This window comes from Heptranchias perlo, chromosome 35 (genome assembly GCF_035084215.1).
Source record: "Heptranchias perlo isolate sHepPer1 chromosome 35, sHepPer1.hap1, whole genome shotgun sequence".
Classification (NCBI taxonomy): domain Eukaryota; kingdom Metazoa; phylum Chordata; class Chondrichthyes; order Hexanchiformes; family Hexanchidae; genus Heptranchias; species Heptranchias perlo.
This window is the reverse complement of record NC_090359.1, coordinates 17,835,522-17,954,079: the sequence shown is the minus strand read 5'-3', so window position 1 is coordinate 17,954,079 and position 118,558 is coordinate 17,835,522. Positions and strand designations below refer to the sequence as shown.

The 118,558-nt window shown below is 45.2% G+C and overlaps 1 protein-coding gene, 21 non-coding genes and 1 pseudogene across 22 annotated transcripts; 10 read left to right on the top strand and 13 right to left on the bottom strand.

Moving 5' to 3' along the window:
- Window positions 1-23,962: 23,962 nt before the first annotated feature.
- Window positions 23,963-25,328, bottom strand: LOC137302159 (zona pellucida sperm-binding protein 3-like). Its single transcript, XM_067971825.1, has 7 exons — window positions 25,254-25,328; window positions 24,985-25,162; window positions 24,773-24,899; window positions 24,613-24,692; window positions 24,409-24,530; window positions 24,203-24,337; window positions 23,963-24,124 (listed from the first exon to the last, which is right to left on the bottom strand). The coding sequence occupies exons 1-7, from the start codon at window positions 25,258-25,260 to the stop codon at window positions 24,006-24,008; spliced, it is 768 nt and encodes a 255-aa protein (XP_067827926.1). The 5' UTR covers window positions 25,261-25,328; the 3' UTR covers window positions 23,963-24,005.
- A 4,133-nt stretch (window positions 25,329-29,461) lies between these two features.
- Window positions 29,462-29,532, bottom strand: trnae-uuc (transfer RNA glutamic acid (anticodon UUC)). The gene has a single exon. It is a non-coding gene; the product is annotated as a tRNA-Glu (tRNA).
- A 9,481-nt stretch (window positions 29,533-39,013) lies between these two features.
- On the bottom strand, window positions 39,014-39,095 carry trnal-aag (transfer RNA leucine (anticodon AAG)). The gene has a single exon. It is a non-coding gene; the product is annotated as a tRNA-Leu (tRNA).
- A 4,240-nt stretch (window positions 39,096-43,335) lies between these two features.
- On the top strand, window positions 43,336-43,407 carry trnah-gug (transfer RNA histidin (anticodon GUG)). The gene has a single exon. It is a non-coding gene; the product is annotated as a tRNA-His (tRNA).
- A 15,728-nt stretch (window positions 43,408-59,135) lies between these two features.
- Window positions 59,136-59,207, bottom strand: trnan-guu (transfer RNA asparagine (anticodon GUU)). Its single transcript has one exon. It is a non-coding gene; the product is annotated as a tRNA-Asn (tRNA).
- Window positions 59,208-60,179: 972 nt separating this feature from the next.
- trnad-guc (transfer RNA aspartic acid (anticodon GUC)) lies at window positions 60,180-60,251 on the top strand. The gene has a single exon. It is a non-coding gene; the product is annotated as a tRNA-Asp (tRNA).
- Window positions 60,252-61,252: 1,001 nt separating this feature from the next.
- Window positions 61,253-61,324, bottom strand: trnad-guc (transfer RNA aspartic acid (anticodon GUC)). Its single transcript has one exon. It is a non-coding gene; the product is annotated as a tRNA-Asp (tRNA).
- Window positions 61,325-62,296: 972 nt separating this feature from the next.
- On the top strand, window positions 62,297-62,368 carry trnad-guc (transfer RNA aspartic acid (anticodon GUC)). The gene has a single exon. It is a non-coding gene; the product is annotated as a tRNA-Asp (tRNA).
- Window positions 62,369-63,358: 990 nt separating this feature from the next.
- Window positions 63,359-63,430, bottom strand: trnad-guc (transfer RNA aspartic acid (anticodon GUC)). The gene has a single exon. It is a non-coding gene; the product is annotated as a tRNA-Asp (tRNA).
- A 972-nt stretch (window positions 63,431-64,402) lies between these two features.
- trnad-guc (transfer RNA aspartic acid (anticodon GUC)) lies at window positions 64,403-64,474 on the top strand. The gene has a single exon. It is a non-coding gene; the product is annotated as a tRNA-Asp (tRNA).
- Window positions 64,475-65,475: 1,001 nt separating this feature from the next.
- trnad-guc (transfer RNA aspartic acid (anticodon GUC)) lies at window positions 65,476-65,547 on the bottom strand. The gene has a single exon. It is a non-coding gene; the product is annotated as a tRNA-Asp (tRNA).
- A 964-nt stretch (window positions 65,548-66,511) lies between these two features.
- On the top strand, window positions 66,512-66,583 carry trnad-guc (transfer RNA aspartic acid (anticodon GUC)). Its single transcript has one exon. It is a non-coding gene; the product is annotated as a tRNA-Asp (tRNA).
- Window positions 66,584-67,584: 1,001 nt separating this feature from the next.
- Window positions 67,585-67,656, bottom strand: trnad-guc (transfer RNA aspartic acid (anticodon GUC)). The gene has a single exon. It is a non-coding gene; the product is annotated as a tRNA-Asp (tRNA).
- A 972-nt stretch (window positions 67,657-68,628) lies between these two features.
- trnad-guc (transfer RNA aspartic acid (anticodon GUC)) lies at window positions 68,629-68,700 on the top strand. Its single transcript has one exon. It is a non-coding gene; the product is annotated as a tRNA-Asp (tRNA).
- Window positions 68,701-69,701: 1,001 nt separating this feature from the next.
- Window positions 69,702-69,773, bottom strand: trnad-guc (transfer RNA aspartic acid (anticodon GUC)). The gene has a single exon. It is a non-coding gene; the product is annotated as a tRNA-Asp (tRNA).
- Window positions 69,774-73,935: 4,162 nt separating this feature from the next.
- trnad-guc (transfer RNA aspartic acid (anticodon GUC)) lies at window positions 73,936-74,007 on the bottom strand. The gene has a single exon. It is a non-coding gene; the product is annotated as a tRNA-Asp (tRNA).
- Window positions 74,008-77,088: 3,081 nt separating this feature from the next.
- On the top strand, window positions 77,089-77,160 carry trnad-guc (transfer RNA aspartic acid (anticodon GUC)). The gene has a single exon. It is a non-coding gene; the product is annotated as a tRNA-Asp (tRNA).
- A 1,001-nt stretch (window positions 77,161-78,161) lies between these two features.
- Window positions 78,162-78,233, bottom strand: trnad-guc (transfer RNA aspartic acid (anticodon GUC)). Its single transcript has one exon. It is a non-coding gene; the product is annotated as a tRNA-Asp (tRNA).
- An 8,670-nt stretch (window positions 78,234-86,903) lies between these two features.
- Window positions 86,904-86,976, bottom strand: trnaf-gaa (transfer RNA phenylalanine (anticodon GAA)). The gene has a single exon. It is a non-coding gene; the product is annotated as a tRNA-Phe (tRNA).
- Window positions 86,977-90,024: 3,048 nt separating this feature from the next.
- trnah-gug (transfer RNA histidin (anticodon GUG)) lies at window positions 90,025-90,096 on the top strand. The gene has a single exon. It is a non-coding gene; the product is annotated as a tRNA-His (tRNA).
- A 5,773-nt stretch (window positions 90,097-95,869) lies between these two features.
- Window positions 95,870-95,941, bottom strand: trnah-gug (transfer RNA histidin (anticodon GUG)). Its single transcript has one exon. It is a non-coding gene; the product is annotated as a tRNA-His (tRNA).
- Window positions 95,942-99,788: 3,847 nt separating this feature from the next.
- On the top strand, window positions 99,789-99,860 carry trnad-guc (transfer RNA aspartic acid (anticodon GUC)). Its single transcript has one exon. It is a non-coding gene; the product is annotated as a tRNA-Asp (tRNA).
- Window positions 99,861-113,694: 13,834 nt separating this feature from the next.
- Window positions 113,695-113,869, top strand: LOC137302614 (U2 spliceosomal RNA; annotated as a pseudogene).
- The last annotated feature ends 4,689 nt before the right edge of the window (window positions 113,870-118,558 follow it).

The window sequence follows — 118,558 nt, the reverse complement described above, 5'->3', positions numbered from 1 at the left end:
GTCAAAGACAGGAAGGGGTGAGACCATGGAGGGATTTCAAAACAAGGATGAGAATTTCAAAATTGAGGCGTTGCTGGACCGGGAGCCAATGTAGGCCAGCGAGCTCAGGGGTGATGGCTGAACGGGACTTGGTGCGAGTTAGGATACGGGCAGTAGAGTTTTGGATGAGCTCAAGTTAATGGAGGGTGGAAGATGGGAGGCTGGCCAGGAGATTATTGGAATATTCAAGTCTAGAGATAACAAAGGCATGGATGAAAGTTTCAGCAATAGATGAGCTGAGGCAGGGGCGGAGACGGGCGATGTTACTGAGGTGGAAGTAGGTGGTCTTGGTGTTGGAGCGGATTTGCTGTCGGATACTCATCTCAGGATCAAATAGGACGCCAAGGTTGTGTACGCTCTGGTTCAGCCTCAGACAGTGGCCAGGAAGAAGGATGGAGTCGGTGGCTAGGGAATGGTGTTTGTGGTGGGGACCAAAGACAATGGCTTCAGTTTTCCCCATATTTAGTTGGAGGATATTTCTGCTCACCCAGTACTAAATGTCGGACAAGCAGTATGACAAATCAGAGATAGTGGAGGGGTCGAAGGAGTTGGTGGTGAGGTAGAACTGGGTGTTGTCAACGTACATGTGGAACCTGATGTGTTTTCGGATGTTGTTGCCGAGGGGCAGCAGCATGTAGTTGAGGAAAGGGGATTGGCCAAGGATAGGTCCTTGGGGGACTCCAGAGGTAACAGTGCGGGAGCGAGAAGAGAAGCCATTGCAGGTGATTCTCTGGGTACGAGTGGTTAGATAGGAATGGAACCAGGTGAGGGCAGTCCCACCCAGCTGGATGGTGGAGGAGAGGCGATGGAGGAGGATGGTGTGATCAACCCTGTCAAGGGCTGCAAACAGGTGGAGAAGGATGAGGAGGGATGGTTTACCACAGTCACAGTCACACAGGATGTCATTTGTGACTTTGATAAGGGCCATTTCAGTACCGTGGCAGAGGCGGAAAACTTATTGGAGGGTTTCAATGAGTTGCAGGAAAGATGGACACGGATTTGGAAAGTAACAACATGTTCAAGGACTTTGGAGAGGAAAGGGAGGTTGGAGATGGGGTGGTAGTTTTCAAGGACATAGGGGTCAAGGGTGGGCTTTTTGAGGAGGGGGTGATGATGACAGGGACACGGGGGTACAGGGCCAGGGACACGGGGTCAGACACAGAGGGATACAATGTCCGACACACGGGGATACAGAGCCAGACACACAGATTTTTAAAAAATAAACAAGGCTCTAGTTAGCTCAGATCCTGTAGACAGCAGGTTGCACACACTGGGCGTTATCACTGATATATGAATAACCCTCTTAGTTACGAAATGACGAATTTCAGGAATTTGTTGGATCCCTTTTGTACAATGTGTGACTTTACCAGTAAGGGTTTGATCTGTGTAAGAAATCTCCATGTTCTGTGTTGATAAAACTCTGCTTCTGGTGTCACTGGGGACCTGCTCTCCATTTACTATAATAAATCTCCAGGTGCTGACACACCCCGTACTGGGTTCATAAAACTCTCCATCCCACTCCAACTGGGGCTCGCTCACTGTTGTTTCCAAAATTTTTTACAAATGTGTACACAGAACGAAACTACACCCCAGACCCTGTAAACTACATTCCATGTCCTATAAGCAAAATTGCAGATCCTCCCAACTAAATCCCAGATCCTGTCACCCTATCGATTGAGCCAAGTCGGAGACAGGCAGAGAGAGACAGACAGGCAGACACGCAGACAGCTGTGCTCATGCTGCAGGTCAGCCATTCTTTAAGATTATCTGGACTCTGGACACTGCACATGATCCGCTACAGAAAATCGATGAACCTAATTTAGCAAATGAGATCACTTGCAATTCAACATAATAAGTGCCCTGTATCTCAATAAAATGAATCATCTGTGAATCAAAATAGCTGAGATAATCTTAAAGAATGGCTGACCTGCAACATGAGCACAACTGTCTGCGTGTCTGCCTGTCTGTCTGTCTATGACCTTCCCGTTTGCTTCTCTTTCTCTCTCTGATGCGGCCAGTACCTGTCTTCATCCCTCCCTGTCTCTCTCTAGTTCCCATTGCCTATCTCACTATTCCTGTTTCCACTGCTTTCTTGCCTCCAACTCCCTGTGTGCTTGTGTCTCTCTCGTTCTCCCTGTCCGTTTCACTCAAACGTCATCCCTCTCGACCTTGCTCCCCATCTCCTATTCTATCCCAACCCAGTTCTCCTCTCTGTGTCCACTTCAATGAGTCCCTATCCCTCCCTCTCTCCATTTCTTTTCGTCCTTCTCGATCATCCCCATCAATCGCTGTCTATCCTTTCTCTTCCCCCTCGCTCCATCCCGATACACTTTCTCTCTGTGCCTGGCCCTGCTCTCTCTAATTTCACAGACATTTTTTTCTATGCAATCCCCTCATTTTGGCCCGTCCATCCCGTTCTGCTTAAGTCACTCCCTTTCTTTTTCCACCCTCCCTCTTTCTGACTTTCCGTTTCTGTCTCTCCACATTCCTCCCTCTCCCTACCTGTCTCTCTCTGTATTCCATTTCTCTGCCTTTAACTGCAGCTGCCACCTATTGGTTCACTCACTCCATGGTTGGTGTTCAGAGGTTATATTTTCAGGCCGGTGATACATCAACACAAGTTGCTCAGTTTCCATTAAATTTTATGGACAGTAAGTTGCAATTGTAACCGCAGGGCCTGGGTTCATTATTTATCAACTAAACAAAGATTTGCTGTGTATATTAGAAGATTAAGTGAGTGAAGTTTCATTACTGTTGTAACCATACATTCCAATAGCACCAACATTTTCACCAGTCTGACACTCATTCACTTTTAACACCGGCCATACTCCAGCCTGTCTGAGTGAGATCATTAGTTAAAAACAATATTTGCTGTGGGCCCATTCCCAGTAAGTAATGGATTGACGCTGCCCAGACTGATTCAATGCAGGATTCTAACAAGCAGCAGGTAGAACAGATCTGCCTCCTGTCAGTGTGGGCTGTATCCAAACACAGGCATTAGAGGCTGAAATTACCAACATCCAGCCCACAGGAACCCACAGACACCTCCACAAGAACAGAAACTCACACAGTAATAGTATAAAATACAACAAGAGAAATAGATTGTGTGTCACAACAAACTATTGGGGCACAGAACTATGTGTCGTGGATACAACATTAACAATCCTTAGTGTTCGATTGGAAGGATTTCCCCATTGTGCGGTGATATGTGAAATAAATCCTCAGTTAAAGCTGTGACGATTCACTGGATAAATATTGAGGTGGAAATGATATTGAAGATTTCCAAACTGAACCTGAACCCGAAACTGACCATAACTACAAAATGACCCAGAACTCGAAACTCATGGAGACACTTGTACTACAAGGCAAACATATAATGATACAATCCTAAGCTGACACTGAAACACAAATTGAACTAAATCCCCAAACTAACCCTTAATCAGACACCCAACCATTTCCCCAAACTGAAGCAGAACCAGAGCAAGTCACAAACCTAAACTTAACCAGAACCCAACAATGACTCTGAACAAAACAAGCAACAACTCTCAATCAGATCCTCAAACCTAAACAACATGGTGCCCAACACTGGAAGACCCTAAACTCACATACAAACCTCAAATAAACCAGGAACTGTAAAATGACCCACAGACAAAAACTCTACCTGAACCCAAACTAAACTGAACTGAACATGAACGCCCAAACCTCTGAACAACCTCAACCTGATCCTAAAGTTAAAAGTGCCCTGGAACCCTGAAGATATGCAGAACTCTCTATGAATAAGAGCCCATCGCTGTTCTTAAAAACCTCTGATCCAAAGCATTTCAGAGACCAAGAACACTAAGCTGAGCTGAACCTTAAATTAGCTGACAATCCCACAGTGACTTAGAAACTTAAACTGACCTGAAACTCTAAACTGATCCAGAATCCAAAAAGGGACCAGATAACCTTAACTGGCCATCAACCGAGCACTGAGTCAGAACCTCAAATTGACCCAGAACCTTACACTGACCATAATTAAGAGTAACCCAGAATTCCAAACTCACATTAAGCCCCAAATGAAAATGTAAATTGAAATGACTGGATACCCAAAACAATCCAAAACACAGTGACCCAAAACCCGAAATCGACATAAAACCCTAAACCCATACAGAAACCAAAACTGACCCAGACCCTCAAACTGACACTTTGTGGCCTAAATTGTTAAAGCTCCAATGGAACTCGAGTCAATCCAAGAGCTCCGGTCCTCTGGATTCCCCTCTCAGAGCGGAAGAACGTTAAACTGTTCCAGAATCCGAAACCGACCTGGAACCCGGAACCAAAGCAAAACTGCAACCAACTCAGAATCACAGGCTGATCTAAACCCTAAACTGATCCACTATCCTAAACGGACTCAGAATATTAAAATACGGCAAACCTGAAACAGACCCGAAACACCAAGCAGACATGGAAACCCGACCTGGCCCAGAACCCTCGCTCACTCCACTGGTTCACCTGTTAGTTCTGTCGTTTGTTTAAGGCTCTTCTGCTGTTTTAAGATATGATGTAATGTTAGGGATCATTGAGATCAGTCTGTGAGGATCAGTCTTTGCCGGGGTCCTGTGGAATATTTTGCAGTGCTGGGTGTTTTTGGATGCGTGGAGAATGTTAGTCTTGAGGGTCCTGAGTTAATTGGAGCTCTTGTGGTCAGTTTGTGTGGAGTATGTTACAACCAGATACTGAGCCAGAAACTCAAAACAACACAGAATCTCAAATTGACCAAACTGACCCAGAATATAAAACTAAACTGGGAGCCTGAGCCAATCCCAATTCGAAAGTGACCAACTCATATAAAATGAATTATAAACATAAAGAAAAGCCAAGAACCCAAATTTGTGTTGAAACTCAAAACAAGCCCAGGTTCCAAGTCTAACACTGATTCATCAGCCTAAAAATATTCAATGCACGAAACATATCTCGAACCCAGAATGAACCCACATGACGAGGCTGACACCGAAGGCTGAGCGTCAGGGGTTTCTACAATCCCTCAGTGTTGGCATCAGTCTGGGCGTGTTGAATCATCAGAGATCGTTGTCTATGTTTGTTGTTCTGTGTCAGTTTGTGGGTGTTGTGGTTTGGGGTTTCTCTGCTCAGTATTGGGGTAATGTGCACTGTTTAAGGTCCATTTACAGATGCTGTGGTTTGCTGTGACAGTGCAGTTATCATTTTACAGGAGGCAGAAGCCCAATGTGTGGTGCCATCGTTAGCTTTGGGTGTTTGATCAATGTGTGGATGGTGAGGTAAGTGTGTGGGGACTGGGTCAGTTTCTGGGTATTGTGTTTTATAGCGGATGATGTGATTGGTTTGGGGCGTATTGTGGACAGCTTTCGGATGCTGACTCATTTGGGGAGATGGGATAGTCAGTCATTGAACATTGCCTCAGTTATGGTCCCTGAACCCAGTTTGCAGTACCAGAGACAGTTTCAGGGTGCTGTGGTCAGTTTTAGAGATACATGGTATTAGCTTGAGGTGCTGTATCAGTCTGAAGTGCTGGGCCAGTTAGAGGTACTGTACTGCCCGAAGAGCTAGGTTAGGTTAAGGTGCTGGACTAACTTGAGGTGCTAGGTTAGCTTGAGGTGTTGGATTAGTTTGGAGGTTGTATTATTTTGAAGTATTAAGTTATTTTGAGGTTCTGGGCTGGTCTGAGGTACTGCCTTTTTGAGGTACTGTTTTTGCTTGAGATATTATTTTATGTTGAGGTGCTGGATTACTTAGGGCGGCAGCTTTAGTTTGAGGTAATCTATTTACTGCAAGTGCAGTTTCAGATTAAGTTACTGGGTTAGTTGGAGCTGTGGTATTAGATTGAGCTGCTGGGATAGTTTAAGCTTTTGTAAATGTCTGAGGTTCTTGATCAGTATGTTTCCAGCCTAACGAGGAAGGAAGCAGTGCTGGATCTAGTTCTGGGGAATGAAGTGGGGCAAGTTTCAATGGGAGAGTGTTTTGGAAACAGTGAACACAATATGATTAGGTTTACAGTAATTATGGAAAAGTACAAGGACAATGAAAGTTGAAGATACTTAATCGGAAGAGGGTTAATTTCAGTGAGTTGAAAAGAGATCTGGCCCTTATGGAATGGGAACAAAGATTATCAGGTAAAACAGTTAAAGAGCAAAGGGAGGCCTTCAAGGAGAAGATAGTTCAGGTACTTCATCTAACCCTATCAGCATATCCTTCTATTCTTTTCTCCCTCATGTATTTATCTAGCTTCCTTTTAAATGCATCTATGCTATTCGCCTCAACTACTGCATATGATAGCAAGTTCTATAGTCTAACCACTCTCTGGGTAAAGAAGTTTCTCCTGAATTCTTTATTGATTTTATTAGTGACTAACTTATATTTATGTCACCTAGTTTTGGACTCTTCAAAAGTGGTCACATCTTCTCTACATCTACCCTATCAAACCCCTTCATAACTTTAAAGATCTCTATTAGATCACCCTCTGCCTTCTCTTTTCTAGACAAAATATAGCGATCCTGTTCAGTCTTTCCCCATAGTTAAAATCTCAGTTCTCATATTATTCTTGGAAATCTTGTTTGCACCTTCCCTAGTTTTTGATAATTTAATTTTGTAATTCCTCTTTGCCTTCTGAATAGGTTTTTTTTTCTTATTTCCTAACCTCTTCATATTCCCTTTTGTCACCCTCTTCTTTATTGTCCAGGTGCTGAGTGTATGCCTTTTTCTTTAGTTTCAATTCTGAACTTATCTCTTTCTTCATCCATGGTATTTCATTATTAGTGTCAGCGTCCGTGGAACAGTATCCCAGTGAGTGTCAGTGTCCGTGGAACTGTATCCCAGTGAGTGACAGTGTCCATGGAACTGTATCCCAGTGAGTGACAGTGTCCGTGGAACTGTATCCCAGTGAGAGACCGTGTCCGTGGAACAGTATCCCAGTGAGTGACAGTGTCCATGGAACTGTATCCCAGTGAGTGTCAGTGTCCATGGAACTGTATCCCAGTGAGTGTCAGTGTCCATGGAACTGTATCCCAGTGAGTGTCAGTGTCCATGGAACTGTATCCCAGTGAGTGTCAGTGTCCGTGGAACTGTATCCCAGTGAGAGTCAGTGTCCGTGGAACTGTATCCCAGTGGGTGTCAGTGTCCGTGGAACTGTATCCCAGTGAGAGTCAGTGTCCATGGAACTGTATCCCAGTGAGAGACCGTGTCCGTGGAACTGTATCTAGTGAGTGACAGTGTCCGTGGAACTGTACCCCAGTGAGTGACAGTGTCCGTGGAACTGTACCCCAGTGAGTGACAGTGTCCACGGAACTGTTCGCAGAGTGTGTCAGGATCCATGGAATAGTCTTCGAGTGACAGACAATATCCATGGAACTGTGAGAGTAGGTCCTCATGGAACTGTTCCCCAGTGAGAGTCAGGGTGCATGGAACTGTACCCCAGTGAGAGTAGGTGCTCATGGAAATGTACCCAGTGAGAATCATCGCCCATGGAACTGTACCCCAGTGACTGTCAGGGTCCATCGAACTGTCCCCCTGTGAATGTAGGCGCCCATAGAACTGAATCAAGTGAGAGTAAGGGCCCATTGAACTGCACTCTCACACCCTCAGGAGTAGATCATTCATTCCCTCGATTCTGTTCTGCCATTCATTTAGATCATGGCTAATCTGTATCTTAACTCTTTTTACCCATCTTGTGTATAATGTATTTGGATTAGATGTCAATTATCTTCAATCTGTTTTTTTCTGGTTATCAACCCTCCTGTCAGTGGAAACAGTTTCTCCTTATTTACTCAAAGGTCGGTTTATTTTTTAAACTTACCTCAGTGTGCCTTGCAGGCTTCTCGACAGGTTCCCCCTGCGGGGTGGCCTCCCTGCTCAGAAGTGGGTTAAATTTCAGGGGTTATGATGTGACCGAGGAGTCCGGCGGGAGACTCGTTAAAAGCCAAGATCAGTGGCGTTAAAACGGCCGATCGACGGGAATGGAGCGGGAAGTGGAGCTGCTCCATTTTAACTGCTCCCCAATCCTTTCCTGCTCCTGCAATCAGGGAGAGTTAAAATCACCCTGTTTCACATTGCATGATAGTCCACATGTGCCACTGGAGGGAAAGCTATAACTGCAAGTTATTCTTGCAGGTGTTATGAATGAGTTTGGGGTCTATTAGTAACTATTCACCTCATTACTAGTCAATGAAACAATGCAATACTTTGCTTTTAAGTCATACTCCATCTAAAACAAGGGTACGTTTTAATGTCTGTGTCTGTCTCTCCCTCTCTCTCTCTTCCCGTCTGTCTCTCCCGTGTCGCCGTCTGTGTCTCCTGTCACTCACACATTCACTCACACATATATTGTGGGGAAAGGCCTGTCGCAATTAAGCCTCAGGCCCTCTCCATCCAAAATAGTGCCATGGTATTTGCCACCTTTTCTGAGGGTGCCTCTGTGTATAAATGTGCCAAGGATCACATGCCAGGCACTGTACTTATGTGGCACATTATCCGTTCTCATTATAATGGACACATTTCAGCTGGCAGAAAGGTACAGGGAGAAATATGTGTTGCTTAATCACCCCTCTGCACCAACAATGTTTCAGTGAGTGATGGGGAGATGGGCTGAGATTTATAAATAGACTTGCAGTACATTCTCTCTCTCTCTCTGGTGTGTAACAGAAATGAGTCACAGTGACAGGAGCAGAAAACTGCTTGGATAGAGGATCTGACACAGCACATTAAAGCTGGCGATGACTGGTGTGGCAGGATTGTAAATTTAAAGGGACTTTACCATTTGGCTGGAGAGTTTTTAAGGGAAACGCGACTCCTCGAAGAGTTCACTTCTACCCGCCTGATACGTTGGCTGCGGTGGACAATTTTCTCTGTGTGGACAATGTATTTGCTGAATTGTAAACTATTCCACAGTGATTAAAACTGAGCCTCGGTCATTTCTATATCTGAGGCCGTTTCTCCCCTTCTCTGGGTCTTAGACCTCCACCATTGCTGGTCTGAATCCAGCCACTGGAAGAGGATGGAAGAGCAACCTGGGCAATTCTCCCTTGATCTCCCCCCACCACCTGTGGAGAGTCCCTGCCTCCCTGGCCCAGCCTTTGCTTGGTATCTTCCCCGGTGGTAAGGTCGGGTTTAGAAACATTGCAGGTGGGTGAAAACCCGTATCTTACTGCTGGACCGGTCTTTTAAATTCAATTATAATTTTTATCCCTCAACCAACATCACTAAAACAGATGATCTGGTCATTACCACATTGCTGTTTGTGGGACCTTGCTGTGTGCAATGTACTGCCGTGTTTCCGACAGTAAAGCAGCAACTACACTTCAAAAGTACTTAATTGGTAGAGGAACCACCTCGGGAACAGGTTATTTTAGATCTCGTATTGTGTAATGAGACAGGGTTAATTAGTAAACTTATAGTAAAGGATCCTCTGGAGGAGAGTGAACATAATATGATAGAATTTCATATTCAGTTTGGGAGTGATGTGGTTAAGTCCGAAACTAGGGCCTTAAATATAAATAAAGCCAATTATGTAGGTTTGAGGGGCGAGTTGGCTGAGGTAGATCGGGAAATTAGATTAAAAGATATAACAGTAGACAAACAATGGCAAATATTTAAAGAAATAATTCATAATTCTCAACTAATATACATTCCCTTGAGGAATAAAACTCCACGGGAAAAGTGGTACAATTGTGGCTAATTAGAGAATTTAAGGATAATATTAGATTAAAAGAAGAGGCTTACAATGTAGTCAAAAAGCGTAGTTAGCCTGAGGATTGGGAGAGTTTTAGAAATCAGCAAAGGATGACCAAAAATTCATAAAGAGGGAGAAAATTGAATCTGACAGTAAACCAACAGGAAATATAAAAACAGATTGTAAGAGCTTCCACAAGTATGTTGAAAAGGAAGAGATGAGTGAAAATAATCGTGGGTCCCTTAGAGGCAGAGACAGAAAAAATTATAATGGGGAGTAAGGAAATGGCAGAGATGTTAAACAAATATTTGATATCTGTCTTCACAGTAGAAGACACAAAAAACATACCGGAAACGGTGGGGAACCAAGGGCCTAATGAGAGTGAGGAACTTAAAGTAATTAATATTAGTAAAGAAAAAATACTGGAGAAATTAATGGGACTAAAAGCCGAGAAACCCCCTGGACCTGATGGCCGACATCCTCGGGTTTTAAAAGAGGTGACTGCAGAGATAGTGGATGCATTGGTTGTGATCTTACAGAATTCCCCAGATTCTAGAATGGTCCCCATGGATTGCAAGGTAGCAAATGTAACCCCGCCATTTAAGAAAGAAGTGAGAGAGAAAAGAGGGAACTGTAGGCTAGTTAGCTTGACATCAATAGTAGGGAAAATGCTGGAATCTATTATTAAGGACGTAGTAAAAGGGCACCTAGAAAATCATAATATGATTCGGCAGAGTCATACGGTTCACTCTTCGAATCATAGAAAGATTACAGCATGGAAGGAGGCCATTCAGCACATCTAGTCCACGCCGGCTCCGTGCAAGAGCAATCCAGCTAGTCCCATTCCCCCGCCCTATCCCCACAGCCCTGAAAATTTTTTACTTTCAACTACTTATCCAGTTCCCTTTTAAAGGCCATGATTGAATCTGCCTCCACCACCCCCTCAGGCAGCGCATTCCAGATCATAACCACTCGCTGTGTAAAAAAGTTTCACATCATATCACCTTCGGTTCTTTTGCCAATCACCTTAAATCTATGCCCTCTGGTTCTTGACCCTTCAGCCAATGGGAACAGTTTCTCTCTATCCACTCTGTCTGGACCCTTTATGATCCTCTCAACCTTCTCTGTTCCAAAGAGAACAACCCCAGCTTCTCCAGTCTATCCACGTAACTATAGTCTCTCATCCCTGGAATCATTCTAGTAAATCTCTTCTGCACCCTCTCCAAGGCCTTCACATCTTTACTAAAGTGCAGTGCCCAGAACTGGACACAATATTCCAGTTGTGGTCGAACCAGTATAAAGGTTCATCATGACTTCCTTACTTTTGTACTCTATGCCTCTATTTATAAAGCCCAGGGCTCATCTGCTTTTTTAACCACTTTCTCAACCTGCCCTGCCACCTTCAACGATTTGTGCACATATACCCCCAGATCTCTCTGTTCCTGTACCCCTTTTAGAATTTTGCCCTCTAGTTTATATTGCCTCTCCTCGTTGCTACCGAAATGTATCACCTCACATTTATCTGGGTTAAATTTCATCTGCCACGTTTCCGCCCATGCCACCAGCCTGTCTATATCCTCTTGAAGTCTATCACTATCCTCTGCACTGTACACTACCCTTCCAAGTCTCGTGTCATCTGCAAATTTGAAAATGTGCCCTGTACATCCAAGTCCAAGTCCTTAATATATATCAAGAAAAGCAGTGATCCCAGAACCAACTCCTGGGGAACACCACTATGCACCTCCCTCCAGCCCGAAAAACAACCGGTCACCACTACTCTCTGTTTCCTGTCACTTAGCCAATTCTGTATCCATGTTGTTATTGCCCCCTTTATTCCATGGGCCACAACCTCGATGACAAGCCTACCATGTGGCACTTTATCAAACGCCTTTTGAAAGTCCATATACACAAAATCAACTGCATTTCCCTCATCTACCCTCTCTGTTACCTTATCAAAAAACTCCATTAGGTAAGTTAAACACGATTTGCCTTGAACAAATCCGTGTTGGCTTTCTCTGATCAATCCACACTCGTCGAAGTGACTGTTAATTCTGTCCAGTATTATTGTTTCCAGAAGTTTCCCCACCACCGAGATTAAACTGACTGGCCTGTTATTGCTGGGTTTATCCTTACACTCTTTTTTGAACAAGGGTGTAACATTTGCAATTTTCCAATCCTCTGGCACCACCCTCGTATCCAAGGTTGTTTGGAAGATTATGGCCAGTACCTCAGCAATTTCCCCCCTTACTTCCCTCAGCATCCTCGGGTGCATCCCATCCAGACCAGTTGACTTATCTACTTTAAGTACAGCCAGCCTTTCTAGTACCTCTTCTTTATCAATTTTTAGCCCATCCAGTATTTTAACAATATCTTCCTTTACCGAGACTCTGGCAGCATCTTCTTCCTTGGTAAAGACAGATGCACAGTATTCATTTAATACCTCAGCCATGCCCACTGCCTCCATGAGTAGATCTCCATTATGGTCCATAATCAGCCCCACCCCTCCTCTTATTACCTGTTTACTGTTAACATATCTGTAGAAGACTTTTGGATTCCCTTTTATGTTGGTCGCTAGTCTATTCTCATACTCTCTCTTTGCTCCTCTTATTTCCTTTTCACTTCCCCTCTGAACTTTCTATATTCTGCCTGGTTCTCACTTGTTTTATCAACCCGATACCTGCCATACACCACTTTTTTCCGCTTCATCTTATTCTCTATTTCCTTTGTCATCCAGGGAGCTCTGGCTTTAATTGCCCTACCTTTCTCCCTCGTTGGAATGTACTTTGTCTGTACCCGAATTATCTCCTCTTTAAAGGCCGCCCACTGTTCAATTACAGTTTTGCCTGCCAATCTATGATTCCAATTTACCCGGGCCAGATCTGTTCTCATCCCACTGAAATTGGCCCTCCTCCAGAAAGGGATGGACTGCAGACAGAGAGATCTAGGGACGGGGCAAAACGTGGGGATTGGGTAGAAAATGTGTCCGAGAAATTAAAAGGAGAGCAGGGTCAGGCACAGAGAGAAAGTGGATGGGGACGGAGCGGGAGGGAAGAGAGAGGGTAAAGAGCGATTGATGGGGATGACAGAGAGGGATGAGAAGGAATGGAGAGAGGGAGGGGTAAGGAAACAGAGTAAGGTGGACGCAGAGATGAGAACTCGGTTGGGAGAGAATAGGAGATGGGGAGCAAGGGAGAGGGATGTGGAGCAAGTGAAATGGGACAGGGAGGAAGTGAGAGAAACCAGCATGCAGAGACTGGGCGGTACAAAAGCAGGGGAAACAGGAATAGTGAGAGAGGTCAAGGAACGGACCGACCGTGGGTGAGCGAGTGAAGCAAACAGGCAGGTTGGAGACAGAAAGGGAGACAGACAGGTAGATAGACAGACAGGCCCACAGACAGCTGTGTTCATGCTGCAGGTCAGCCATTCTTTAAGATTATCTCAGCTATTTTGATTCACAGATTATTCATTTTATTGAGATTCAGGGCATTTATTCTGTTGAATTGTAGGTGATCTCATTTGCTAAATCAGTTGATACATTTTCTGTAGCAGATCACGTGCAGCGTCCACAGTAACACTTGGCTCAATTGGTCCCCACCAAAAACACCGTTCCCTGGTCACCGACTCCATCCCTCTCCCCGGTCACTGTCTGAGGCTGAACCAGACCATTCATAACCTTGGTGTCCTATTTGACCCCGAGATGAGTTTCTGACCATATAGCCGCTCCATCACGAAGTCCGCCCACTTCCTCCTCCATAACATCGCCCGTCTCCACACCTGCCTCAGCTCATCTGCTGCTGAAACCCTTATCCATGCCTTTGTTATCTCGAGACTTGACTATTCCAATACTCTCCTGGCTGGCCTCCCATCTTCCATCCTCCATAAACTTCAGCTCGTCCAAAACTCCCGTATTTTATCTCGCACCAAGTCCCGTTCACCCATCACCCCTGTGCTCGCTGACCGACATTAGTTCCCAGTCCGGCAACACCTTGATTTTAAAATTCTCATCCTTCTTTTCAAATCTCTCCATGGCCTCGCCCCTGCCTATCTCTGTGACCTCCTCCAGCCCTACAACCCTCCAAGATCTCCACGCTCCTCTAATTCTGGCCTCACGCACATCGACGATTTTAATCGTTCCACCATTGGCAGCCGTGTCTTCAGCTGCATTGATCCTAAGCTCTGGAATTCCTTCTCTTTCTCTCCTCCTCTAAGACGTCCCTTAAGCCTATCTCTTTGGTCAAGCTTTTGGTCACCTGTCCTAATACCTCCTTATATGGCTCGGTGTTAAATTCTGATTGATAATCACGCCTGTGAATCACCTGAGGGTGTTTTACTACATTAAAGGCGATATTGGCCAAGGTGCTTACCCCGAGGACTATTTTTGAGACGATGATTATATTTAATTTGAATATATTTGTCATTAATGGCATTTGATTGATTTACTTTAACATTAAATTGTTCTTTTCTTTCCGCTCTTTACATGGATTAAATTCACTCACAATATCAGCTGCCAACTCCAGTATGTGATGGATATCAAGGACAACACTAAAGGTTTTTACAAGTATATTAAGAGAAAGAAGGTGACTCAGAGTAATGTGGTCCCTTAAAGACAGACGCAGGGGATTATAGTAATTGAAAGGGAGAGAGGGTGAAGAATTTGAAAAATTTGTACAGGAGAACTTTCTTAATTAGTATATTTCTAGCCCAACGAGGAAGGAAGCAGTGCTGGATCTAGTTTTAGTGAATGATGTAAGGCAAGTGGAGTGTATTTCAGTGAGAGAACATCTGGGTAATAGTGATCATAATATAATTAGGTTTAAAGTAATTACAGAAAGGGACAAAGAAAAATCAAAGGTGAAAATATCCAACTGAAAGAGAGCCAATTTCAGTGATTTGAGAAGGGATCGAGCACAGGTGGACTGGAAACAAAGATTGGCCAAAAAACAGTAAATGAGCAATGGCACGTCTTCAAGGTGGAGATAGTTCGGGTATGAACCAAGGATTTTCCCAGAAGAAGGAAAGATATGGCATCCAAAGCTCGAGCTCCCTGGATGACAAAGGAAATAGAGCTTAAAATAAAACAGAAAAAGGTTTATGACCACTGTCAGGTACAGAATACAGTACAAAACCAGGAGAGTGTGCAGGGGGAAATTGAAAAGGATATAAGAAGGGCAAAGAGAGAATATGAGAAAAGATTAGCAAGTAACATAAATGGGAACCCAAAAACTTTTATAAAAATATAAAAAGTAAAAGGATAAAAGGAATGGTGGGGCCGGTTAGGGATAAAATAGGAAATCTGCTTGTGGAGGCAGAGGGCATGACTGAGGTACTGAATGAGGACTTTGCCTCTGTCTTCACAAAAGAAGAGGATGAAGTTCATGTCGCAGTAGAGGAGGAGGGAGTAGAGATATTGGATAGGATCAAAATAGATAGAAAGGAGGTGCTAAATAGGTTGGCATCACTCAAAGTTAACAAGTCCCCCGGTCCAGGTGGGATGCATCCTAGGTTGCTGAGGGAAGCAAGGGTGGAGATAGCAGAAGCTCTGACCACAATCTTTCAATCCTCCTTGGATATGGGAGTGGTGCCAGAGGACTGGAGGATTGCAAATGTTACTCCCCTGTTCAAAAAAGGAGAGAGGGATAAAACTGGTAACTACGGGCCAGTCAGTCCAATATCAGTGGTGGGAAAACTACTAGAGACCATTGTCAAGGACAAAATTAATTCTCACTTGGAGAGACATGGGTTAAGAAGGAACAGCCAGCACGGATTTCTTAAAGGCAAATCATGTCTGACTAACCTGATTGAATTCTTTGAAGAAGTAACAGAGAGGGTTGATAAAGGTAGTGCAGTAGCTGTTGTATATATGGACTTTCAAAAGGCATTTGATAAAGAATCACATAATGGACTTATTTGGAAAACAGAAGCCCATGGGATTAAAGGAAAAAATTGGTGGTAACTTGGGTACGTAATTGGCTCGGGGAAAGGAAGCAGAGAGTCGTGGTGAACGGATGCTTTTCTGACTGGACAGAAGTATGCAGTGGGGTCCCCCAGGGGTCAGTATTAGGACCATTACTTTTTTTGTTATATAAAAATGACCTGGATTTGGGTTTCGGGAGCACAATTTCAAAGTTTGCGACTGATACAGGACTTAGCAACGTAGTAAATAGTGAGGAGGATAGTAGCAGATTTCAGGAGGACATAGACAGACTGGTAAAATGGGCAGACACAGGGCAGATGCAATTTAAGACGGACAAGTGTGAAGTGATGCATTTTGGGAGGAACAAAGCGGAGAGGCAGTCTAATCTAAATGGGACTATTTTGAGGGGAGTGCAAGAGCAGAGGGACCTGGGGTACAGAGTCACAAATCTTTGAAGGTGGCAGAGCAAGTTGATAAGATGGTTAAGAAAGGGTATGGGAAACTTGGCTTTGTAAATAGGGGCATTGAATACAAAAACAAGGAAGTTATGCTGAACCTTTACAAATCACTGGTTTGGCCTCAGCTGGAGTATTGTGGACAATTCTGGGCACCACACTTTAGGAAGGATGTCAAGGTCAGGGAGAAGGTACAGAGGAGGTTTACCAGTATGGTACCAGGGATGAGGAACATCAGTTATGTGGAGAGGTTGGAGAAGCTGGGATTGTTCTCCTTAGAGCCGGGGATAAGGGGAGATTTAATAGAGGTGTTCAAAATCAAGAGGGGTTTTGATAGTTTCTCCCGACTTGCTCTGTTTCCTCTGGCAAGCGGGTCGGTAACCAGAGGTCGTAGATTTAAAATAATTGGCAAAAGAACGAGAGAGGAAATGAGGAGAAGTTTTTCTTCATACAGAGAGTTGTTAAGATCTGAAACGCACTCCCTGAAAGGGTGGTGGAATCAGATTCCATGGGAATTTTGAAAGGGCAGTTAGACATATACTTGAAGAGGACTAATATGCAGGGTTATGGGAAAAGAGTTGGAGTGTGGGACTAAATTGGACAGCTCTTTCAAAGGCGCGATGAATGGCCTCCTTCTGTTCTGTAAGTTTCTCTGAAAAGTGGGTAAAATAGTGTGTGAGAGGGAATGAGTCTCGGAGAGTCTGTGTGAGAGAGGGAATGAGTCTCGGAGAGTCTGAGAGTGTGTCTCGGAGAGTCTGCATCTGGATGAAGGAGAGTCTGAGAGGTAGGGTGGGAGGGAGATAGAGAGGGAGAAAGGGTTTGTGAGAACGGGCAAGAGAGAATATTGGAGACAGGAAAGAGAAACAGTCTGTGTGTAAGAGAGAGAGGAAAGGGGAAGAGAGCCTGTTTGTGCATGAGAACTAAGGGATAGAAATGTGAGAAGTTGGAGAGAAATGAGAGATTGCATGGATAAAAGGACAGAAAACTGAGAGTTGTGGTTAACAGATGTTTCTTGCACTGGAAGGATTTAAACAGTGGTGATCCCCGGGGTCAGTGTTGGCACCATTGCTTTTCTCAATATCTGTGGATAGAAATGATCTGGACCTGGGTGTAAGGGGCACAATATCAAAATTTGCAGCTGCCACAAAGATAAGGAGTGAGATTAACCATGAAGAGGATTATCGACAACTTCAGGAGGAGGCAGACAGGTGAGCAGATTGGGCAGGTAGATGTGAGATGGAATTTAATGGGGAGAGATGTGAGGTGAGAAGAATAAGGAGAGGAAATAGACACTATACTGTAAAACTGTAAAAGGAGTAGAGGAGCAGAGAGATTTAGGGATTCAGATACACAAATCTTTAAAAAAGTGGGAGGACAAGTTGATAAAGCTGTTTTACAAAAACCCCCATGGGATCCTAGGATTTATAAATAGGGACATGGAGCATAAAAGGAAAGAGTTAATGCTACACCTGGACAAATCATGGGTTAGGCCACAGTCAGAATATTGTGTCCAGTTTTTGGTGCATTACTTCAGTAAGAATGTCGCGGCCATGGAGAGGGGCAGAAGAGATTCACTAAGATGATCCCAAGGATGAGAGTCTTCACATAACTTTTCATGAGAGCAGAGAAGTTTAAATAAGATCAGAGAGAGGGGATCAAAATTATGAGGGGGTTTTGATAAAGTAAATGAGGGAAAACTATTTCCACTAGTAAGGGCACAGTGGTTATAAGAACATAAGAACATAAGAAATTGGAGCAGGAGTAGGCCAATCGGCCCCTCGAGCCTGCTCCGCCATTCAATAAGATCATGGCTGATCTGATCCCAACCACAAATCTAAAGAACACAAGAAGTCGGAGCAGGACCCGGCCACATAGCCCCTGGGCCCTCTCCGCCACCCACAGGGCATTGACCGATCCGAACTCAGCTTCATGTCCAATTTCCTGCCCGCTCCCCATAACCCCTAATTCCCTTTACTTCTAGGAAAATAAGAACATAATTATGTTACTGGACTAGTAATCCTAGAGGCTTGGACTACTATTCCGGAGTCATGAGATCAAATCCACGGCAGCTGGGAAATTTAAATTCAATTCATGAAATAAAATTTGGAATAGAAAAAAAAATAGTATCAGTAATGGTGGCCATGAAACTACCGGATTGTCGTAAAGACCCATCTGGTTCACTGATGCCCATTAGGGAAGGAAACCTGCCGTCCTTACCCAGTCTGGCCGAAGTGTGACTCCAGACCCACAGCAATGTGGCTGATTCTGAATCGCCCTCTGAAATGGCCCAGCAAGTCACTCAATTGTTCAAGATAGGTGGCACACCACCACCTTCTCAAGGGCAACTGGGAAGGGCAATAGATGCTGGCCTTGCCAGCGACGCCCACATCCCAGTTCGTGAGTCGGTAACTGGAGGGCATCAAATTAAGAGAGGTTGGTTTTCTTTTTGATGCAGAGGGTTGTTAGGACAATGGAATGTCTGACCAGAAACAATGAGGGAAGCAGAATTTAAAAGGGAAGTGAATCAATATCTGAAGAAGGAAATCATGAAAGATCTTGAAATGCCTTCGATGAGGTACCGCATTGTAGATTCATGACCAAGGTCAGAGCTTGTGGAGTCAGGGGACAGGTAGCAGAATGGATAGCAAGCTGGTAACAAAACAGAAAACAGAGAGCAGGGGTTAAAGAGAGTCACTCAGACTGGGAAAAGGTGGGAAGTGGTGTTCCACAGGGATCGGTGCTGGGAATACTGTTGTTCACCATTTGCATCAACGGTTTGGACTTGGGAATAGGAATTTCAAATTCGAAATTTGCGGGCAACACCAAATTGAGGGATATAGTTAATACTGAAGAGGACTGCAACAAAATGCAGGAAGTCATTAATAAACTTGCAGAATGGGCGTGTAATTGGCAAATGAATTTCAATATAGATAAGTGTGAGGTGGTAGAAATTTAGTAGGAAGAATAAGGAGGCCACATACTTCCTGGATAATAAGAGTCCAAATGGGGTCGAGGAGCAAAGTGGGGTCTTGGGGTACAGATATACAAATCATTAGATGTAGTGACTCAGGTTCATAAGGCCACGAAAAAGCAAAGAAAGCACTGCGATTCATTTCCAGAGGAATAGAATTGAAAAGCAGGGATGTTATATTAAACTTGTATAGAACCTTGGTTAGACCACACTGAGCACAGTGCACAGTTCTGGTCTTCATGTTACAAACAGGATGTGGAGCCACTGGAGAAGGTGCAAAAAAGATTGACAAGGATGATGCCAGAACTGAGAGGTTATAACTATCAGGATAGACTGAACAGGCTGGGGCTCTTTTCTCTAGAAAAGAGAAGGCTGAGGGGTGACCTGATAGAGATCTTTAAAATTATGAAGGAGTTTGATAGGGTCGACATAGAGATGTTTCCACTTGTGGGGGAGACCAGAACTATGGGCCATGAATAGAAGATAGTCACTGATAAATCCAGTAAGGAATTCAGGAGGAACTTATTTACACAAGGAGTGGTTAGAATGTGGAACTTGCTAACACATGGAGTAGTTGAGGTGAATAGCATTGATGCCTTTAAGGGGAAGCTAGATAAGTACATGAGGGAGAAAGGAACAGAAGGATATACAGATAGGGACAGATGAAGAGAGGTGTGAGAGGGGCTCGTGTGGAGCATAAACACCAGCACAGACCAGTTGAGCCGAATGGCCTGTTTCTGTGCTGTAAATTCTATGTAATTCTAAACGGTCCATAAATACGGAGAATAAAAGTGGGCCCAGCACTGACCCCTGGGGTAACCACTTCCAACCCTTCTCCAATCTCAGCAACTCCCATTAACCCGGACCCTCTGTTTCCGGTCCCCAGACAACTTTCTCCCCGCACTGTTCCATTTCCTTTTAAATGGCCCACCTGAACAGACTGGACATTACCCCGGGGATCCCCCAGTTACCTTCACACCGTTGCTCGCCATGTCCCTGATTTCACTTGACATCCTTCACAGTCTCATCGAATTGTCTTGGTGCCTCCCGGCCGTGTGAACATCCAAAGAGGTTTCCAGTCGGCCTCAAGTATTTTCCAGCAGATTGATTCAAATCCGGTGCGGTTTTCCTCAAAACTCCTGGAAGTTCAGGCACGAATTCTCCTGTGGAAGAAAGTCACATCGTGTTACGGGACGGAAGAATTAACGACCCTTCTGAAGTACTCGGTGTCGGCCTTGGCTCATTTGTAGCGCTCTCTCACCTCAAGAATCATAAAGATTGTGGATTAAAGCTCCCCTCCAGAGACCTGAGCACAAAATCTCGGCTCACACTCCAGTGCAGTACTGAGGGAGTGCTGCACTGTCGGAGGGGCCGTCTTTTGTACGAGCCGTTAAACCAGTCCGGCCCCTCAGGTGGATGTAAAAGATCCCACGACACTATTCGAAGAAGAGCAGGGGAGTTCTCCCCGGTGTCCTGGCCAATATTTAATCCTCAACCAACACCTATAAACAGATTATCTGGTCATTTATCACATTGCTGTTTGTGGGATCTTGCTGTGCACAAAATGGCTGCCCACATTACAACAGTGACCTCATTTCCAAAGCCCCCCATTGGCTGCGAGGCTTTGGGTCGTCCTGAGGATGTGACAGGCGCTGGAGAAATGCAAGTTCCCCCTCCCCGGGGCCGCCCTCCGCTCTAATCCCATTGCCCGTCTCTCGGTCCTGTCCCCGGGCTCGGGGACTCTCGGCCGGTCCAGGGCCCTTTAAGAGGGACGCGCCACACTGCGCATGTGCGCCGTTTATTTAAATCAAACCGCGCGATTCAAAGGAAAAGTGACGTCAGTTTCCGTCACAATAAAAACCGCTCGTTCTCAACCGAAAAAACGGAAAGTTTGTCTCGAGACACAACAGGAAGCGGTCGCTGATCCGGCGGGTGATGTGCGCATGTGCGAACATTCTCCCAGAGTGCAGCGCGGCCCGTCTCACAGATGGGGCCTTTTCTCCGCCGCTCTGCATTGTGGGAGATTCGGCCGCCATGACGGGCCCGGGTCACCGAGTTCATCCAATCACAGGTGAAGCTTCCCGGATTGGTGGAACCGACAGAGTGCAGGTGGTCTGTGGAGCGAGAGAATCTCTGAGAAGAGGGGCAGCCAATTGGGGAAATCACAGGAGGTGGTGACCGGTCATAAACCCAATCGGTGAATGACGGATTGAACCAAGGAAAGGAATGAAGAAACTCGACTGGGACCTGTGGGAACAGGCGGACTAATAAATTTAACCCGTGTCCAGTTCAGGTCACCACATTACAGGAAAGATGGGATTGGACCAGAAAGGGTCCAGAGGAGATTTACAAGGATGGTCCAGGACTGGAGAATTTTAGCTGTGAGGAAGGATTGGATCGGCTGGAGTTGTTTTCATTGGAACAGAGGAGGCTGAGGGGGGATTTAATTGAGGTGCATAAAATTATTGGGGGCCACACAGACTGCATCACTTCAAGAAGGCAGCTCACCACCACCTTCATGAGGGCAATTGGGGATGGGCAATAAATGCTGCCCTGGCCAGCGACGCCCACATCCCATGAACAAATAAAAAAAGGATATTGAGGTCCTATATCCCTTAGCAGAGAGGCCAATAACCAGGGGGCATATATTTCAAGTAATTGGTAGAAGGATTAGAGGGGATCTGTGGATAATTTTTTTTACCCAGAGGGTGGTGTGAGTATGGACCTTACTGGCTGAAAGGGTGGTCGAGGCAGAAACCCACATCGCTTTTTAAAAGTACTTGGATGTGCACTTGAAGTGCCGTCACACCAAGAGTGCGATTAGGCTGGACAGCTGTTCTTCAGCTGGCACAGACACGATGGGCCGAATAGCCTCCTTCTGTGCTGTAAATTTCGATGATTCTATAACCCCTAGGGTCAAATGTAACATGGCAAAAGATACATGTTTATGGTTCAAAAAAATATCGTTACAGGGAGGGAGGGGACAATGTAGAGTTCTGCCCGAAAGCGTTGTTGACACAAACTCCATGAATTATTTTCAATGGGAATAATAGTGCAGGGACCTTGGAACAGAGGAACATTAAATTGGATGAGAGGCGAGAGGAAAGTCATCTGTTTCTGTCCTGTAAGATCCTAAGCTTCATTGAGAATGAATTCATGAAGCATTTCTACATAGTATTTTTTTTGCAACATTTTTAAAATATCCCACAGTAGTTCTCCTGGTCAGTATATCCAGTTTGTAAAGTCTCCCTGAAATGTTTATATGTAAATCAGACAACAGTCAGAAGAGGGTAGGATGGACCTACACTACACTTGAATGTATTGTCATCTATTGAGTTTAAAGTTTCCGAACACTATTTGTCAATGGTGTGAGGAAGCTCAGAGTGAAAGTGAGGAGGGGCCGTCTGACTGCAGGTTCCACTGGAAAAAAAAAATCACCTTCAGTGTGTGCAGTGAGCAGAAATGAATTGCTATTATTAAAAGTTCCCACTAACTCATTGTTATTCTACTTCAACAGAACAAGCCTGGATCTCCTGCTATGTTTAAACACTAAACTTCAGTGATTATAGCTCAAGTAAAATATTACCATGATTTGATTTAAATGGAGAAGTGGTTTCCACCTGCCAAAGAATGTTGTCTGAAGCGAGGGTGTTTCCTGCTAACAGCTCCCATCCTGTTTAATAGACCCCCTGAATGTCTGATTTACCAAAAAGAAAAACACAGCTCAATAAAGTTCAACATTCTCTTATTAATCTGAAGACCATTTTATGAACAAATTTCAGGATTTCACAAGGGTGTCCCAGACATGGATTGGACCCAATTCACTGTAAAGTTATAAAAACACAGCCAGTTTAGCGACCAGGGGACAGAACCTAAAAATTAGAATCAGGACTTTCAGGAGTCAAGTTATGAGACACTTCTACACGCAAAGAGTGGGAGAAGTTAGGAACACTCTTCCACAAAGGGCAGTTGATGCTAGCTCAATTGTTAAATCTATTACCTCAGCTTAAAATTTTGTTGAGCAAAACAAGGTAAGGGATATGACGAAGGCAGGTATATGGAGTTATGTCACAGATCAACCATGATCTCATTGAATGGTGGACCAGGCTCGAGGGGCGAAATGGACTACTCCTGATCCAATGACCACCCCTCAAATACAGTGAATGATAAACAATGTAATTTGAAAATAGGACTAACGACTTACAATACAATCCTGAGGGCCTGTCGTGAGGGGAAGCTGAGGATAAAGAAACTTCAATCTGTGCTCACAAGATGACAGGTGAAATTCAAATCCAACAGAGTTAAATCACAACCGCTGGGCTCCCCGTCCCTCACATTCTCACTGTGCCTGTACCCACTGGGCACAACATTGCCCCCCCGTGTACATTAACCATTACACTGAACATTTGAAATCTACCTGGAGCCCCACCCCCACTAAACAAGAATCTTTACACCAGGGGCAGAGATATTCAATCTTGGAGGAGAGTTCCAAGTCCACTGACTTTCAATCCGATTGGTGTTTGGACAATTAGCTCCAAAAGGGGAAGTTTAACTGGAGTTTGGAGCCCGTTTTGGATTCGAGCGATCAATGGCCACGGGACACCAAGGGAATGATTGGGCCGTCAACCAGCCAGCACCAGTACCTCAGGCCAGTCCCACTGTCCCTTCAGAGTTCATTGACCTGCACAATGAGGGCCTGGCAAGCCTTCACCCATTGCTGCAGCCATCCCTGGACTGGGCCTGGATACACTATTAACAGCCATTCTGCCACTACTTACATGGACCCATTAAAACCCATTTCACTAACAGGAGGAACTGTGGAGGAGTGCGGAGTGTTACTAACAGAATTGAGCACTCGTTGCATGCTGATTGGAACCAGATAATGAAAAATGAGCAACCAGCCATTAGAAGATACAAGTAGTCACTGCTTTATTGGTCATTTGATAACTAGTTGAACTGGGTTTGCTTGTGTTTCCTGTACAGGAACAAGGCGATCAAAGAAGCAGAGATCAGAGAGACAGCGGTCACAGTCAGGGCCAGGATCAGGACCACCTCAGACTCCACACCTAAAAAGCAACAAGAAACCAATGGTTAGTGAAGGAAATACTGAGGAGAAAATGGAAACTAGCAGTCAACCAACTCACCACCCGGAGACCTCTCCTGCATCCTTTGCTCAACCTCATTAAGGGAATCAGTTGCCAGCTCTGTCACATCAGGATCCAGAATGACCAGGGGTCCAAGTGAGGCCTCACCCTCCCACTTCAATTCAGCATCACTCTCTGCAATATCAAACATTCCAGTTAGAGAGGGTAAAGGGTGACCTCCAACATAGAGGGGATCAATGTCCTACCAGGTCCAGATGCAAGATCCCTCCTTCCTCTGGAATCAAGTCGGAATTCCCTCGTGGCACTACAGCTGCCCAGATGACAACAGGCACACACATCATTGGTAGATTCTTCTAATGGGGTCCAGCTAAACCAGAGAATCAGTTTATCAACCAGGTTGTCCATCACCCTTTAATACAACACATCCCTGAGCGAGAGAGGGAACTTACACATTCTGGAAAGTACAAGCTTTGTTCATTGAATCTCTCTGATCCACTGCAGCAACTTTCAGGTGACAGGTGATGAAAATCTGAGGGACACATTCAATACAAGTTGTTATTTAGTGACCTCCTCCCAACATGGGGAACCCAATGTTTGGCTTCCTCTTACCAAGGAACGGTCATCTCCAAAGAAGCGGAACGCATCCAGGTCAAACTGGAGTTTGTCCAGCTCACGTTCACCTCTTGGCAACACAAAGGTTGAAAAGGAGTCCTCAGCTTTGCTGTCCAGGAGGCAACTGAAGAAAGATTAAAAAAGGGACAAAGTGAATAAAGTGAACCCATTGAGACAGAACCAGCTGGAGAAAGCAGAGAGCTCCTTACCCATGGTAGTCAATGATGTTGTATCTTGGGGTGGAATCCTTGTCTGGGCTCAATGTAGCTGCACAGCTGTCAATGTAGAGCTTCAAGGGCATGTGGTTGGTCATTGAAACAGAGGCCTCAATGTGAATGAGGTCACCCAGGTAGTAGACAGTCGAGGTGCGCTCTGTAAGCCAGTCATCTGAAGTACAAGAGGACAAGGGTTGGAGACAGTGGGTGTAACTCCCAGTGAGAAACGACAGAAAAGCACTCGCCATCCACCCATCACATACCGTTCATAAGACGCAGTGAGAATGACAGAAGCCCTTCTCCAGACTTGGTCGAGCTGAATGGGATCCAGGTGGGCTTGATAGGGTCACTGCTCACATTGCCCTTCCTGGAAGGACAGTAGATAATTTCAGGACAACTTCATACAACTGCACCTGCTGTAGACCTTATTTGCCACAGAGGAAAGATTCTTACCTAAAATAGTGGCACTCAATGGGAATGATGGCTCCATTAGTTCTCACAATGACAGATCCACGAGCATTTGGGGTGTGGTTCAGGTGGGTAGTGTAGACCAGGAAATCTCCAGCCATCTGAAAGACATCAGGTTAAGGAATGAAGAGCTGGTCTCATTGGACAAAAGCTATTTCTGGTCATTTTCCTGCCCTGTTAAGCAGCAGTTTGAGGAGTTTCAGTTGTTCCTCAATGACACATGATTGAAGCAGCTCCACCATTGGTGGAAGTTGCCTGGAGCAGCCTCTGTTACTCGACTCAGTCCACCTTCTATTACAGGGGACTTCAGGCCTGCAGTCAGAAACCCTGAAATGATTGGCACTGCCAGATTTGATGAGCATTCTTTCCCATATAGAATAGAGCTTTCACCTTAAGGGGCTTCAAGTTACCCCTGATATGGAGCACAAAACACATCATTTTTAAACCTCATCTGTGTCTGCAGAATCAAGGGGATTGGCAGGTGTAACAACCAAAAGTGGAGTTCCCCTTTAATACATTGGGATACAATTATTATTCCACTTGTTTCATCATTTAAGAGCAGTCTCAACAGGAACTTCCACACTGAACATTCATTGACCACAAGTTGAGGCAACAGGCCAGAATATCCATAGGAAGGAACAGAAAAGATAAATCAATTGAGGCACAAGAGAACAGAGTGGTTTGGAGAAATGTAGGTGAAGGTTCAAGGTCAATAGAATTGAATCTCAGAGTTAGAGAGTGGTAATGACCCATTTAAGAAAGATGCAGTCCCTCAGTGACAAGTTGAAGTTCTTTTTAAATATAAAGCTAAGATTAACATGTCAATATAAAGAAAGTAGTTTCACACAGGGTGATATTTAACAGTGGGCAAGAATTTATACACTGATTTCATTCAGGGATCTCCTCAGTGGCTGGAATTTCACCTGATGTTAATGAGCTCAGAGTGGGCAGTAATCCACACAGTGAAATTGGAGCAAGAGTTGAGGAATCACATTACCTGCAATCTGCTACCACATTCATGGAGCCCATAGTCAAAGAAGACAGTGTGCTTCTGAGAGGAGATCCCAGTTGGCCGACAACCTGCTGTCCCCAGGGTCAGGTCAGCAGCTTTAATCAGGTGCCTGGTTCTAAATAAATCCATGTCTACCCTCACCAGCAGGTTCGGCTCTCCACACTGCACCATCACAGTCTGCAGTGGAGACAGACTTCTCCCCTCAGACACACTGAAATGGGAACCAAAGGGAGGGACAGGGGTGGGTTTTACTCTTCTCCATGGAAATCTCTGCCCTCTAAACTGTTGCCAAATATCCGAGCAACAAACCGCTCCAACTAACACCAGCACCGAGAACAAACCTCCCACTACAAAATCCCCCATGATACCAAACAACTCAACGATCACTTTACCCACCAACCAACACCTTTTATACGCAACCTGCAGTCACCTGACTCCAATTCAATGAGTCGCTGTTGTGATACGATTGGATGTCTTTCAGAAAAAAAACTCAATGTCTTTAGAATCCTCCTTTCATTCAATCACTTCCATTGTCCTATTTCATAAGTTTCATTCGAAAGAAAGGAAAAAAAAGAAAAGAAAAAAAGATGGAGATCGTGAGCGGTGTAACTGAGTTCAGAGATACAGAGAGACACCAGCAGAGGGAGGTAGAGAGCGGTGTAACTGAGTACAGAGATACAGAGAGACACCAGCAGAGGGTGGTAGAGAGCGGTGTAACTGAGCACAGAGATGCAGAGAGACACCAGCAGAGGGAGGTAGAGAGCGGTGTAACGAGGTGCAGAGATGCAGAGAGACACCAGCAGAGTGTCCAGGAAACCAACCTTTTATCTGAAATCTGAGGCGGGATCTAAACTGCACAGTAGAGGAAGCATTACTGTATATCTAACCCGTGTTGTACCCTCCCTGGGAGTGTTTGATTTGACAGTGTCGAGGGAGCTTTGCTCTCTATCTAACCCGTGTTGGAACTGCCCTTCTACAACTGGAAAGTTTCTCCTTCTTTACTCTATGAAAACCCTTCACAATTTTGAACACCTCTATCAAATCTCCCCTTTACGTTCTGTGCTCTCAGGAGAACAGCCCCAGTTTCTCCAGTCTCTCCACATAACTGAAGTCCCTCATTCCTGGCACCATTCTCGTAAATCTCTTCTGCACCCTCTCTAAGGCCTTGACATCCTTCCTAAAGTTTGGTGTCCTGAATTGAACACAATACTCCAGCTGAGGTCTAACCAGTATTTTATCAAGGTTTAGTATCAATTCCTTGCTTTTGTATTCTATGCCTCAATTAATAAAGCCAAGGGCCCCATTTGCTTTCTTAACAGCCTTCTCAACTTGTCCTGCCACCTTCAAAGATTTGTGTAACTACACCCCCAGGTCTCTCTATTCCCCCACTCCATTTAAAATTGTCCCATTTAGTTTATATTACCTCTCCTCATTCTTCCTACCAAAATGTATCACTTCACAATTCTCTGCATTAAATTTCATCTGCCATGTTTCTGCCCATTTCACCAGTCTGTCTATGTCCTCCTGAAGTCTGTTACTATCCTCAACATTGTTTATTACATTTCTGAGTTTCGTGCCATCTGCAAACTTTGAAATTATACCCTGTACACCCAAGTCCCGGTCATTAGTATATATCAAAACGAGCAGTGGTCCTAATACCGAGCCCTGGGGGACACCACTGTATACTTGCCTCCAGTCTGAAAAACAACCGTTCACCACTACTTTCTGTTTTCTGCCCCTTAGCCAGTTTTGTATCCACGCTGCCATTGTCCGTTTAATCCCATGGGCTTCAATTTTGCCAACAAGTCTATTATGTGATTCTTTATCTTGCCTTAATCTCTCCCCGCATAGAAACTCCCCGACCCATATTCATGGCCGCCCCATCGACCTTGCAATCACGTGGCCTCTCTACTCACGATCGTGTCAATCATGGATAAGGCCATCTCTGATCACATCCTTGTATCCCTCTCCATCCACATCGAATCAAAGAATCATAGAAAGGTTACAGCACGGAAGGAGGCCATTTGGCCCATCGAGTCCTTACCGGCTCTATGCAAGATCAATCCATGTAGTCCCACTCCCCCAATGCACATCACAGAATGAACTCAGGGATCCCACGCCACTTTCTATGAGCGGTGACAGGCTGCGGTTATGGTGCAGACCGGGACCCAGGGCTGAGGCTGTGGTCATCAGTTACTCTGGGACTGGCACAGTCTGGTTCATGACGAGCCAAGGGTGAGAGTAACCCCAGGGAGTCAGGCTGGTGTTTAGAAGGGTGTGGGTTCCAGCTCCCGTTCCAGGACTGGGACACATGATCCAGACTGACTGTGTCGTTCTGAGAGGGAGCTGCATCGTGAGAGGTGCTGTCCTTTGAATGAGGTGTTAAGTGGTAATTTGTGAAGAGCAGGGAGTTCTCCCGGTGTCCTGGCCAATATTCTTTCCCCAACCATCAGCACCCAACAAACAGGAGGTCTGCTCAATATCTCATCACTGTTTGTGGGATCTTGCTGTACACAACTTGGCTGCTACGTTCTCTTATAAAACGATAGTGACTGAACTTCTAGTGAAGTGCGTTGGGATGTCCTGAGGATGTGAAAGGTGCTATACAAATGCAAGTTCCTTGTTTCTCACAGTGGGCCGTGTCTCTTTCCTTGTCTCATTGAGACTCTCAGTTAATTGGTCCGTTCTCTCCGCAGATGGGGCCCGACCCGCTGAGTGTTTCCAGATTGTTCTGTGCGTGTTTCACTCAGACTCGGGTTTTACAGTAAATAATAAAAGGACTGCAGTCAGACACTTGGCCATGAGCTGCTGAGTGACCTGTCGGGATATCGTTGCTTGCTTCCCTTCAGCTTGTGGGACTGGGTTTTTGGTGCACTGTCCCTTCAAGTGCTGTGGTTTGCCTCATTTCTCAGTGTGATTGTGGTGCGAATTCAGAAGCAGCCACAGTCCGGACTGCAGGCAAATTGGGAGGTTGGGACTAAAAGTTCACTATTCCCACACCGGGAGTCGAACCCGGCCGCCTGGGTGAAAACCAGGAATCCTCACCGCTAGACCATATGGGAACTGAAAAACCAACTAGCAAGAAGGGCACTGAGACTACAACCGGAAAGTTAACAGACGATTCAAAGGAGGTATTCACAATTATGAAAGGTATTGACAGAGTATTTAAGGAGAAATTGTTTCCAGTGATGGAAAGGTTAATAACCAGAAGAGAAAGATTTAAGGTAAATTGAAAGACAGTCATGGGGGGTGTGACTAAGATTGAGACCATTCATTCAGCTGCCTCTGCAGCTCCCCTCCCTTCCCCGAGCCCACCAAGTTAATCTCCGATCTCCCCTCATGCCCTCTCTGAGCTCTCTTGACCATGAGACCCACCTCCTGCTCCCTCGACCCCAAACTGCTGACCACCCAACCTCCCTTCCTGGCCCCATGTCAGCTGACATTGTTAATGGTCTCCTCTCCTCAGGTACGGTCCCCCTCCCCATCAAATCTTCCATCATCACCCTCCTTCATAAAAGACCCACCCTTGACCCCTGTGTCCTTGCAAACTACCACCCCATCTCCCACCTCCCTTTCCTCTTCAAAGTGTTGTCGCCTCCCAAATCCATGTCCATCTTTCCCACAACACCATGTTTGAATCCCTCCAATCAGGTTTCCACTCCTGCCACTGTCCTGAAACGGCACTTGTCAAAGTCACAAATGACATCCTCTGTGACTGTGTGGACGGAGATTTAATCTTGATCTAACCCTTGATGCACCTGCCCCCGCAGTGTTTGATGGCACAATGTAGAGGGAGCTTTACTCTGCCATGTACTATACAGTATCAGTCTGTGATGGAGCAGAGCCCTGCTCTTTAATAGAAATTATTCTTTCGATGAGCCACTGAGCCCCTAAAGCAGCCTCCGAGACCCAAAGTCTGATTTCCATCCCACAGTTCCAGCAGTTTGCGAGGGCTGGGCCATGTTAACAGCAGCTCTCTGTTCCTGGTCTGGAGCTGAGGTGTTGTGTATTGTCCCTGACACAGGGACCAGACGGTGAGCTGCTGGCTCCTATTGTTCTGGGATCATTCCCTGCTGCTCTGTTCTCACCTCTTCACTGGGTCTCAGATTATTACCAGCCATCTTCCTGATCAATAAACAATCGGCAGTCTGACCGCGGAGATTTGAAATGTGTGAAACATTTCATGTGTCTCATCCCTGTCCCTGGACACAAATAAATCGGCCACCATGAAATGTTCACAGTCCGTTTCTTGAGCCTTCTCCTTCTTAGAAGAATCTTTTAAACTCCTTGCTAAAGTGACCATTGATCTTAATGTCCTGTTTTGCGGTATGTTCTAGATTGTTCCAGGTCAGCATTGCAATAATTCGGGGTAGTTGAAAAGTGGGATCATTATATTAAATCGAAATATTTATCACAGCCCCGCCCCCCAAACATTCAAACCACCGTTCAGGAGGAGAACCCTTCTGCTCGCTGACCTACATTGGCTCCCAGTTCACCAACATCTCAAATTTTAAATTCTCCTCCTCGTGTTCAATTCCCTCCATGACCTCGCCCTCCCTATCTCTGTAACCTCCTCCACCCCGACAACTCTCCGAGATCTCTGAGCTCCTCCAATTCAGGCCTCTTGCGCATCCACGATTTTCATCGCTCCACCATTGGCGGCCGTGCCTTCAACCGACTGGGCCCAAAGCTCTGGATTTCCCTCCCTGAACCTCCCCGCCTCTCGACCTCTCTCTCCTCCCTTAAGACACTTAAAACCTACCTCACCTGTCCCAATATCTCCTTATGTGGCTCCGTGTCACATTTTGTTTGATAATCGCTCCTGTGAAGCGCCTTGGGACGTTTTACTCCGTTAAAGGCGCGATATAAATGCAAGTTGTTGTTGTTGGGGTGGAGAAAGGGTTTTCTTTCTTTTTATCACTCTTTTCTATCTCTCTATTTCTTTCCTTTCTCGGACTCTGTTTTCCGGGTCTGTTTACTGACACACATTACAATCTGTGTCACTCGGTGTCTAACAATGTGAGGCAATGTGTTTTATTCCCGCTGTGTTATCTCTCTGGCGGTTTGCTGATAAATGTTTAACTCGCGGCCTGTTCCCGTTAATGGTCACAAGCAGTAACAGACGGACAGAGCGTGTCTGACCGCCCTGAGATGTGGAAAAGGCATCAGTTTAGGACAAATGCATCAAATCAAATGTTCATCGGGCACCGAGAGAGACAAAAACCAGAGAGAAAGGCAGAAGGAAATAGAGAAATAAAAGCTAAATACAAACATCCTTGATGTCTCTCTGTTCCATCCCCAACCGTTCAGTGTCGGGTAAAAATGTCAGTGTAAATAAATGTTTGAGAATCGGCCCAAAGAAGAAGAAACAAAATAACCCAAAACTGCCAAAACCCAAGATCGAGTGAGGGACCTTTAGATCTTCAGTCTAACGCTCTCCCAACTGAGCTATTTCAGCCCCACATCAAACTGGTCTTTGGGTCATCCTCTTGGAATAAAATATAACCCCGGGTGGAATTGCCCCTCCCGCTCATTCCTCACTTCGGGAGAATGAGACCGACCATCAAGGAGAGATTTTCTGAGACTGTCGTTGAATCTCATTTATATTAAACATTCCTTGAACTGTCTGCCGGGGGGATTCAGAGCTGGGGTTCGCCATGAACCAGCTTCCCCTCAATTCCCAGTTTTATCAGTGAATCGACCAACAAACGCACGACAGAGCTCAGGTTATGTTAATAATAAAAACAGAAAATGCGGGAAACACTCAGCAGGTCAGGCAGCATCTGTGGAGAGAGAAACATCCTTTCAGGCCGATGACCTTTCATCAGAACTCTCTCCACAGATGCTGCCTGACCTGCTGAGTATTTCCAGCATTTTCTGTTTTTACTTCAGATTTCCAGCATCTGCAGTATTTAGCTTTTGTTTTACAGCTTGTATTAATGTTCTGCTGATGATATCTTAATATTATCTTGTTTTTGGGCAACTTAAATCAGGTTCATGGACAAATTCTTCCATCATCCCTTCTCCCACATCGCTTCTCTCTCTCATTCATTCTTTTCTCCTTTCAATCTAGAAGAGGGCGGGAATCAGATCTCACCCCCCGAACCCTCCGCACACAGACCCCCGTCGACCACCCCGTGTGATCCAAGAGACAATTCAATACATTGCACTCTGTCTGAATACAGGGGAGATCACACTGTTCTGGACACGGAGTGAAATAAACTGGTGTTTATAAAAAGTTACGTATCACAACACGTGTCTCTGTCTCTCTCCGCCATCCCGGCCCGTGCTGTGTTATCCGTTCTCACCCAATGTGTTACTGGTAATTTTGTGGAAGTGCATGAAGGGATACGTGACCATATTAACTCTTTATTAACTCACATGATAGGATTAGCCACAAACACAAAGTAAGCACAATTGTGTAATTGCGTTTGAGCCTTGGTATGTTGATAATTAGGCCTAGCACAGCCTGGCCTTCCTTGAGATAAGGACAGAATATAATAATAATAGAGTTGATGAATGGCCATGAAGCCTTGAGACTGGCTCCAGCCTTACTTATAACAAGGAACAGGAATGTAGAGAGAAAGAAAGTAGCTGAAATCTGCTCAGGCCTACGTGATGGCTATGGATGTTCGGGGGCTGGCTCACTACTTGATTGACCAACTACCTGAGCAAATAAAGAATGTACGTGTACGCCCATATTCTGTAACAGGTGGGCGTTGCCGAATGAATTGTATAAACATGAACTGTTTCATTGACTCGGCGAAGTTGCACCCTCAACCATTGTTTGAGGTGCACTTCCACTTGTATACAAGTTGGGGTTCAATAAAGTTTCTCCTTGTACTACTTGTTTGGGTGTTAATGCATTTGCATAGTGTTAAGTTTCGACAGTTTTCATCAACATCTTTGAATGTGGCAGCACAAGTTTGTGAAACCGTTGAAACAGCATCCGGTTCCTTGGCTTAATAATAGAGAAATAGAGCACAAGAGCAAGGATGTTATGTTAAACGTTTATAAATCATTGTTCAGGCCTCATCTGAAGTATTGTGTCCAATTCTGGGCACTATAATTTATTAAGGAGGTCAAGGTCTTGGAGAGGATGGAGAGGAGATTTCCCAGAATTATACCAGGGATGGGGTTTAGTTGTGTGGAGAGACTCGAGAACCTGGGATTGTTCTGCTTCGAGCAATGAAGGTTAAGGGTAGAAGTAATCCACGTGTTCAAAATTAAGAGGGGTTTTGATCGAGTAAATAAGGAGAAACTTCACCCACTGGCGGGAGGGTCGGCAACCAACGGACGCAGATTTAAGATAATTGGCAAAAGAACTAGAAGAGAAATAAGGAGATTTTTTTACACAGCGAATTGTTATGATCTGGAACGCACTGCCTTAAAGGATGGTGGAGCTCGATTCAATCGTAACTTTAAAAGGAGAATTGGATAAATACTTGAGTATCTCTCCACAGATACTACCTGACCTGCTGAGTGTTGCCAGCAGTTTCTGGGTTTATTTTTGAGCTTTCACTATCGCAGTTTTCCTGACAACCTGCAACTTGCCTCAAGGGCGCAGCTTCAAGCACAACTTTCTTGTGCTCTTCTCACACACAAGATCGCACTTTACTTTCCTACACGCGCGCTTTAAAATCTGCCGTTTCCGCACACAGCGTCCTGCCCCACGAGAATTTGAAAGACCTTTCGCTCATGGCCTGTAATCGTTCCTTTTTCCCCACAGGCGCTCTTTACATTTATCCGCAATTTGATTCAATCGCACGTTTCAACAGAACTATTAAGATCAAGGCGGAACACTTCCGATCTTACTGCACCGCCCCAACTTGCCAAATGTGAACCTTTCAACCGCCATTCGCAGCTCTGCAGCGCTGCCCGTCACTCACGCAACTCAACTGCTGAGAGAAAAGAGCGAAAAAGCATCAAAACAAAAACCAGTTCTTCAGTTACCATCCCCTGGATCACAAGATTCCCCAAGTAAATTTCGTGAACATTCGGGCGGCTGTCTTTCCAGAGACCAGCCCTGCTTTCGTCGTGTTTGTCTGTCGAGCGGTCACGCAGATCGAAATGTATCGACTGGTTTCAAGGCACAAATGAACATTGGTGCGAATGGGACATGTGCCCAATAGAAACAGCGGTCGGAGCAGAGCAAAATTAAAGGAGTGAGATCGTGAAAGTGAATGTTAGAGTCGGCAATGCCGCATGAAATGGAAGGAGGAAAGGAAAGGCGGCCTATTGACTGTGGAAGGAAGAAAAAGCTGGGAGAAGAGGCGGGTTTGAACTGTGGAACATCAAGTACAGGCATGTGAGAGTGCTGGGATTTGATGGAATAAATAGGTTTTCGCCACCAACAAAAAATGTTTTTCTCATGTGTTCAATATTGATATATTATTGCATTATATTCGCAAGCGCGGGAGAGAACAAAAGAAGCAGCGCACACTATGCCGTGACTCGGATTCGAACCGAGGTTGCTGCGGCCACAACGCAGAGTACTAACCACTATTTAAATAGTGCCTTTAACGTAGCAAAACGTCCCAAGGCGCTTCACAGGAGATTTTTTTAAACAAAATTTGACACCGAGCCACAGAAGGAGATATTAGAAGCAAAATACTGCGGATGCTGGAAATCTGAAATAAAAACAGAAAATGCTGTAAATAATCACCAAGTCAGGCAGCGTCTGTGGAGAGAGAAACAGAGTTAATGTTTCAGGTCGATGATCCTTCGTCAGAACTGGAAAAGGTTGAAGATTAAACAGTTTTTAAGCAAGTACAGAGTCAGGAAAAGGGATGGGGGAGGAAGGGGAGGGGAGGAAAGAACAAAAGGGAAGGTCTCTGATAGGGTGGAGGGCAGGAGTGATTAAATAATAAAAGGGGATGATGGTGCAAGGCAAGGAGGGTGGTAATGGGACAAGTAAAGAAACAAAAGATGGGTCCAGAGGAGCTGTAAATGGCAACATTAGAACCACAATCAGCACTTGATCTCCGAAAAAATGTGATCAGTGTTTATGATCTGAAGTTATTGAAATCAATGTTGAGTTCAGAAGGTTGTAAAGAGCCTGATCGAAAGATGAGGTGCTGTTTCTCGAGCTTATGTTGAGCTTCATTGGAACGGAGTCGGAGGCCGAGGACAGAGAGGGCAGAGTGGGATTGGGACGGGGAATTAAAATGGCAACAGACCGGAAGCTCAGGGTCACGCTTGTGGACTGAGCGGAGGTGTTCAGCAAAGCGATTACAAATAAATCGCTGTTTCACCTGGAAGGAATGTTTGGGACCCTGGAAGGTGGGAAGGGAGGAGGTGAAAGGGCAGGTGTTGCATCTCCTGCACTCGCATGGGAAGGTGCCGTGGGGAGGAGATCGGGTGTTGGGGGTGATGGAAGAGTGGACCGGGGTGTCGTGGAGGGAGTGGTCCCTTCGGAATGCTGAAAGTGGAGGGGAGGGGAAGGTGTTTTTGGTGGTGGCATCGCGCTTGGACGTGGTGGAAATGGCGGAGGATCATACATTGAATGTGGAGGCTGGTGGGGTGGAAGGTAAGGACAAGGGGGACCTACCGTGGTACTGGGAGGGAGTGGAATGGGAAAGGGCAGAAGTGAAGGAAATCGGATGGACACAGTCGAGGGCCCAGTCAACGACAGTGGAGGGGAACCCTAGGTTGAGAAAAAGGGAAGACATATCGGAAATACTGGTGCGCAAGGTGGCATCGTCAGAACAGACACAATGGAGACGGAGAAACTGGGAGAAGGGAATAGAGTCCTGACAGGAAGCGGAGTGGGAGGAAGTGTAATCAAAGTAGCTGTGCGGGTCGGTGGACTTATAATAGATATTGGTTGACAGCCTATCCCCGGAAATGGAGAAAGAGGAAGGGAAGGGAAGGTTCGGAGATGGACCGTGTGAAGGCGAGGGGAAGGGTGAAAATTGGAAGCAAACTTGACTGGGGCGAGAGCAGGAAGTGACATCGATACAGTCATCAATGTACCGGAAAAAGAGGTGAGGGAGGGGACCTGAGTCGGACTGGAACAAAGAATGTTCCACCTCTCCCACAAGTTCAGCCAGGCAGAGGAGGGTGGTGGAGGATGGGGATTGGTTGGACCTTCGTTCATGGAAGAGGCAGGGGGCCCGCAGGCCGTCCTGTTGGGGGATGGAGGTGTAGACGGACTGGACGTCCTGGGTGAAAAGGAGAGGGTTAGGGCCGGGGAACTGGAAATTGTTCAAGTGGCGGAAGGCATCGGATGAGTTGCGGATAGAGATCGGAATAAACTGGACGACGGAGAGAAAGTAGAGTCGAAATAGGAAGAAATTTGTTCCGCGGGGCAAGAACAGGTTGAGACGATGGATCTCCTGGGACAGTCCAGTTTTTGGATCTTGGGAAGGAGGTAGAAGCGGGCTTGGGGGACTATGAGGTTGGAGGTTGTGGGGAGAAGTTCTCCACAGGAGATGAGATCTGTGATGGTCTGCGAAACTATGGATTGATGTTGGGTGGTGGGATCACGGTCCTGGGGAAGGTAGGAGGATGTCGGAGAGTTGGCGTTCAGCCTCCGTTAGGTAGAGGTCTACTCACCTCACAACAACAACAGAGCCGCCATTGTCAGCAGGTTTAATGACAATGTCAGGGTCAGACTCGAGAGAACGGAGTGCTGTGAGTTCAGAGGGAGGGAGGTTAGAGTGAGTGATGGGAGCAGAGAAATTGAGACGGCCGATGTCACGCCGGCAGTTCCCAATGAAAAAATCAAGAGAGGGTAAGAGGATAGAGGGAGGGGTCCAGGTGGACCGAGAATTCTGAAGATGGGAGAAAGGGTCCGCTGTGCGGGGGGAAGACTCCTGGTCAATGAAATGGGCGCGGAGGCGAAGGCGACGGAAGAAGAGCTCAGCATCGAGTCCAGCTCGAAACTCATTGAGGTGGGGGCGTAAGGGGATGAAGCTGAGGCTTTTACTGAGGACTGACGTTCGGTGTCAGAGAGGGGAAGGTCAGAGGAAATGGTGAAAACACGACAAAGAGATTGGAGGGAGGGATGGGGTCAGAGGAAAGTGAAGGGGAAGAAGGATCGGGAGGGGTGTTGGAATCTAAGAGTTGTTGAAACTTGCGGTCCTTGACACCTGAAAGGAAGAAAAAAGTTTTTTATTGAAGCGCCGGATGAGGCGAAGGATGAAATGGAACTGCGGACCACGACAGCTCTGAAGTAGAGAGAGTCGGTGCTGCTGAAGAGAGAGTGTTTGATCAGGTTTCTACTAAAACTCACTTTCACAGACACATCTCCTTCCTCAGCAACTGTGTCCGGCTCCGACTTATTCCACGTGGATTCCAACTTAAATTCCACCCTTCATGTTTCGGATCCGCCCATGATTCCAGATATCTCCATGATATTCAGCGTTCCTCCAACCACTGCTCCCGCCGCTTCCTGAGATCCACGCTCAACGCCACGCGCCGCCACATGCTCACTCTCGACCTCTCTCTCCACGCATGGTTTTTATCCCATCCGCGCCATTATTGCATTTACCGTTTGATGTGTTGGTTCCTTCATTATATTCATCCAGAAGTCCAGGGTCTTGGTCCAATCCGAAGCCACGGTGGATGAATTTTGCATTGCTCGATGAACTCTGTTTGCTCAAATCAGCAAAGTCCTGATTGGCGCCCGGAGGTGTTGCGAGTGTAAGATGTGAATAACGTGAAGTATCAATCAAAGTGCACAATGACGCCCCGGTAAAGCGAGTATCTCTCATCGGATATTACTGCATCGCCGCAACTTGCCAAATGTTAACCTATCAACCGCCATTCGCAGCTCTGTGGCGCTGCCCGTCACTCACGCAACTCAACTGCTGAGAGAAAAGAGCCAACAAGCATCAAACAAAAACCAGCTCTTCAGTTACCATCCCCTGGATCACAAGATTCCCCAAGTAAATATCGTGAGCAATCGGGCGACTGTCTTTCCAGAGGCCAGCCCTGTTTGTCTGTCGAGTGGTCACGCAGATAGAAATGTATCGACTGGTTTCAAGGTACAAATGAACATTGGTGTGAATGGGACATGTGCCCAAGAGAAACTGCGGTCGGAGCAGAACAAACTTAAAGGCGTGAGATCGGGAAAGTGAATGTTAGAGTCGGCAATGCCGCAGGATGTGCCCATGAAATGGAAGGAGGAAAGTAAAGGCGGCCTATTGATTGTGGAAGGAAGAAAAATCTGGGAGAACAGGTGGGTTTGAACTGTGGAACATCAAGTACAGGCATGTGAGAGTGCTGGGATTTGACAGAACAAATAGGTTTCCGCCAGCAACAAAAAATATTTCTTTCATGTGCTAAAGATTGATTTCTTGCTGCATTCTATTAGCAAATGTGGCAAAGGATGAAAGAGGTAAATGAAACAGTATTGTAACTCTTATTCGAGCCGAAGTTACTGTGATCATAACGCAGAGGATGAACCACGATAGGATCACGGCAACGGACATCAGGTGGGGCAGTCGTGCCCGAACAACAGCAATGTCGCGCACGGTGCTGCTGTTTTTTTAAACAGATGTTTGGTCATCTGTTTAAAAAAGCATGCACTTTAAACTCTGGCAGTGGTGGGATTTGAACCCACGCCCCCGAAGAGACTGGAGCCTTGATCCAGCGCCTTCGATCGCTCGGCCACACTACCACCTGACACTAATGTGTTCAGAATCTGCTACCTGGAGATTGAAATGTGGTTTGCTTGCTTTTTGACCTTTGAATCCAGGATTTTCCATTGAACGAATAAAATAAATGGGCTTTCTGAGCAATGTTCATGCGACGAGGTGGCCGAGTGGTTGAGGTGATGGTCTGTTTATCCATTGTGCTCTGCACGCATGGTTTTGTATCCCATCCGCGCCATTATTGCATTTACCGTTTGATGTGTTGGTTTCTTCCTTGTATTCAATCAGAAGTCCAGGGCCTCTGTCCAATCCGAAGCCACGGTGGATGAATTTTGCATTGCTCGCTGAACTCTGCTCAAATCAACAAAGTCCTGATTGGTGCCCAGAGGTGTTGCGAGTGTAAGATGTGAATAACGTGAAGTATCAATCAAAGTGCACAATGACGCCCCGGTAAAGCGAGTATCTCCCCACAGATACTGCGATTTATTTATTTATGCAACTGTCATTTGCAAAAGAAACAAATGTATTTTTTGTATATCTTTACAAGTAATGAAAACCCCATTTTGACCAATTCCTTGTTACTTGTCGTGCTGAGTATCCCCGCCTTTCCCCTGGGAGACTGGTGTTCCATTCTCTGATGAGGATGTTATTGCTGCCTTGAAAAGTTTCACTTTCATTTATCTGTAATATTGGATGTGGAAAATACAATGAAAAACTGACTCGGCCTTGCCCACTTCCAAAATTTGATTTCACAGCGATTTTCAAATCTGCTCTCTGCCTCACTTTTCAGCTCGATGTGAGAACCACAGTAATAGGCAAGAAATAAAACGGAGAATCGCGCTGTGAACAGACCGGGTCTCAGTCACCAGCCCGAAACAGAGAGAGGCGGACCGACAGAGAGAGGAACGGAGAGAGACAACCATCTTCAGCCAGAAGTGCCGAGTGGATGATCCATCTCGGCCTCCTCACGAGATCCCCACCATCACAGAATCCAGTTTAACATCGAGGTGAAGAGTGACGCAGAGAGCAGATTTTAAAACCGCTGGAACATCAGCAAAATTAAAGTAAGGCAAGTGGGAGTCAACTCTGAGTCAGTTCCACACTGTATTTTCTGCAGAGAAACAAAAGTGAAGCTTTCAAATGCGATAAAGTTATAAACTCCTCATCGGGGAATTGAACCCCGGTCTCCCGCGTGACAGGCGGGGGATACTCACCACTATACTAACAAGGAACTACTTTATTGAATGTACACTCATCCCAGATGGTGTTCGACATGCTTCATGTGTCAGTGCATTTCATTTTACTATTTATTTGATGACAGTTTGTTTCATTGTCCACGGGCCACTGTTGTAAGAACCTTTCACATTTCCTTCTCTTTATTAGACAACGAACAACTGACTCTGTCTTTCTTCTGTTCTTTCTTTCTCTCTTGTCGTGGTGAGTTGCCCCGCCTTAGTCCGGGGTTTAATTCCCCGACGGGGAGGAAGCATTTTTAAGACGCCAACTTTTAATTTTATGTCTTCGGCTGTCTTCTTCTTACAAAACTACAGAGAAAAATAGAACAGAAAAAAAATAAACAGGTGATTGTCACTATCAGAATATGATTGAAAGGAGACGGGTTGGGGGCTGGATGCACGCTGTGTTACCGAGCGATAACTCATTGCGATTTTAACTGAGCAGTGGTTAAGGTGATAAATTTTAAATCCATCGTTAGATTTGCACCTTCACCTCGTTTAAAATGGGTTCCTCAGTGATATCAATAAACCGATAACAACCCCGAAACCCCAGCGGGTATATTTTTTCCAATACTGAGTGACGGTCTCAATTTCCATTGAAATTTTCAATCAGCAAATCCCAGCGGTCGTTATGAGTTTGACAAACTAATTTATGAACTTGACTGTTTCCTGGAAATGATCAAAATGGGGTTTTCTTTACCCATACAGATATACAAATAAACACATTCGGTCATTTTGCCAATGACAGTTGGATAAATAAATAAATCGCAGTATCTGTGGAGAGATACTCGCTTTCCCGGGGCGTCATTGTGCACTTTGATTGATACTTCACGTTATTCACATCTTACACTCGCAACACCTCAGGACTTTGCAGATTTGAGCAGAGTTCAGCGAGCAATGCAAAGTTCATCCACCGTGGCTTCGGATTGGACCGAGACCCAGGACTTCTGGATGAATACAAGGAAGGAACCAACACAACAAACGGTAAATGCAATAATGGCGCGGATGGGATAAAAACCATGCGTGCAGAGCACAATGGATTAGGAATCCATCACCTCAACCACTCGGTCACCTCGTCGCATGAACATTGCTCAGAAAGCCCATTTATTTTATTCGTTCAATGGAAAATCCTCGACTCAAAGGTCAAAAAGCAAGAAAGCCGCATTTCAATCATTAGATAGCAAATTATGAGAAAATACTATCAACTGGTAGCGTGGCCGAGCGGTCTAAGGCACTGGATTAAAACTCCAGTCTCTGTAGGATTATGGGTTCCGATTCCACCGCTGCCAGAATTTAAAGTGCTTAATACTTTAACCACATCACCAAACATCCTTCTTTTCCAACCAGCACCGTGCGCGACATTGCTGTTGTTCGGGCACGACTGCCACAGCTGATGTGCGTCGCCGTGATCGTATCCTGGTCCACACTCTGCGTTGTGGTCGCAGGAATCCGAGTTACAGTACAGTTTTGTTTACCGCTTTTGTCCTCTGCCACATTTGTGAATAGAATGCAGCAAGAAATCAATCTTCAGCACATGAAAGAAAATTTTTTTTTTGCTGGTGAAAACCTATCCATTCCTTCAAATCCCAGCACTCTCACATGCCTGGACTTGATGTTCCACAGTTCAAAACGGTCTGTTCTCCAGGCTTTTTCTTCCTTCCATAATCAATAGGCCGGCTTTCCTTTCCTCCTTCCATTTCAGGGACACTTTCCTACGGCATTGCCGACTCTAACATTCACTTTCACGATCTTATTTGTTCTGCTACGACCGCTGTTTCTATCCCATTCTCACAGTTTTTCTTTCTCCGTCGCGTCTGTTCTGACGATGCCACTTTCCACAACACTACTTCTGATATGTCTTCCTTTTTCCTCAACAGAGGATTCCCCTCCACTGCAGTTGACTGGGCCTCGACTGTGTCCGTCCTATTTCCTGCACTTCTGTCCTTATCAATTCCACTCCCTCCCAGAACCACGGTAGGTCCCCTTGTCCTTACCTTCCACCCCACCAGCCTCCACATTCAACGTATCATCCTCCGCCACTTCCACCATCACCACAAACATCTTCCCCTCCCCTCCCCTTTCAGCATTCCGAAGGGACCGCTCCCTCCAGGAAACCCTGGTCCACTCTTCCATCACCCCCAACACTCGCTCTCCTCCCCTCGGCACCTTCCCATGCGAGTGCAGGAGATGCAACACCTGACCTTTCACCTCCTCCCTTCCCACCTTCCAGGGTCCCAAACATTCCTTCCAGGTGAAACAGCGATTTATTTGTAATCGCTTTGCTGAACACCTCCGCTCAGTCCACAAGCGTGACCCTGAGCTTCCGGTCGCTTGCCATTTTAATTCCCCGTCCCACTCCCACTCTGACCTCTCTGTCCTCGGCCTCTTACTCCGTTCCAATGAAGCTCAACATAAGCTCGAGAAACAGCACCTCATCTTTCGATCAGGCTCTTTACAACCTTCTGAACTCAACATTGATTTCAATAACTTCAGATCATAAACACTGATCACATTTTTTCGGACAGCGAGTGCTGATTGTGGTTCAAATGTTGCCATTTACAGCTCCTCTGGACCAATCTTTTGTTTCTTTACTTGTCCCATTACCACCCTCCTTGCCTTGCACCATCATTCCTTTTGTTATTTAATCACTCCTGCCCCCCACCCTATCAGAGACCTTCCCTTTTGTTCTTTCCTCCCCTCCCCTTCCTCACCCATCCCTTTTCCTGACGCTGGACTTGCTTAAAAACTGTTTAATCTTCAACTTTTTCCATTTCTGACCAAGGGTCATCGACCTGAAAAGTTAACTCTGTTTCTCTCTCCACAGACGCTGCCTGACTTGCTGATTATTTACAGCATTTTCTGGTTTTATTTCAAATTTCCAGCATCGGCAGTATTTTGCTTCTAATATCTCCTTCTGTGGCTCGGGGTCAAATTTTGTTTAAAATCTCCTGAGAAGCGCCTTGGGACGTTTCGCTACGTTAATGGTGCTATTTAAATAGTTCGGGCAGAGTCTCACCCACTGACATGTGGTGCCGTGATCGTATAGTGGTTAGTACTCTGCGTTGTGGCTGCAGCAACCTCGGTTCGAATCCGAGTCACGGCATAGTGTACGCTGCTTCTTTTGTTCTCTCCCACGCTTGCGAATATAATGCAACAATATATCAATATTTAAAACATGAGAAAAACATTTTTTGTTGGTGGCGAAAACCTATTTATTCCATCAAATCCCAGCACTCTCACATGCCTGTACTTGATGTTCCACAGTTCAAACCCGCCTCTTCTCCCAGCTTTTTCTTCCTTCCACAGTCAATGGGCCGCCTTTCCTTTCCTCCTCCCATTTCATGGACACTTTCCTGCGGCATTGCCGACTCTAACATTCACTTTCACGATCTCACGCCTTTAAGTTTGTTCTGCTCCGACCGCTGTTTCTATTGGGCACATGTCCCATTCGCACCAATGTTCATTTGTACCTTGAAACCAGTCGATACATTTCGATCTGCGTGACCGCTCGACAGACAAACACGATGAAAGCAGGGCTGGTCTCTGGAAAGACAGCCGCCCGATTGTTCACGGAATTTACTCGGGGAATCTTGTGATCCAGGGGATGGTAAGTGAAGAACTGGTTTTTGTTTTGATGCTTGTTGGCTCTTTTCTCTCAGCAGTTGAGTTGCGTGAGCGACGGGCAGCGCGACAGAGCTGTGAATGGCGGTTGAAAGGTTCACATTTGGCAAGTTGGGGCGGTGCAGTAAGATCGGAAGTGTTCCGCCTTGATCTTAATAGTTCTATTGAAGCGTGCGATTGAATCGAGCAGAGGATAAATGTAAAGAGCGCCTGTGGGGAAAAAGGAGCGATTGCAGGCCATGAGCGGAAGGTCTTTCAAATTCTCATGGCGCAGGACGCTGTGTGCGGAAATGGCAGATTTTAAAGCGCGTGTGTCGGAAAGTAAAGTGTGATCTTGTGTGTGAGAAGAGCACAAGAAAGTTGTGCTTGAAGCTGCGCCCTTGAGGCAAGTTGCAGGTTGTCAGGAAAACTGCGACAGTGAAAGCTCAAAAATAAACCCAGAAACCGCTGGCAACACTCAGCAGGTCAGGTAGTATCTGTGGGGAGATTCTCAAGTATTTATCCAATTCTCCTTTTAAAGTTACGATTGAATCGAGCTCCACCATCCTTTAAGGCAGTGCGTTCCAGATCATAACAATTCGCTGTGTCAAAAAAATCTCCTTATTTCCCTTCTAGTTCTTTCGCCAATTATCTTAAATCTGCGTCCGTTGGTTGCCGACCCTCCCGCCAGTGGGTGAAGTTTCTCCTTATTTACTCGATCAAAACCCCTCTTAATTTTGAACACGTGGATTACTTCTACCCTTAACCTTCATTGCTCGAAGCAGAACAATCCCAGGTTCTCGAGTCTCTCCACACAACTAAACCCCATCCCTGGTATAATTCTGGGAAATCTCCTCTCCATCCTCTCCAAGACCTTGACATCGTTAATAAATTATCGTGCCCAGAATTGGACACAATACTTCAGATGAGGCTTGAACAATGATTGAAAACGTTTAACATCACTTCCTTGCTTTTGTACTCGATTTCTCTATTATTCAGCCAAGGAAACATATGCTGTTTTAACGGCTTGAACAAATCGTGCTGCCACATTCAAAGGTGTTGATGAAAATTACCAGGAACACATTGAGTCAGCTCACTCGGCTCAGGCCCGGGACTGAGCCTCGGCTTTTCTTGCTCCGTGGCTCAGTCGCACACCTCGTGAGATCAGCTCACTCAGTACAGGCTGGAGATGCTGCCTGACCTGCTGAGTGTTTCCCGCATTTTCTGTTTTTATTATTAATATAACCTGAGCTCCTTCGAGCGTTAGTTGGTCGATTCACTGATAAAGCTGGGAATTGAGGGGACGCTGGTTCATGGCGAACCCCAGCTCTGAATCACCCCCGGCAGAGAGTTCAAGGAATGTTCAATATGAATGAGATTCACCGAAAGTCTCAGAAAATCTCTCCTTGATGGTCGGTCTCATTATCCTGAAGTGAGGAATGAGCGGGAGGGGCAATTCCACCCGGGATTATATTTTATTACAAGAGGATGACCCAAAGACCAGTTTGATGTGGGGCTGAAATAGCTCAGTTGGGAGAGCGTTAGACTGAAGATCGAAAGATCCCGGGTTTCAGCAGTTTTGGGTTATTTTGTTTCTTCTTCTTTGGGCCGATTCTCGAACATTTATTTGCACTGACATTTTTACCCGACACTGAACGGTTGGGGATGGAATAGAGAGACATCAAGGATGTCTGTATTTAGCTTTTATTTCTCTATTTCCTTCTGCCTTTCTCTCTGGAGTTTGTCTCTCTCGGTGCCCGATGAACATTTGATTTGATGCATTTGTCCTAAACTGATGCCTTTTCCACATCTCAGGGCGGTCAGACACGCTCTGTCTGTCTGTTACTGATTGTGACCATTAACGGGAACAGGCCGCGAGTTAAACATTTATCAGGAAACCGCCAGAGAGATAACACAGCGGGAATAAAACACATTGCCTCACATTGTTAGACACCGAGTGACACAGATTGTAATGTGTGTCAGTAAACAGACCCGGAAAACAGAGTCCGAGAAAGGAAAGAAATAGAGAGATAGAAAAGAGTCATAAAAAGAAAGAAAACCCTTTCTCCACCCCAACAACAACAACAACTTGCATTTATATCGCGCCTTTAACGGAGTAAAACGTCCCAAGGCGCTTCACAGGAGCGATTATCAAACAAAATGTGACACGGAGCCACATAAGGAGATATTGGGACAGGTGAGGTAGTTTTTAAGTGACTTAAGGGAGGAGAGAGAGGTGGAGAGGCGGGGAGGTTTATGGAGGGAAATCCAGAGCTTTGGGCCCAGTCGGTTGAAGGCACGGCCGCCAATGGTGGAGCGATGAAAATCGTGGATGCGCAAGAGGCCTGAATTGGAGGAGCTCAGAGATCTCGGAGGGTTGTCGGGGTGGAGCAGGTTACAGAGATCGGGAGGGGCGAGGTTATGGAGGGATTTGAACACGAGGATGATAATTTAAAATTTGAGATGTTGGTGGACTGGGAGCCAATGTAGGTCAGCGAGCAGAGGGGTTCTCCTCCTGAACGGTGGTTTGAATGTTTGGGGGGCGGGGCTGTGATAAATATCTCGATTTAATATAATGATCCCACTTTTCAACTACCCCGAATTATTGCAATGCTGACCTGAAACAATCTAGAACATACCGCAAAACAAGACATTAAGTTCAATGGTTACTTGTGCGAGGAGTTTAAAAGATTCTTCTACGAAGGAGAAGGCTCAAGAAACGGACTGTGAACATTTCATGATGGTCTATTTATTTGTGGCCAGAGAGAGGGATGGAGTCGGTGACGAAGGAACTGAGTTTGTGCCAATATTTATTTGGAGGAATGTTTTTCTCATCCATTACTGGATGTTGAAAAAGCAGTGTGAGAAATCAGAGACAGTGGAGGGGTCGAGACAGGTGGTCAGGTAGAGGTGGGTGTTATCAGCGTACATGTAGAACCTGACATTATGTTTTCGGATGATATCGCAAGAGGCAGCATGTGGATGAGAAATAGGTGGGGGTCAAGGATAGATCCTTCGGGAACTCCAGAGGTAATGGTGCAGGAACGGGAAGAGAAGCCATTCCATTTGATTCCCTGGCTCCGATTGGAGAGATAGGAATGGAACCAGACGAGCTCAGTTCCATCCAGCTGGAAGACGGAGGAGAGACACTGGAGGAGGATGGTGTGGTCAACCATGTCAAAGGCTGCAGACAGGTCGAGAAGGATGAGGAGGGATAGTTCACCACGGTCACGGTCACAGAGGATGTAAATTGTGACTTTGATAAGGGCCGTTTCAGTATTGTGGCAGGGGCGGAAAACTGATTGGAGGGATTCAAACATGCAATTGCGGTTGAAATGGGCACGGGTTTGGGAGGCGACAACACGTTCAAGGACTTTGGAGAGGAAAGGGAGGTTGGAGATGGGCATTATCGACCTGGATCTGTACTTTCATGGAATATATATTTGAAACGCGAGGTCTCTCTGTTCATTCACAGGGTCTGTGCCGTTCTATTGAGTGAGCACTTCCAGTCCTGGTTTTTCCTCCTAAAATATATTATCTCATAATTTCCACATTAAATTAAATTTATCAACTGTCTGCACCTTCTATTAACTTGTCTATCGTAGAATTACATAGAATTTACAGCACAGAAACGGTCCATTGTGCCTAAATGTTCCATGACTGTGTTCATGCTCCACATTCCCACCCTTCTTCACCGCACCCTATCAACATATCCTCTATTCCTTTCTCCCTCATGTGTTTGTCGAGCTTTCCCTAAATGCATCTATGCTAGTATCCTCAACTATTCCTTGTGGTACCGAGTTCCACATTTTAAGAACATAAGAAATAGGAACAGGAGGAGGCCATGCGGCCCCTCGAGCCTGCTCCACCATTCACTCAGATCATGGCTGATCTTCGATCTCAACTCCACTTTCCCGCCCGATCCACATGTCCCTTGATTCCCTTAGAGTCCAAAAATCTATCGATCTCAGACTTGAATACACTCAATATCCACAGCCCTCTGGGATAGAGAATTCCAAAGATTCACAACCCTCTGAATGAAGAAAGTCGTCCTCACCTCAGTCTTAATGGTTGACCCTTTACCCTGAGACTAAGACCCCTAGTTGTGGATTCCACAGCCGGGGGAAACAGCCTCTCAGCATCTACCCTGTCGATCCGTCTCGGAATTTTTCATGTTTCAATGAGATCACCTCTCATTCTTCTGAACTCCAGCGAGTATAGGCCCATTCTACGCAATCTCCACTCATAGGACAACCCTCTCATCCCAGGAATTAATCTAGTGAACCTTCATTGCACCGCAACTAAGGCATGTATGTCCTTTCTTAGATAAGGAAACCAAAGCTGCACACAATGCCCCAGGTGTGGTCTCACCAAAGCCCTGTATAATTGCAACAAGACTTCCTTACTCTTGTACTCCAACCCCCTTGCAATAAAGACCAACATACCATTTGCCTTCCTAATTGCTTGCTGTACCTGCATGTTAACTTCGTGTATTTCATGTACAAGACAGCAAAATGAACATCAACATGGAAACATGGAAAATTTATGGCACAGATGGAAGCCATTCAGGCCATCATGTCTCTACAGGTCGTAAAAGAGCCACCCCGCCTAATCCCACTTTCCAGCACTTGTTCCGTAGCCCTTTAGGTTATGGCAATTCAAGTGCATATCCAAGTACTTTTTAAATGTGACGATGGTTTCTGCCTCTACCACCCTTTCAGGAAGTGAGTTCCAGAACCCCACCACCCTCTGGGTGAATTTTGTTTTCCTCAGCTCATCTCTAATCCTCCGACCAATCCCCTGCTAAATGGGCCCTCTGCTCAGGGAAATAGGTCCTTCCTGTCCATTCTATCCAGGCCCCTCATAATTTTATACACCTCAATTAAACCACACCTCAGGCTCCTCTGTTCCAAAGAAAACAACCCCAGCCTGTCCAATCTTACCTCACAGCTAAAATTTTCCAGTCCTGACAAAATCCTCATAAATCTCCTTTGTACCCTCTCAAGTGCAATCACATCTTTGCTGTAATGTGGTGACCACAACTGTGCACAGCACTCAAGCTGTGGCCTAACTAGTGTTTTATACAGTTCTAGCATATCTTCCCTGCTCTAATATTCTATGCCTCGGCCAGTAAAGGAAAGTATCCCGTATGACTCCTTAACCAACTTATCTACCTGTCCTGCTACCTTCAGGGATCAGTGGACACGCACTCCAAGGTCTCGCTCTCCCTCCACACCTCTCAGTATTCTCCCATTTATTGTGTATTCCCTTGCCTTGTTTGACCTCCCCAAATGCATTACCTCACACGTTTCTGGATTGAATTCCATTTGCCACTTGTCTGCCCACCTGACCAGTCCACTGATATCTTTCTGCATTCTACTGCTTTCGTCCTCACTATTAACCACACGGCCAATGTTTGTATCATCTGCCAACTTCTTAATCATGCCCGCTACATTTAAGTCTAAATCATTAATATATACCACAAAAAGCAAGGGACCGAGTACTGAACCCCGTGAACCCCAATGGAAACAGCCTTCCAGTCACAATCCGTCAACCATGACCCTTTGCTTCCTGCCACTCAGCGAATTTTGAATCCAATTTGCCACTTTCCCCTGGATCCCATGGGCTTTTATTTTTTTGACCAGTCTGCCATGTGGGACCTTGTCAAAAGCCTTGCTAAAATTCATGTATACTACATCAAACGCATGGCCCTCACCAACCCTCCTTGTCACCTCCACAAAAAATTCAATCAAGTCAGTCAGACAAAACCTTCGCTTAACAAATCCATGTTGACTGTCCTTGATTGTCCGTGATCGTATAGTGGTTAGTACTCTGCGTTGTGGCCGCAGCAACCTCGGTTCGAATCCGAGTCACAGCATAGTTTTTGTCTTCTGCCTCTCTTGCTCATCGAACGCAGTCATATATCAATCTTTAATACATGAAATGAAACCAAATATTCCATCAAATCCCAGCACTCTCACATGCCTGTACTTCATGTGCCGCAGTTCAAACCCGCCTCTTCTCCCAGCTTTTTCTTCCTTCCACAGTCAATGGGCCGCCTTTACTTTCCTCCTTCCATTTCATGAACATTGCCGACTCTAACATTCACTTTCACGATCTGATGCCTTTAAGTTTGTTCTGCTCCGACCGCTGTTTCCATTGGGCACATGTCCCATTCGCACCAATGTTCATTTGTGCCTTGAAATCAGTCGACACATTTCGATCTGCGTGACCGCTCGACAGACAAACACGACGAAAGCAGGGCTGGTCTCTGGAAAGACAGCCGCCCGAATGTTCACGAAATTCACTTGGGTGATCTTATGATCCAGGGGATGGTAAGTGAAGAACTGGTTTTTGTTTTGATGGTTGTTGGCTCTTTTCTCTAAACAGTTGAGTTGCGTGAGCGACGGGCAGCGCTGCAGAGCTGCGAATGGCGGTTGAAAGGTGCACATTTGGCAAGTTGGGGCGGTGCAGTAAGATCGGAAGTGTTCCGCCTTGATCTTAATAGTTCTGTTGAAGCGTGAGATTGAAGCGAGTCGAGGATAAATGTAAAGAGCGCCTGTGGGGAAAAAGGAGCGATTACAGGCCATGAGCAGAAGGTCTTTCAAATTCTCGTGGCGCAGGACGCTGTGTGTGGAAACGGCAGATTTTAAAGCGCGTGTGTCGGAAAGTAAAGTGCGATCTTGTGTGTGAGAAGAGCACAAGAAAGTTGTTCTTGAAGCTGCGACCTTGAGGCAAGTTGCAGGTTGTCAGGAAAACTGCGATAGTGAAAGCACAAAATTAAACCCTGAAACTGCTGGCAACACTCAACAGGTCAGGTAGTATCTGTGGAGAGAAACTCGCTTTCCCAGGGCCTCGTTGTGCATTGATTAATATTAAACACCTGCACAAGATGGACGTGTTGCACCTCAACAAGGCTGGGAGCAATTTCCAGGCAGGGAAGTTCCTCTTGACTGAACAGAGAGCAATGCCGGCCGTTTTTGGGCGTCAGCTATTTTCAATCTGTATTAACGACTTAGATGAAGGGACCGAGTGCAATGTGTCCAAGTTTGCTGACGATACAAAGATAGACAGGAAAGTAAGCTGTGAGGAGGACACAAAATGTCTGCAAAGGGATATAGACAGGTTAAGTGAGTGGGCAAGAAGGTGGCAGATGGAGTATAATGTGTGGAAATGTGAGGTTATTCACTTTGATGGGAAGAATAAAAGAACAGAATATGTTTTAAATGGTGAGAAATCATTAAACGTTGGTGAAATTAAAAAGGAAAATAGGAAAGCAAAGAGAGGGCATGAAAAAATAGGCCTCTTGCGCATCCACGATTTTCATCGCTCCACCATTGGCGGCCGTGCCTTCAACCGACTGGGCCCAAAGCTCTGGATTTCCCTCCCTGAACCTCCCCGCCTCTCGACCTCTCTCTCCTCCCTTAAGACACTTAAAACCTACCTCACCTGTCCCAATATCTCCTTATGTGGCTCCGTGTCACATTTTGTTTGATAATCGCTCCTGTGAAGCGACTTGGGACGTTTTACTCCGTTAAAGGCGCGATATAAATGCAAGTTGTTTTTGCTGTTGGGGTGGAGAAAGGGTTTTCTTTCTTTTTATGACTCTTTTCTATCTCTCTATTTCTTTCCTTTCTCGGACTCTGTTTTCCGGGTCTGTTTACTGACACACATTCCAATCTGTGTCACTCGGTGTCTAACAATGTGAGGCAATGTGTTTTATTCCCGCTGTGTTATCTCTCTGGCGGTTTGCTGATAAATGTTTAACTCGCGGCCTGTTCCCGTTAATGGTCACAAGCAGTAACAGACAGACAGAGCGTGTCTGACCGCCCTGAGATGTGGAAAGGGCATCAGTTTAGGACAAATGCATCAAATCAAATGTTCATCGAGCACCGAGAGAGACAAAAACCAGAGAGAAAGGCAGAAGGAAATTGAGAAAAAAAGCTAAATACAGACATCCTTGATGTCACTCTATTCCATCCCCAACCGTTCAGTGTCGGGTAAAAATGTCAGTGCAAATAAATGTTCGAGAATCGGCCCAAAGAAGAAGAAACAAAATAACAGAAAACTGCTGAAACCCGGGATCGAACCAGGAACCTTTACATTTTCTGTTGAACGCTCGCCCAATTCAGCTGTTTCAGCCCCACTGTGAACTGCACTTTGAGACTTCCTCTTGGAATAAAATATAACCCCGGGTGGAATTGCCCCTCCCGCTCATTCCTCACTTCGGGAGAATGAGACCGACCATCAAGGAGAGATTTTCTGATCCTGTCGGTGAATCTCATTTATATTAAACATTCCTTGAACTCTCTGCCGGGGGGATTCAGAGCTGGGGTTCGCCATGAACCAGCTTCCCCTCAATTCCCAGCTTTATCAGTGAATCGACCAATGAACGCTCGAGAGAGCTCAGGTTATATTAATAATAAAAACAGAAAATGCGGGAAACACTCAGCAGGTCAGGCAGCATCTGTGGAGAGAGAAACATCCTTTCAGGCCGATGACATTTCATCAGAACTCTCTCCACAGATGCTGCCTGACCTGCTGAGTATTTCCAGCATTTTCTGTTTTTACTTCAGATTTCCATCATCTGCAGTATTTTTCTTTTGTTTTACAGCTTGTATTAATGTTCTGCTGATGATATCTTAATATTATCTTATTTTTGGCCACTTTAATTAAGTTCACGGACAAATTCTTCCATCATCCCTTCTCCCACATCACTTCTCTCTCTCATTCATTCTTTTCTCCTTTCAATCCAGAAGAGGGCGGGAATCAGAGCTCACCCCCCGAACCCTCCGCACACAGACCCCCGTCTATCACTCCTTCTGATCCAAGAGACAATTCAATATATTACACTCTGTATAAACACTGAAAGCTGACACACCAGGGGAGATCGCACGGTGTTGCACACGGAGTGAAATAAACTGAAGTGTTTATAAAAAGTTACAGATCACAACACGTGTCTCTGTCTCTCTCCGCCATCCCGGCCTGTGCTCTGTTATTCGTTCTCACCCAATGTGTTACTGGTAATTTTGTGGAAGTGCATGACGGGATACTTGACCATATTAACTCTTTATTAACTCACATGATAGGATTAGCCACAAACACAAAGTAAGCACAATTGTGTAATTGCGTTTGAGCCTTGGTATGTTGATAATTAGGCCTAGCACAGCTAGGCCTTCCTTGAGAGAAGGACAGAATATAATAATAATAGAGTTGATGAATGGCCATGAAGCCTTGAGACTGGCTCCAGACTTACTGATAACAAGGAACAGGAATGCAGAGAGAAAGTAAATAGCTGACATCTGCTCAGGCCTACGTGATGTCTATGGATGTTCGGCGGCTGGCTCACTACTTGATTGACCAACTACCTGAGCCAATAAAGAATGTACGTGTACGCCCATATTCTGTAACAGGTGGGCGTTGCCTCATGAATTGTATAAACATGAACTGATTCATTGACTCGGCGAAGTTGCACCCTCAACCATTGTTTGAGGTGCACATCCACTTGTATACAAGTTGGGGTTCAATAAAGTTTCTCCTTGTACTACTTGTTTGGGTGTTAATGCATTTGTATAGTGTTAAGTTTCGACAGTTTTCATCAACATCTTTGAATGTGGCAGCACAAGTTGGTGAAACCGTTAAAACAGCATCCGGTTCCTTGGCTTAATAATAGAGAAATAGAGTACAAAAGCAAGGAAGTTATGTTAAACGTTTATAAATCATTGTTCAGGCCTCATCTGAAGTAATGTGTCCAATTCTGGGCACTATAACTTATTAAGGATGTCAAGGTCTTGGAGAGGATGGAGAGGAGATTTACCAGAATTATACCAGGGATGGGGTTTAGTTGTGTGGAGAGACTCGAGAACCTAGGATTGTTCTGCTTCGAGCAATGAAGGTTAAGGGTAGAAGTAATCCACGTGTTCAAAATTAAGAGGGGTTTTGATCGAGTGAATAAGGAGAAACTTCACCCACTGGCGGGAGGGTCGGCAACCAACGGACGCAGATTTAAGATAATTGGCAAAAGAACTAGAGGGAAATAAGCAGGTTTTTTTACACAGCAAATTGTAATGATCTGGAACGCACTGCCTTAATGGATGGTGGAGCTCGATTCAATCGTAACTTTAAAAGGAGAATTGGATAAATACTTGAGTATCTCCCCACAGATACTACCTGACCTGCTGAGTGTTGCCAGCAGTTTCTGGTTTTATTTTTGAGCTTTCACTGGAGCAGTTTTCCTGACAACCTGCAACTTGCCTCAAGGGCGCAGCTTCAAGCACAACTTTCTTGTGCTCTTCTCACACACAAGATCGCACTTTACTTTCCTACACACGCGCTTTAAAATCTGCCGTTTGCGCACACAGCGTCCTGCGCCACGAGAATTTGAAAGACCTTCCGCTCATGGCCTGTAATCGCTCCTTTTTCCCCACAGGCGCTCTTTACATTTATCCTATACTCGATTCAATCGCACGTTTCAACAGAACTATTAAGATCAAGGCGGAACACTTCCGATCTTACTGCACCGCCCCAACTTGCCAAATGTGAACCTTTCAACCGCCATTCGCTGCTCTGTCGCGCTGCCCGTCACTCACGCACATCAACTGCTGAGAGAAAAGAGCCAACAAGCATCAAAACAAAAACCAGTTCTTCAGTTACCATCCCCTGGATCACAAGATTCCCCAAGTAAATTTCGTGAACAATCGGGCGGCTGTCTTTCCAGAGACCAACCCTGCTTTCGTCGTGTTTGTCTGTCGAGCGGTCACGCAGATCGAAATGTATCGACTGGTTTCAAGGCACAAATGAACATTGGTGTGAATGGGACATGTGCCCAATAGAAACAGCGGTCGGAGCAGAACAAACTTAAAGGAGTGAGATCGTGAAAGTGAATGTTAGAGTCGGCAATGCAGCAGGAAAGTGTCCATGAAATGGAAGGAGGAAAGTAAAGGCGGCCTATTGACTGTGGAAGGAAGAAAAAGCTGGGAGAAGAGGCGGGTTTGAACTGTGGAACATCAAGTACAGGCATGTGAGAGAGGTGGGATTTGACGGAATTGAAAGGTTTCACCAAAACATTTTTCTTTCATGTTCTGAAGATTGATTTCTTGCTGCATCCTCTCAGCACATGTGGGAAAGGAAAAAATCGGTAAATGAAACTCTGTGGAGACTCGGATTCGCTCCGATGTTACTGCGACCACAACGCAGAGTGTTAACCACAAAACGATCACGACGCAGCACATGAGGTGTGGCAGTTGTGCCCCAACAACATTAATGGCACGCATGACACTGCTGAGAAAAGAAAGATTTTGGTGATGAGGCTAAAATGTTCAACAGCTCAGATTATGGCAGCGCAGAGACTGGAGCCTAAATCCAGCGCCTTGGACCGCTCGGCCACGCTACCGCTTCACAAGAGTGTTGTCCAGAATCTCGGAACTGGTGATTGAAAAGCGGCTTTCCGACTCTGACCTTTGAGTCCAAGATTTTTGCCTTGAAAGAATCAAATAAAAGGGCTTTCTTTGCACTGTTCTTGCGACCAGGTGGCTGAGTGGTTGAGGTGATGGACTGCTAATCCATTGAGCTTTGCCAGCATGGTTTTGTATCCCAGCCGCGCCATTACTGCCTTTTTTAATCGTTCATGGGATGTGGGCGTCGCTGGCGAGGCCACCATTTATTGCCCATCCCTAATTGCCCTTGAGAAGGTGGTGGTGAGCCGCCTTCTTCAACCGTTGCAGTCCATGTGGTGAAGGTTCTCCCACAGTGCTGTTAGGTAGGGAGTTCCAGGATTTTGACCCAGCGACGATGAAGGAACGGTGATATATTTCCAAGTCGGGATGGTGTGTGACTTGGAGGGGAACGTGCAGGTGGTGTTGTTCCCATGTGCCTGCTGCCCTTGTCCTTCTAGATGTTGGAGGTCGTGGGTTTGGGAGGTGCTGTCGAAGAAGCCTTGGCGAGTTGCTGCAGTGCATTCTGTGGATGGTACACACTGCAGCCACAGTGCGCCGGTGGTGAAGGGAGTGAATGTTTAGGGTGGTGGATGGGGTGCCGAACAAGTGGGCTACTTTGTCCTGGATGGTGTCGAGCTTCTTGAGTGTTGTTGGAGCTGCACTCATCCAGGCAAGTGGAGAGTATTCCATCACACTCCTGACTTGTGCCTTGTAGATGGTGGAAAGGCTTTGGGGAGTCCGGAGGTGGGTCACTCACCACAGAATACCCAGCTTCTGGCCTACTCGTGTAGCCACAGTATTTATATGGCTGGTCCAGTTAAGTTTCTGGTCAATGGTGACACCCAGGATGTTGATGATGGGGAATTCGGCGATGGTAGTGCCGTTGAATGTCAAGGGGAGGTGGTCAGACTCTCTCTTGTTGGAGATTGTCATTGCCTGGCAATTATCTGGCATGAATGTTACTTGCCACTTATGAGCCCAAGCCTGGATATTGTCCAGGTCTTGCTGCATGTGGGCACGGACTGCTTCTTATCTGTGGGGTTGCGAATGGAACTGAACACTGCGCAATCATCAGCAAACATCCCCATTTCTGACCTTATGATGGGGGAAAGGTCATTGATGAAGCAGCTGAAGATGGTTGGGCCAAAGACACTGCCCTGAGGAACTCCTGCAGCAATGTCCTGGGGCTGAGATGATTGGCCTCCAACAACCACTACCATCTTCTTTTGTGCTCCTTCTGACTCCAGCCACTGGAGAGTTTTCCACTGAAGCGGCAGCTGAACGGATGGTCTCAATCTTTGTGACAAAATAGTCCAGGAGCTCCTCGCAAATTTTGTGGTGAGGGTGGAGGAGGCAGGGGGTGCAAGAAGTCGGTTTGTGGTCGAGAAGAGATACTGGGGGTATCTTTGGATTCCTGGATAATCCTGGAATAATGAGCAGTTTTCTGTCTCTCTCTGTTTCGGGCTGGTGAATTAGCCCGGGTCTGTTCACAGGGCGATTCTGCGTTTTATTTCTTCCTCATTATTGTGGTTCTGATATCGAGGTGAGGATTTTAAAATCTGCTCGGAGATCAGTGAAATTAAATCGTAGAAAGTGAAAAAGTCCGAGTCAGTTTTTCACTGTATTTTCTTCATTCGATGTTGCTGATAAATGAAAGTGAAGCTTCTAAAGGCAGACCTTCCCGTCGGGGAATTGACCCCAGTCTCCAGGGTGATGGACACTGATACTCACCACGATAGTAACGAGGAACTGGTGCCGGAAGGGGATGTACGTTCAGCACAGATGCTTCACGTTTCTGTAAATCTGTTTGAGCTATTCTTTTGGTGACAGTTTGTTGAACTTTCCACGGACCACTGTTGAAAGAAGAATTACCGACCACTTTTCCATCTCATGTTGGATCATGATGTGGGGAGTGCGGGAGAGAGTGAGACAGAGAAAGACCGACTCAAGAAAACAAAGAAAATATGAGGCACATACACAGACAGATAGACACAGACACGCATACACATGGAGTGACTCAGAAATATGGAGAGACAGAACATGGAAAATTTGGCTGATTTTTGTTCTATTTCTGTCGTAGATTTCGTGAAATCTCACAGATCAATGAAAATGAGCATAAAACTCGAGGTGTTCAATGCCGTGGAATTTTAATTCACTTCAGAATTATTAATTCTACAAGAAACTTGTTGAATTTTGAAAAGCAGAGATGAACACGTTGATAAATGACGGGATCTGAAGTCTGTCAGATTTGAACCTGCGCGAGGGAAATGAATGAAATTTTAATCTGTCACCTGAACCACGAGTAAGTCAAAATCACAATTGCTCTGCATCCAGTCCTCAAATAGTCTCCGTACATTAATATTCTGAAAGTGACAATCACCTGTTTTTTTTCTCTGTAGTTTTTTTTTAGGAAGAAGCTCGGCGAAGACATAAAATTAAAAGTTGGCGTCTGATAAATGCTTCCTCCCCGTCGGGGAATTAAACCCCGGACTGAGGCGGGGCAACTCACCACGAGAAGAGAGAAAGAAAGAACGAAAGAAAGACAGAGTCAGTTTTCGTTGTCCAACAAAGAGATAGAAATGTAAAAGGTTCTTTCAAGAGTGGCCCGTGGAAAATGAAACAAACTGTCATCAAATAAATAGTTAAAAGAAATGCACTGATACATGAAGCATGTCTAACACCATCTGGGATGAGTGCACGGTGGGTGCAGCAGTTCCTCGTTGGTATAGTGGTGAATATCCCCGCCTGTCACGCGGGAGACCGAGGTTCAATTTCCCGACGGGGGGATAAAACTTCCGCCGCTTTTCGAAGCTTTTCTCTCACTCATTTCCAATATTGGATGCGGAATGGACAGTGTCAAACTGATTCGGAGTGTCCCACTTTCCCCAATTGAATTTCACTGATATTCCAGCGGTTTTAAAATCTGCTCTCAGCTTCACTCTTCACCTCGATGTTCGACTGGTTTCTGTGATGGTGGGGATTTCGGGAGGAGGCCGAGATGGATCATCCACTCGGCACTTCTGGCTGAAGACGGTTTCTAAAACTTTGCACTCACGTGCTGGGCTTTACCATCATTGAGGATGGGGATGTTCATAGAGCCTCTTCCCGTTAGTTGTTTAATTATCCACCATCATTCACAAATGGGTGTGGCAGGACTGCAGAGCTTTGATCTGATCCGTTGTTTGTGGGATCGCTAAGCTCTCTCAACAGCATGCTGCTTCCACTGTTTGTCAAGTAGTCCTGTGTTACTTTCAGGTTATTGGTGTGTTTATGTAGCTAGGAATGTGTGTGTTTGTGTATGTGTGAATATGACTATGTCTGTCTCACTTGTTATATGCGTTTCTGAGTGTCTCTCTCTTTCTTTCTATCTGTCACTTTTTCCCTGCTCCCCAAATAATTTTTCTCTGGACCTTGACTAATAAAGAGATAGAAAGTAAGTCTTCTTTCAACAGTGGCATGTGGAAAGTTAAACAAATTGTCATCAAAGAAGTCGTTAAAATAGATTCACTGAAACGTGCATCCTTTTCATTGCTGTATGTAAGATCTTTCATGTCTGCGCCTGTTCCGAGACCTGTCTCTCTCTGTTTCGGGCTGGTGACAGCGCGATTCTGCGTTTTATTTCTTGCCCATCATTGTGGTTCTCACATCGAGCTGAAGCGTGAGGCAGAGAGCAGATATTTAAAATCGCTGTGAAATCAAATTGCAGAAGTGGGAAAGGCCGAGTCAGTTTTTCATTGTATTTTCAATATCCAATATTTCAGATAAATGAAAGTGAAGCTTCGAAAGCAGCAATAACCTCCTCGTCGGGGAATTGAACCCCGGTCTCCCGCGTAACAGGCGGGGATACTCACCACTATACTAACGAGGAATTGGTACAGACATTTACCGTATATTCACCAAAGATGCTTCACTTTTCAGTGAATCTGTTTGAACTGTTCATTTGATGACAGTTTGTTTCACTTTCCACGAACCACTGTTGAAACAAAAATTACCGACCACTTTTGCATCACATGTTGGATCATGATGTGGGTAACGCGGGAGAGAGTGAGACAGAAAGAGACAGATCTTCTCAGGAAAATATAGAAAATATGAGACACATACACAGACAGACAGACAGACACACAGAAACAGACACACATGCACATGGATTGACTCAGAAATACTGAGAGTCAGAATATGGATAATTTGGCTGATTTTTGTTCTATTTCTGTCGTAGATTTCGTGAAATCTTGCAGATCAATTAAAATGAGCATAAAACTCGAGGTACTCAATGCTGTGGAATTTTAATTCACTTAAGAATTATTAATTCTACAAGAAACTTGTTGAATTTTGAAACGCAGAGATGAAACAGGTTGATGAATGACGGGATCTGAAGTCTGTCAGATTTGAACTAATGAATGAAATTCTAACCTGTCACCTAAATCACCAGTTAGTAAAAATCACAATTGCTCTGCATCCAGTCCTCAAATAGTCTCCGTACAATAATATTCTGAAAGTGACAATCACCTGTTTTGTTGCTCTGCAGTTTTTGTTCAGGAAGAAGCTCGGCGAAGACATAAAATTAAAAGTTGGCGTCTGATAAATGCTTCCTCCCCGTCGGGGAATGAAACCCCGGACTAAGGCGGGGCAACTCACCACGATAAGAGAGAAAGAAAGAACGAAAGAAAGACAGAGTCAGTTGTCGTTGTCCAACAAAGAGATGGAAATGTAAAAGGTTCTTTGAAGAGTGGCCCGTGGAAAATGAAACAAACTATCATCAAATAAATAGTTAAAAGAAATGCACTGATACATGAAGCATGTCTAACGCCATCTGGGATGAGTGCACGGTCAATGTAGCAGCTCCTCGTTAGTATAGTGGTGAGTATCCCCGCCTGTCACGCGGGAGACCGGGGTTCAATTCCCCGACGAGGAGATTAAATTTTCGCCGCCTTCAAAAGCTTTTATTTCCAATATTGGATGCGGAATATACAGTGAAAAACTGACTCGGAGTTTCCCACTTTCCCCAATTTAATTTCACTGATTTTCCAGCGGTTTTAAAATCTGCTCTCAGCGTCACTCTTCACCTCGATGTTCGACTGGCTTCTGTGATGGTGGGGATTTCGGGAGGAGGCCGAGATGGATCATCCACTCGGCACTTCTGGCTGAAGACGGTTTCTAAAACTTTGCACTCACGTGCTGGGCTTTACCATCATTGAGGATGGGGATGTTCATAGAGCCTCTTCCCGTTCGTTGTTTAATTATCCACCATCATTCACAAATGGGTGTGGCAGGACTGCAGAGCTTTGATCTGATCCGTTGTTTGTGGGATCGCTAAGCTCTCTCAACAGCATGCTGCTTCCACTGTTTGTCAAGTAGTCCTGTGTTACTTTCAGGTTATTGGTGTGTTTATGTAGCTAGGAATGTGTGTGTTTGTGTATGTGTGAATATGACTATGTCTGTCTCACTTGTTATATGCGTTTCTGAGTGTTTCTCTCTTTCTTTCTATCTGTCACTTTTTCCCTGCTCCCCAAATAATTTTTCTCTGGACCTTGACTAATAAAGAGATAGAAAGTAAGTCTTCTTTCAACAGTGGCATGTGGAAAGTTAAACAAATTGTCATCAAAGAAGTCGTTAAAATAGATTCACTGAAACGTGCATCCTTTTCATTGCTGTATGTAAGATCTTTCATGTCTGCGCCTGTTCCGAGACCTGTCTCTCTCTGTTTCGGGCTGGTGACAGCGCGATTCTGCGTTTTATTTCTTGCCCATCATTGTGGTTCTCACATCGAGCTGAAGCGTGAGGCAGAGAGCAGATATTTAAAATCGCTGTGAAATCAAATTGCAGAAGTGGGAAAGGCCGAGTCAGTTTTTCATTGTATTTTCAACATCCAATATTTCAGATAAATGAAAGTGAAGCTTCGAAAGCAGCAATAACCTCCTCGTCGGGGAATTGAACCCCGGTCTCCCGCGTGACAGGCGGGGATACTCACCACTATACTAACGAGGAATTGGTACAGACATTTACCGTATATTCACCAAAGATGCTTCACTTTTCAGTGAATCTGTTTGAACTGTTCATTTGATGACAGTTTGTTTCACTTTCCACGAACCACTGTTGAAAGAAAAATTACCGACCACTTTTGCATCACATGTTGGATCATGATGTGGGTAACGCGGGAGAGAGTGAGACAGAAAGAGACAGATCTTCTCAGGAAAATATAGAAAATATGAGGCACATACACAGACAGACAGACAGACACACAGAAACAGACACACATGCACATGGATTGACTCAGAAATACTGAGAGTCAGAATATGGATAATTTGGCTGATTTTTGTTCTATTTCTGTCGTAGATTTCGTGAAATCTTGCAGATCAATTAAAATGAGCATAAAACTCGAGGTACTCAATGCTGTGGAATTTTAATTCACTTAAGAATTATTAATTCTACAAGAAACTTGTTGAATTTTGAAACGCAGAGATGAAACAGGTTGATGAATGACGGGATCTGAAGTCTGTCAGATTTGAACCAATGAATGAATTTCTAATCTGTCACCTTAATCACCAGTTAGTAAAAATCACAATTGCTCTGCATCCAGTCCTCAAATAGTCTCCGTACAATAATATTCTGAAAGTGACAATCACCTGTTTTTTTTCACTGCAGTTTTTGTTCAGGAAGAAGCTCGGCGAAGACATAAAATTAAAAGTTGGCGTCTGATAAATGCTTCCTCCCCGTCGGGGAATTAAATTCCGGACGAAGGCGGGGCAACTCACCACGATAAGAGAGAAAGAAAGAACGAAAGAAAGACAGAGTCAGTTGTCGTTGTCTAACAAAGAGAAGGAAATGTAAAAGGTTCTTTCAAGAGTGGCCCGTGGAAAATGAAACAAACTATCATCAAATAAATAGTGAAAAGAAATGCACTGATACATGATGCATGTCGAACGCCATCTGGGATGAGTGCACGGTCACTGTAGCAGCTCCTCGTTAGTATAGTGGTGAGTATCCCCGCCTGTCACGCGGGAGACCGGGGTTCAATTCCCCGACGAGGAGATTAACTTTTCGCCGCCTTCAAAAGCTTTTATTTCCAATATTGGATGCGGAATATACAGTGAAAAACTGACTCGGAGTTTCCCACTTTCCCCAATTTAATTTCACTGATATTCCAGCGGTTTTAAAATCTGCTCTCAGCGTCACTCTTCACCTCGATGTTCGACTGGCTTCTGTGATGGTGGGGATTTCGGGAGGAGGCCGAGATGGATCATCCACTCGGCACTTCTGGCTGAAGACGGTTTCTAAAACTTTGCACTCACGTGCTGGGCTTTACCATCATTGAGGATGGGGATGTTCATAGAGCCTCTTCCCGTTAGTTGTTTAATTATCCACCATCATTCACAAATGGGTGTGGCAGGACTGCAGAGCTTTGATCTGATCCGATGTTTGTGGGATCGCTTAGCTCTATCAACAGCATGCTGCTTCCACTGTTTGTCAAGTAGTCCTGTGTTACTTTCAGGTTATTGGTGTGTTTATGTAGCTAGGAATGTGTATGTGTGAATATGACTATGTCTGTCTCACTTGTTATATGCGTTTCTGAGTGTCTCTCTCTTTCTTTCTATCTGTCACTTTTTCCCTGCTCCCCAAATAATTTTCTCTGGACCTTGACTAATAAGGAGATAGAAAGTAAGTCTTCTTTCAACAGTGGCATGTGGAAAGTTAAACAAATTGTCATCAAAGAAGTCGTTAAAATAGATTCACTGAAACGTGCATCCTTTTCATTGCTGTATGTAAGATCTTTCATGTCTGCGCCTGTTCCGAGACCTGTCTCTCTCTGTTTCGGGCTGGTGACAGCGCGATTCTGCGTTTTATTTCTTGCCCATCATTGTGGTTCTCACATCGAGCTGAAGCGTGAGGCAGAGAGCAGATATTTAAAATCGCTGTGAAAACAAATTGCAGAAGTGGGAAAGGCCGAGTCAGTTTTTCATTGTATTTTCAACATCCAATATTTCAGATAAATGAAAGTGAAGCTTCGAAAGCAGCAATAACATCCTCGTCGGGGAATTGAACCCCGGTCTCCCGCGTGACAGGCGGGGATACTCACCACTATACTAACGAGGAATTGGTACAGACATTTACCGTATATTCACCAAAGATGCTTCACTTTTCAGTGAATCTGTTTGAACTGTTCATTTGATGACAGTTTGTTTCACTTTCCACGAACCACTGTTGAAAGAAAAATTACCGACCACTTTTGCATCACATGTTGGATCATGATGTGGGTAACGCGGGAGAGAGTGAGACAGAAAGAGACAGATCTTCTCAGGAAAATATAGAAAATATGAGGCACATACACAGACAGACAGACAGACACACAGAAACAGACACACATGCACATGGATTGACTCAGAAATACTGAGAGTCAGAATATGGATAATTTGGCTGATTTTTGTTCTATTTCTGTCGTAGATTTCGTGAAATCTTGCAGATCAATTAAAATGAGCATAAAACTCGAGGTACTCAATGCTGTGGAATTTTAATTCACTTAAGAATTATTAATTCTACAAGAAACTTGTTGAATTTTGAAACGCAGAGATGAAACAGGTTGATGAATGACGGGATCTGAAGTCTGTCAGATTTGAACTAATGAATGAATTTCTAATCTGTCACCTAAATCACCAGTTAGTAAAAATCACAATTGCTCTGCATCCAGTCCTCAAATAGTCTCCGTACAATAATATTCTGAAAGTGACAATCACCTGTTTTGTTGCTCTGCAGTTTTTGTTCAGGAAGAAGCTCGGCGAAGACATAAAATTAAAAGTTGGCGTCTGATAAATGCTTCCTCCCCGTCGGGGAATGAAACCCCGGACTAAGGCGGGGCAACTCACCACGATAAGAGAGAAAGAAAGAACGAAAGAAAGACAGAGTCAGTTGTCGTTGTCTAACAAAGAGAAGGAAATGTAAAAGGTTCTTTCAAGAGTGGCCCGTGGAAAATGAAACAAACTATCATCAAATAAATAGTTAAAAGAAATGCACTGATACATGAAGCATGTCTAACGCCATCTGGGATGAGTGCACGGTCAATGTAGCAGCTCCTCGTTAGTATAGTGGTGAGTATCCCCGCCTGTCACGCGGGAGACCGGGGTTCAATTCCCCGACGAGGAGATTAAATTTTCGCCGCCTTCAAAAGCTTTTATCTCCAATATTGGATGCGGAATATACAGTGAAAAACTGACTCGGAGTTTCCCACTTTCCCCAATTTAATTTCACTGATTTTCCAGCGGTTTTAAAATCTGCTCTCAGCGTCACTCTTCACCTCGATGTTCGACTGGCTTCTGTGATGGTGGGGATTTCGGGAGGAGGCCGAGATGGATCATCCACTCGGCACTTCTGGCTGAAGACGGTTTCTAAAACTTTGCACTCACGTGCTGGGCTTTACCATCATTGAGGATGGGGATGTTCATAGAGCCTCTTCCCGTTAGTTGTTTAATTATCCACCATCATTCACAAATGGGTGTGGCAGGACTGCAGAGCTTTGATCTGATCCGTTGTTTGTGGGATCGCTAAGCTCTCTCAACAGCATGCTGCTTCCACTGTTTGTCAAGTAGTCCTGTGTTACTTTCAGGTTATTGGTGTGTTTATGTAGCTAGGAATGTGTGTGTTTGTGTATGTGTGAATATGACTATGTCTGTCTCACTTGTTATATGCGTTTCTGAGTGTCTCTCTCTTTCTTTCTATCTGTCACTTTTTCCCTGCTCCCCAAATAATTTTTCTCTGGACCTTGACTAATAAAGAGATAGAAAGTAAGTCTTCTTTCAACAGTGGCATGTGGAAAGTTAAACAAATTGTCATCAAAGAAGTCGTTAAAATAGATTCACTGAAACGTGCATCCTTTTCATTGCTGTATGTAAGATCTTTCATGTCTGCGCCTGTTCCGAGACCTGTCTCTCTCTGTTTCGGGCTGGTGACAGCGCGATTCTGCGTTTTATTTCTTGCCCATCATTGTGGTTCTCACATCGAGCTGAAGCGTGAGGCAGAGAGCAGATATTTAAAATCGCTGTGAAATCAAATTGCAGAAGTGGGAAAGGCCGAGTCAGTTTTTCATTGTATTTTCAACATCCAATATTTCAGATAAATGAAAGTGAAGCTTCGAAAGCAGCAATAACCTCCTCGTCGGGGAATTGAACCCCGGTCTCCCGCGTGACAGGCGGGGATACTCACCACTATACTAACGAGGAATTGGTACAGACATTTATCGTATATTCACCAAAGATGCTTCACTTTTCAGTGAATCTGTTTGAACTGTTCATTTGATGACAGTTTGTTTCACTTTCCACGAACCACTGTTGAAAGAAAAATTACCGACCACTTTTGCATCACATGTTGGATCATGATGTGGGTAACGCGGGAGAGAGTGAGACAGAAAGAGACAGATCTTCTCAGGAAAATATAGAAAATATGAGACACATACACAGACAGACACACAGAAACAGACACACATGCACATGGATTGACTCAGAAATACTGAGAGTCAGAATATGGATAATTTGGCTGATTTTTGTTCTATTTCTGTCGTAGATTTCGTGAAATCTTGCAGATCAATTAAAATGAGCATAAAACTCGAGGTACTCAATGCTGTGGAATTTTAATTCACTTAAGAATTATTAATTCTACAAGAAACTTGTTGAATTTTGAAACGCAGAGATGAAACAGGTTGATGAATGACGGGATCTGAAGTCTGTCAGATTTGAACTAATGAATGAATTTCTAATCTGTCACCTTAATCACCAGTGAGTAAAAATCAGAATTGCTCTGCATCCAGTCCTCAAATAGTCTCCGTACAATAATATTCTGAAAGTGACAATCACCTGTTTTGTTGCTCTGCAGTTTTTGTTCAGGAAGAAGCTCGGCGAAGACATAAAATTAAAAGTTGGCGTCTGATAAATGCTTCCTCCCCGTCGGGGAATGAAACCCCGGACTAAGGCGGGGCAACTCACCACGATAAGAGAGAAAGAAAGAACGAAAGAAAGACAGAGTCAGTTGTCGTTGTCTAACAAAGAGAAGGAAATGTAAAAGGTTCTTTCAAGAGTGGCCCGTGGAAAATGAAACAAACTATCATCAAATAAATAGTTAAAAGAAATGCACTGATACATGAAGCATGTCTAACGCCATCTGGGATGAGTGCACGGTCAATGTAGCAGCTCCTCGTTAGTATAGTGGTGAGTATCCCCGCCTGTCACGCGGGAGACCGGGGTTCAATTCCCCGACGAGGAGATTAAATTTTCGCCGCCTTCAAAAGCTTTTATCTCCAATATTGGATGCGGAATATACAGTGAAAAACTGACTCGGAGTTTCCCACTTTCCCCAATTTAATTTCACTGATTTTCCAGCGGTTTTAAAATCTGCTCTCAGCGTCACTCTTCACCTCGATGTTCGACTGGCTTCTGTGATGGTGGGGATTTCGGGAGGAGGCCGAGATGGATCATCCACTCGGCACTTCTGGCTGAAGACGGTTTCTAAAACTTTGCACTCACGTGCTGGGCTTTACCATCATTGAGGATGGGGATGTTCATAGAGCCTCTTCCCGTTCGTTGTTTAATTATCCACCATCATTCACAAATGGGTGTGGCAGGACTGCAGAGCTTTGATCTGATCCGTTGTTTGTGGGATCGCTAAGCTCTCTCAACAGCATGCTGCTTCCACTGTTTGTCAAGTAGTCCTGTGTTACTTTCAGGTTATTGGTGTGTTTATGTAGCTAGGAATGTGTGTGTTTGTGTATGTGTGAATATGACTATGTCTGTCTCACTTGTTATATGCGTTTCTGAGTGTCTCTCTCTTTCTTTCTATCTGTCACTTTTTCCCTGCTCCCCAAATAATTTTTCTCTGGACCTTGACTAATAAAGAGATAGAAAGTAAGTCTTCTTTCAACAGTGGCATGTGGAAAGTTAAACAAATTGTCATCAAAGAAGTCGTTAAAATAGATTCACTGAAACGTGCATCCTTTTCATTGCTGTATGTAAGATCTTTCATGTCTGCGCCTGTTCCGAGACCTGTCTCTCTCTGTTTCGGGCTGGTGACAGCGCGATTCTGCGTTTTATTTCTTGCCCATCATTGTGGTTCTCACATCGAGCTGAAGCGTGAGGCAGAGAGCAGATATTTAAAATCGCTGTGAAATCAAATTGCAGAAGTGGGAAAGGCCGAGTCAGTTTTTCATTGTATTTTCAACATCCAATATTTCAGATAAATGAAAGTGAAGCTTCGAAAGCAGCAATAACCTCCTCGTCGGGGAATTGAACCCCGGTCTCCCGCGTGACAGGCGGGGATACTCACCACTATACTAACGAGGAATTGGTACAGACATTTACCGTATATTCACCAAAGATGCTTCAATTTTCAGTGAATCTGTTTGAACTGTTCATTTGATGACAGTTTGTTTCACTTTCCACGAACCACTGTTGAAAGAAAAATTACCGACCACTTTTGCATCACATGTTGGATCATGATGTGGGTAACGCGGGAGAGAGTGAGACAGAAAGAGACAGATCTTCTCAGGAAAATATAGAAAATATGAGGCACATACACAGACAGACAGACAGACACACAGAAACAGACACACATGCACATGGATTGACTCAGAAATACTGAGAGTCAGAATATGGATAATTTGGCTGATTTTTGTTCTATTTCTGTCGTAGATTTCGTGAAATCTTGCAGATCAATTAAAATGAGCATAAAACTCGAGGTACTCAATGCTGTGGAATTTTAATTCACTTAAGAATTATTAATTCTACAAGAAACTTGTTGAATTTTGAAATGCAGAGATGAAACAGGTTGATGAATGACGGGATCTGAAGTCTGTCAGATTTGAACCAATGAATGAATTTCTAATCTGTCACCTTAATCACCAGTGAGTAAAAATCAGAATTGCTCTGCATCCAGTCCTCAAATAGTCTCCGTACAATAATATTCTGAAAGTGACAATCACCTGTTTTGTTGCTCTGCAGTTTTTGTTCAGGAAGAAGCTCGGCGAAGACATAAAATTAAAAGTTGGCGTCTGATAAATGCTTCCTCCCCGTCGGGGAATGAAACCCCGGACTAAGGCGGGGCAACTCACCACGATAAGAGAGAAAGAAAGAACGAAAGAAAGACAGAGTCAGTTGTCGTTGTCTAACAAAGAGAAGGAAATGTAAAAGGTTCTTTCAAGAGTGGCCCGTGGAAAATGAAACAAACTATCATCAAATAAATAGTTAAAAGAAATGCACTGATACATGAAGCATGTCTAACGCCATCTGGGATGAGTGCACGGTCAATGTAGCAGCTCCTCGTTAGTATAGTGGTGAGTATCCCCGCCTGTCACGCGGGAGACCGGGGTTCAATTCCCCGACGAGGAGATTAAATTTTCGCCGCCTTCAAAAGCTTTTATCTCCAATATTGGATGCGGAATATACAGTGAAAAACTGACTCGGAGTTTCCCACTTTCCCCAATTTAATTTCACTGATTTTCCAGCGGTTTTAAAATCTGCTCTCAGCGTCACTCTTCACCTCGATGTTCGACTGGCTTCTGTGATGGTGGGGATTTCGGGAGGAGGCCGAGATGGATCATCCACTCGGCACTTCTGGCTGAAGACGGTTTCTAAAACTTTGCACTCACGTGCTGGGCTTTACCATCATTGAGGATGGGGATGTTCATAGAGCCTCTTCCCGTTCGTTGTTTAATTATCCACCATCATTCACAAATGGGTGTGGCAGGACTGCAGAGCTTTGATCTGATCCGTTGTTTGTGGGATCGCTAAGCTCTCTCAACAGCATGCTGCTTCCACTGTTTGTCAAGTAGTCCTGTGTTACTTTCAGGTTATTGGTGTGTTTATGTAGCTAGGAATGTGTGTGTTTGTGTATGTGTGAATATGACTATGTCTGTCTCACTTGTTATATGCGTTTCTGAGTGTCTCTCTCTTTCTTTCTATCTGTCACTTTTTCCCTGCTCCCCAAATAATTTTTCTCTGGACCTTGACTAATAAAGAGATAGAAAGTAAGTCTTCTTTCAACAGTGGCATGTGGAAAGTTAAACAAATTGTCATCAAAGAAGTCGTTAAAATAGATTCACTGAAACGTGCATCCTTTTCATTGCTGTATGTAAGATCTTTCATGTCTGCGCCTGTTCCGAGACCTGTCTCTCTCTGTTTCGGGCTGGTGACAGCGCGATTCTGCGTTTTATTTCTTGCCCATCATTGTGGTTCTCACATCGAGCTGAAGCGTGAGGCAGAGAGCAGATATTTAAAATCGCTGTGAAATCAAATTGCAGAAGTGGGAAAGGCCGAGTCAGTTTTTCATTGTATTTTCAACATCCAATATTTCAGATAAATGAAAGTGAAGCTTCGAAAGCAGCAATAACCTCCTCGTCGGGGAATTGAACCCCGGTCTCCCGCGTGACAGGCGGGGATACTCACCACTATACTAACGAGGAATTGGTACAGACATTTACCGTATATTCACCAAAGATGCTTCAATTTTCAGTGAATCTGTTTGAACTGTTCATTTGATGACAGTTTGTTTCACTTTCCACGAACCACTGTTGAAAGAAAAATTACCGACCACTTTTGCATCACATGTTGGATCATGATGTGGGTAACGCGGGAGAGAGTGAGACAGAAAGAGACAGATCTTCTCAGGAAAATATAGAAAATATGAGGCACATACACAGACAGACAGACAGACACACAGAAACAGACACACATGCACATGGATTGACTCAGAAATACTGAGAGTCAGAATATGGATAATTTGGCTGATTTTTGTTCTATTTCTGTCGTAGATTTCGTGAAATCTTGCAGATCAATTAAAATGAGCATAAAACTCGAGGTACTCAATGCTGTGGAATTTTAATTCACTTAAGAATTATTAATTCTACAAGAAACTTGTTGAATTTTGAAATGCAGAGATGAAACAGGTTGATGAATGACGGGATCTGAAGTCTGTCAGATTTGAACCAATGAATGAATTTCTAATCTGTCACCTTAATCACCAGTGAGTAAAAATCACAATTGCTCTGCATCCAGTCCTCAAATAGTCTCCGTACAATAATATTCTGAAAGTGACAATCACCTGTTTTGTTGCTCTGCAGTTTTTGTTCAGGAAGAAGCTCGGCGAAGACATAAAATTAAAAGTTGGCGTCTGATAAATGCTTCCTCCCCGTCGGGGAATGAAACCCCGGACTAAGGCGGGGCAACTCACCACGATAAGAGAGAAAGAAAGAACGAAAGAAAGACAGAGTCAGTTGTCGTTGTCTAACAAAGAGAAGGAAATGTAAAAGGTTCTTTCAAGAGTGGCCCGTGGAAAATGAAACAAACTATCATCAAATAAATAGTTAAAAGAAATGCACTGATACATGAAGCATGTCTAACGCCATCTGGGATGAGTGCACGGTCAATGTAGCAGCTCCTCGTTAGTATAGTGGTGAGTATCCCCGCCTGTCACGCGAGAGACCGGGGTTCAATTCCCCGACGAGGAGATTAAATTTTCGCCGCCTTCAAAAGCTTTTATCTCCAATATTGGATGCGGAATATACAGTGAAAAACTGACTCGGAGTTTCCCACTTTCCCCAATTTAATTTCACTGATTTTCCAGCGGTTTTAAAATCTGCTCTCAGCGTCACTCTTCACCTCGATGTTCGACTGGCTTCTGTGATGGTGGGGATTTCGGGAGGAGGCCGAGATGGATCATCCACTCGGCACTTCTGGCTGAAGACGGTTTCTAAAACTTTGCACTCACGTGCTGGGCTTTACCATCATTGAGGATGGGGATGTTCATAGAGCCTCTTCCCGTTAGTTGTTTAATTATCCACCATCATTCACAAATGGGTGTGGCAGGACTGCAGAGCTTTGATCTGATCCGTTGTTTGTGGGATCGCTAAGCTCTCTCAACAGCATGCTGCTTCCACTGTTTGTCAAGTAGTCCTGTGTTACTTTCAGGTTATTGGTGTGTTTATGTAGCTAGGAATGTGTGTGTTTGTGTATGTGTGAATATGACTATGTCTGTCTCACTTGTTATATGCGTTTCTGAGTGTCTCTCTCTTTCTTTCTATCTGTCACTTTTTCCCTGCTCCCCAAATAATTTTTCTCTGGACCTTGACTAATAAAGAGATAGAAAGTAAGTCTTCTTTCAACAGTGGCATGTGGAAAGTTAAACAAATTGTCATCAAAGAAGTCGTTAAAATAGATTCACTGAAACGTGCATCCTTTTCATTGCTGTATGTAAGATCTTTCATGTCTGCGCCTGTTCCGAGACCTGTCTCTCTCTGTTTCGGGCTGGTGACAGCGCGATTCTGCGTTTTATTTCTTGCCCATCATTGTGGTTCTCACATCGAGCTGAAGCGTGAGGCAGAGAGCAGATATTTAAAATCGCTGTGAAATCAAATTGCAGAAGTGGGAAAGGCCGAGTCAGTTTTTCATTGTATTTTCAACATCCAATATTTCAGATAAATGAAAGTGAAGCTTCGAAAGCAGCAATAACCTCCTCGTCGGGGAATTGAACCCCGGTCTCCCGCATGACAGGCGGGGATACTCACCACTATACTAACGTGGAATTGGTATAGACATTTACCGTATATTCACCAAAGATGCTTCACTTTTCAGTGAATCTGTTTGAACTGTTCATTTGATGACAGTTTGTTTCACTTTCCACGAACCACTGTTGAAAGAAAAATTACCGACCACTTTTGCATCACATGTTGGATCATGATGTGGGTAACGCGGGAGAGAGTGAGACAGAAAGAGACAGATCTTCTCAGGAAAATATAGAAAATATGAGGCACATACACAGACAGACAGACAGACAGACAGAAAAAGACACACATGCACATGGATTGACTCAGAAATACTGAGAGTCAGAATATGGATAATTTGGCTGATTTTTGTTCTATTTCTGTCGTAGATTTCGTGAAATCTTGCAGATCAATTAAAATGAGCATAAAACTCGAGGTACTCAATGCTGTGGAATTTTAATTCACTTAAGAATTATTAATTCTACAAGAAACTTGTTGAATTTTGAAACGCAGAGATGAAACAGGTTGATGAATGACGGGATCTGAAGTCTGTCAGATTTGAACTAATGAATGAATTTCTAATCTGTCACCTTAATCACCAGTTAGTAAAAATCACAATTGCTCTGCATCCAGTCCTCAAATAGTCTCCGTACAATAATATTCTGAAAGTGACAATCACCTGTTTTGTTGCTCTGCAGTTTTTGTTCAGGAAGAAGCTCGGCGAAGACATAAAATTAAAAGTTGGCGTCTGATAAATGCTTCCTCCCCGTCGGGGAATGAAACCCCGGACGAAGGCGGGGCAACTCACCACAATAAGAGAGAAAGAAAGAACGAAAGAAAGACAGAGTCAGTTGTCGTTGTCTAACAAAGAGAAGGAAATGTAAAAGGTTCTTTCAAGAGTGGCCCGTGGAAAATGAAACAAACTATCATCAAATAAATAGTTAAAAGAAATGCACTGATACATGAAGCATGTCTAACGCCATCTGGGATGAGTGCACGGTCAATGTAGCAGCTCCTCGTTAGTATAGTGGTGAGTATCCCCGCCTGTCACGCGAGAGACCGGGGTTCAATTCCCCGACGAGGAGATTAAATTTTCGCCGCCTTCAAAAGCTTTTATCTCCAATATTGGATGCGGAAAAGACAGTGAAAAACTGACTCGGAGTTTCCCACTTTCCCCAATTTAATTTCACTGATTTTCCAGCGGTTTTAAAATCTGCTCTCAGCGTCACTCTTCACCTCGATGTTCGACTGGCTTCTGTGATGGTGGGGATTTCGGGAGGAGGCCGAGATGGATCATCCACTCGGCACTTCTGGCTGAAGACGGTTTCTAAAACTTTGCACTCACGTGCTGGGCTTTACCATCATTGAGGATGGGGATGTTCATAGAGCCTCTTCCCGTTAGTTGTTTAATTATCCACCATCATTCACAAATGGGTGTGGCAGGACTGCAGAGCTTTGATCTGATCCGTTGTTTGTGGGATCGCTAAGCTCTCTCAACAGCATGCTGCTTCCACTGTTTGTCAAGTAGTCCTGTGTTACTTTCAGGTTATTGGTGTGTTTATGTAGCTAGGAATGTGTGTGTTTGTGTATGTGTGAATATGACTATGTCTGTCTCACTTGTTATATGCGTTTCTGAGTGTCTCTCTCTTTCTTTCTATCTGTCACTTTTTCCCTGCTCCCCAAATAATTTTTCTCTGGACCTTGACTAATAAAGAGATAGAAAGTAAGTCTTCTTTCAACAGTGGCATGTGGAAAGTTAAACAAATTGTCATCAAAGAAGTCGTTAAAATAGATTCACTGAAACGTGCATCCTTTTCATTGCTGTATGTAAGATCTTTCATGTCTGCGCCTGTTCCGAGACCTGTCTCTCTCTGTTTCGGGCTGGTGACAGCGCGATTCTGCGTTTTATTTCTTGCCCATCATTGTGGTTCTCACATCGAGCTGAAGCGTGAGGCAGAGAGCAGATATTTAAAATCGCTGTGAAATCAAATTGCAGAAGTGGGAAAGGCCGAGTCAGTTTTTCATTGTATTTTCAACATCCAATATTTCAGATAAATGAAAGTGAAGCTTCGAAAGCAGCAATAACCTCCTCGTCGGGGAATTGAACCCCGGTCTCCCGCGTGACAGGCGGGGATACTCACCACTATACTAACGAGGAATTGGTACAGACATTTACCGTATATTCACCAAAGATGCTTCACTTTTCAGTGAATCTGTTTGAACTGTTCATTTGATGACAGTTTGTTTCACTTTCCACGAACCACTGTTGAAAGAAAAATTACCGACCACTTTTGCATCACATGTTGGATCATGATGTGGGTAACGCGGGAGAGAGTGAGACAGAAAGAGACAGATCTTCTCAGGAAAATATAGAAAATATGAGGCACATACACAGACAGACAGACAGACACACAGAAACAGACACACATGCACATGGATTGACTCAGAAATACTGAGAGTCAGAATATGGATAATTTGGCTGATTTTTGTTCTATTTCTGTCGTAGATTTCGTGAAATCTTGCAGATCAATTAAAATGAGCATAAAACTAGAGGTACTCAATGCTGTGGAATTTTAATTCACTTAAGAATTATTAATTCTACAAGAAACTTGTTGAATTTTGAAACGCAGAGATGAAACAGGTTGATGAATGACGGGATCTGAAGTCTGTCAGATTTGAACCAATGAATGAATTTCTAATCTGTCACCTTAATCACCAGTGAGTAAAAATCACAATTGCTCTGCATCCAGTCCTCAAATAGTCTCCGTACAATAATATTCTGAAAGTGACAATCACCTGTTTTGTTGCTCTGCAGTTTTTGTTCAGGAAGAAGCTCGGCGAAGACATAAAATTAAAAGTTGGCGTCTGATAAATGCTTCCTCCCCGTCGGGGAATGAAACCCCGGACTAAGGCGGGGCAACTCACCACGATAAGAGAGAAAGAAAGAACGAAAGAAAGACAGAGTCAGTTGTCGTTGTCTAACAAAGAGAAGGAAATGTAAAAGGTTCTTTCAAGAGTGGCCCGTGGAAAATGAAACAAACTATCATCAAATAAATAGTTAAAAGAAATGCACTGATACATGAAGCATGTCTAACGCCATCTGGGATGAGTGCACGGTCAATGTAGCAGCTCCTCGTTAGTATAGTGGTGAGTATCCCCGCCTGTCACGTGGGAGACCGGGGTTCAATTCCCCGACGAGGAGATTAAATTTTCGCCGCCTTCAAAAGCTTTTATCTCCAATATTGGATGCGGAAAAGACAGTGAAAAACTGACTCGGAGTTTCCCACTTTCCCCAATTTAATTTCACTGATTTTCCAGCGGTTTTAAAATCTGCTCTCAGCGTCACTCTTCACCTCGATGTTCGACTGGCTTCTGTGATGGTGGGGATTTCGGGAGGAGGCCGAGATGGATCATCCACTCGGCACTTCTGGCTGAAGACGGTTTCTAAAACTTTGCACTCACGTGCTGGGCTTTACCATCATTGAGGATGGGGATGTTCATAGAGCCTCTTCCCGTTAGTTGTTTAATTATCCACCATCATTCACAAATGGGTGTGGCAGGACTGCAGAGCTTTGATCTGATCCGTTGTTTGTGGGATCGCTAAGCTCTCTCAACAGCATGCTGCTTCCACTGTTTGTCAAGTAGTCCTGTGTTACTTTCAGGTTATTGGTGTGTTTATGTAGCTAGGAATGTGTGTGTTTGTGTATGTGTGAATATGACTATGTCTGTCTCACTTGTTATATGCGTTTCTGAGTGTCTCTCTCTTTCTTTCTATCTGTCACTTTTTCCCTGCTCCCCAAATAATTTTTCTCTGGACCTTGACTAATAAAGAGATAGAAAGTAAGTCTTCTTTCAACAGTGGCATGTGGAAAGTTAAACAAATTGTCATCAAAGAAGTCGTTAAAATAGATTCACTGAAACGTGCATCCTTTTCATTGCTGTATGTAAGATCTTTCATGTCTGCGCCTGTTCCGAGACCTGTCTCTCTCTGTTTCGGGCTGGTGACAGCGCGATTCTGCGTTTTATTTCTTGCCCATCATTGTGGTTCTCACATCGAGCTGAAGCGTGAGGCAGAGAGCAGATATTTAAAATCGCTGTGAAATCAAATTGCAGAAGTGGGAAAGGCCGAGTCAGTTTTTCATTGTATTTTCAACATCCAATATTTCAGATAAATGAAAGTGAAGCTTCGAACGCAGCAACAACCTCCTCGTCGGGGAATTGAATCCCGGTCTCCCGCGTGACAGGCGGGGATACTCACCACTATACTAACGAGGAATTGGTATAGACATTTACCGTATATTCACCAAAGATGCTTCACTTTTCAGTGAATCTGTTTGAACTGTTCATTTGATGACAGTTTGTTTCACTTTCCACGAACCACTGTTGAAAGAAAAATTACCGACCACTTTTGCATCACATGTTGGATCATGATGTGGGTAACGCGGGAGAGAGTGAGACAGAAAGAGACAGATCTTCTCAGGAAAATATAGAAAATATGAGGCACATACACAGACAGACAGACAGACAGACAGAAAAAGACACACTTGCACATGGATTGACTCAGAAATACTGAGAGTCAGAATATGGATAATTTGGCTGATTTTTGTTCTATTTCTGTCGTAGATTTCGTGAAATCTTGCAGATCAATTAAAATGAGCATAAAACTCGAGGTACTCAATGCTGTGGAATTTTAATTCACTTAAGAATTATTAATTCTACAAGAAACTTGTTGAATTTTGAAACGCAGAGATGAAACAGGTTGATGAATGACGGGATCTGAAGTCTGTCAGATTTGAACCAATGAATGAATTTCTAATCTGTCACCTTAATCACCAGTGAGTAAAAATCACAATTGCTCTGCATCCAGTCCTCAAATAGTCTCCGTACAATAATATTCTGAAAGTGACAATCACCTGTTTTGTTGCTCTGCAGTTTTTGTTCAGGAAGAAGCTCGGCGAAGACATAAAATTAAAAGTTGGCGTCTGATAAATGCTTCCTCCCCGTCGGGGAATTGAACCCCGGATTAAGGCGGGGCAACTCACCACGATAAGAGAGAACGAAAGAAAGACAGAGTCAGTTGTCGTTGTCTAACAAAGAGAAGGAAATGTAAAAGGTTCTTTCAAGAGTGGCCCGTGGAAAATGAAACAAACTATCATCAAATAAATAGTTAAAAGAAATGCACTGATACATGAAGCATGTCTAACGCCATCTGGGATGAGTGCACGGTCAATGTAGCAGCTCCTCGTTAGTATAGTGGTGAGTATCCCCGCCTGTCACGCGGGAGACCGGGGTTCAATTCCCCGACGAGGAGATTAAATTTTCGCCGCCTTCAAAAGCTTTTATCTCCAATATTGGATGCGGAATATACAGTGTAAAACTGACTCGGAGTTTCCCACTTTCCCCAATTTAATTTCACTGATTTTCCAGCGGTTTTAAAATCTGCTCTCAGCGTCACTCTTCACCTCGATGTTCGACTGGCTTCTGTGATGGTGGGGATTTCGGGAGGAGGCCGAGATGGATCATCCACTCGGCACTTCTGGCTGAAGACGGTTTCTAAAACTTTGCACTCACGTGCTGGGCTTTACCATCATTGAGGATGGGGATGTTCATAGAGCCTCTTCCCGTTAGTTGTTTAATTATCCACCATCATTCACAAATGGGTGTGGCAGGACTGCAGAGCTTTGATCTGATCCGTTGTTTGTGGGATCGCTAAGCTCTCTCAACAGCATGCTGCTTCCACTGTTTGTCAAGTAGTCCTGTGTTACTTTCAGGTTATTGGTGTGTTTATGTAGCTAGGAATGTGTGTGTTTGTGTATGTGTGAATATGACTATGTCTGTCTCACTTGTTATATGCGTTTCTGAGTGTCTCTCTCTTTCTTTCTATCTGTCACTTTTTCCCTGCTCCCCAAATAATTTTTCTCTGGACCTTGACTAATAAAGAGATAGAAAGTAAGTCTTCTTTCAACAGTGGCATGTGGAAAGTTAAACAAATTGTCATCAAAGAAGTCGTTAAAATAGATTCACTGAAACGTGCATCCTTTTCATTGCTGTATGTGAGATCTTTCATGTCTGCGCCTGTTCCGAGACCTGTCTCTCTCTGTTTCGGGCTGGTGACAGCGCGATTCTGCGTTTTATTTCTTGCCCATCATTGTGGTTCTCACATCGAGCTGAAGCGTGAGGCAGAGAGCAGATATTTAAAATCGCTGTGAAATCAAATTGCAGAAGTGGGAAAGGCCGAGTCAGTTTTTCATTGTATTTTCAACATCCAATATTTCAGATAAATGAAAGTGAAGCTTCGAAAGCAGCAATAACCTCCTCGTCGGGGAATTGAACCCCGGTCTCCCGCGTGACAGGCGGGGATACTCACCACTATACTAACGAGGAATTTGTATAGATATTTGCCGTATATTCACCACAGATGCTTCACGTTTCAGTGAATCTGTTTGAACTGTTCATTTGATGACGGTTTGTTTCACTTTCCACGGACCACTGTTGAAAGAAGAATTCCCGACCACTTTTCCATCTCATGTTGGATCATGATGTGGGTAACGCGGGAGAGAGTGAGACAGACAGAGACAGTTCTTCTCAGGAAAATATAGAAAATATGAGGCACATACACAGACAGACAGACAGACACACATACACATGGATTGACTCAGAAATACTGAGTCAGAATATGGATAATTTGGCTGATTTTTGTTCTATTTCTGTCGTAGATTTCGTGAAATCTTGCAGATCAATTAAAATGAGCATAAAACTCGAGGTACTCAATGCTGTGGAATTTTAATTCACTTAAGAATTATTAATTCTACAAGAAACGTGTTGAAGTTTGAAACGCAGAGATGAAACAGGTTGATGAATGACGGGATCTGAAGTCTGTCAGATTTGAACCTCCACGGGGGAAATGAATGAATTTCGAATCTGTCATCTAACCCACCAATTGGTAAAAATCACAATTGCTCTGCATCCAGTCCTCAAATAGTCTCCGTACAATAATATTCTGAAAGTGACAATCACCTGTTTTTTTGCTCTGTAGTTTTTGTTTAGGAAGAAGCTCTGCGAAGACATAAAATTAAAAGTTAGCGTCTGAAAACTGCTACCTCCCAGTCGGGGTATTAAACCCCGGACGAAGGTGGGGCAACTCACCAAGAGAAGAGAGAAAGAAAGAACGAAAGAAAGACAGAGTCAGTTGTCGTTGTCCAACAAAGAGATGGAAATGTAAATGGTTCTTTCAAGAGTGGCCCGTGGAAAATGAAACAAACTGTCATCAAATAAATAGTTAAAAGAAATGCACTGATACGTGAAGCATGTCTAACACCATCTGGGATGAGTGCACAGTCAATGCAGCAGTTTCTCGTTAGTATAGTGGTGAGTGTTCCTGCCTGTTACGCGAGAGACCGGGGTTCAATTCCCCGACGGGGAGATTAAACTTTCGCCGCCTTGAAAAGCTTTTTCTCACATTTATCTCCAATATTGGATGCGGAATATACAGTGCAAAACTGACTCGGAGTTTCCCACTTTCCCCAATTTAATTTCACTGACATTCCAGCGGTTTTAAAATCTGCTCTCAGCTTCACTCTTCACCTCGATGTTCGACTGGTTTCTGTGATGGTGGGGATTTCGGGAGGAGGCCGAGATGGATCATCCACTCGGCACTTCTGGCTGAAGACGGTTTCTAAAACTTTGCACTCACACGCTGGGCTTTACCATCATTGAGGATGGGGATGTTCATAGAGCCTCTTCCCATTAGTTGTTTAATTATCCACCATCATTCACAAATGGGTGTGGCAGGACTACAGAGCTTTGATCTGATCCGTTGTTTGTGGGATCGCTTCGCTCTGTCTGCAGCATGCTGCTTCCACTGTTTGTCAAGTCGTCCTGTGTTACTTTCATGTTATTGGTGTTATTGGTGTGTGTATGTTTGTGTGTATATGTCTGTGTGTGAGTGTTTATGTAGCTAGCATGTGGGCCTCCATTTTTACAGCTTTTTTATTTTAAACTCTTGGGGGCCGGGATTCCTGGGCCTTCTCCTTCACACCACATGAGAGGAGGCGAGAAGGCCCGAAACAGCAGGTAAATGCCTTTATCGCACAGCTTGTGGGCCCGGAGGAACAGGAGTGCTTCCCCCTGGCCCAACAAGCCAACCGGCCGTGATCCCACACAGGCGATCGGCCGACCCCCTCCAAATCACCGACACCCCTGCACGAGCTACGAACCCCATGATCTCCGACCCCCGCGATGACCCCCGACCCCCGATGACTGACTCGCCGATGCCCCCGATGACTGACCCACCCATGACCTCTTGACTCCCGTGACCCCCCTCCCCGATAAAATCATGCCCAATGGGTTTGATTCCCGTTGTGTTTTCTCTCTGTCGGTTTGCTGATAAACGTTTAACTCGCGGCCTGTTCCCGTCAATGATCACAAGTAGTAACAGACAGAGCGGGTCTGACCGCCCCGAGATGTGAAAAAGACATCAGTTTAGGACAAATGCCTCAAATCAAATGGTCTCCCGGCACCGAGAGAGACAAATTCCAGAGAAAAAGGCAGAAGAGAAAAGAGAAATAAAAGCTCAATAAAGACACTATCAATATTTCCCATTCTTGATGCCTGTCTATTTCTTCCCCAACCTTTCTGTGCCGGTTAAAATTTCAGTGTAAATAAATGCGAGAATCGACTCAAAGAACGAGAACAGAGCAACAAAAATCACCGAACACAGAATCAAACCCAGAGACCTTTAGATCTTCAATCTCACGCTCTCCAAACTCAACTATTTCGACTCCACTGTAAATTGGACTTTGTGACATCTCCTTGGACAAAAATATAAACCGGGTGGAATTTCCCCTCCCGCTCATTCCTCACTCTGGGGGAATGGGTCGCGGTCAGATCCCGGAGCTCAGGTTATGTTAATGTTCAGCTGATGATATCTTAATATTATCTTGTGTTTGGCCTCATTTAATCAGGTTCATGGGCACTTTCTTCCATCATCCCTTCTCCCTGAAAGGAATGTGGTGCAGCGGTTGCCAAATTTAACAGGAAAAATCAATTATCGCCCGCTTTTCACAGGAGAAGAAACTCATCCTGGAGATTCACGCGGAGCAATTTCCCAAATAATGGTCCCGCCCGGGATTGAATCAGAGACTTTTCATGAGTGATGGAAACATGATAACCGCTGCACTCGGGAAACCACTGCTCAATTTAAGGCATCGTGTGCCTTCTCCGTTAAACAACTTCTGTCCCACACTTAAAGCTCTCATTCCATCTCTTTCTCAAACATTTCACTGATCAAAACTTCACAAGTCACAGAGGAAAAAGACTTAATTTCAACATCATTAAACTCCCGAAGGAGCTGCGGGGACAGACTGAGCGGTGTAACTGAGTACAGAGATACAGAGAGACACCAGCAGAGGGAGGTAGAGAGCGGTGTAACTGAGCACAGAGATACAGACAGACACCAGCAGAGGGAGGTAGAGAGCGGTGTAACTGAGCACAGAGATACAGACAGACACCAGCAGAGGGAGGGAGAGAGCGGTGTAACTGAGTACAGAGATACAGAGAGACACCAGCAGACGGAGGTAGAGAGCGGTGTAACTGAGTACAGAGATACAGAGAGACACCAGCAGAGGGAGATAGAGAGCGGTGTAACTGAGTACAGAGATACAGACAGACACCAGCAGAGGGAGGTAGAGAGCGGTGTAACTGAGTACAGAGATACAGAGAGACACCGGCAGAGGGAGGTAGAGAGCGGTGTAACTGGGTACAGAGATACAGAGAGACACCAGCAGAGGGAGGTAGAGAGCGGTGTAACTGAGTAAAGAGAGACAACGAGACACCAGCAGAGTGTCCAGGAAACCAACCTTTTATCTGAAATCTGAGGCGAGATATAAACTGCACAGAGTAGAGGAAGCATTACTGTGTATCTAACCCGTGTTGTACCTGCCCTGGGAGTGTTTGATTTGACAGTGTGGAGGGAGCTTCATTCTGCATCTAACCCGTGCTGTACCTGTCCTGGGAGTGTTTGATGGGGCAGTTCAGATGGAACTTTAATCAGTCTCTCCACATAACTGAAGTCCCTCATCCCTGATACCATTCTAATAAATCTCCTCTGCACCCTCTCTAAGGCCTTGACATCCTTCTTCATGTTACGTGCCCAGAATTAAACACAATACTCCAGCTGAGGCCTCACCAGTGTTTTATAAAGGTTTTGTATCAATTCCTTGCTTTTGTATTCAATGCCTCAATTAATAAAGCAAAGGGCCCCATTTGCTTTTTTAACTGCCTTCTCAACTTGTCCTGCCACCTTCAAAGATTTGTGTAACTACACCCCCAGGTCTCTCTATTCCTGCACTCCCTTTAAAATTGTGCCATTTCGTTTAAATTGCCTCTCCTCATTCTTCCTACCAAAATGTATCAATTCACAATTCTCTGCATTAAATTTCATCTGCCCATTTCACCAGTCTGTCTCTGTCCTCCTGAAGTCTGTTACCATCCTCAACATTGTTTATTACATTTCTGAGTTTCGTGTCATCTGCAAACTTTGAAATTATACCCTGTACTCCCAAGTCCCGGTCATTAATATATATCAAAAAGAGCAGTGGTCCTAATACCGAGCCCTGGGGGACACCACTGTATACTTGCCTCCAGTCTGAAAAACAACCGTTCACCACTACTCTCTGTTTTCTGCTCCTTAGCCAATTTTGTATCCATGCTGCCATTGTCCGTTTAATCCCATGGGCTTCAATTTTGCTAACAAGTCTATTGTGTGATACTTTATCCTCCCTTAATCTCTCCCTGCATAGAAACTCCCCGACCCATATTCATGGCCACCCCCTCGACCTTGCCATCTCACGTGGTCTCTCTTCTCCTGATCGTGTCAATCATGGATAAGGCCATCTCTGATCACTTCCTTGTAACCCTCTCCACCCACATGGAATCAGAGAATCATAGAAAGGTCACAGCATGGAAGGAGGCCATTTGGCACATCGAGTCCTTACCGGCTCCATGCAAGATCAATCCAGCTGGTCCCCCTCCCCCAATGCACATCATAGAATGAACTCAGGAATCCCACGCCACTTTCTATGAGCGGTATCAGGCTGCGGTTATGGTGCAGACCGGGACCCAGGGCTGAGGCTGTGGTCATCAGTTACTCTGGGAGTGGCACAGTCGGGTTCATGACTAGCCGGGGGTGAGAGTAACACCAGAGAGTCAGGCTGGTGTTCAGAAGGGTGTGGGTTCCAGCTCCAGTTCCAGGACTGGGACACATGATCCAGACTGACTGTGTCGTGCTGAGAGGGAGCTGCATCGTGAGAGGTGCTGTCCTTTGAATGAGGTGTTTAATGGGGGTCCCTTCTTTCTGCTCCGAGGTGTAAAAGATCCCGTGGCAATTTGTGAAGAGCAGGGAGTTCTCCCGGTGTCCTGGCCAACATTCTTCCCTCGACCATCAGCACCCAACAAACAGGAGATCGGCTCAATATCTCATCACTGTTTGTGGGATCTTGCTGTACACAACTTGTCTGCTACCTTCTCTTAAAAACGATAGTGACTGATCTTCGAGAGAAGTGCGTTGGGATGTCCTGAGGATGTGAAAGGTGCTATACAAATGCAAGTTTCTTGTTTCTCACAGGGGGCCGTGTCTCGCTCCTCGTCTCATTGAGACTCTCAGTTGATTGGTCCGTTCTCTGCGCAGATGGGGCCCGACTCACTGAGTGTTTCCAGATTGTTCTGTGTGTGTTTCACTCAGACTCGGGTTTTACAGTAAATAATAAAAGGACTGTAGTCAAACACTTGGCCATGAGCTGCTGCCCAACCTGTCGTGACATTGTTGCTTGCTTCCCTTCAGTTTTTGGTGCACTGTCGCCTGAAGAGCCGTGGTTTGCCTCATTTCTCAGTGTGATTGTGGGACTGACACAGAAGTGAGAGAGAAAGCAGCAGCCACAGCCTGGACTGCAGGCAAATTGGGAGGCTGAAACTAAAAGTTCACTATTCCCACACCGGGAATCGAAGCCGTGCCGCCTGGGTGAAAACCAAGAATCCTAACCGCTAGACCACATGGGAACTGAAACAAAACACCAGCAGGAAGGGCACTGAGACTACAACCGGAAAGTTAACGGACGATTCAAAGGAGGTATTCACAATTATGAAAGGTTTTGACAGAGTGTGTAAAGAGAAATTGTTTCCAGTGATGGAATGGTTAATAACCAGAGGACACAGATTTCAGATAAATTGAAAGAAATCATTGGGGGATTTGGAGAGATTTTTTTTACACAGCGAGTTGTTATGATCTGGAATGCACTGCCTGAAAGGGAGGTGGAAGCAGGTTCAATAGTAACTTTCAAAAGGGAATTGGATAAATAGTTGACGTGTAATAAATTGCAGGGCTGTGGGGAAAGAGCCGGGGAGTGGGACTAACCCACTTCCTTCTGTGTTCATCCCTGGAAAAAACCCTCCCCCAGGTCACTTACAACGGCACTTTCAAATTCCCAACTCTCTGGACTTTGGCCCTCCATTCACCACGACATTTCTGCAGCTACTGATTTGCTCAATCACACCCGCACCTCCACCTTTGACGCTCTTGTACCCATTAAAACCATCACTCTCCCTCACCCTGGTCAATCCCCCTGGGTCTGCCCTCATTTCTGCTTCCTTAAGTCCAAGGGACACAGCTTTGAAAGTTTATGGTGGACAACTGCTTTGGCCATTCGTCGCCAGATCTGGCTGGACCACATAAAGCACTATCGGGTCCTGTCTCCTCTGACAAAACTGGTCACTATTCCAGGATCATCCTGGAATGTAAAGATAACTCCCGACTTCTCTTCTCCACTACAAACCGTCTTCTTAAACCCCTCTCCCATCATTCCTTCATCCTCACCTCCAACAAAAAGTGCAATGAGCTCATGGACTTCTTTGTCACTAAGATTGAGACCATCCATTCAGCTGCCTCTGCCGCTCCCCTCCCTTCCCCGAGCTCACCAAGTTTCTCTCCTATCTCCCCTCATGCCCTCTCTGAGCTCATCTTGACAATGAGACCCACCTCCTGCTCCCTCGAACCTATTCCCAACAATCTGCTGACCACACAACCTCCCTTCCTGGCCCCATGTTAGCTGACATTGTTAATGGTCTCCTCTCCTCAGGTACTGTCCCCCTCCCCATCAAATCTGCCGTCATCACCCTCCTTCTCAAAAGACCCACCCTTGACCCCTGTGTCCTTGTAAACTACCACCCCATCTCCCACCTCCCTTTCCTCTCCAAAGTCTTGTCACCTCCCAAATCCATGTCCATCTTTCCCACAACACCATGTTTGAATCCCTCCAATCAGGTTTCCACTCCTGCCACTGTCCTGAAACGGCCCTTGTCAAAGTCACAAATGACATCCTCTGTGACTGTGTAGAGGGAGATTTAATCTTGATCTAACACTTGATGCACCTGCCCCCGGAATGTTTGATGACACAGTGTAGAGGGAGCTTTACTCTGCCATGTACTGTACAGTATCAGTCTGCGATGGAGCAGAGCCCTGCTCTTTAATAGAAATTATTCTTTCGATCAGCCACGGAGCCCCTAAAGCAGCCTCCAAGACCCAAAGTCTGATTTCCATCCCACAGTTCCAGCAGTTTGCGAGGGCTGGGCCACGTTAGCAGCAGCTCTCTGTTCCTGGTCTGGAGCTGAGGTGTTGTGTATTGTCCCTGACACAGGGACCAGACGGTGAGCTGCTGGCTCCTATTGTTCTGGGATCATTCCCTGCTGCTCTGTTCTCACCTCTTCACTGGGTCTCAGATTATTACCAGCCATCTTCCTGATCAATAAACAATCGGCAGTCTGACCGCGGAGATTTGAAATGTGTGAAACATTTCATGTGTCTCATCCCTCTCCATGGCCACAAATAAATAGGCCGTCATGAAATGGTCACAGTCCGTTTCTTGAGCCTTCTCCTCCTTAGAAGAATCTTTTAAACTCCTTGCTAAAGTGACCTTTGATCTTAATGTCTTGTTTTGCGGTATGTTCTCGATTGTTCCAGGTCAGCATTGTAATAATTCGGTGGTAGTTCAAAAGTGGGATCATTACATTAAATCTAGATATTTATCACAGCCCCGCCCCCCAAATATTCAAACCACCGTTCAGGAAGAGAACCCCTCTGCTCGCTGACCAACATTGGCTCCCAGTTCACCAACATCTCAAATTTTAAATTCTCATCCTCGTGTTCAAATCCCTCCATGACCTCGCCCCTCCCTATCTCTGTAACCTCCTCCACCCCTACAACCCTCCGAGATCTCTGAGCTCCTCCAATTCAGGCCTCTTGCGCATCCACGATTTTCATCGCTCCACCATTGGCGGCCGTGCCTTCAACCGACTGGGCCCAAAGCTCTGGATTTCCCTCCCTAAACCTCCCCGAATCTCTACCTCTCTCTCCTCCCTTAAGACACTTAAAACCTACCTCACCTGTCCCAATATCTCCTTAGGTGGCTCCGTGTCACATTTTGTTTGATAATCGCTCCTGTGAAGCGCCTTGGGACGTTTTACTCCGTTAAAGGCACGATATAAATGCAAGTTGTTGTTGTTGTTGGGGTGGAGAAAGCGTTTTCTTTCTTTTTATGACTCTTTTCTATCTCTCTATTTCTTTCCTTTCTCGGACTCTGTTTTCCGGGTCTGTTTACTGACACACATTACAATCTGTGTCACTCGGTGTCTAACAATGTGAGGCAATGTGTTTTATTCCCGCTGTGTTATCTCTCTGGCGGTTTGCTGATAAATGTTCAACTCGCGGCCTGTTCCCATTAATGGTCACAAGCAGTAACAGACAGACAGAGCGTGTCTGACCGCCATGAGATGTGGAAAAGGCATCAGTTTAGGACAAATGCATCAAATCAAATGTTCATCGGGCACCGAGAGAGACAAAAACCAGAGAGAAAGGCAGAAGGAAATAGAGAAATAAAAGCTAAATACAGACATCCTTGATGTCTCTCTATTCCATCCCCAACCGTTCAGTGTCGGCTAAAAATGTCAGTGTAAATAAATGTTCGAGAATCGGCCCAAAGAAGAAGAAACAAAATAACCCAAAACTGCCAAAACCCAGGATTGAACCAGGGACCGTTAGATCTTCAGTCTAATGCTTTACCAACCGAGCTATTTCAGCCCCGCATTAAACTGACATTTTGGGTCATCCTCTTGTAATAAAATATAACCCCGGGTGGAATTGCCCCTCCCGCTCATTCCTCACTTCGGGAGAATGAGACCGACCATCAAGGAGAGATTTTTGATCCTGTCGTTGAATCTCATTTATATTAAACATTCCTTGAACTCTCTGCCGGGGGGATTCAGAGCTGGGGTTCGCCATGAACCAGCTTCCCCTCAATTCCCAGCTTTATCAGTGAATCGACCAACAAACGCTCGAGACAGCTCAGGTTATATCAATAATAAAAACAGAAAATGCGGGAAACACTCAGCAGGTCAGGCAGCATCTGTGGAGAGAGAAACATCCTTTCAGGTCGATGACCTTTCATCAGAGCTCTCTCTTTCATCAGGCCAATCCGCTACCACCCACTTTGTGCTACAGCCCAAGACAATTTTGATTCCAGTTGAATTGAATGGCAGGGAATTTCCCGCGGTTTGTATAAACAGCGGGCGGTCCGCCCACCAAATGACCTCCAGGCGGTGAAGACATATGTCGACCCCTCCTCGTCACCGGGGCAGATTTGGAACTGGTGCTCGGGCATGAAACTGCCATTGGCTCTGTGGGACTGGATAGACCCAGACCGACTGGAAGTGGACGGGGATATGTTTCTGGCAGACAGCATGTCAGAATCCACGAGGAAAGGCATCATCACCCTCATCTCCAAGTAAAGATTTGTTACACTGCCTCTCAGGCAAGTATATCCTTGCTTAGATATGGAGACCAAAACTGTACACAGTACTCCAGGTGTGGTCTCACCAAAGCCCCGTACAATTGCAACAAGACTTCCTTACTCTTGTATTCCAACCCCTTGCAATAAAGGCCAAAATTCCATTTGCCTTCCTAATTGCTTGCTGTACCTACATGTTAACTTTCTGTGTTTCTTGTACCAGGACACCTAAGTCTCTCTGAACACAAATATTTAATAGTTGCTCACCATTTAAAAATATTCTGTTTTTCTATTATTCCGACCAAAGTGAATAACCTCACATTTCCCCACATTATACTCCATCTTCCACCTTCTAGTCCACTCACGTAACCTGTCTGTATCCCTTTGCAGACACTTTGTGTCCTCCTCACAGCTCACTTTCCCACGTGGCTTTGTATGGTCAGATATCTTGGATAATTTACACTGATATACATTGTAAATAGCTGAGGCCCAGTAAAGGCCGGTATCGCTCGCTGATAAGTCAAGGGTAAAATCCCTGCGAGGACATTGGTCCCAGCCCCGATGAGGTGCAACCCGTCCATCTTGTACAGGTCTTTAGTATTAATCAAAGTGCACAATGACGCCCCCGGTAAAGCGAGTATCTCTCCACAGATAATACCTGACCTGCTGAGTGTTGCCAGCAGTTTCTGGGTTTATTTTTGAGCTTTCACTGGAGCAGTTTTCCTGACAACCTGCAACTTGCCTCAAGGGCGCAGCTTCAAACACAACTTTCTTGTGCTCTTCTCACACACAAGATCGCACTTTACTTTCCGACACACGCACTTTAAAATCTGCCGTTTCCGCACACAGCGTCCTGCGCCACGAGAATTTGAAAGACCTTCCGCTCATGGCCTGTAATCGCTCCTTTTTCCCCACAGGCGCTCGTTACATTTATCCTCTACTCGATTCAATTGCACGTTTCAACAGAACTATTAAGATCAAGATGTGGAGATGCCGGTGATGGACTGGGGTTGACAATTGTAAACAATTCTCAAGGGCAATTGGGGATGAGCAATACCTGCTGGCCTTGCCGGCAATGCCCACATCCCATGAAAGAATTTTAAAAATCATCCAAATGACCTATGGTCTGCCAAACATCAATTCCTCGTTAATATAGTGGTGAGTATCCCTATCTATTATGCGGGAGACCGGGGTTCAATTCCCTGACGAAAAGGTCATTGCTGCTTTGGAAGTTTCACTTTCATTTATCTGCAATATTGGATGTTGAAAATACAATGAAAAACTTACTTTCCACCCACCAGCCTCCACATTCAATGTATGATCCTCTGCCATTTCCACCACGTCCAAGCGTGATGCCACCACCAAAAACATCTTCCCCTCCCCTCCACTTTCAGCATTCCGAAGGGACCGCTCCCTCCACGACACCCTGGTCCACTCTTCCATCACCCCCAACACTCGCTCTCCTCCCCACGGCACCTTCCCATGCGAGTGCAGGAGATGCAACACCTGCCCTTTCACCTCCTCCCTTCCCACCTTCCAGGGCCCCAAACATTCCTTCCAGGTGAAACAGCGATTTATTTGTAATTGCTTTGCTGAACACCTCCGCCCAGTCCACGAGCGTGACCCTGCGCTTCCGGTCACTTGCCATTTTAATTCCCTGTCCCAATCCCACTCTGACCTCTCTGTCCTCGGCCTCCTACACCGTTCCAATGAAGCTCAACATAAGCTCGAGAAACAGCACCTCATCTTTCGATCAGGCTCTTTACAACCTTCTGAACTCAACATTGATTTCAATAACTTCAGATCATAAACACTGATCACATTTTTTCGGACAGCAAGTGCTGGTTAATGTTCTAATGTTGCCATTTACAGCTCCTCGAGACCCATCTTTTGTTTCTTTACTTGTCCCATTCCCACCCTCCTTGCCTTGCACCATCACCCCTTTTGTTATTTAATCACTCCTGCCCTCCACCCTATCAGAGACCTTCCCTTTTGTTCTTTCCTCCCCTCCCCTTCCTCCCCCATCCCTTTCCCTGACTCTGTACTTGTTGAAAAACTGTTTAATCTTCAACCTTTTCCAGTTCTGACGAAGGGTCATCGACCTGAAACGTTAACTCTGTTTCTCTCTCCACAGACGCTGCCTGACTTGCTGATTATTTACAGCATTGTCTGTTTTTATTTCAAATTTCCAGCATCCGCAGTATTTTGTTTCTGATATCTCCTTCTGTGGCTCGGTGTCAAATATTGTTTAAAAACGCTCCTGTGAAGCACATTGGGACGTTTTGCTACATTAAAGCGCTATTTAAATAGTTCGGGCAGAAGCTCAATCACTGATGTGTGGCGCCGTGATCGTATAGTGGTTAGTACTCTGCGTTGTGGCCGCAGCAACCTCGGTTCGAATCCGAGTCACGGCATAGTGTGCGCTGCTTCTTTTGTTCTCTCCCGCGCTTGCGAATATAATACAACAATATATCAATATTTAATAAATGAAAAAAACATTTTTTTTGGTGGCGAAAACCTATTTATTCCATCAAATCCCAGCACGCTCACATGTACTTGATGTTCCACAGTTCAAACCCATCTCTTCTCCCAGCTTTTTCTTCCTTCCACAGTCAATAGGCCGCCTTTCCTTTCCTCCTTCCATTTCATGGACACTTTCCTGCTCCATTGCCGACTCTAACATTCACTTTCAGGATCTCACGCCTTTCAGTTTGTTCTGCTCTGACCGCTGTTTCTATTGGGCACATGTCCCATTCACACCAATGTTCATTTGTGCCTTGAAACCAGTCGATACATTTCGATCTGTGTGACCGCTCGACAGACAAACACGACGAAAGCAGGGCTGGTCTCTGGAAAGACAGCCGCCCGAATGTTCACGAAATTTACTTGGTGAGTCTTGTGATCCAGGGGATGGTAACTGAAGAATTGGTTTTTGTTTTGATGCTTGTTGGCTCTTTTCTCTCAGCAGTTGAGGTGCGTGAGCGACGGGCAGCGCTGCAGAGCTGCGAATGGCGGTTGAAAAGGTGCACATTTGACAAGTTGGGGCGATGCAGTAATATCGGAGGTGTTCCGCCTTGATCTTAATAATTGTAAACAATTTTACAACACCAAGTTATAGTCCAGCAATTTTATTTTAAATTCACAAGCTTTCGGAGGCTTCCTCCTTCGTCAGGTAAATGTTCAGGAGCTCCTTGAAGTCTACGCATTTATACATCACAGAACAATACATGGTGTTTACAGACTGCCCCTGCAACTGCCCGTTGCCAAGGCAATCACCGTGTTCAGACAGAGAGGTGTCACCTGCAGAACCCCCGAATACACATTCAACAAAAAAACAAACAGGAAAAAAAACAGAGAGAGGCAGAAACATCCGGAAGGCAGAGAAAGCCAGCAAATGACCCATTATATTAAAAATAGATAACATTTGTTCACTGGTGGGGTAACGTGTAGCGTGACATGAACCCAAGATCCCGGTTGAGGCCGTCCTCATGGGTGCGGAACTTGGCTATCAATTTCTGCTCGACGATTTTGCGTTGTCGTGTGTCTCGAAGGCCGCCTTGGAGTACGCTTACCCGAAGGTCGGTGGATGAATGTCCATGACTGCTGAAGTGTTCCCCGACTGGGAGGGAACCCTCCTGTTTGGCGATTGTTGCGCGGTGTCCGTTCATCCGTTGTCGCAGCGTCTGCATGGTCTCGCCAATGTACCATGCTCCGGGGCATCCTTTCCTGCAACGTATGAGGTAGACAACGTTGGCCGAGTCACAGGAGTATGAACCATGCACCTGGTGGGTGGTGTCCTCTCGTGTGATGGTGGTATCTGTGTCGATGATCTGGCATGTCTTGCAGAGGTTACCGTGGCAGGGTTGTGTGGTGTCGTGGACGCTGTTCTCTTGAAAGCTAGGTAGTTTGCTGCGAACGATGGTCTGTTTGAGGTTGGGTGGCTGTTTAAAGGCGAGTAGTGGAGGTGTGGGGATGGCCATAGCGAGGTGTTTGTCCTCATTGATGACATGTTGAAGGCTGCGGAGAACATGGCGTAGTTTCTCCGCTCCGGGGAAGTACTGGACGACAAAGGGTACTCTGTTGGTTGCGTCCCGTGTTGGTCTCCTGAGGAGGTCTATGCGATTTTTTGCTGTGGCCCGTCGGAACTGTCGATCGATGAGTCGAGCGTCATATCCCGTTCTTACTAGGGCGTCTTTCAGCGTCTGTAGGTGTCCATCGCGTTCCTCCTCGTCTGAGCAGACCCTGTGTATTCGCAGGGCCTGTCCATAGGGGATGGCCTCTTTGACGTGGTTAGGGTGGAAGCTGGAAAAGTGGAGCATCGTGAGGTTGTCCGTGGGCTTGCGGTAGAGTGAGGTGCTGAGGTGCCCGTCTTTGATGGAGATTCGTGTGTCCAAGAAAGAAACTGATTCTGAGGAGTAGTCCATGGTGAGCTTGATGGTGGGATGGAACTTGTTGATGTTATCGTGTAGTCTCTTTAGTGATTCCTTGCCGTGGGTCCATAGAAAGAAAATGTCGTCGATGTATCTGGTGTATAGTGTTGGTTGGAGGTCTTGTGCAGTGAAGAAGTCCTGCTCGAACTTGTGCATGAAAATGTTGGCGTATTGGGGTGCGAATTTGGTCCCCATGGCTGTTCCGTGTGTTTGGGTAAAGAACTGGTTATCGAAGGTGAAGACATTGTGATCCAGGATGAAGCGGATGAGTTGTAGGATGGCTTCCGGAGATTGGCTGTTGTTGGTGTTGAGTATTGATGCTGTCGCAGCGATGCCGTCATCGTGGGGGATACTGGTGTATAGTGCCGAGACGTCCATCGTGGTGAGAAGTGTTCCTGGTTCAACTGGTCCGTGGGTACTGAGTTTTTGTAGGAAGTCTGTAGTGTCGCGACAGAAGCTGGGGGTTCCCTGTACGATGGGTTTCAGGATGCCCTCGATGTATCCAGAGAGGTTCTCACACAGGGTTCCGTTGCCTGATACGATGGGACGTCCGGGTGTGTTGGCTTTGTGTATCTTTGGGAGGCAGTAGAAGTCTCCCACGCGGGGATTACGTGGGATGAGAGTGCGTAGGATGCTTTGAAGGTCTGGATCGAAGGTCTTGATCAGTTTGTTGAGCTGGTGGGTGTGTTCTTTGGTCGGATCTGCGGGTAACCGTCTGTAGTGTTCCTGGTTGTCCAGTTGTCGGTATGCTTCTTTGCAATAGTCTGTTCTGTTCTGTATGACTATGGCTCCTCCTTTGTCCGCTGGTTTGATGACGATGTTGCGGTTGGTCTTGAGAGCGTTGATGGCGTTGCGTTGTGCTCTGCAGAGGTTACCGTGGCAGGGTTGTGTGGTGTCGTGGACGCTGTTCTCTTGAAAGCTAGGTAGTTTGCTGCGAACGATGGTCTGTTTGAGGTTGGGTGGCTGTTTAAAGGCGAGTAGTGGAGGTGTGGGGATGGCCATAGCGAGGTGTTTGTCCTCATTGATGACATGTTGAAGGCTGCGGAGAACATGGCGTAGTTTCTCCGCTCCGGGGAAGTACTGGACGACAAAGGGTACTCTGTTGGTTGCGTCCCGTGTTGGTCTCCTGAGGAGGTCTATGCGATTTTTTGCTGTGGCCCGTCGGAACTGTCGATCGATGAGTCGAGCGTCATATCCCGTTCTTACTAGGGCGTCTTTCAGCGTCTGTAGGTGTCCATCGCGTTCCTCCTCGTCTGAGCAGACCCTGTGTATTCGCAGGGCCTGTCCATAGGGGATGGCCTCTTTGACGTGGTTAGGGTGGAAGCTGGAAAAGTGGAGCATCGTGAGGTTGTCCGTGGGCTTGCGGTAGAGTGAGGTGCTGAGGTGCCCGTCTTTGATGGAGATTCGTGTGTCCAAGAAAGAAACTGATTCTGAGGAGTAGTCCATGGTGAGCTTGATGGTGGGATGGAACTTGTTGATGTTATCGTGTAGTCTCTTTAGTGATTCCTTGCCGTGGGTCCATAGAAAGAAAATGTCGTCGATGTATCTGGTGTATAGTGTTGGTTGGAGGTCTTGTGCAGTGAAGAAGTCCTGCTCGAACTTGTGCATGAAAATGTTGGCGTATTGGGGTGCGAATTTGGTCCCCATGGCTGTTCCGTGTGTTTGGGTAAAGAACTGGTTATCGAAGGTGAAGACATTGTGATCCAGGATGAAGCGGATGAGTTGTAGGATGGCTTCCGGAGATTGGCTGTTGTTGGTGTTGAGTATTGATGCTGTCGCAGCGATGCCGTCATCGTGGGGGATACTGGTGTATAGTGCCGAGACGTCCATCGTGGTGAGAAGTGTTCCTGGTTCAACTGGTCCGTGGGTACTGAGTTTTTGTAGGAAGTCTGTAGTGTCGCGACAGAAGCTGGGGGTTCCCTGTACGATGGGTTTCAGGATGCCCTCGATGTATCCAGAGAGGTTCTCACACAGGGTTCCGTTGCCTGATACGATGGGACGTCCGGGTGTGTTGGCTTTGTGTATCTTTGGGAGGCAGTAGAAGTCTCCCACGCGGGGATTACGTGGGATGAGAGTGCGTAGGATGCTTTGAAGGTCTGGATCGAAGGTCTTGATCAGTTTGTTGAGCTGGTGGGTGTGTTCTTTGGTCGGATCTGCGGGTAACCGTCTGTAGTGTTCCTGGTTGTCCAGTTGTCGGTATGCTTCTTTGCAATAGTCTGTTCTGTTCTGTATGACTATGGCTCCTCCTTTGTCCGCTGGTTTGATGACGATGTTGCGGTTGGTCTTGAGAGCGTTGATGGCGTTGCGTTGTGCTCGGGTGATATTCTGGATGACATGCCAGATCATCGACACAGATACCACCATCACACGAGAGGACACCACCCACCAGGTGCATGGTTCATACTCCTGTGACTCGGCCAACGTTGTCTACCTCATACGTTGCAGGAAAGGATGCCCCAGAGCATGGTACATTGGCGAGACCATGCAGACGCTGCGACAACGGATGAACGGACACCGCGCAACAATCGCCAAACAGGAGGGTTCCCTCCCAGTCGGGGAACACTTCAGCAGTCATGGACATTCATCCACCGACCTTCGGGTAAGCGTACTCCAAGGCGGCCTTCGAGACACACGACAACGCAAAATCGTCGAGCAGAAATTGATAGCCAAGTTCCGCACCCATGAGGACGGCCTCAACCGGGATCTTGGGTTCATGTCACGCTACACGTTACCCCACCAGTGAACAAATGTTATCTATTTTTAATATAATGGGTCATTTGCTGGCTTTCTCTGCCTTCCGGATGTTTCTGCCTCTCTCTGTTTTTTTTCCTGTTTGTTTTTTTGTTGAATGTGTATTCGGGGGTTCTGCAGGTGACACCTCTCTGTCTGAACACGGTGATTGCCTTGGCAACGGGCAGTTGCAGGGGCAGTCTGTAAACACCATGTATTGTTCTGTGATGTATAAATGCGTAGACTTCAAGGAGCTCCTGAACATTTACCTGACGAAGGAGGAAGCCTCCGAAAGCTTGTGAATTTAAAATAAAATTGCTGGACTATAACTTGGTGTTGTAAAATTGTTTACAATTATTAAGATCAAGGCGGAACACCTCCGATATTACTGCATCGCCCCAACTTGTCAAATGTGCACCTTTTCAACCGCCATTCGCAGCTCTGCAGCGCTGCCCGTCGCTCACGCACCTCAACTGCTGAGAGAAAAGAGCCAACAAGCATCAAAACAAAAACCAATTCTTCAGTTACCATCCCCTGGATCACAAGACTCACCAAGTAAATTTCGTGAACATTCGGGCGGCTGTCTTTCCAGAGACCAGCCCTGCTTTCGTCGTGTTTGTCTGTCGAGCGGTCACACAGATCGAAATGTATCGACTGGTTTCAAGGCACAAATGAACATTGGTGTGAATGGGACATGTGCCCAATAGAAACAGCGGTCAGAGCAGAACAAACTGAAAGGCGTGAGATCCTGAAAGTGAATGTTAGAGTCGGCAATGGAGCAGGAAAGTGTCCATGAAATGGAAGGAGGAAAGGAAAGGCGGCCTATTGACTGTGGAAGGAAGAAAAAGCTGGGAGAAGAGATGGGTTTGAACTGTGGAACATCAAGTACATGTGAGCGTGCTGGGATTTGATGGAATAAATAGGTTTTCGCCACCAAAAAAAATGTTTTTTTCATTTATTAAATATTGATATATTGTTGTATTATATTCGCAAGCGCGGGAGAGAACAAAAGAAGCAGCGCACACTATGCCGTGACTCGGATTCGAACCGAGGTTGCTGCGGCCACAACGCAGAGTACTAACCACTATACGATCACGGCGCCACACATCAGTGATTGAGCTTCTGCCCGAACTATTTAAATAGCGCTTTAATGTAGCAAAACGTCCCAATGTGCTTCACAGGAGCGTTTTTAAACAATATTTGACACCGAGCCACAGAAGGAGATATCAGAAACAAAATACTGCGGATGCTGGAAATTTGAAATAAAAACAGACAATGCTGTAAATAATCAGCAAGTCAGGCAGCGTCTGTGGAGAGAGAAACAGAGTTAACGTTTCAGGTCGATGACCCTTCGTCAGAACTGGAAAAGGTTGAAGATTAAACAGTTTTTCAACAAGTACAGAGTCAGGGAAAGGGATGGGGGAGGAAGGGGAGGGGAGGAAAGAACAAAAGGGAAGGTCTCTGATAGGGTGGAGGGCAGGAGTGATTAAATAACAAAAGGGGTGATGGTGCAAGGCAAGGAGGGTGGGAATGGGACAAGTAAAGAAACAAAAGATGGGTCTCGAGGAGCTGTAAATGGCAACATTAGAACATTAACCAGCACTTGCTGTCCGAAAAAATGTGATCAGTGTTTATGATCTGAAGTTATTGAAATCAATGTTGAGTTCAGAAGGTTGTAAAGAGCCTGATCGAAAGATGAGGTGCTGTTTCTCGAGCTTATGTTGAGCTTCATTGGAACGGTGTAGGAGGCCGAGGACAGAGAGGTCAGAGTGGGATTGGGACAGGGAATTAAAATGGCAAGTGACCGGAAGCGCAGGGTCACGCTCGTGGACTGGGCGGAGGTGTTCAGCAAAGCAATTACAAATAAATCGCTGTTTCACCTGGAAGGAATGTTTGGGGCCCTGGAAGGTGGGAAGGGAGGAGGTGAAAGGGCAGGTGTTGCATCTCCTGCACTCGCATGGGAAGGTGCCGTGGGGAGGAGAGCGAGTGTTGGGGGTGATGGAAGAGTGGACCAGGGTGTCGTGGAGGGAGCGGTCCCTTCGGAATGCTGAAAGTGGAGGGGAGGGGAAGATGTTTTTGGTGGTGGCATCACGCTTGGACGTGGTGGAAATGGCAGAGGATCATACATTGAATGTGGAGGCTGGTGGGTGGAAAGTAAGTTTTTCATTGTATTTTCAACATCCAATATTGCAGATAAATGAAAGTGAAACTTCCAAAGCAGCAATGACCTTTTCGTCAGGGAATTGAACCCCGGTCTCCCGCATAATAGATAGGGATACTCACCACTATATTAACGAGGAATTGATGTTTGGCAGACCATAGGTCATTTGGATGATTTTTAAAATTCTTTCATGGGATGTGGGCATTGCCGGCAAGGCCAGCAGGTATTGCTCATCCCCAATTGCCCTTGAGAAGGTGGTGGTGAGCCTCCTTCTTCAACCGCTGCAGTCTGTGTGGTGAAGGTTCACCCACAGTGCTGTTAGATGGGGAGTTCCAGGATTTTGACCCAGCGACGATGAAGAAACGGCGATGTACTTCCAAGTCAGGATGGTGTGTGAATTGAAAGGGACTGTGCAGGTGGTGTTGTTCCCGTGCACCTGCTGCCCTTTTCCTTCTCGGTGGTAGAGGTCGTGGGATTGGGAGGTACTTTCGAAGAAGCTTTGACGAATCGCTGCAGTGCTTCCTGTGGATGGTACACACTGCAGCCACGGTGCGCCGGTGGTGGAGGGAGTGAATGTTTAAGGTGGATGAGGTGCCAATCAAGCGGGCTGTTTTGTCCTGGAAGGTATTGAGCTTCTTGAGTGTTGTTGGAGCTGCACTCATCCAGGCAAGTGGAGAGTATTCCATCACACTCCTGACTTGTGCCTTGTAAATGGTGGAAAGGCTTTGGGGAGTCGGGAGGTGAGTCACTCACCACAGAATACCCAGCCTCTGACCTGCTCCTGTAGCCACAGTATTTATGTGGCTTGACCAGTTAAGTTTCCAGTCAATGGTGACCATCAGGATGTTGATAGTGGGGAATTCGGCGATGGTAATGCCGTTGAATGTCAAGGGGTGGTGGTTGGGCTCTCACTACTTGGATATGATCATTACCTGGCACTTGTCTGGCGTGAATGTTACTTGCCACTGATCAGCCCAAGCCTGGATGTTGTCCAGATCTTGCTGCATGCGGGCAGGGACTGCTTTGTTATCTGAGGCATTGTGAATGAAGCTGAACACTGTGCAATCAATAGCGAACATCCCCGCTTCTGACCTTATGATGGAGTGAAGGTCATTGATGAAGCAGCTGAAGATGGTTGGGCCTTGGACACTGCCACGAGGAACTCCTGCAGCGATGTCCTGGGGCTGAGATGATTGGCCTCCAACAGCCACTGGGAGAGAAACTGGAGAAAGATGTGAGTTCAGGGCTCGGACAGGGGGGAACCGTGGGGGAAGGGAGGGAGCGGCAGGTGGACGGATGGTCTCAATCTTAGTGATAAAATAGTCCATGAGCTCCGCACAATTTTTGTGGTGAGGGTGGAGGAGGCAGGGGGCTCAAGGAGTTTCTTGTAGGAATAATAATTTGTAGTGAAGAAGAGATACTGGGGGTATCTTTACAGTCCAGGATGATCCTGGAATAGTGAGCAGTTTTCTGTCTCTCTCTGTTTAGGGCTGGTGAATTCGCCCGGGTCTGTTCACAGAGCGATTCTGCGTTTTATTTCTTCCTCATTATTGTGGTTCTGACATCGAGGTGAAGAGTGAGGCAGAGAACAGATTTTAAAATTGCTGGAATATCAGTGAAATTAAATCATGGAAAGTGGAAAAGTCCGAGTCAGTTTTTCATTGTATTTTCCTCATCCGATGTTGCAGATAAATGAAAGTGAAGCTTCTAAAGGCAGACCTTCCCATCGGGGAATTGACCCCAGTCTCCAGGGTGATAGATACTGATATACTCACCATGATACTAACGAGGAACTGGTGCCGGAAGGGGATGTACGTTCACCACAGATGCTTCAGGTTTCAGTGAATCTGTTTGAATTATTCATTTGATGACAGTTTGTTTAACTTTCCACGGACCACTGTTGAAAGAAAGAATCATCTACCACTTTTCCATCTCATGTTGGATCATGATGTGGGGATTGCGGGAGAGAGTGAGACAGAGAAAGAGACAGAGATCTTCTCAGGAAAATATAGAAAATATGAGGCACATACACAGACAGACAGACAGACACAGTCACACAGAAACAGACACATATACACATGGATTGACTCAGAAATAGAGAGTCAGAATATGGATAAATTGGCTGATTTTTGTTTTATTTCTGTCGTAGATTTCGTGAAATCTTACAGATCAATTAAAACGAGCATAAAACTCGAGGTACTCAATGCCGTGGAATTTTATTTCACTTCAGAATTATTAATTCTACAAGGAACTTGTTGAATTTTGAAACGCAGAGATGAAACAGGTTGATGAATGACGGGATTTGAAGTCTGTCAGATTTGAACCTGCGCGGGGGAAATGAATGAATTTCTGATCTGTCACCTTAACCACTAGTTCGTAAAAATCACAATTGCTCTGCATCCAGTCCTCAAATAGTCTCCGGACAATAATATTCTGAAAGTGACAATCACCTGTTTATTTTTCTATGTAGTTTTTTTTCAGGAAGAAGCTCGGCGAAGACATAAAATTAAAAGTTGGCGTCTGATAAATGCTTCCTCCCCGACGGGGAATTAAACCCCGGACTAAGGTGGGGCAACTCACCACGATAAGAGAGAAAGAAAGAACGAAAGAAAGACAGAGTCAGTTGTCGTTGTCTAACAAAGAGATGGAAATGTAAAAGGTTCTTTCAAGAGTGGCCCGTGGAAAATGAAACAAACAATCATCAAATAAATAGTGAAAAGAAATGCACTGATACATGAAGCATGTCCAACACCATCTGGGATGAGTACACGGTCAATGCAGTAGTTCCTCGTTAGTATAGTGGTGAGTATCCCCGCCTGTCACGCGGGAGACCGGGGTTCAATTCCCCGACGGGGAGATTAATCTTTTGCAGCCTTCAAAAGCTTTTCTCTCTTTTATCTCCAATATTGAATGTACAGTGTAAAACTGACTCGGAGTTTCCCACCTTCCTCAATTTAATTTCACTGATATTCCAGCGGTTTTAAAATCTGCTCTCAGCGTCACTCTTCACCTCGATGTTCGACTGGCTTCTGTGATGGTGGGGATTTCGGGAGGAGGCCGAGATGGATCATCCACTCGGCACTTCTGGCTGAAGACGGTTGCTGACACTTTGCACTCACGTGCTGGGCTTTACCATCATTGAGGATGGGGATGTTCATAGAGCCTCTTCCCGTTAGTTGTTCAATTATCCACCATCATTCACAAATGGGTGTGGCAGGACTGCAGAGCTTTGATCTGATCCGTTGTTTGTGGGATCGCTTGGTTTTGTCTACAGCATGCTGCTTCCACTGTTTGTCAAGTCGTCCTGTGTTACTTTCAGGTTATTGGTGTGTATATGTTTGTGTGTGAGTGTTTATGTAGCTAGGAATGTGTGTGTTTGTGTATGTGTGACTATGACTATGTCTGTCTCACTTGTTATACGGGTTTCTGAGTGTCTCTCTCTTTCTTTCTCTCTGTCACTTCCTCCCTGTTCCCCACATGATTTTTCTCTGGACCTTGATCAACAAAGAGATAGAAAGTAAGTCTACTTTCAACAGTGGCATGTGGAAAGTTAAACAAATTGTCATCAAAGAAGTCGTTAAAATAGATTCACTGAAACATGCATCCTTTTCATTGCTGTATGTGAGATCTTTCATGTCTGCGCCTGTTCCGAGACCTGTCTCTCTCCCTGTATCGCCATCTTTTTCTTTCCGTATAGCGCTCGTGACAGCGCGATTCTGTGTTTTGTTTCTTGCCGATCATTGTGGTTCTGACATCGAGCCGAAGAGTGAGGCAGAGAGCAGATTTTTAAAATCACTGTGAAATCAAATTGTGAAAGTGGGAAAGGCCGAGTCAGTTTTTCATTGTATTTTCAACATCCAATATTGCAGATTAATGAAAGTGAAGCTTTTAAAGCAGTAACAACCTCCTAAATTGGGGATTGGAACCCCAGTCTACCACGGGACAGACAAGGATAGTCCCCACTATACTAACGAGGAATTGATGCAGGCTGGAAGGTACATTGACCACAGATGCTTCATGTTTTAGTGACTCTTTTTGAACTATTGTTTGTTTAATTTTCCACGGGCCACTGTTGAAAAAAGACTTCCCGACCACTTTTTCATCTCTTTGTTCGATTATGTCCAGAGTAAAATTATGTGGGGAGCGCGGGAGAGAGTGAGAGAGAGAAAGAAGGAGAAACAAATCCATTCAGGAAAACATCGAAAATGTGAGACACACACAGACACACGCATGCATTGACAGACACAAAAATATACAGAAAGACACACCTACACAAAGAAACAGACACACACGCATACATATAAACATAGAGTGACTCAAACATAGGGAGAGACAGACCAGTGGGAATTTGGACGATTTTTTTTCATTCTTTCATGGGATGTGGGCATCGTTGGCAAGGCCAGCAGGTATTGCTCATCCCTAATTGCCCTTGAGAAGGTGGTGGTGATCCTCCTTCTTGAACCACTTCATTCTGTGTGGTGAAGGTTCACCCACAATGCTGGTAGATGGGGAGTTCCAGGATTTTGACCCAGCGACGATGAAGGAACAGCGATGTACTTCCAAGTCAGGATGGTGTGTGAATTGAAGGGGAATGTGCAGGTGATGTTGTTCCCATGCACCTGCTGCCCTCTTCCTTCTGGTGGTAGAGGTCACGGTTTTGGGCGGTCCTTTCGAAGAAGCTTTGGCGAGTTGCTGCAGTGCATCCTGTAGATGGTACACACTGCAGCCACGGTACGCCGGTGGTGAAGAGAGTTAATGTTTAAAGTGGATGAGGTGCCAATCAAGCGGGCTGTTTTGTCCTGGATGGTGTCGAGCTTCTTGAGTGTTGTTGGAGCTGCACTCATCCAGGCAAGTGGCGAGTATTCCATCACACTCCTGACATGTGCGTTGTAGATGGTGGAAAGGCTTTGGGCAGTCAGGAGGTGAGTCACTCGCCGCAGAATACCCTACTTCTGACCTGCTCCTATAGCCACAGTATTAATGTGGCTTGACCATTTAAGTGTCTGGTGAATGGTAACGCCCAGGATGTTGATGGTGGGCGATTCGGCAACCGTAATGCCATTAAATGTCAAGGGGAGGTGGTTGGACTCTCTCTTCTTGGAGATGATCATTGCCTGGCACTTGTCTGGCGCGAATGTTAGTTGGATGTTGTCCAGGTCTTGCTGCATGCGGGCACGGACTACTTCATTATTTGAGGGGTTGTGAATGAAACTGAACACTGTGCAATCAATAGTGAAAATCCCCACTTCTGACCTTATGATGGAGTGAAGGTCATTGATGAAGCAGCTGAAGATGGTTGGGCCTCGGACACTGCCCTGAGGAACTCCTGCAGCGATGTCCCGGGGCTGAGATGATTGGCCTCCAACAACTACTATCATCTTCCTCTGTGCTAGCTATGACGCCAGCCACTGGAGGGTTTTGTCTCTGATTCACATTTACTTCAATTTTATTCGGGCTCCTTGATGCCACACTCGGTCAAAAGCTGCCTTGATGTCAAGGGCAATCACTCTCACCTCAACTCTGGCACTCAGCTCTTTTGTCCATGTTTGGACCAAGTCCATAATGAAGTCTGGAACCGAGTGGTCCTGGAGGAACCAAAAGTGAGCATCGGTGAGAAGGTTATTGGTGAGTAAATGCCGCTTGATAACACTGTCGACGACACCTTCCATCACTTTGCTGATGATTGAGAGTAGACTGATGTGGCGGTTATTGGATGAATTGGATTTGTCCTGCTTTTTGTGAACAGGACATACCTGGGCAATTTTCCACTTTGTTGGGTAGATCTCACTGTTGTAGCTGTACTGGAACAGCTTGGCTAGAGGCGCGGCTAGTTCTGGAACACAAGTCTTCAGCACTACAGCCAGGATTTTGTCAGGGCCCTTTGCCTTTGCTGTATCCAATGCACTCAGCCTTTCCTTGATATCAAGTGGAGTGAATCGAATTGGCTGAAGACTGGCTTCTGTGATGGTGGGGATCTCAGGCGGAGGCCGAGAAGGAGCATCCACTTGGCACTTCCAGCTGAAGATGGTTGCAAACACTTCATCCTTGTCTTTTGTACTTACGTGCTGGGCTCTGCCATCATTGAGGATGGTTGTCCATCACCAATCAGGACTGGATGTGGCAGGACTGCAGAGCTTTGATTTGATCCGTTGTTTGTGGGATTGCTTAGCTCTGCTCTATAGCATGCCACTTCTGCTATTTGGCTTGCATGTAGTCCTGTGTTGTATCTTCATCAGGTTGGCACCTCATTTTAGGTACGCCTGGTGCTGCTCCTGACACGCTCTTCTACACCCCTCATTGAACCAGGGTTGATCCATTGGCTTGTTGGTAATGGTAGAGTGAGGGATATTTCGGGCCATGAGGTTACAGATTGTGGAGGAATACAATTCAACTGCTGCTGATGGCCCACAGCACCATATGGATGCCCAGTTTGGAGCTGCATAGATCTGTTCTGAATCTATCCCATTGAGCACGGCCACCACACAATATGCTGGACAGTGTGAAGACGGGACTTTGACTTCACAAGGACTATGCGGTGATCACTCCTACCAATGATGTCATGGACAGATGCATCAGCAACAGGTAGATTGGTGTGGAAGAAGTCAAATAGGTTTTTCCCTCGTGTTTGTTCTCTCACCACCTGCCACAAGCCCAGTATGGCAGTTATGTCCTTCAGGACTCGGCCAGCAGTGGTGTTACCAAACCACTCTTGACGATGGACAGTGAAGTTCCCCACCCAGAGTACATCCGGTGCACTTGCTACCCTCACTGCTTCCTCCAAGTGGTGATCAACAGGGAGGAGTAACGATTCATCAGCTGAGGGAGGGCGGTAAGTGGGAATCAGCAGGAGGTTTCCTTCCCTTTTTTGACCTGATACCATGAGATTTCATGAGGTCCGGAGTCAATGTTGAGGACTCTCACGGCCACTCCCTCCTGACTGTATACCACTGTGCCGCCACCTCTGGTGGGTCTGCCCTGCAGGTGGGACAGGACCTACCCAGGAACAATGATGGAGAAGTCTCGGGCTTTGGCTGAAAGATATGATTCTGTGAGTGTGGCGATGTCAGGCTGTTGCTTGATCAGTCTGGGACAGCTCTCCCAATTTTGGCACAAGTCCCCAGATGTTCGTGAGGTGAACTTTGTAGGGTCGACTGTGCTGGGATTGCCTGAGCCTTGTCCAGTGCCGGGTGGCCCGTACTGTTTTATTCTTATTACGACTTTCATGTAACAGGATTGTGCAACTGAGTGGCTTGTTAGGCCATTTCAGAGAACCGTTAAGAATCAATCACATTGCTATTGGTCTGAGGATGGCATGTTTCCTTCCCTCAGGCGGGCATCAGTGAACCAGAGGGATTTTTATGACAATCCAGTACATTCACAGTTACCATTTCTGATAGTAGCTTTTCAGTCCCGATTTTATTTAATGAACTGAGTTTAAATTCCCCAGCTCCTGTGGTGGAGATTTGAACTCATGACTCCCGATTATTAGTCCGGGCCTACTGGATTACTCGTCCAGTAACATCATCACTATGTGACCGTACCCTTTCCCTTGGGCTTAAGGGAGAGGAGACGAGACCTGTACCAGGGTGGCCGAACAGTGTGAGAGAGAGTAATGGTTTTAATGGGGACAACTGCATCAAAAGTGGAGGTGAGAGTGTGATTGAGCAGATCGGTAGCTGCAGAAATGTCGTGGTGAATGGAGGGCCAAAGGCTGGACAGTTGGGACTTTGAAATTGTGATTGTAAGTGACTTGGGGGGAGGGTTTTTTTGATGGGCGAACACAGAAGGAAGTGGGTTTTGGAGGGGGAAGGGGGATGTGGGTACAGAGGGATACAAGGAAGTGATCAGGGATGGCCTTATCCGTGAGAATAGTGATGAGTATCTTCGCCTGTCACGTGGAAAGACAGGGGTTCAATTCCTCCGACGGGGCGATTAAACTTTCTGCCTTCAAAAGCTTCACTTTCATTTATCTGCAATATTGGATGCAGGAAATACAGAGCAAAACTGACTCGGAGTTTCTCACTTGCCACAATTTAATTTCACTGATATTCCAACGGTTTTAAAATCTGCTCTCTGTCACTCTTCACCTCGATGTCAGAACCACAATAATGAGGAAGAAATGAAACGCACAATCTCACCGTGAATAACATCAACTAAAACTTGCATTTATATCGAGCCTTTAAGGTAGTGAAACGTCCCAAGGCGCTTCAAAGGAGCGATTTTCAAACAAAATTTGACACCGAGCCACGTAAGGAGATATTAGGACAGGTGACCAAAAGCTTGGTCAAACAGGCAGGTTTTAAGGAGTGTCTTAAAGGAGGATGTGAAAGGTGCTATATCAATGCAAGTTCTTTGTTTCTCACAGGGGGCCGTGTCTTGTTCCTCGTCTCATTGAGATCTCAGTTAATTGGTCTGTTCTCTCCACAGATGGGGCCCGACTCGCTGAGTGTTTCTAGAATGTTGTGAGTGACTCGGGTTTTAGAGTAAATGATAAAAGGACTGTCGTCAAACACTCGGCCATGAGCTGCTGCCCAGCTGCTGAGTGACCTGTCGGGACATTGTTGTTTGCTTCCCTTCAGCTTGTGGTTCTGGATTTTTGATGCACTGTCCCTTTAAGAGCTGTGGTCTGCCTGCAGCGGTCAGACAAGTCGCAAAGGCTCCCAGAACTATGCTTGGCTCTGTCTTTCACTGAGGTGCAGAGATCAGCCAGACTTTAACGTAAATTCCACCAGCTGGCAGAAAAGAGTGAGTAACAACTCGTTTGAGCCCAGAGTGTGAGCTGCGGCCAATAATAAAGAAGTGAAAAATTATCTTATAAGAACAGAAGTGGGTCATTCAGCCCCTCGATCCTGTGCCGCCATTCAGTCAGATCATGGCTGATCTGTACCTCAACTCCAATTACCCGCCTTTGATCCATATCCCTTGATATCTTCATCAAATAAAAATCTATCAATCTCAGTCTCAAAAATCATTTTGAGTTAACTACCGTTAGCCAGAAAGAGAGGAAATCAGGAAGAAAATGGAGTTCCAGAGAAAGAGGGAATAAAAGAGGTAGATTAACAGACAGAGAAATTTGGGAGTCCAGTAAAAGGAGTGTTTGTGAGGGAGAGAGACCTGGGCATTGGGAGAGACAGAAAGAGGGGGAACGAGTGAAACAAGGTGACACGGACTGTGCTAAATTACATAGCAGGGCGACAGGGAATAGCAGGACCGGTCTGGGAATGGGAGTACAGAAGATTCAAGTTAAAATGACACATTGGTGAACTGGGTTTCGATATTTCTTACACTGTGTGCTTGTGGTTTCAATCTTCATGTAATTTATTAAACTTAGAAATTGTGACTCTGTCATTGTTGAACTCATTGCTCCAAAAGGTTACTCAGCTGGTCGATGTGTAATGTTCCGTCACCTTAATGAGTGTGATAGTCAAAGGTCAGATGGGACCAAAACTTATTTGTTCAGGAGTCTGTAAGTAATATGTGATGTCAGTCGGGATGCGATCTAATTGTCCCATTCGGGGTTTATTTACACTATAAGTATCTCGCTGTTTTAACTTCGTTACCTGACTATCGCAGTTCACATACCTCTTTACAGCACCGAAAGAAATCGTCTTCGCAGAGAAATGGGTCTGCCGCTATTTACGGAGATAGAATTCATTTATTATCCTGTTCTGGCAGCAATTGGAGTACCTGGTAAGTCATTATCAGCACGTACGGTGTAAGTAACAGAATGTTTAACTATGTTGCTGTTTGTGCTCTGAGCCTGGTAAATGTGGAATGTTATTCTTCACCGTTTTGTGATACAGTTAAAACTTCCATCCTTGTCCCATTGGTCAATGCACCGAGTAACTCACCCTCGCTCTGTGCTGAACTGTCGAGTCTGGGGTCTAAATGTGTCCTTGGTGCTCCCTGGCCAGGCAGGGGTAAAACAGGCAGGGCGCACAGTCCTGAGTGTAATCCACTGCCTCCTGGTGGAAAGCGCGCCTGTTGTGGAGATCGGGTGAGGAAGGACCGGGTGAGATTGTCGTGTTTCCCGAGGACCGATCGCCTGGGGTTCCGGAGAGCAGATTGTGGCTGTGTATCCCGGCATGAGTCAGTGTCTTCAGGATAGAAGGACAGGGAACAAACGGAATACGCATCAGATAAATAAAACATGTGACAGAAACTGTCCTCCTCACTCGAAGGTACAATCTTGTGTTCCCGTCAAATGTTCCTCTCAGATCATAATTATATTTCAGCAAAATGGCTTCACAGGACTTTTGATGTGTTTGATGTTTAAAGTATTGTTTGGACGAGTTGAATGACGATGACTGTATACTTCAGTCCATGTGTGTTATTGTGGAGAGTGGGGAAACCAGTCTTGACACTGGTTCGGGAGGGGGATGAACTGGAGACCATGAGTGAGAGTTGGCGGTGATTTGTTCTTATACCGCGCGGCTCCTGGGATCGATCTCTTATTCCGAGGATCCGACTGTCCTTTGTTTTTCTCACGCCTTGTGCTGAGATATAAAGACTGGACCTGGTTATAACTGGAGCACGTTACAGAATTAAATTCCTTGACATATTGTGTCATGATTCATTCACAATACTGCACTGGAAACCTCATCTAATTAATTACTGAAAGATGACGGGCAGCAACTCAATACCAGGCTCGTGTTTTCAATGTATTTTCTAAAATCAAAGTCTCTGGTATTGTGTGGGTCAAATCATTAGGTTTTTCCCCCGTATTACGATTTAAGCCAAATCCAGAGTCACCTTGTCTGTATTTCCTGATTTAACTCGTCTTGTCGTCTTTCACTTTCATAGTTGGTGACGTTCTGCCCCGCGGACCTCCCAGTGTCGGAATCGACTGAATAAACTTAATCTCAAGGATCACAAGTGAGGACTCAGCTGTCGGGTGAGGGATCCCGGGGCCACCGTCACCCGAAAGGAACCTCCCAGAATGAGCTGCCCCTTCGGAACAGGAGGCAGAAGCCAAGGGGAAAAACCAATAAATAAACACAATCATAGCCCATGTACATCGGTTAAACTGAGAGCTCATTGATCAGCCCGGTTAGTGATTTCACTGTTTCTGTTTCTCTCTTTCTCTCAGTGAACTTGCTGGCGATTGTGATCCTGTCCCGTGGAAAGTGCGGTCTCTCCAAATGTATCACTCGCTACCTGGTGGCCATGGCGACGGCGGATCTCCTGGTGATTGTCTGTAATGTGATCTTATATCGGATTGCTCATCTTTATTGGGGGGACACTTTCCTGCTCTACACTCGTGTTTGCAGATTCATTCTGTTCCTGGCTCCTACTGCCACAGACAGTTCTGTTTGGTTAACGGTCGCTTTTACCTTTGATCGTTTTGTAGCCATTAGTTGTCAGAAGCTGAAAACAAAATATTGCACCGAGAAAACTTCACTTGTGATTATCGTGACTTTGAGCGCGCTGTTCGGTTTAAAGAACATTCCCCGGCCCTTCGTGTATGATCATTACCCTACTGTTAACAATATACCGTGGGGTTGCCTTGTATCATCACAGTTTTATGTTCTACCCGCATGGATCGCATTTTCTTGGATTGAACAGCTGTTAACCCCGTTGCTTCCATTCTGTTTGATTTTATTGTTTAATGCTCTCACCGTCAGACGCATTTTAGTGGCCAGTCGGGCCCGAAGGAGCCTCCGGGACCTCAGCAATGGTGAGAATGACAAGGACCCTGAGATGAAGAACCGCAGAAGGTCCATCGTTTTACTTTTTGCCATATCCGGCAGTTTTATCCTGCTCTGGATGACAACGGTCGTATATTTTTTATATTATCGAATTTCAGGTGTCTTTAACCGCCGATCTTTGTTTAACCCTTTTGCAACCTTCGAACAAGCGGGAATTCTGCTTCAGCTTCTGAGTTCCTGTACGAACACGGCCATTTACACAGTGACCCAGAGTAAGTTCAGAGAGGAGCTGCTCAATGTGATTAAATATCCGTTTACTCTAATTGGTAAATTGGTCAAATGAGGAAAACGGCTGAAGTGAAGCTGGAACTGACTTCCCAACATCACAACTCAATTCCAGATCACAATTATCACCTCAATTTACCAAAGGGACTCAGCATCAGGGCCATCGATATCTCCTTTCAACACATTTCTTCTCAAAAGTTAGATCAAAATTTAATTTTACAGCAGCCGACAAAAAATGAGCAAAAGCAACAGACAGTAATATTATCAAAACATGTTCCTGTATTCAGATCATTTTTTAAACACATCCTCAGGGAGTCTGACCCGAAATGTAATTGTCCGGAGGAAGGGCTGTGAATTAGCGACTGGATATTAGTTTCCACCGGACCGGACTAATAATCGAGCCCCGCCTACAGCATCTGTGGGGTTAATTCTCTCTTTTAACTATTTCTGGGCCCCCTTAAAACATTCCTGTAACTCCGTGTCTGTGATATTTTAACAGCCGTTGGTCCTCAATAGTCTGGGAATCACTGATGGTTTTTTTTTCTGCCTTCTCCCGGATTCAGGAGGCAGGCAAGGGCTGTCGTTTTGCTCTGCTCAGACCTCCACTCAGCTCGGTTCTGAAGTGTTTACTGGAAGTGCAGTCAGAATGACGCTTGATTTTTTTTTCCTTTTTTTGTGTTTTTTGGCCCCCCTTTTACAAGAAGCGGGGTTTAGGGTGTGTTCATGTGCAGAAAAACCAAACAACCCAAAATAAGTGTCAAATTTAAATTTTATTATTTCGGTCCCTCCCACTCTGTCCCGATCCACTTTCTCTCTGTGCCTGGCCCTGTTGTCTGCAATTTTGCTGACCCGTTTTCTACACAATCCCCTCATTTTGCCCCGTTCCTGGATCTCTCTGTCTGCCGTCCACCCCTCTCTGTTTAAGTTGCTCCCTTTCTTTATCCACCCTCCCTCTCTCCATATATTCCATTTCTCTGTCTCTCCACATCCCTCCCTCTCCCGACCCGTCTCTCTCTATATATTCCATTTCTCTGCCTTTAACTGCAGCTGCCACCTATTTGTTCACTCCACTCCATGGTTGATGTTCAGAGATTATGAGGGTGATTTTAAAACGGAGCCGGGAAAGGGGCGGGTCAATTTGAGGTCAGGAAACCCATGAGTACGGGTTTCCGTGACATCCTTAAGATTTTGACGAAAGGACATCTTTTATTTTTTTTGTTTCCCGTCTGACTGACCGGTTGATTGACAGGCTGGTCTCAGTGGGACGGGAAACCAGCCAGGGAGAGGACGTCTTCAGGTAAGTCTTTGTTTGCATGGATGGGGGGCACGGGGCATGGATGGGCATAGGTGGGCACGGGGGTCGCAAGTCATGTGGGATGGGATCGGGGGTCATTGCAGGGGTCAGCAATCATTGAGGGGAATGTCGGGGGTCGGAGGGGGACGATCGGGGTCGGGGGTCTGGGATCGGGGGAGGGGTGTCGGTGCAGGTAGGCTTGTTGGGCCTGGGGGAAGCACTCCTGCTCCTCAGGGCCCACAAGCTGTGCCTTTCTAGGCACCTACCTGTTACTCTCGGGCCTTCTCACCTCCTTTCACGAGGAGTAAAACAGAAGGCCCAGGAATCCGGCCCCCCCGGGGTTGAAATCGGGAATTAGTAAAAAATGGATGCGTGAAGCCTCCTTGAAAGGTTATGAGGCCCGACCCGCCCCCTGGGAGTGGGTTGGTCGCCCGCCCCCGTGAAAACGGGAAATGGGCGGGTTGGAGACAGGTCTGAAATGGTGGCAATTTTCAATGCACCCCCGCCCCCAACCCACCCGTTCTTTACTTTTAAAATCGAGCCCTATATTTTCAGGCTGGTGATACATCAACACAAGTTGCTCAGTTTCCATTAAACTTTGTGGACAGTCAGTTGCAATTGTACTCGCAGGGCCTAGGTTCATTATTCACGAACTAAGCAAAGATATGCTCTGCATATTAGAAGATTAAATGAGTGAAGTTTTGTTACTATTATTATTAATTCTAAGGAAGGTGATGCGGCCCCAACACCCCAATAGCACCGACATTTTCACCAGTTTGACACTGATTCACTTTTAACACCAGCCATGCTGCAGCCTATCTTACATAGAATGTCCGGCACAGAAATAGGCCATTCCCCACAACAGGTCTATGCCGGTGTTTATGCTCCACACAAGCCCCCTCCCTCCCTGCTTCATCTAACCCTATCAGCATATTCTTCTATTCTTCTCTCCCTCATCTGCTGATCTCGCTTCTCCTTAAATGCATCTCTGCTATTCGCCTCAACTACTCCTTGTGGCAGCAAGTTCCACATTCGAATCACTCTCTGGGTAAATAGGTTTCTCCTGAATTCCCTATTGGATTTATTAGTGACTATCTTATATTTATGGCCCCTAGTTCTGGTCTCCCCCGCAAGTGGAAATATCTTCTCTACGACTCCTCTATCAAACCCTCTCATGATCTTAAAGATCTCCATCAGGTCAGCTCTCAGTCTTCTCTTTTCTAGAGAAAAGAGCCCCAGCCTGTTCAATCTTTCCTGTTAGGGATAACCTCTCGGTTTTGGGATCATCCTCGTAAATCTTTTTTTCACCTACTCTATAGAGTGCCTCTATATTCTTTTTATAATATGGAGACCAGAACTGTTCACAGTACTCCAAGTGTGGTCTAACCAAGGTTCTATATAAGTTTAACATAACTTCTCTGCTTTTCAATTCTATCCCTCTAGAAATGAACCCCAGTGTTGGTTTGCTTTTTTAATGGCCTTATTAACCTGTGTTGTTACTTTTCGTGATTTGTGTATCTGTACCCCTCGACGCCTCTGCTCCTTTACCCCATTATTGAAGCAGTGGCCCACTTATTCTTCCCATCATAATTTAAAACCTCACACTTATCTATATTGAGATTCATTTGCCAGTTACACGCCCATTGTGCAAATTTATTTATATCTTCCTGTATTATGTCACACTCCTCCTCAGTATTAACTATACCCACCAGTTTGGTGTTGTCCGCAAATTTTGAAATTATACTTCCAATTCCCAAGTCCAAATCGTTTATATAAATGGTGAAGACAGTGGTCCCAGCACCAATCCCTGTGATTCACCACTCAGAACTTTTGCCAGTCTGAGTAACTACATTTAACACTTACTCTCTGTTTTCTGTTTTGTACCCAGCTTGCGAATAATTCTGCTCTTCGTCCTGACTCCACATGCTCTGATCTTATCTGAGTGAGATCATTAATTAAATACAATATTTGCGGTGGGCCCATTCCCAGTAAATAATGGATTGATGCTGCCCAGACTGATTTAATGTGGGATCCTTACAAGCAGCAGGTGAAACAGATTTACCTCCTGTCAGTGTGGGCTGTATTCAAACACAGGCATTGGAGGCTGAAATTACCAACATCAAGCCCACAGGAACCCACAGACACCTCCATAAGTACAGAAACGTGCACGGTAATCGTATAAAATACAAGAGAAATGGATTGTGTGGGATTGTGTGTCACAACAAACTATTGGGGCACAGAAGTACGTGATGTGGACACAACATTAACAATCCTTCGTGTTCGATTGGAAGGATTCCCCCATTGTGCAGCGATGAGGCTTTCTGCCAAAGTCATTTGACAGAACACCTCATCGCCAGAGCTTTCAAACAAGCACCAAGACGTAGATTGGCTGGTGGTGAGAAGGGCCCTTCCCGCCAGATCCTTCATGCACTCCCGACCTCTCAGTGCCACCGTGCGCTGTCCCCAAGGAAGTTGCGATGGGGACGAGACCGTCACCCATCTCCTCCTGGAATGTCCCTTTGCAAAGAAGATCTGGAGAGAGATGCAGTGGTATCTGTCCAGGTTCATACATACAAATTAAGAGCAGGAGTAGGCCATTCAGCCCCTCGAGCCTGCTCTGCCATTTGATAAGATGATGGCTGATCTGATTGTGACCACAACCCTACTTTCCCGTGTACCTACGATAACCTTTGACTCCCTTGTTAATCAGGAATCTATATAACTTAGCCATAAAAATATTCAATGACCCTGCCTCCGCTGCTCTCTGGAGAAGGGAGTTCCACAGACTCACGACCCTCAGAGAGAAAAATTTCTCCTCATCTCCATCTTAAATGGGAGACCCCTTATTTTTAAACTGGTTCCAGTTTCTCCCACAAGGGAGCAGTTCTGTGACACATGATTCTGTGCTTTATGGGCTGTTACCAGGGAAGCACTCCGAGACAGATATCAACTGCTACTGGAAGACCATCAACTCGGTGAAATACGCCTTTTGGTCTGCCCGAAATTTGCTGGTCTTCCAGCGCAAGGAGCTGTCCTCGACCGAGTGTTGCAGACTGGCACATTCCAAGGTCCAGGTCCACGTGCTCAGGGATGCACTGAAGCTGGGTGCGGCCGCCGCAAAGGCTCTGTGGGGAAAGGCTATCGTTTCGAGCTCTCCCGCAATTGTAAACCGAGGGGCTGCAATCAGGGAAAACCCACCTCGGGCAGAATGTAAAATACAAATTTATGTAATGAAATGTAATGTACCTGTAATGAATCTGTAATCAATAAGCTTATTGATTGTAATGCAATAAGGCACCCTCGAGTGTCATGAACTGTAATTATGAACAATGTGTAACTGTATTGTTGGAATCATAATTGAACTGTACTTTATGTATCTTGCAAAAAGTATATTCTGTATTGTGTATGTTTGAAATGTGATGACAACTGTATTGTTTGTATTGTTACAAATTTTATGAATAAGTATATTTTTTGAAAAAAAAATCTGTTATCAGTTTAATATCTGATACGTCCCCTATCTGGGGACCGTATATTAATTTGATTTTTGGAATAGGGAGATGGAATAGGGGCTTGCTCCGTCCACAAGCTGATCTGAACCCTAAACTGATCCATTATCCTAAACGGACTCAGAATATTAAAATACGGCAAATCCTAAACAGACCCGAAACACCAAGCAGACCTGGAAACCCGACCTGGCCCAGAACCCTAGCTGACTCCACTGGTTCACTTGTTCGTTCTGTAGTTTGTTTAAGGCTCTTCTGCTGTTTTTAGGTATGATGTAATGTTAGGGGTCATTGAGATCAGTCTGTGAGGATCAGTCTTTGCCGGGGTCCTGTGGAATATTTTGCAGTGCTGGGTGTTTTTGGATGTGTGGAGAATGTTAGTCTTGAGGGTTCTGAGTTAATTGGAGCTCTTGTGGTCAGTTTGAGTGCAGTATGTTACAACCAGATACTGAGCCAGAAACTCAAAACAACACAGAATCTCAAATTGACCAAACTAACCCAGAATATAAAACTGAACTGGGACCCTGAACCAATCCCAATTCTAAAGTGACCAACTCATGTAAAATGAATTATAAACATAAAGAAAAGCCAAGAACCCAAATTTGTGTTGAAACTGAAAACAAGCCCAGAATCCAAGATTGAACCAAAGTCTTACACTGATTCATCAGCCTAAAAATATTCAATGCACGAAACATATCTCGAACCCAGAATGAACCCACATGACGAGGCTGACACCGAAGGCTGAGCGTCAGGGATTTCTACAATCCCTCAGTGTTGGCATCAGTCTGGGCGTGTTGAATCATCAGAGATCGTTGTCTATGTTTGTTGTTCTGTGTCAGTTTGTGGGTGTTGTGGTTTGGGGTTTCTCTGCTCAGTATTGCGGTAATGTGCACTGTTTAAGGTCCATTTACAGATGCTGTGGTTTGCTGTGACAGTGCAGTTATCATTTTACAGGAGGCAGAAGCCCAACGTGTGATGCCATCGTTAGCTTTGGGTGTTTGATCAATGTGTGGATGGTGAGGTAAGTGTGTGGGGACTGGGTCAGTTTCTGGGTATTGTGTTTTTTTGCGGATGATGTGATCGGTTTGGGGCGTATTGTGGACAGCTTTAGGATGCTGACTCATTTGGGGAGATGGGATAGTCAGTCATTGAACACTGCCTCAGTTATGGTCCGTGAACACAGTTTGCAGTACTAGAGTCAGTTTCAGGATGCTGTGGTCAGTTTCAGAGATACATGGTATTAGCTTGAGGTGCTGTATTAGCTTGAGGTGCTGGGCCAGTTAGAGGTACTGTACTACTTGAAGAGCTAGGTTAGGTTAAGGTGCTGGACTAACTTGAGGTGCTAGGTTAGCTTGAGGTGTTGAATTAGTTTGGAGGCTGTATTATTTTGAAGTATTAGGTTATTTTGAGGTTCTGGGCTGGTCTGAGGTGCTGTTTTTGCTTGAGGTATTAGATTATGTTGAGGTGCTGGATTACTTAGGGCGGCAGCTTTAGTTTGAGGTAATCAATTTACTGCAAGTGCAGTTTTAGCTTAAGTTACTGGGTTAGTTGGAGGTGCTGTATTAGATTGAGCTGCTGGGATAGTTTAAGCTTTTGTAAATGTCTGAGGTTCTTGATCAGTATGTTTCCAGCCCAACGAGGAAGGAAGCAGTGCTGGATCTAGTTCTGGGGAATGAAGTGGGGCAAGTTTCAATGGGAGAGTGTTTTGGAAACAGTGAACACAATATGATTAGGTTTAGAGTAATTATGGAAAAGTACAAAGACAATGAAAGTTGAAGATACTTAACCGGAAGAGGGTTAATTTCAGTGAGCTGAAAAGGGATTTGGCCCTTGTGGAATGGGAACAAAGATTATCAGGTAAAACAGTTAAAGAGCAAAGGGAGGCCTTCAAGGAGGAGATAGTTCAGGTACTTCATCTAACCCTATCAGCATATCCTTCTATTCTTTTCTCCCTTATGTATTTATCTAGCTTCCTTTTAAATGCATCTATGTTATTCGCCTCAACTACTGCATATGATAGTAAGTTCTATATTCTAACCACTCTCTGGGTAAAGAAGTTTCTCCTGATTTCTTTTTTGATTTTATTAGTGACTAACTTATATTTATGTCACCTAGTTTTGGACTCTTCAAAAGTGGTCACATCTTCTCTACGTCTACCCTATCAAACCCCTTCATAACTTCAAAGATCTCTATTAGATCACCCTCTGCCTTCTCTTTTCTGGACAAAATACAGCGATCCTGTTCAGTCTTTCCCCATAGTTAAAATCTCAGTTCTCATATTATTCTTGGAAATCTTGTTTGCACCTTCCCCAGTGCCTCTATATCCTTCTGGTAATATGTCGACCAGAACTGTGCACGGTACTCTAAGTGTGCTCTATCCAAGGTTCTGTACAAGTTTAATATAACTGCTCGGCTTTTCAATTCTATTCCTCAAGAAATGAACCCACTGCTTTGTTTACATTTGTCCGATCTTGTTCACCTGCGTTATTAGTTTTAATGATTTGTGAATCTGTATGCCGAGATCCCTTTGCTCCTCCACCCATTTCGACTCTTATTTCCCGAGGATTATGTGGCCTCCTTATTCCTCCTACCAAAATGCACCACCTCACACTTTTATTTTATTCGTTGATAGAACGTGGGCATCACTGGCAAGCGTTTATTGCCCATTCTAATTGCCCTTGAGAAGGTGGTGGTGAGCTGCCTTCTTGAACAACTGAGTGGCTTGCGAGGCCATTTCAGAGGGCGATTAAGAATCAACCACGTTGCTGTGGGTCTGGAGTCACATATAGACCAGGCCAGGTAAGGACGGCAGGTTTCCTTCCCTAAAGGACATTAATGAACCAGATGGGTTTTTACGACATTCCAGTAGTTTCATGGTAACCATTACTGATGCTAGTTTTTTTAATTCCAGATTTTATTTAATTAATTGAATTTAAATTCCCCAGCTGCCGTGGCAGGATTTGAACTCATGACTGGAATATTAGTCCAGGCCTTCAGGATTACAAGTCCAATGACAACCACTATGCTACTGGACCCAACATTGAAATTCATTAACCATTTACACGCCTATTCTGCATGTTTATTTACGTCTTCTTGAATTTTATCAGTTTTCTTCAGTATTAATGAAGCCTCCAAATTTAGTGTCAATCACAAATTTTGAAATTGTACTTCTGATTCCCGAGTCCAAATCTTTTATGTAAATGATAAACAACAGTGGTCCCAGCACCGATCCCTGTGGAACACCGTTTCCCACCTTCTGTCAGTCTGAGTAAACACCTTTAACCACTACTCTCTGTTCTCTGTTTTGGAGCCAGCTTGCTATCCATTCTGCAACTTGTTCCCTGACTCCACCTGCTCTGACTATAATCACAAGTCTACTATGTGGTACCTTATCAAAGGCCTTTTGAAAATCCCTTATCTACTCTTTCTGTTCCTTCTTCAAAGAATTCAATAAGGTTGGTCAAGCATGACCTTCCCTTTTGAAATCTGTGCTGACTATTCTTGATTATATTTTCGGTTGCCAGATGTATTTCTATTACATCTGTGAGGAAAGATTCCATTATCTTTCCCACCACCGAATTTAAGCTCACTGGTCTATAGTTCTTTATCGCCGTTCTATCATCTATTTTAAACATAGGAATAACATCAGCTGTTCGCCAATCCTCTGGCAGCATTCCCTTCTCTAATGAATTGATATACATGTATGTAATAGTGCCTCTGCTATTTCTCCCCTAACTTCTATTAATATGCATGGACGCAATCTACCTGGACAGAGGTTTTATCTTTTCTACGTTTGACTCGTTTATCAATTATCTCCCCTTTTCTATCATAAATGTCTTTATAACTTTTTTGATTTCTGCTTCTAATGTCTTATCCATCTTGTTAGTGTCAATATTGAGGCAAAGTAATGATTCAACATTTCTGCCGTTACCTGTGAGTTCACCTTGTGCATCCCTTAGTGGCCCGACCCCTGTCATGATTTTCCTTTTGTTATTTATGTGTCTGTAGAATACTTCACTTTTTTAAAAGTATTTTTTGATAATTTAATTTTGTAATTCCTCTTTGCCTTCCGAATAGGTTTTTTTTACTTATTTCCTAACCTCTTCGTATTCCCTTTTGTCATCCTCTTTATTGACCAGGTGCTGAGTGTATGCCTTTTTCTTTAGTTTCAATTCTGATCTTATCTCTTTATTCATCCATGGTATTTCATTATTAGTGTCAGCGTCCGTGGAACAGTATCCCAGTGAGAGACCGTGTCCGTGGAACAGTATCCCAGTGAGTGACAGCGTCCGTGGAACAGTATCCCAGTGAGTGACAGTGCCCGTGGAACTGTATCCCAGTGAGTGACAGCGTCCGTGGAACTGTATCCCAGTGAGTGTCAGTGTCCGTGGAACTGTATCCCAGTGAGTGTCAGCGTCCGTGGAACAGTATCCCAGTGAGTGACAGCGTCCGTGGAACTGTATCCCAGTGAGTGTCAGTGTCCGTGGAACTGTATCCCAGTGAGTGTCAGCGTCCGTGGAACTGTATCCCAGTGAGTGTCAGCGTCCGTGGAACTGTATCCCAGTGAGTGTCAGCGTCCGTGGAACTGTATCCCAGTGAGTGTCAGTGTCCGTGGAACTGTATCCCAGTGAGTGTCAGTGTCCGTGGAACTGTATCCCAGTGAGTGTCAGTGTCCGTGGAACTGTATCCCAGTGAGTGTCAGTGTCCGTGGAACTGTATCCCAGTGAGTGTCAGCGCCCGTGGAACTGTATCCCAGTGAGTGTCAGCGTCCGTGGAACTGTATCCCAGTGAGTGTCAGCGTCCGTGGAACTGTATCCCAGTGAGT

What these genes read in the sequence shown, in the direction of transcription:
- LOC137302159 (XM_067971825.1), bottom strand. An exon ending in GCTTGTACTTTCCAGAATGT is followed by an intron (nt 24,531 to 24,612) that starts GTAAGTTCCCTC and finishes TCTCTGGTTTAG; the next exon opens with CTGGACCCCATTAGAAGAAT. An exon ending in GCAGGAGAGGTCTCCGGGTG is followed by an intron (nt 24,125 to 24,202) that starts GTGAGTTGGTTG and finishes GTTGCTTTTTAG; the next exon opens with GTGTGGAGTCTGAGGTGGTC.